This window comes from Staurois parvus, unplaced genomic scaffold, assembly GCF_062004578.1.
Source record: "Staurois parvus isolate SC_StPar_1 unplaced genomic scaffold, SC_StPar_1.0 ptg000634l, whole genome shotgun sequence".
Lineage (NCBI taxonomy): Eukaryota > Metazoa > Chordata > Amphibia > Anura > Ranidae > Staurois > Staurois parvus.
In genome coordinates, this window is record NW_028318430.1 from 16805180 (window position 1) to 16949358 (window position 144179).

The window sequence follows — 144179 nt, forward strand, 5'->3', positions numbered from 1 at the left end:
GGCATTACTTTGCATTGCTTGATTAGAAAACTGAGGTCTCATGGAGAGGGAAATGGTTTTATGTGTACTCCCAAGGTGGAGGGGGAGGCATGTCCAAAAGCTTTGGCAGCGTCCAATCACCTGAAGGAAACTGCATATAACTCTAGGTCCATGAATTTGCAGCCTATGTCCGGTACTGTTCTCTAAGATACATAATGTGCAAGTACAGTAAGCCCAAATTACTTTTTTATCTTGTTCCAGCATTACATGTAGATTGCTGAACACTTGTTTAAAACCACAGTGGTTTTGTATTAGGTAGAATTTTTCAGCTGAGCCATACCATAATTTGGCTGAGTGTGATAAACTGCCTTACAGCACTGGACACTGGAGCTTAACACTATTTTTTACACCTAGTTGAAATATCACTAAGTCACATTTCCTAAATAAAAGGGGGTCACCTTTCATAACATGTTAAACCTGTGACCAGAGTGCAATATGTAACATGTTATTAAATGAGCAGCCCCTGCACCCTCCTGAGCCCTTTTGTGACTGTGGGCCGGGGATCTTGTTTAATTATGCTTTGATTAAAAAAACCTGGAAGCTGTTTGGTTTATATGTAGAGTTGCACCAGATTTTGCACTCTGCAGTTTTAGTAAATCAACCCCACTGTGTTGTTTAGGCTTAGCATATTTCCTCAGTGACAGTAGGCCAAGAGTAACATGGTATCTGTGTTGTACAGAACCTTATCCTGAAACCATTTGACCAATTGCAAACTGAGTTTGAACTCAGTAGTAAATCCTTCTATCTACACTATTTTGCCAGAAGTATTGGGACACCCCTGTAAATTATTGGATTCAGGTGTTCCAATCACCTCCATGGCCACAGGTGTATAAAATCAAGCACCTAGGCTTGCAGGCTGCATCTACAAACATTTGTGAAACAATAGGTCACTCTCAGTAGCTCAATGAATTCAAGCGTGGTACTGTGATAGGTTGTCACCTGTGCAATAAGTCTATCCGCGAAATTTCCTTGCTACTAAATATTCCACAGTCAACTGTTGGTGGTATTATAACAAAGTGGAAGCAACTGGGAACAACAGAAACTCAGTCACGAAGTGGTAGACCACATAAAATGACAGAGTGGGGTCTGCACATGCTGAAGCGCACAGTGCTCAGAAGTCGCCAAGTGTTTGCACTGCAGTCAATAGCTAAAGACCTCCAAACTTTGTGTGACCTTCAGATTTGCACAACGACAGTGCATAGAGAGCTTCATGGAATGGGTTTGCATGGCCGAGCAGTTGCATCCAAGCCTTACATCACCAAGTGCAATGCAAAGCGTCAGATGCAGTGGTGTAAAGCATGCCACCACTGAACTCTAGAGCAGTGGAGACTTGTTCTCTGGAGTGATGAATCACACTTCTCTGTCTAGCAATCCAATGGACGTGTTTGGGTTTAGTGGTTGCCAAGAGAACGGTACTTGCCTGACTGCATTGTATCAAGTGTACAGTTTGGTTGAGGGGGAATTATGGTGTGGGGTTGTTTTTCAGGGGTTGGGCTTGGCCCATTAGTTCCATTGAAGGGAACTCTTAAGGTGTCAGCATACCAAGACATTTTGAACAATTTCATGCTCCCACCTTTTGGGAACAGTTTTGGGATGGTCCCTTCCTGTTCCAACAGGACTGCACACCAGTGCACAAAGCAAGGTCCATAAAGACATGGATGAGTGAATTTGGGGTGGAGGAACTTGACTGGCCTGCACAGAGTCCTGACCTCAACCCGATAGAATACCTTTGGGATGAATTAGAGCAGAGACTGCGAGCCAGGCCTTCTCGTCCAACATTAGTGCCTGACTTCAACATGCTGTCCTGGAAAATGGTCAAACATTCCCAATGACACACTCCTAAACGTTGTGGACAGCCTTCCCAGAAGAGTTGAAGCTGTTATAGCTGCAAAAGGTGGGCCAACTCAATATTGAACCCTACAGACTAAGACTGGGATGCCATTAAAGTTCATGTGCGTGTAAAGGCAGGCGTACCAGTACTTTTGGCAATATAGTGTATAACTACAATTACACTTTGCTGACGAAACCCAGGTTAAAATAAAGAAAAGAAAGAAAGAATCAAAATTGACCTAATATCACACCTATATACAAATCAACTTATTAAATATTTGGATGAGCTCCCTCAACTAAGTAAATACCAGTGGGAACAGAATATAGGGGTTGATTTACTAAAACTGGAGAGTGCAAAATCTGGAGCAGCTCTGCATAGAAATTATTCAGCTTTCAGTTTTTTGTCAAAGCTAAACTGAACAAGCTGAAGTTAGAAGCTGATTGGCCCCCATGCTTAGCTCCACCAGATTTTTTACTCTCTGGTTTTAGTAAATCAGCCCTATAGTTACCATCTTGGAGGTTTGCTACCCAAAATGTCTCTATCACAGTCTAAGACTGACACAATTGTTTATTTTACATAGAACACAGACAACCCCATTATAGAAGGATGGTTTTGAGAGATGTGATACACTCGCTTGTTGGGAAAGCTGACATACACTGATGTATGAAGAACATGGGAATAGACAGCCATACTCTATTTTCCTGCACAGATAGAATTACGTTTGAACGTGTGGTCACTAGTGACTGATTAGGTATTGTTTTTCTTGTCCAAGACAGACTCACATTGATTGACAAAACTCAACCATGCAGCAGCCTGCAAACATGAAATAATTGATTTACAAAAAAACAATAGTCAGAAATGTTCTTAAAATATGGTTACATCTGCTAAAGGAACACAATAGAACAGTGAAATCACTTGCAGGCTGATTATGAAGTCAATGACCAGATATGTGACCTATAGATTTGGATAAAATAAGGTATAGTATCTTTCTTTATTGTAAGGTATGGTGTACTTTCAGTGAACATACATTCTGAGGTATTATTGCAGTGTTTACATTAAAGGATAGGCGCACTTATCGCTTTTACCCCTTTACTCCGACCTAACCGAAATATGGCCATACATTATACAATTTTCTTATTCGATTTCCTTTATAGTTACCTTCCATTATGTAGTGCAAGGGCCTGCCTTATTGCATATAAATTGAAAGTGTTTAGGATTGACCTCATATTATATGGTTTTGGTCAATCTAAAAGAAAATTGTATATTGTATGGCCAGCCTAAGGCAGGCTTATACATGATTCATTTTCTTTCGCTCAACCAGCAGGTTGATCAAAAGAAATGAATAATGCAGCAAAAACTTTTTTTGTTATTTTATCTTTTATTGAGCTATTTGTTTTTATATGGAGTTCTGCTTTAATTACTTAATGTGACTTTCACATTGTTACTTGCGTGTTCTTTCAGAATTGATGGTATTGTATTACATGTAAATTTGTAGATTAACCACCAAAGGGAGTTCTTATTGGCACAGTGCTACCACTCTGCTTAAAAGTTGGACTGAGATAACAGTCACCTAAGGAGCTCACTGGTTTCAGAAAGCAGGATTAGGGAAGCACAACCATTGTGTTGTATTGCAAAGCAAGAAGCAAAATCTGATATATGCAATGGGCAAATATAGTAATATTATTCACAACAAGCTGATCCCTTTCAAAGAAATCTTGAGAAACTAAAGCAGCCCATAGATGACACAATTTTCTTTTCTTCCACCACAGTTGCAGGAAAGAAAATTGCTGAAACAGTGTTGAAGGGCAAATCCCTCCTGCAGCGCTACTGTATTCTGCCAGCTGGGAGCCTTCCCTGCTGTTAGAAAACAATGATCACTGGTGACAGCTATAGCCACCAGCAGTGATCGCATGAAAAAAAATCTGACAGGCTGGTTGTACTGAAGTCAATAAATTGGTCAATTTCAGTACAACCAGCCTGCCCATACAGGGACTAAATCTTAGCCTTTCCCTGCTGAACCAGTCAAGACTCAATGGGGTTTATTTACTAAAGCTGGAGAGTCCAAAATCAGACTCCCTTCTGCATAGAAACCAATCAGCTTCCAGGTTTCATTGCCAAAGCTTCATTGAACAAGCTGAGGTTAGAAGCTGATTGGTTTCTATGCAGAAGGGAGTCTGATTTTGGACTCTCCAGCTTTAGTAAATAAACCCCAATCTGTCTATGGCTGGCTTATGAATTAGGGATTGGACACAAGTTAAGGATTAAGTTTAGGTTTAGTTTAAGGATTGTTATTAAAATGTAAGTTGATTTTCACAGTTACAGTATGTTGTCCAGGGACATTAGTTGACAATCTGATGAACTAGATTGAGATTGTCTATTGAATGCCGATAGATACAGCTGGGCAATGCTCAATAAGGGGAAATAGTGATGGGGCAGGTCAGAAAAGCTTATCGCCAATATTTCTCCCAGATAAACTGGCATCAGAGGTATCTTCAAAGCAGCTCCATATCCTGTTCAATAGGCCTAAAAATAAATGGCTGGCACAGATGCCTGAAGACATAATTTGATTACCCTGTAGTGGCTGTGCCCAGCTTTAGATCCTTGGTTCAAGTTGAGTAAGTTAGTATTATACTTTAAATTTAGTTGAAACCTATATTTTCAATTATGATAATTTGATTTTCAGTGTTTTATTATATTCTTCTTTAGGTGTGAAATTTCTTGGTGCCATACTTGATGTGCCCAATGTAGGCTGTACACAGTTTACTGAATTTTTCAGCTTGCCCACCATGACTGTTACTGATTGACACTAGGATTTATATAGATTTTTGATTAAGGGATAGTGGGATTTGATTTGAGTGCTTCATTATTATTTTTTAATTCATGCCCCTCATGACTGCTGACCGTGTCAAGCAGTGCAACCTTAACAGCATCATGGACCTCTGGGCAAAGTAATGCTTGGGGGCCCTTATCAAAGAAAGGAAGATCTGGGAAGCACTACTCATGCTGTGGCAAACAGTATGTGTGACTAAATTATACTACATATTGGGCGTGGCTTTTTAGTCTAATTAGACATTTTAGTCAAATTTTTTACATTTTTTAAATAATCTTGCAATATTTTAAATATTATTTTTTACATGTTTTCTCACATCATTGTTTGGGGGTCGTCTTTGGTGAGATATCAGGGGTCTAAACAGACCCCTGAAGTCTCCCTTTCAAGACAGAGAAAAAGACTGAGCAAACACACTCCCCAGTTCCTTTCTGCAGAGCAGATAAATAAACAGGAGACAGAGGCTCCTGTTAGTTCATAAACTGAAGCATAGTAAATACAGTTTACTATGCTTTAGTGATTAATAAATACAGTGAGTGACCACAACCGATCAGAGGCGTAGCTAGGATATTTTGCGCCCGGGGACAAACTATAAAATTGGCGCCCCAGCCCCCTCCCCTTTTAATCACATGTATACTGCAAACCCTGCACTGTTTTATTCTATAGGATCTGTGGTGCTTGATTGTGAATTAAATGCATTTTGAGAAGCATACCTTCTGAATACCTTTCATCATGGTATACCACAAACATTTAATTCTAAGGGTCTGGGTGAGCATCGGTGTGGATTAGATGAAGCAATGTCCCCCCCTCTTTTAGAACCCCCTGACCCCATCCAGGTAGATCAGTAGGTGCTGCAATGATCGCTTCACCCTCCCTCCCTCCTTGGCGCTCAATGTCCTCCTTATCAGGAGCCATCAAATGACAAAGGTGACAGCAACAACTTGTGAATGAACAGTTAGTGATGTTTATCTGGGGTGTGAAGTGTCCCCTCTGCGGGGGGGGGGGGGGGGGGTGTCATCTGGTGTCACTGGTAATCCCTGACACCTCTAATTAGACGTTAGCAGTGTGCTATTGTCCCGACCATTGTGTGCAGAGGCAGTTCTCCCTGCTTGCCCCCATGACCGCTCCATAACCCAGGCACTGGCGGGCTCCATCTCCTCTGTCCTGCCTGCCGCTGCTAGGGACGCTTTCCCCTGGAGACCGACACCAGGTTGGATTGGAGGAAGATTTCCACTCTTTTCCTGTTCTGGTGACAGCCCAGCTCCTATTTGTTGGTGGGGTGAAGTCAGTGCCCTGTGTTGTACAGTTTGGCCCGCAGTCTTGGCTCTGCTCCCACTCCTCTCACTCTCCTCCTCCAGTCCTGTAATCATGCACAGCAAACGGAAGGCGTTTGACAGGCTGTATAATAATGTAACGTTGCAAGCCTCATTTTGGCGCCCCTGTACCTTGGCGCCCGGGTTACATATGTACCCCCCTGCCCCCCCCCCCCAGCTACGCCTCTGCGACCGATCACTCACTGTGCCCTCATTCTCCAACCTGAAACACCCCCTGTGTGCATGCAGCTGCTGCCAGTGGGAGGAGATGCTGGAAGTCAGGAGCACTGTGTGTGACGGAAGGGGGGGAAATCACACGGGGGGAATCACACAGAGGGGGGCAGGCAGCAGGGGGAATCTGATTAGTGAGGCAAGTGGGGGAAATAACTGGAACTAATCTTTTGTGGCTCACCCTGCAGCAGTTGAAAGCCGGCAGGAAGGAGGAGGTGATGCCAGCTTTCAGTTGCTGCAGGGTGAGCTACAAAAGTTGGTTCCAGTTATTTCCCCCACCTGCGGACTGATCACCTGCTCTATCCACATGCACATGTTCTTCCCTCCTGCTGGAGGGGGGGGGGGGAATTCAGTGCCTAGAGGTGCCCGTGCGATAAGACGACCCTGGTGGCAAGACCTTTTTTGGGATAGATTTGTATTTCAGGACACACTAAAAATTATATTCCATTTTAATTAAAACTAAAAAGAAGGGCTGATGACAAATATTTTCCAGCACACTCAACATACAGCGTACTTGGTAATGTCATTGTTACCACTTGCAAATATTCCCTATACAGTATCAATATGCTGTACATGACAATATTAGCAGGCATGAGTGGCCTAGTACAGTACCCTATGGACACAGCTACAGCGTATGCATTCCCATCACTGCAAAGTAACTCAATTTTGCTTGTTGCTTCCATATTTAAGCTATTAATGCAATAATATGTTTCACTTTGGACACAGTGTATTTTACATGGCTGGACAATTGTGTCTTGTTCTAATTAACTTACTTTCCCCCCAGTGCAGTCTGCTTGCCTTAGACATTTCATAGATATTTGTCTCACCTTTTATGTCTGGAAGATTTCTTCCTGTTATCTTGATTGGATTTTATTCTCTTCTTTGGCCCCCTGACCAAGTTGCTGTAAAGTTATTTTTGAAATAACCATGCACAACCACACCTCTTTGAAGACATAATGAGATCAGGAATCATCTGATTTGATTTAGCAATGGCAGCTAAACGGATCTGTACCTGGTTATATCTTCCTGCCTGGTAAAAAAGTAAATGGAAGGCATGCAAAATTCATTCATTCTATTAAAGTCTGAAACGCTAACTTCAAACTTGCAAGGGGTTATGCCATACAAGATGACTATACATCAATGTACACAGAATTTGAAAGCATATTTCTGGTATTAATTATCAGAAATGATAAACAACTGCTTTAAAGCAAACCTGCGATAAGATAAAACTATAATCTATCACTGGGATGTAATGACGTATCACTAATGCTCAGCTTTCTTCTTTAGTATTATGCTATTTTTATCGTTTTTTGAAACTCTGTGTTCAATCTGTATTTATTAGGTTTTATACAAAAAAAGGAAATGTCCAGCAATGACTACAACAAAATTTGAAGTACAGTAAAAGAGTACATACTTGGGTGGGGAGACAAAGAAAAATGGATCGCAAAAAGTTCAGCCTTCTTCTTGAACAGCTCAAGAACCTCTAAACCTATGGAACACTAATGTGCAAATTGTGAGGTTGATTTGCCAAATGAGTAGAAGCTGTTCACTTAGCAAAGTACATGTTCACTTTGCAAAGCAAATGATCATCTAGTTTAGTAAATGTTGAAACTGTGCTCACTTTGAATACCCAATCATGTAGAAAGAAAATTTAACAAAATAGGATTTTATCTTGATGGCTGAAGTTAATACATCTTCCCCTTATTCACAAATCTACGACATCATTCACCTTACAGCATATACTTTTCCAAGTGAACATTCTGTACTCCCTTAGTAAATCTTCTCCATTAATTCATCTAGAAAGCTTGTTCTCCTTCCAGCACCACTTCTCACACCTTCCTGATTAATAGGAGACAATGGCAAGCTGTGCATTTCACACCTAGGCCTTCAGTGGTGTTCAACTTCAATCATTCCATCTCTGAATACCATAATTATGACACCATGGCTACAGAAACCATCAATATTATACAGACACACAGTATAATAGGGCGTTGCATCACAGACAGGTATCTCATACATTGACAATCATTGCCAGTGTGGCTCCAAACACCAAGTTGATGAACTACAAACAACAGGCATTCCCAGCAATACAGTTTGTAGTGCTTCTCAGAGGCTTTGAGCCAAGAGTACTGGTCATAGTTACTGAATTAAAAGTGGCAGACAAACCCATTCCCTGGCTGGGACAGGCTTTCTAGCTTTGGGGTTGGCAGACCTTTCCTCGCGATGTCCAACTTTTCTTGAAAAGTATGTCTTAAAATTGGTGTTGTAAGTATAAGTAAGTATATAATCCCAAATTTTGAGCTGTCACCAGAACAGGAAAAGAGTGGAAATCTTCCAAAGGGAACACTAGATCTGGTGATCCTGGTGACATCTTAGGATTCCCTTACTTTGGAGAGTTTTCCTCTTACTTCCTGTTTTGAATATGGGAAGGAGGAATTTCCTCAATGGGACACAGGTGGCAAAAAACCCACACAAAAAACCTGACAGAGGTTATAAATCTCAATTACTCCAACTCTATAACTCTCACTATCTCACTATCCAAAATGAAAGAAAAAATGTTTGTCTTTAGTTCTACCTTAGGCTGTCTATATCTGTGGATCTCCAGATTGTTTTGACATGCAGCTTTCACTAAAATAACTGCTTATGTATTTTTAACTTTTTATTCAAGAAAATTCAAGAACATTTTTGGATGTTCAATAAATGTTGTTAGCAGAGACAACTAAATTGGCATGCAACATATATACATGTCTTCAAGGCATAATCAATAAAGAAGTCCTGAACCATTGTAAATGCCAGTGATACATCCCAATTGACTAATGGAAAGGCTCAGTCCAACATGGGAAGGCCTTATCATTAAGGGAGGAAATAAAAAAATAAACAATGCACATCAGTAACATGAGTAACAGGTAGGATGGGGAAATATGGAGGAAATCAGGCATGGCAATCTCAAAGCAACAAAAATGTCAAAAGGGGCAGGAATTCATACTATTAACATTCCAGAGGTGCTTAAGATTAATTAGAAAGCAAATAAGCTGGACCAGTTATTGTAGAATGAGGAGGCAAAAAGCCGCAGATTCACTAAGGGCCCAGCAACATGTCCAAGAAGGACCTTTTTGGAATCTGTACTATCTTCCGCTACTAGGGTCTCCATTGCCATGATGTCACTGAGGATCTGGGCCCACTCCAGAAGAGAAGGAGGGGAGGCTTATTTATTTATTTTTATCATATGCTCACTTTGAATTGGCCAAGTTTGTGATGAGTTTCACCATACAGGAGGCTTGGGTTGCTACCTCATCATAAAATCAAACAAATATTAATTATGCAGGTTCTGAGGCTAAGTTAATGCACACAAGGCACTAAGTGAGTTTAATGACCACCTTAACCACTTGCCGCCCTGCCACTGTAGAAATACGGCGGCAGGGTGGCACTGGCAGGCAAAACCACGTTTTAAAACGTGTGTTTTGTAAACAAATAGGGGGCGCGCGCGAGGCGCGCCGCCGCCCTATCTGTCCCGCCGATCACCGCCGCGGATGTCAGTCGCCGGGTCACAGCCGGTCCTTAGCGGCTGTTTGCCGGCGATCGGCGGTAAACAGTGACAGTGAGCACAGCTGCAGTAGCTGTGCTGTCTGTCACTTCCTTGTCAGCTCGAGGATGAGCTGATCGAGACAGAAGAGTTTCTCTCTCTTGATCAGCGGTGTCCTGTGCAGCACACACCCCCGCCCCCTAGTAAAACACTCCCCCTCACTCAGATAACCCTTCCCTGCAAAATAAAGTTAACCCCTTCCTCCCCAGTGCCATTAGTACAGTGTCAGTTTTTTCTTTTTGCACTGATTATTATTATTATTATTATTATACAGTATTTATAAAGCGCCAATAGTTCGCTCAGCGCTGTACATTACAAAGGGGGACAGAACATGTGACAGAACAATACCAATACAATGCAAAACATGAGGGGATCGAGGGCCCTGCTCTTTCAAGCTTACAATCTAGGAGGGAGGGGATGGTGGCACAGGAGGAGATAGCTGTGGGGGATGGAGTGGTAGGAAGAGTGGAGGAGGTCGGCAAGTTAGCAGGGGGCGGGGTAGGCTTCCCTGAAGAGATGGGTTTTCAGGGTGCGCCTAAAGGAGAGGAGAGTAGGTGATAATCTGATGGGTTGGGGCAGGGAGTTCCAGAGGATGGGTGACACCCTGGAGAAGTCCTGGAGGCGGGCATGGGAGGAGGAGACCAGGGAACTAGAGAGAAGGAGGTCTTGTGAGGAGCGGAGTGTGCGTGCTGGGCGGTACTTGGATATTAGGTCAGTGATGTAGTTCGGGGCAGTATGGTGGACAGCTTTGTACGTCAGCGTTAGGATTTTGAATTTGATCCGTTGCGCAATCGGAAGCCAGTGGAGGGATTGGCAGAGGGGGGTGGCGGAAACGGAGCGGTTGGAAAGGTGAATGAGTCTGGCAGCCGTATTCAGGATGGACTGAAGTGGGGATAGCCAGCGGCGAGGCAGGCCAGTGAGGAGGGAGTTGCAGTAGTCGAGTCGTGATATGACGAGGGAGTGGATTAGCTGTTTAGTGGTTTCTGGAGTTAGGAACGGGCGGATTTTGGCGATGTTGCGGAGGTGGAGTCTGCACGAGTTTGTTAAAGAGTGGACTTGGGGCTGGAAGGATAGGTTGGAGTCCAAAATGACACCAAGTACTCTGGCCTGCGGGGCGGGTTTGATGGTGGCGTTGTTGGACATGATGGAGAAGTCAATGGGGGGTGGTGTCCGGGCTGGAGGGAAGACAAGAAACTCGGTTTTGGAGAGGTTCAGTTTAAGGAAGTGGAGCGACATCCAGTCTGATATGTCGCTCAACAGGTGTGTGATTCGGGCGGAGACCGAGGGGGTGAGGTGGGGGGTTGAGAGATAGATTTGTGTGTCGTCGGCATAGAGGTGGTAGTTGAAGCCGTGAGAGTGTATGAGTTGGCCAAGGGAGGAGGTGTAGATGGAGAAGAGAAGGGGCCCAAGGACAGAGCCAGAGACTGATCACTGTATTAGTGTTTTTGAGGATGTCAGTGACCCCAAGTCAGTACCCCCCAATGTCAGAATGTCCGCCGCAGTCCCGCAGTCCCGCCATAAGTCGCTGGTCGCTGCCATAAGTCACTGATCGCCGCCATAATTCACTGATCGCCGCCATTATTGGTATAAAAAAAACCTAAAAATCCCAGTATCTTTCCCGCCATTTGTAAACGCTATAACTTTCACGTACACCAATTAATTTACACGTATTGGGGTTTTTTTTTAGCAAAGACATGTTGCAGAGTGCATTTTAGCAGAAATTTATGACTAAATTTGATTTTTGCATTTTTTTTTACTGGACATGTTTTATAGCAAAAAGTCCAAAATATTGTTTTTTTTCCCTCAAAATTGTCAGCCTTTTTTTTTATAGCGCAAAAAATAAAAACCGCACAGGTGATCAAATACCACCAAAAGAAAGCTCAATTTGTGGGGAAAAAAAGGATGTAAATTTCATTTATGTACCGTATTGCATGACCGTGCAATTGTTCGTTAAACTAGCGCAGAGCTGTATAGCAGAAAAATGGTGTAAATTGCAGTATTTATACCATAGTTTGTAGACGCTATAACTTTCACACAAAGCAATCAATATACACTTATTGGGATTTTTTTACCAAAAACATGTAGCAGAATACATTTTGGCCTAAATTTATAACCAACTTTGAGTTTACTATATATTTTTTATAGCTGAAAGTAAAAAATATTGTTTTTCTTCAAAATTTTTGGCCTTTTTTTGTTTATAGCGTGAAAAATAAAAAGCGCACAGATGATCAAATACCACCGAAAGAAAGCTCTATTTGTGTGAAAAAAAGGACGTAAATTTCGTTTGGGTGCAGCATTGCATGACCGCGCAATTATCAGTTGAATTAGTGCAGCGCGAGTAGCAAAAAGAGGCCTGGTCATTAAGGGGGGTAAATCCTCTGGAGCTCAAGTGGTTAATCAGCCACAGAACCTGCGTATTTAATATGTGTTTGGTTTTGAAGGGATGATGTAGCAACCCTACTGGAGGTTTCAGATAAAACAAATTATAACAGTACATGAGATGTCATTGTCCGATATGATTTTGACTAGCTGGTAGACAGAGCTACCAAACACCACAGTGAATCATGTTATCACCCTTTTAGAAGCTAAAGCCAGGGAATTACTATTTTAAGAGGGAAGGTCAGCATTGGCCGTACCTAGATGCTCTCAGAAGAGTACAGCTATCCATTTGGTAAGGGTTAATGGAACAAGCCTCTGTGTTGGTTAAACAGGAGGAGTCAGTTTGCAGATAAGACCTTAGCTTGCAGGAAAACACAATCAGACTGTTTGAGAAAGAAATGAATGTCTGCTGGTTTCTGCCCACATGACCCTTCATGAGACCAGACCCACATAAGACTGAGGAATGAATGGTGGCCCTCCTCTTCAGTCAGTTACAACACATCCTATCTTCTAATTACACGCTATTTGCACTCTTGTAACATCCCACGTTATCTCCTGTTTATCAGAAGGAACATGGAAGTGGAAGAAAAACACATATGAATCACCTGTCATCTTCTGAGTAGGAAAACAATGGTTATGTAATTAGTACATGTGCTAAGCTAAACACGACTTGGTAGAAATACAACACGGGATACCTGATTAAAGAATGAAAATATTTTGTTTGCACTCTAATGTGTTATGATGACATGGTGTCTCTGTAATTCGGTCTTAGAGCACTAAGAACTTAATTCAAAATAGTTTCTGAAAACTGTCCATGATCAATCACAAAATCCTGGAAAATGACTGTTTAATATAAAACGGTGGCATCCTACTGAATACGCTACAGGATATTAACTACACAAACCAAATGCTGCAGTTGTGTGCCATTAATCTTTCTATCTGATACTGTGTGCTCTCCGGGGTCCAGCACCGTGTGGGTTAAGCTGCTTCTAAATCGCAGGTCTTTGGCTAAGAATGAAAGGCGGTGAAATGTCTGCCATCGTCATCTCAGCCACACAGCGCTGGGGCCACTGTGACTTTTCCTACCCATCTGGCTAACATTTTAGTGTACCGCATATATAGGGAAATGATCTTTCAGTATCACACGTTGGCAGAAGAGGTTTTCCACCATCCTGAAAATCTCTGCAAGTGATAATGAATGCTACTGACACCCACAAATACTGCTTCTCATTTCAGAGTTAACCCATACGATGCCAGGTTATCACAAGTGATGATGAAATGGGTTGGATTGGCTGAGAAAATTTGGCCATTCCTCAAAGTCATTTGCCATATTATTTAAAAATGCTAGTAAAACAGCAGCCCCTGAACCACTTCTTTTTTTCAACATATTGAAGATTTACTACATGGCAGTATTTTTACATACCTAAAGATCTTTCTTGTACAAAGAAATCATTAAAGTGTTACTAAACCCACAACAGTAAAATCAGTCTGTATATGCAGTAAAGCATGCTTGTTACTCTCACTGTGGAACCTAAGTGGTTAATCCCCTGCTTTGTGTAAAAACATTGTTTGATCCCAGCTTTTCTGATCCTCCCCTTCTTCCAGTGCCCCCCTCCTATCTCCTGATATATTGTGTGGAGTCACTCTGCACATGCTCAGTTTGGTGTGTATTGCTAGAGAGTTTTTTTTTCTTGGAAGAGTGCATGTGATCAGCACAGGACCAATCGGCACTGTCCAGACAGAGGTCAGAGGTCCTGCATCCTCCTGGAACAGATGTATATTCCCCCTACAAGCTTTAACCAGTGCATGGCTGGAAACTGATAGAAGTCACAAGACTGCTTCAACTGCTGATGAGAAAAGGTATTTAGCAGTTTATATTTACTAAAATAATTGCATTTCCATGTTCTGTGTACTGTGGGAGACCAGATATAGTGAATGCAGGGTCCTAGGTTTAGTAACACTTTAAATCTCGGTTTACACTGATGCGGTGCGGGAAACTGTGCGAATCCTGTGTTTCCCGTACTCCATTGCAATTGCATGACATTCATACGATCTGGTGCGGGTGTCAATATTAAATTAATGACAACCTGAAACAGATCGCAAAATGCACTGCGATTGGCAAAAATCTGATTGCATGGGTGGGAACACCGATGCGATTCAGGTGCGAGTAAAAAAAGGGTCCTGCACCTGTTTTGGTGTGGATGCAATGCAATTTGAGCCATATAAAACCTATGGCTCAAATCACACCACACAGACATCAATGGATAATTTGTACTTTATCCAGAGTTGGGTTTTAGACCACCTTCACACTAATGCGGTGTGGGACACCGCATGTAATTCGCATTCCTGTGCGAATTACATGTGGTGCCCTGCACCCCATTAGTGTGAAGGTCTAGGACCCAACTCTGGATAACGTAAAAATGATCCATTGCAATGGGGCTTTGCCAGCACTGCAAGGGTTAATTAGGGTTCAAGGACTTGTTAAAGAAGATTTACTTACATAGAAACATATAAGAGTTACAGCTTAAAAAAGACCAGGTGGTCTTTTTTTTTTTTTTTTTTTTTTTTACATATGAAGTTTCTTATCTGAGTACAGATCTATGTTTGTCCCAAGCATGTTTGAATCCACTTACTGTTGACCTACTCATTACCTCTGCTGGAAGTCTATTCAAGCATCAACTACGCTTTCTGTAAAATAATACTTTCTAACATTAGTTTTGAACTTTCTTCCTGCTAGTGTGAGGCCATGTCCCCGTGTTTTTGATTTTGATTACATATTGAAAATACTGCCTTTCTGAACCTTATTCACACAATTAGGCCTCTTTCACACGGGGTGGATTCTGTTCCATTCAGCAGGGTATCAGCTCACAGATCAGAGCAGAGTGAGTGGATGACAAGTTTGTGTCCTCAGTTTCTGCAGAGCAGACCCAAACATAACCCATTCAGCTCTATGGGAGGCCAAGTGTAAATGGGCTCCACTGTCCGTTTACACCAGACTACCCTCTGATCTGATCAGAAGAGGACAGACCCCCTAAACTGGATAGGATTGGAAGTAGGCAGGTTTAAATGGACACAAGTTCTTTTACACCCTCCTGTCCACAGAGATGCATGGACCATCTGATCAGGTTTCAATCAGGTCTCTCCTTTCCCTTCTTTCCTCCAGACTCGTTTACCTGTTTCTCTGTGCTGCTAGACCAGTCCTTGCAGAGAGTTCTCCCCCATGCTCCAGCAGTCTAATTGTGGCCACACACACCAAGATAAATTTAATATTTCATTTTATATTTTTGATGATAAGTGTAAAATATTTCACACTGTCTAATTGACTCCAATCTGATTCTAAATTGATTGGAAGGGAACTGTTTGTAGATTTGTTATTTTGATTGAATTGCACTTAAATTGGATAAAAAATTGAAGTGTGTATGGCCACCATAAGGTCCTGATATCATCAAGACCCGGGCAGGGTCTATAGCCCTACACTGGACCTGGTGACAACAACCTAGTGACTAGTGTCCACCATCAGAGCATGGGGGAACGCCATCTTCTGGGGGAGCAGAGGATCCGGTAAGTAAGAACGCTTCTCGTCTTCCCTAGACTAAATGAGCAGTTAACTCTTGCAGTTCTGGCACAGCCCTACTGCAAGGGATAACTTTAAAACACAGAAAACAGAAAAATAACCCCTTAATTGACTGTTGAAACCACATCCATGCACGATCTAGAATCCAAACAAGTTTCCTTGCTAAATATAATCACACAAACATACACCTCCCTGTAAGGTGAATATATGTGTGTGTGCCTATGGAGGGGGAGCACTCTGTAGACCGTCCCAGTGTTAACCTATCGAAGAGAAAATTCTAACCCAAGGAAGTGTAGCAAAAAGTTTAGGAATTCAGGCTGATTTACTAAAGGGGTCGAGAGAGAATGCTCACACAATAAATCATGTCAAGATTTCCTTTAATTATCCAGTCATATACAGATGAAATGAGTAAACAGGGATTTTCTTTTCACATGATTGGATAACTAAAGTGAATCTTCATACAAAATCAGCCTCTATGTGCGGTGACTGGTGTCTTTATGCACCTGATCAATGGCAGACACCACAATGTGCAGTGCGGACTAATGCAGACATGCTGCATTTTTTCACAGTGCATCGGATGGCACCACGGATCAACGCCAAGACACTGAAGACTTGAATGAAGTGTAACTGTGTACACACTCAACAAAGAAATAAATAATGAAAATAGTGCGATGGGCCAAAACACCACATGTCCTCACCCGGCACAATGGACTCCAACTGAGATAAGTGTAAACAGGCCCTTACTCCTAGAGTAATAGAAGTAGACACAAACAATTTGCAATTGAGATTTTATATTATTGTGCAGGATCTGCATAGTCTCCACATGAAGACAATGCAAAAGATCTTTACACTAATAATTATGTTATGCTTCATTAATAGCATTTAAAAAGTTTGTCCAAAGGCATGTGTAATGCATTAAGACTGCAGAATTAGTATTATTATTATTATTTTTATTATTACTGGTTTATGTTAAGGCCTGTTTCACACCACAATTTCTGCATTCTGGAAGCAATTCTGTATGTGCGTCTTTCATGTTTTTTCGATGTGTTCCAATGCATTTTCCCGAATGCAAGTGTACAATCCAAACGCACATGTTCCTGCAATAAAAATGGCTGTGTGTATAAGTGCAAATATATGTTGCGCTCCTAAATACTTCTCAATAAATAATAATTACATTATTACCATTAAATTAATTCAAATTATGATACAAATAGCTAATAAAAGTGGAGTCTAAGAGGAGTATTTCATGTGGAATTATTTTGATATTTATTTGGAGGAGATTGATTAGTTGAAATTATCTATTTAAATATTCTTTGGTATGTATACACTTTTATTAGTTATTTGTATCATAATTTGAATTAATTTAATGGTAATAATTTAATTATTATTTATTGAGAAGTATTTAGGAGCGCAACATATATTTGTAGATATTTCCAACACAGTTGTAGTTATGTGTTTCATGTTTGCGATCCTCTAGTAATTATCACACCTGTGGCTCGCAAGTCACTCTGATTCACCTATACCTGTGTGTATAAGTGGGTGCTGCTGCGACCGTCGGCTGGAACCGAACAGAATCAGCAAGGGAAAATGTCACCAGCATACCGAGGATCACCAATATGGGTCCAAAAGTTTTAATGAACGATCACATAGTTACAGCAAGGCAACGTTTCGGAGTCTCGCAGGACCCCTTCATCAGGTATGATTCAATGAACGTCACATGCCTGATGAAGGGTGCTGTGAGACTCCGGAACATTGCTTTACTGTAACTATGTGATCGTTCATTAAAACATTTGGACCCATATTGGTGATCCACGGTGTGCTGGTGACATTTTCCCTTTCCAATGCGTTTTCCCCCTCTTTTGTTTATTCATCTCAGTTGAGGACATGTATATTCTGGTGCATTTTTGCTGCATTTTATTGCATTGCAGATGTTTCCATACAAAAAAAATGCATCATGTTCTATTTTTGTTAACTGCACTGGAAAGCACTGCACTGGTGTGAACTAAGGCCATTGTTAAACACTGTCCATGCATTTTTCATGCAGAATAAAAACGCACTGGACTACATCTAGTGTGAACCCTAATAGCAGACATATCCTCCTACAGGACTAGGTCACTTCTCTAAATAGTGAACATTTTTTTAATTTAGTAAATTCTGCTATGTATCTGTATAAATAAAGAGATACATGAGAAGGAAAATTGTAGTGTAAAATCAGGAATCTGCATGTGGCTAGGGACGAGTGGACTGTACTGTATATATATGTATGTATATATATATATATATATATATATATATATATATGTATGTGTATATATATATATATATATATAGATATATATTCATGCACAAAATATACCTATTGGACTACGATCTTTTCGTTTCACACATTTTTATACAAGTGGCCATTATAATCTTCGGATCTCAGGTTACACTGACCCTGAATATGGTTAATATGCCATAGAAATATGCATATAGTTTCCCGCCTAGAGGAATATAAATCTTAAAGTGACCTTTGCCATTCATACACAATTGGGTGCTAGGAGTAAAATAAGAGCCTGGGTTTCATATGTCAGGGGAGTCAGCTACTGTGAAGTGTTACATCTCAGAGAACACATAAATATTCGACCCTCTACGTGAGATTTTATTTTACTGTTCACAAAGCGGAGAGCCTTTAATCCCAATATTGTTACACATACAGAGGAGGTAGTTAACCCTCCTGACAAGCTGTCTTCCTCTCGGTTTACAATACCTGTGAGAAGTAGCTGAACCAAGTGGTAGCAGCAATAGAAAATAATGCGATTCTTGGAATATGGCTTCTATAGCATGCTATCCTATCACAGTACAAGATTAAAGGAAAGTTACCTAATGACTGGCCACTAGTCCCATTCCTCCCATCATTCAGCCTGCACTTTCCTACAGAGTAGTACTTTTAACTTGATGTTCCCATATACAGACAATTGTGAAATCTGACTTCATGCTAGTCCTATCTAATAAATCACTAACAATATTTTAAGTCATACAAATCTAGACATAATATCGTAGACCTAGTTTTATCTGAGGGTGCACTTTCAGCCTCCACGGGAGGAAGTTGCCCACTTTGGAGTTTTTTGTCTGTATTATTACTTTGCTTTGTTTAGGATCTTATCAGAAGCCTTTGATGTGAAATCCCAGCTCTTGTGAGGTATGCATGGGCAATTGCTGATGGGGGATGGATTATTTTTACCTAATGGTAGTTTTGATTTTCATCTGCCTGTCTAACAAGTTTTCCCGGAAATGTTTCCTGTGTACTCTTTTTTTCTTTTGGTGTATATAAGGTATAACAAATATGTCTTTTATTGTATGTAGATCATGTAGCACATAATAACCTCCTAACCCCTTAGTCATGAATTGTATTATAACTGTACTGTCCCTCTTTAATTTGTAAAGAGCTGTGCTGCATAAATCATGCATTATAATAATTTATAATTATAAAATGGCAAACTTGAATGTGTGTTAAAAAGAAATACATTAAAAACAATAATATTAATTATAATATTTTATATTTATCATATGATAGAGTTATGTGAGTGTTAAAAGAAATATAATAATAATAATTACTATTATTATTTTATAAAAATAATAAATAAGAAGTACTACAGACTTAATTCACAAAGCTAACACAATAATAATAATATAAAAAAAAATACATAAAAAATACTATAGACTTAATTCACAAAGCTAACACAATAATAATAATAATAATAACATAAAAAAAATACATAAAAAGTACTATAGACTTATTTCACAAAGCTAACACAATAATAATAATAATAATGATAATAATATAAAAAATGCATAAAAAGTACTATAAACTTAATTCACAAAGCTAACACAATAATAATAATATAAAAAAAATGCATAAAAAGTACTATAAACTTAATCCACAAAGCTAACACAATAATAATAATAATAACATAAAACAAAAAGGCATAAAAAACACTATAAACTTAATTCACAAAGCTAACACAATAATAATAATAACATAAAAAAAATGCATAAAAAGTACTATAAACTTAATTCCCAAAGCTATTACAATAATAATAATATTAATAATAATAACATAACAAAATGCATAAAAAGTACTATAAACTTAATTCACAAAGCTAATACATTAATAATAATAACATACAAATAATACATATAAAATACTAGATACTTAGTTCAAAAAGGTAATACAATAATAATGATATTAATAATATAAAAAAATACATAAAAAGTACTATAGACTTAATTCACAAAGCTAACACAACAACAATAATAATAATAATAATATAAAAAATACATAAAAAGTACTATAGACTTAATTTGAAAAGCTAACACAATAATAATAATAATAATAATAATAATAACATTAAAAAAATGCATAAAAAGTACTATAAACTTAATTCACAAAGCTAACACAATAACAATAATAATAATAATAATAATAACAACATAAAAAAAATGCATAAAAAGCACTATAAACTTAATTCACAAAGCTAACACAATAATAATAATAATAATAACATAAAAAAATGCATAAAAAGTACTATAAACTTAATTCACAAAGCTAACACAATAATAATAATAACATAAAAAATGCATAAAAAGTACTATAAACTTAATTCACTAAGCTAATACATTAATAATAATAATAACATACAAATAATACATATAAAATACTAGATACTTCATTCAAAAAGGTAATACAATAATAATGATATTAATAATATAAAAAAATACATAAAAAGTACTATGGACTTAATTCACAAAGCTAACACAACAACAATAATAATAATAATAATATAAAAAATACATAAAAAGTACTATAGACTTAATTTGAAAAGCTAACATAATAATAATAACATAAAAAATAATACATAAAAAATACCAGAGACTTAATTCACAAAGCTAATACAATAATAATGATATGAATAATATAAAAAATAATACCTAAAAAATACTAGAGACTTAATTCTCAAAGCTAACACAATAATAATAATAATATAAAAAAATACATAAAAAGTACTATAGACTTAATTCACAAAGCTAACACAAAATAATACATAAAAAGTGCCATAGACTCAATTCACAAATCTAGCACAATGATAATAATATTAATAATAATATAAAAAAAAGATACATAAAAAATACTATAGACTCAATTCACAAAGCTAACACACCAGGATCTTTATTTTCAAAAAGTGCCAGTTATTTTCAGCTGAGTCCAAGGATTTGAAAATTACGATCACATGGCTATCCTTGTGATAACGTTGTATATAAGTCTTTTGAGTCTTTCTAATAGTTATAGAGTAGCGTTGTTTACTTTTATGTTTAATTGACATATCTGTTGTGCATACATATATGTATAGGAAGACATTATACTTGTTGTTTCCGGTCTATTAAAATTGGTTAAATTTTTTTAATATCTGCTTCTTTATGGACATTTGCAGGGTTCCTATTAGTCATGGTTTACACTAAAATAAAACAGAGAGCTAATGTGTTTTTAATACTTTTAAAGAGCCGACATTTCAGACAAAAAAGTCATTACGCTGCAGACAGCGCTTAGTTGTAATAATAAGAAGCGGAGACGCGATGTTTAGAATGGAGTTTGTCATGACTTCGGAGGGCAAGCTGTTCTAAGTTAATACTTGTGTTTAGAGAAGCTTTGCTGCTCAGTCAGCAGGCTAAGCATTCACCTTGGAAGCAGGAAATAATGGAACTAATGGGGGAGAAAGTGACAGCTCCAACACCCAGCCTGCCCTACAATACACAACTTCATTCATCATCATTTACACCTAACTTGTGCTGAAGAGACAAGTATACTGCCAAAACTGTATAGGTGGACTGTACCCACATCTATGTAGCACAAACAGCATGTCAGATAAACAGAACAAACAATGAACAGCTACATTACAATGTGTGTGTAAGACAAAGAAAGGCAAAGGAGAATTTATGTTGTGGTGTATTAAACAAAGAAACGAAAAAAAAAATGTATAAGTTAACTCATAAATTATGTGTAAGGTGTTTGAAAAAAAAATAAAAACAGAAATGAATGACATGTCAGAAGGGTGAGAAAAAGAAAATGATGTCCTTATGTGTGGGTAACTTTGTGCTGTCATTTGGGGTGACTTGTGGGGGTCCGAGCTGTGAACGTTATATTGTCTAACAGATCCTATACTTAGGATATACACACACAAAAATGTATTATATATTAGATAAAAATGTTTTATATATATAAGAGAGAGAGAGATGCACACACACAGAAAATACACACTCATACCGCAACTCCCAACATCCGTTCACGATTGAAATACAATTTTAAATATATTACTTGTGTGAAAAGGGTTCAGGAGGGCATTTTTTTCAATATGAAGCTAAGATCAAGAACACAGGATGACCACAAACTAGTAGGAGGAAAGTTTAAAACTAACCCTAGAAAATATTGTTTAACTAAGGGCCAGTTATTATTATTATACAGGATTTATATAGCGCCAACAGTTTGCTCAGCACTTTTTAATACAAAGGGAGACAATACAGCAACAATACAGTTCAATACAAGAGGGATAAGAGGGCCCTGCTCCTGGAAGCTTACAATCTAATCACACCATGATTTCTGAGTTTTAGCTGTGTTTCTGCATGTGCGTTTACATGCATTTTTTTCATGTGTTCCAGTGCATTTTTTATGCATTCTGGTGTTTTTTCTACTCTTTCTTTCTTCTCCGTTCAGGACATGTGCACATCTGTGTGTATTTCGTGCATTTACATGTGTTCTGCTGCGGTTTTCACGCCTTTTGCCACATTCCAGATGTACTCCATAAAGTAAAAATGTAGCATGTTCTACTTTTATTGACTGCACTGGAACGCACTGCAACGGTGTGAAGTAGAGCCATTGCAATACATGTAAAACACTGTGCATGTGTTTCTGATTTACAATAAAAACACACTGGACTGTATCTGGTGTGAATCACGCCTAAAAGAGTAGTTGATGCTTGGAATAGACTTCTAGCAGAGGTAGTGAGTCAGTCAACAGTAAGTGGATTCAAACATACTTGGGACAAACATAGCTCAGATGAAAAAGTAAAAAAAAAAGCAATATAAATATATTTATATATATATATATATATATATATATAGAAAAATAGAAAGACAGAGAGAAAGGGAGAGAGAGAGAGAGAGAGAGAGGGAGAGATACATGCCCCCACCTCCTGAAATGTCCGATCATGATTGAAATTGCACTGTTATATTAACTCCTGTTTCAAGTCCTATTAGTGCCTAGGCAACCTTCAGTGGAATATATACACAATATATATATACAAACAATATAAATGTAGATAGCTAGACCTCCCTAATAGATTGCAAGCTCTCACGAACAGGGCCCTCCTAACCATCTTGTATTGTAACTGTATTGTCTCCCTTATATTGTAAAGTATAGTACAAATAAATCCCATAATAATATTAATGTTAATAGATAGACGCTCCCAAACCCTAAAACGCCTGATCATGATTGAAATCGCACTGCTATATTAACTCCTGTATCAAATCCTATTAATGCCCAGGCAAGCTTCAGTGGAATATACAGTATACACTATATATATATATGTATCAGGGGCGGACTGACCATTTAGAAACTCGGGCACTGCCCGAGGGCCCAGGGTCAGTAGGGGGCCCCATGAGATGCCCCTGGTACCTTTTTCATAGGTTTTTTGAGTTTGGGCAAGTACACAGGGGCCCCATGATCCCCTATTGCCTGGGGGCCCCATGAGTTGTCAGTCCGCCCCTGATATGTATATACATACATACAGTATAAATGTTGGTAGCTAGCCCTGCTTAATAGATTGCAAGCTTTCACGAACAGGGCCCTCCTAACCATCTTGTATTGTAACTGTATTGTCTCCCTTATATTGTAAAGTACAGCACAAACTGTTGGCGCAATATAAATCACATACAATAATATTAATGTTAATAGATAGACGCTCCCACGCCCTAAAACGCCTGATCATGATTGAAATCACACTGCTATATTAACTCCTGTATCAAGTCCTATTAATGCCCAGGCAAGCTTCAGTGGAATATACAGTATACACTATATATATATATATATATATATGTATACATATACATACATACATACAGTATAAATGTAGGTAGCCAGACCTCCTTAATAGATTGCAAGCTCTCACGAACAGGGCCCTCCTAACCATCTTGTATTGTAACTGTATTGTCTCCCTTGTATTGTAAAGTATAGTACAAATAAATCCCATATAATAATATTAATGTTAATAGATAGACGCTCCCAGACCCTAAAACACCTGATCATGGTTGAAATCGCACTGCTATATTAACTCCTGTATCAAGTCTTGTGAGTGCTCAGACAGGCTTCATTGGAATATATATATAAAGATATATTTAGCTATAGACACACAGACACATATAGAAAGATACACACGTGCACGTTTTATGTGTTTGTGTATAAACAAGTTTGGAGCATACAGGATGAATCTTCCAAGCCAAGGTGTGCTTATCAGAACAATTGTTTAGCGGTTCTATTTTTAGCCATAAAAGTTAAATTTGGAATGGTGGAAGCTCCCCACTTCCTTTAGTTTACTTGGAAGGAGGATGCGGCAGAGAGAGGTCACAATTTACTCACACCCCTTGCACAGTTATCACAGCGTGCACAATTTAAAACAAAAACAAGGGGAAAAAAAAAAGAAGCTGGAAAGTTAAAAACCAAATCTGGTGTTGCCCTGCAGACCGGGCCCATTCTCTGACATTGATCCGGCCTTTGCCGTGTCAGTGTCCTTTTGTTTGCTTTGCCTTCACACACATACATGGACATATGAGTTGACTTTGCCAAAACATGTAATTACTCATACCTCTTGGGTTTTCACAGAGGAGAGGTGTGTTAGGATATTCATTGTTTTGTGTACACTAGTTGATGGATATCTGTCCAGCAGAAGCCGTGTCTCCAGTTTAAAGTGATTTGATCCCATCCTGAGAGGCAGAGCCTTTATTCTGATGAAATCCGGATCCACGACCTTTGTGGAGCTTCAAATTAAATTAATAGTTTGCTACAAAAGAGACCTTTAGAAAATGGAGTGTCAGAGACAAACTGCTCCTTGTCTTTGATGGTGCAAAACACATTTGTGAGATAAGAATCCACATTTACTCAGGAGGCTGGAAATGTGAGAAAGGCAGGGGTGTCTCTCTTTTTAAGGGGTGACCGTATTTCCAGTCTCTTCCATGATTTAAGAGGTGGGAAAAAATGTACAAATGCTTTTTTAATCCTGCACATACAGGTCTGGGTAGCAATGAAATTAGACATGTTTTCTTTACTTTCCTTTTGTCTTTTGTTCACTAACACCAATTTCCACGTCTGCTTTGTCTCCTGCATTCAGCAAATTTACAGAACACTTTGTCTCCAGCAGCTGTCACTCAAAGTGGAATACATCAAAAGGAGGGTACAAGCAGGTCAGTGTGTGCACTGGACCTGAGCCCTCATTATTGGAAGTAGGTTGGACACCGCGCTCAGCACTGTCAATGGAACCATGTGTTGACTGATAGGTCATTGTTTCAAAGTAACCCCCCTGCTGTCTATTTAATCTAACATGGTTACTTTCACTGTGTATTCCTATATTTCAGAACCTACACACAAACCAATGAACTATTTAGTATCCAAAATAATGACACAACTGATTCAAACATTGCTAGCTAGTAATTGGGTAATGTAGGGCCAAGGTGCACAGATCCAGGCTAAAAAAAATAATTTTTCAATGTGTTTTCCTCACTTTGCATGACTAAAAACTATTATAATATGGGATTTCTAAAGCGTCAACAGTTTGTGTGCTTTACAAAATGAAGGGAGACCGTCCAGTTACAATACAAAACAAGAGGGTTAGGAGGACCCTACATGTACATGTATAGTCCAAACTTTTTTTTCGCATAGAGTAGGGAAGGGTTAGAACCACTGTCAGGATTATATTGCTGTCTGATTTTTTTTTTTTATTCTTGTGACCCCTGTCACAGGGACAGAAAGTAATGGGAAATCCTTAATTTTACATTCGCACTGGAACAAGTGATGAGTGGAAATTTTCCAAAGGCACCTCTTCTGATAACAACTGTCCAAGAGGAAAAATCTCTCATTTTATAGCAATTGAAATGCCCCAAACCCCAGGTTGGGCACACTCTGGTCTACTATTCCCCAGGTCATTGCCCCGATTTTCTGTCAAGTCTCGCAATGCACAAGGTTTTCAGTGGGTGGTCAAGAAAAAAGAGTATACATGAATTTTTATTTTTTTTTTTTAAAGAATGACAATGCTGTTAACAAGGTTGGGCACCCCCTAGTCTAATACCCCCCAAGTTTTCCTCTTTCCCCCCTTCCAGTCACAGGATGGACAGGATACTCTTCTTCCATTGCACTATTCTGGCAATGGTTGATCTTAAGTATGGCATTGAACAACACTCACGTGAAAAAGCGATGTTCAAAAGATGTGTGAGATTGACATGCACTGTACCCCAAATTGCCCACCAAGTCCTCTGTCCTTTACCCCCTATTTTTGTCCAGCTATATGACACACTTTGGCCTCTTATTCCCCTTCACCCCTACGGTAGTGTACAACCTTGCATATCACAGCAAACGGCAAAAAGGCGATGTTGATTGCAGAATTCTCCAGTGAGCCCAGGATGGCATGGTGACACACACCCCAAGGTTTTGTCCGTGAGAGTCTGGGCTCACAGGACGTGGACTGAATGATGTTTGTCATCATTCAACGAAGAAGAGGGACCCAGCTTCCGGATGGAGCAGAGTATTTTCGGCCACAACGGTAGTAGGAAGTAGGTTTCGGCCTACTGTCTGGTAGGTGTGTATAGCAACGGAAGCTGATTTTTTATTTTTTAAGAATTTGAGTGATCTAATTTTTATTTTCTTTAAAGCTGGAGTTGAGCTTTAATCCACATAGATGCTATGTTATACAGTAAAAGTCTTGTGTTTCACTGTAGCAGAATGGACATATGTCAACAGGCCCTTAGGATTTAGATTGCCAGGCAGTCTATCTATAGTAAAAGAACGGATTACCTTACTGTGATTTATTTTAAAAGAACATGATGTACACACTGTTTTCTGGCTCATGCCTGCACACCCACATCTCCATCTCCAAAAGCACACTGCCTAGGTGAACAGACAAGCTTCTGAAGATAGAAAATATTTTTTTTACAAGTTGTATCAGTATTAATTTTTTTTACTTAGAAATATGTTGAATAATGATGTAAAAATATATGCCTCTCTAATTTGCACTTAGCCTTGGTTCACATATATGCTGGGCTGGTTTGCAGTACGATTTGTAAAAGAGTTCAATGCGATTTCGTTCAGTAGTTCAGATGTGATTCCAATGTGAATTGTTAAAGTGTATGAAATTGGACATCGCACCTGAACCAGGCTGAAAATCATACTGGACTCTTTTTTAAATCACACTGTGGCCAAACCGCACATATGTGAACCAGCACAATAGAAAAGAATTTTGATTCTAGATTTCATGTGAATCGGATGCAGTGCAAACCGCATCCAATTCACATATATGTGAACTGGATTTGAGGGCTGATTCCTGTGAATTTCCTGCAAATTCCTGTGTGGTGTGATTTTGCAGTTCATTCATTTGAAAGTGAAATGGAGATCTCTCCAAAGTAAAGGAAATCCTCTACTAGCTTTCACTTAAAGTTACAGTATATTAAACCCTACCCTTTTTAAAGTGGAAGTAAACTTATCTGCAGGTAAAATGAATATTTCCTAAACGTGCACCGTCCAGAAGATATTCTCTCACTTTTTAAGCTGGCTCATGTGCTCTGAAGGAACAGCATACCCGTGAGGTTCCTAACAAACCTTTGGGGGCTTCACAGAACAGCTATATTTATACTGAGATTAAATCACACACTTACTAATTAGGTGACTTTTGAAGGCAATTGGTTCCACTAGATTTTAGTTAGGGATCATCAGAGTAAAGGGGGCTGAATACAAATGTACACCGCATTTTTTCAGATATTTATTTGTAAAAAATTTTGAAAACCATTTATCATTTTCCTTCCACTTCACAATTATGTGCCACTTTGGTGTCCGTTTATGAACCAGCAGTAACAGAAGGCTGCTCAGTTCTCCGGCATTCTCAGAGAACACAGTTCTCCTGTGAATGCTGTTTATGAAGCATATGTAGATCAGTTCTCCAAATGAAGGGAGAATGGTCTACAAATGCTGGAAAACGGCTGATTTTACTATAATCTCGCAAGATTACAGTAAAAGATCAGTTTACTAAGCAGAGGTAAATTATCTCTGCTTAGTTTGCGGTCCCTCTGATTCTCCAGCTCTGGGCTGCAGAATCTGGAGGGAGAACACAGATCTCCAGTGAAGGGCTGAACATGTTCTCCTGGGTGTCATAAACTGTGAATGATCAGAGAATAGCTGCGATCCGTTGAATCGCAGCTGTTCTCTGTGTCATAAAAGGACACCTAAGTGTTGGTCTATCACATACAATCCCAATAAAATACAATTAAGTTTTTGGTTGTAACAAAAGAAAATGTGGAAAATTTCAAGGGGTATGAATACTTGTTCAAGGCACTGTACTCTTTGAAAATTTTAAATTTATAGTTTTTAAATGTATTATTTCATATGAATATATTTTCTATATTTATTTTATATTTGTAAAATATTGTTAAATAAAAGGATCCTGTTATATTCATCATTTATTTTCACTGTTGATTTTCCTCATCTATTTTCCCAGTGTTGCTGTTTTAACATTTCATAAAACCCTGTGCTGAAATGCATTCAGAATGAACTATTGTTTAGTTATTTATATCAGTCTTCTCCAGCTACATCCCAGACACTCTGCTGAGTATACTTGTGCATGTGAAGAGATGCACAGGCAGGCAAGCAAGGGGAAATAAACCCAGGTCAGCTCCTTTGGCAGCATGAACTCAGCTGCAGTAAATAAGACCTAATTGTCTCCTTCGCAAGAAGTGAAAAAAATGCTGTTACGGGGCCTTCTGAAGTATGACTGAGCACCACTGATATAGTAATATATATATAATGAGAGAGAGAGAGAGAGAGAGACACTGGATATGGATTTCCTTAGTTGCAAAAAAAAAAAATGAAACAATGTTGTCACTGGTATGATTTGTTGTGGCAAAGTGTAAAAAAAAAGTTCTATGACCAGCCTCACCTACATTTAGGCACCATTCACACCTGAGCGAATTGAATCGTGGGCACAATCACATGACTCTATCCCTGATTCTAAATCTTACTAAAATTGCTACAAAATGCGTGATGAGGATTGGGAGCATTCATTCTTAATGGGACCCCAAGAGCAGTGTGATATTGCCTCAATTGTCTTGCGAAAAAAGTGTGGAAATCGCAGCAAAACCAATGAAAAAGAAAATGTGCAAAAGCTTGTCGCTCAAAAAGGTGCAGGAGCTTCTCTGGCATGCTTGTCACGGGCTGTCCTATGCATGATGAGCAGAAATGCATCCTGCAAAAAAATAAAAAATCATGAGTGAGATCACACAAGTTTGAATGGGGCCTCAAGCTGGTCATAGATGGATCACCAGCTGAGATTCGATCCATCTGTGGGCAGGCTGGCTGTACTGAAGTCAATCCTTCGATCATATTCAATGAAAAAAAAATATGCAAAGCTTGTTGCCCAAAAAGGTGCAGGAACTTCTCTGGCATGTTTGTCACGCATAGGGCAGCCTATTCAAGTGATGATGCGCAGAAATCCACTAAAATCATGTAAAAGTTCAGCAGGGACCAGCTGAGATTTGATCCATCTATGGGCAGGCTGGCTGTACTGAAATCAATCCATCGATCATATTCAGTACAAACAGCCTGTCAGATTTTTCGCATGCGATCACTGCCAGTGGTCATAGCCTCCAGCAGTAATCATTGTGTTCTGCGAGCAAGAAAGGCTCCCTGTCAGCAAAACACAATAGTACAGTGGGGTAATCAGGCAATTTTCTTTCCTGCAACCCGTGGTAAGTGGAAAAAACGCATCATCTGTGGCTTGCTTTACAAAGACAGGCAGATCACTAAAGCTGACCATACACATTACAATGGGATGGCATGATTTCTGTACAGCCCTCTTTACATTTACCAAAAGTATTAATCAAAAGTATGTAATAGAAGGGCCTACCTATACACTCCAATCAATTTGTATCAATAAGACAGACTCTTACGCTGGATATACACTGCTGGAATTTCAGCTCCTAAAATGCGAGTTGTGGGTGACTCTGCTGGCAACCCGAACATTTGTTGAAGAAGCCGAGTGGGAAACTGTCAGCCTAACAGTAGCTGCACCCGATCAGATGAAGTCACTGTTCACGTACTCAGCAGCCACAGGTCCCCCTGGCTGCTGAATACAGTAGTTGGCAGGGGGGATTCTGCCATTCATGCTGTTTAGAGTGCAGAGGGGAATCATCTGATTTCTCTCATTCAACCTTTAACCCCTTCCCACCTTCTGCCAGTGGCCCCATAACTGGGTCTTAATGTTGGGTGGAGGGGCAAACTTTCCAATTACATAATTATTGTGGTTGGCAGGCACAGTGGGCACATGATTGTGTGTCCATCCTACCGGCTCCTGATTACATACAGAAATTGGGAGTTGTCTATGACAGATCGGCCACTGTGCTGAAAGTAGCTGGCCATACACGTGTACATTTTCAGCCGAGAAAAGTCGTATGAAAATTATTTGCATATTCGATGAATGGATGAGTGTTGTACGAAAATTGTCTTTTGCTTTAACATTCGATTTTAAACTAACGTAATTTCTGAACGATAACCACATACACTGGCCAAAAATGTGTTTTATCGAGAAAAGTTTTCCTTCCTGCCTCTTCAAATTTTTCAGTTACTGCTGTCGAAAACAAACATCAATTTAACCCCACTAACGATTAGAAAATCAAACTAATATTCTTGAAACTAATATTCTCGGCCAAAAATCTATACATGTATGGCCAGCCTAAGCAGCTCAACAGATCTCCCAGCAGCTAGAATCTATAAACCCTCTGACCTTCCAGTAGCCAGCAACAATAGATATCTCCCTCAACAGTAGATCCCTCCTAGCAACAATTGACCCCCCCAGCAACAATAGACCTCCCAGAAAGAATAGACCTCATGCAAAAATAGATTTCCCCTCCAGCAACAATAGATCCCCCAGAAGCCAGCATCAATAGACCCTCCAGCACACCCAGCAACCCTTGTCATTACATACATTCAGTGCTGGAGGTGCCGGAACTGCATTCCCCCATGTTCCCACCGACAAAAAGCCCTGGCTCTCTCCCTCCTCATTAGACAGAGAGGCAGGAGTAGGAGCCATTGGCTCCTGCCTCTGTCAATAACAGGCAGTGAGCAGAAAGCAGGGGCAGGGCTGAGCCTTGAGAGACAGCCTGCACAAGTGCCTCCAGAGCAAGTGGTTTTCTACAGGTACACTTGGCGGGGGGGGGGAGCTTGGACTTCTGGGGGGGACCCCAAATGAGGAGGATCAGGGCTTCTCTGTGCAAACCCATTGGACAGAGCAGGTGAGCATAACATGTTTATTATTTTATAATAGGTTTACAATCACTTTAAACCATAAAGAATCTCAGTTTTTTTCTTTCCAGTTAGTGATTCAATTAATGCTGCTTTCACACTGATCCGTTTTTCTTCCGCTTTTGTGTTAAAAATGTAAAAGAAAAACGTGTGACAAGTAATCCTATGGAACTCTTTCCAATGATTTGTTGCTGGTCCGCTGCGTTTAGTAAAATCCTGCTTGCTGCAGTAAATAAAACACACCTCTCATTTGAAATGTATTGAAAAGAAAACGCATCAAAAACACCACTGCGTTGCATTTGAGTCATATGTACTGTGTAAAACGCACTGCAAAAGTGGTAAAAACACTGTAAAAACGCATATGCATTTTTTTGCATGTTTTTGCTACAGATCAGTGTGAAACTAACCTGTGCGCAAAATCACATTTATATATGTGATTTTTACAGTTTCGGGTAGGGGGAACGCGCGAGCTGTATGCAATCCCTACCCACGCTGCCATTCGTGGCCTCGGCTGTCAATAACTGGGTCCTGGCCAGTGATTACTCGCCGCACCCAGTGATCGCAGAGTATTACCGACGGGGGAGAGAACTGTATGTAAACAATACAGTTCTCTCCCCTGTCAGCTCCTGAACACTGCTTTGTATGGCTGTGCATAGCACAGCCATACAAAGCAGTGTGCTTACAGTGAAAGGACACAGCCCAAGTAGTGAAACAGCACACAGTTAACCCTTTGATTGCCCCAGATGTTAACCCCTTCCTGCCCAGTGCCATTAGTACAGTATCAGTACTTTTTATTAGCACCGATCACTGTATTAGTGTCACTCGGGATGTCAGTGATACCAAGTGAGTTCCCCCCAGTGTCAGAATGCCCGCCGCAGTTCCGCAATCCCACTATAAGTTGCTGATCGCCGCCATAACTATTAAAAAAAAAATACAGTATATATACCACCATTTGTAAATGCTATAACTTTCACGTAAACCAATTAATTTACATGTATTGGGATTTTTTTTTAGCAAAGACATGCAGCAGAATACATTTTAGCCTAAATTTATGATGAAATTTGATTTTTTTTTAATTTTTTACTGCACGTTTAAAAAAGTAAAAAATATATATTTTTTAAATGTGTCATCTTTTTTTGTTTATAGTGCAAAAAATAAAAATCACACAGGTGATCAAATACCACTGAAAGAAAGCTCTATTTGTGGGAAAAAAAGGTTGTAAATTTCATTTGGGTGCAGCATTGCATGACCGCGCAATCGTCAGTTAAAGTAATGCAGAGCCGTAACACAAAAAATGGCCTGGTCAGAAAGGGGGATAAATCCTCTGGAAGACAAGTGGTTCAGTAAATAGTCAGCCTTTTTTATGAACATTCCGAGGTTCTTTAGTAAATCAGCTTGTTATGTCTCTGATAGCAGGACTCAGACGGCTTGTACATGTCACAGATTGAGGTTCTGCATAGTCGGCGGGTTGTAGGACCCAGGGGAGGGCGGAGAGGTCGGCTCGGGAGATGGCGCCGCGGCCGCTAGTAGGCGCTGTGACTCCGTGTAAGAAGTGGCGGCGCTTAGTGCTGCAGCTGTATGTCGGAGCCTGTCCCTTCCCCCAGCGCTGTGCCCGGGGAGAGGAGATGACTGTCTCTCCCTCCATGTGCCGCTCTCCGGGTCACGTAGCCATTAGTGGTGTGATCAGTGTGTGTGTGGAGGGCTCTCGGAGAACACACAGGAGCCGGCTCCTTATCGTGTGCTCTTAGCCTGGCAAGATTAGTCCTCCACCCAGAGCGACACTCTCCAGGGGAGCCTCTTAGCTGCTCCTAACAAGTGACACCAGGACGTGTGACACTCTGCAGAGCCCGGGGACTCAGACAGAGAACCAAATAGAGGATGGACACTTATATAGAGACCTATGTAGGGGATAGAGACACATATACAGACCTACAGAGGGGATAAAGACATATATATACACCTATATAGGGGATAGACACACATATACAGACCTACAGAGGGGATAAAGACATATATATATACCTATATAGGAGATAGACACACATATACAGACCTACAGAGGGGATAAAGACATATATATACACCTATATAGGGGATAGAGACACATATACAGACCTACAGAGGGGATAAAGACATATATATATACCTATATAGGAGATAGACACACATATACAGACCTACAGAGGGGATAAAGACATATATATATACCTATATAGGGGATAGAGACACATATACAGACCTACAGAGGGGATAAAGACATATATATACACCTATATAGGGGATAGAGACACATATACAGACCTACAGAGGGGATAAAGACATATATATATACCTATATAGGGGATAGACACACATATACAGACCTACAGAGGGGATAAAGACATATATATATACCTATATAGGGGATAGAGACACATATACAGACCTACAGAGGGGATAAAGACATATATATACCTATATAGGGGATAGACACACATATACAGACCTACAGAGGGGATAAAGACATATATATATACCTATATAGGGGATAGACACACATATACAGACCTACAGAGGGGATAAAGACATATATATATACCTATATAGGGGATAGACACACATATACAGACCTACAGAGGGGATAAAGACATATATATATACCTATATAGGGGATAGAGACACATATACAGACCTACAGAGGGGATAAAGACATATATATACCTATATAGGGGATAGAGACACATATACAGACCTACAGAGGGGATAAAGACATATATATACCTATATAGGGGATAGAGACACATATACAGACCTACAGAGGGGATAAAGACATATATATATACCTATATAGGGGATAGACACACATATACAGACCTACAGAGGGGATAAAGACATATATATACACCTATATAGGGGATAGAGACACATATACAGACCTACAGAGGGGATAAAGATATATATATATATACCTATATAGGGGATAGAGACACATATACAGACCTACAGAGGGGATAAAGACATAGATAGACCTATATAGGGGATAGAGACACATATACAGACCTACAGAGGGGATAAAGACATATATATATATACCTATATAGGGGATAGAGACACATATACAGACCTACAGAGGGGATAAAGACATATATATACACCTATATAGGGGATAGAGACACATATACAGACCTACAGAGGGGACAAAGACATATATATACCTATATAGGGGATAGAGACACATATACACACCTACAGAGGGGACAAAGACATATATATACCTATATAGGGGATAGAGACACATATACAGACCTACAGAGGGGATAAAGACATATATATACACCTATATAGGGGATAGAGACACATATACAGACCTACAGAGGGGACAAAGACATATATATACCTATATAGGGGATAGATACACATATACAGACCTACAGAGGGGACAAAGACATATATATATATACCTATATAGGGGATAGAGACACATATACAGACCTACATTGGGGACAAAGACATATATATACCTATATAGGGGATAGAGACACATATACAGACCTACAGAGGGGATAAAGACATATATATACACCTATATAGGGGATAGAGACACATATACAGACCTACAGAGGGGACAAAGACATATATATACCTATATAGGGGATAGAGACACATATACAGATCTACAGAGGGGACAAAGGCATATATAGACCTATATAGGGGATAGAGACACATATACAGACCTACAGAGGGGATAAAGACATATATAGACCTATATAGGGGATAGAGACACATATACAGACCTACAGAGGGGATAAAGACATATATATATACCTATATAGGGGACAGAGACACATATACAGACCTACAGAGGGGATAAAGACATAGATAGACCTATATAGGGGATAGAGACACATATACAGATCTACAGAGGGGACAAAGGCATATATAGACCTATATAGGGGATAGAGACACATATACAGACCTACAGAGGGGATAAAGACATATGTAGACCTATATAGGGGATAGAGACACATATACAGACCTACAGAGGGATTAAAGACACATATATATATATATATATATATATATACCTATATAGGGGATAGAGACACATATACAGACCTACAGAGGGGATAAAGACATATATATATATACCTATATAGGGGATACAGACACATATACAGACCTACATTGGGGACAAAGACATATATATACCTATATAGGGGATAGAGACACATATACAGACCTACAGAGGGGATAAAGACATATATATATATATACCTATATAGGGGATACAGACACATATACAGACCTACATTGGGGACAAAGACATATATATACCTATATAGGGGATAGAGACACATATACAGACCTACAGAGGGGATAAAGACATATATATACCTATATAGGGGATAGAGACACATATACAGACCTACAAAGGGGATAAAGACATATATAGACCTATATAGGGGATAGAGACACATATGCAGACCTACATGGGGGATAAAGACATATATATATACCTATATAGGGGATAGAGACACATATACAGACCTACAGAGGAGATAAAGACATATATACCTATATAGGGGATAGAGACACATATACAGACCTACAGAGGGGATAAAGACATATTTAGACCTATATAGGGGATAGAGACACATATGCAGACCTACATGGGGGATAAAGACATATATATATACCTATATAGGGTATAGAGACACATATACAGACCTACAGAGGAGATTAAGACATATATACCTATATAGGGGATAGAGACACATATACAGACCTACAGAGGAGATAAAGATATATATACCTATATAGGGGATAGAGACATATATAGACCTATATAGGGGATAAAGACATATATATAGACCTATATAGAGGATATAGACTTATAAATAGACCTATACAGGGGATAAAGACGTGTAGGTGATACAGACATACATAAACCTATATAGTGGATATAGACTTAAATATAGGCCTATAGAGCGGGTGTAGACATATATAGACCTATATAGGGGTTATAGACATATATATAGACCTATATAGCGGATATATACATATATAGACCTATATAACAGATATAAACCTATACAGGGGACTTATAGATATAGACTATAGATATATCTATATATAGACTGTATATAGGGGATAAAGACACACATATATATACACCTGTATAGGGGATATAGACTTATATAGGGGATGTAGACCTATATAGGGGATAAAGACATATATATATATATATATATATATATATATATATATATATAGACCTGTATAGGGGATATAGACATATATAGACCTATATAGGGGATATAGACTTATATATAGACAAGGGTCTCCACAGACACATGGGGTTTGTTTACTATAGCTGGTTCACTCAGAATCTCGTGTACTTCTGCATGGAAACCAATCAGCTTCCAGGTTTTAGTGCTAAAGCTTAATTGAGCAAGGTGAGGTTAGAAGATGATTGGCTACCATGTACAGGTGCACAAGATTCTGAGTGAACCAGTTTTAGTAAATCTCCCCCATACTGACAGCTATAATCTCCTTGAGGGTTAAGGACCGAGGGGAATGTATTATTATATATATATATATATATATATGTAAAGCGCTTCATAAAATTGTCAGCGCTATATAAGTACCTGTAATAAATAAATATAAGGATCAAGGAAACTATCAATTAAAATAAGGTACAATTCAACACATATTGAACAAAAATAGGATCTATTGGAAACCACCCATTAAATATTGATCATTAAATTCACTATGATCAACTGTCGGACATGCACAGGTGTTTGTTCAACTGATCAGAAGCACTCAATAAAATTTCAACACAGCCAATCCACTTCCTTGTATTGAAATAGTAGCTCCCTAAACTGATTGGGTGGAGAGTTCACAGTGAATGGTCATTGACACTTGTGTTGCCACCTTGAAAACAATCATTGAATCGATCTGTGTTACAGACGGCTGTCTGGCATGTATGGATAATTGTTCAATCCATCAGGAGCGATCGGTATAATTCCTCCATGAGTTGGCAGCATTGAAATCAATCAGAAGCTTACTAAGGGTCAGTTCACAACAAGGTCACAACTGAATGATTGCGATTGCATGGGCTGCAAAAAGCGTAGAAAAAAAACCAGGTAGACTTGATGGACTACTCTGTCTTTTTTCCCGCCATCACTTTTCTATGTTTCTATGTAAAAGTAGTACTGCACCATTTTTAAAAGCACACTGCACCAAAGTGGATGGTTTTAGATTGTAAGCTCCAATGGGCTTACCTAAGGACACATATATGTAACTGCTCAGCATTAAATCCTACCCGCAGAGAGGCTGCATATATGCATACGGCCGGCAAGAAATGGCCAACAATACACTGCCACCCACATGCAGATCGCAAGGGCAGCGCGTTCACCTGCTGTGCAGAACGCACCTTTCCCGCGGTGCATTCTGGTGTGAATCAGATCTATCAACTAGACAGAACAGTCACCTTAGTCATATTGAATTATCACCTTGAAGGAGGCCCCACACAGCTCTGTATGAACATACAATCAATCATTCAATATGACTAAAATGATTGAATTGAATAAAAATCACAAACCAATGAGCCTCCTTTCCATCTGTTTAGTGAGCTCTAAATCAATTCTGACTTTGCCTATAAACCATAAAGACGTGTGTGCCACTCAAGATTTTTATTGCCAGCTCTTGTAACTCACACAGGTGCTGGTTGTGAAAAGAGCCCATCCCAGCTCGATGCATGCAGTCAAAGGAAAAAACTCAATCTCCGCACACCAACAAGACCCAGGTATCGCATGAGTGAGAGTAGCTACAAACCAGCTCTTTTCAGGCCATGCTCCAGCGCATTTTGCCCTGCAAGGTGAAACGCATCGTAGTGTGTCCTGGACGGACTTGAAGCCTCTCTCACTCATGCGATACTTTGGTCTTGTTGGTGTGCAGCGATCAGAGTTTTTCCTTTTGCCTAGTTGATCGTCTGTGGTGGAATTTTGTTGACCACTTCTGATCGATCCAACAAATATTTATATGTGTGCTGGAGAACTGATCATAATTCACATCATTAACCCCTTGGTTCCGGGGTTTAGGGTTGTGTGACTGCAGTGATTGGCTGCCTCAGCGGTCACATGATTGGAAAGATCCTGATCGCAAGTAGCAAGTGCGCTCGCAGCACTTCTTGTTTACTTTTGGTATGCAAATATGCAGCCACTCGGCGTCCCGTCAGCACCAACAAGTTAAATGATGATTTTTAATAGATTGTTTACACTTATAACTGATTATATTTTTCTTCAGTATTTTCAGTTGATTGCAAGATGCAAACAATATTGTGTGTTGTATCGGCCCATATTTCAGTTGATGACAGATTGCTTTTTTATAATTGCTGATATCTCAGTCAATCCCACTTGGGTCAGCACCACTCATACATTCTGCACACATTGAGATATAGTATAAAGAAACCCCATTCCTCGTATTAGACACATCAAATCACACATCCTTCTCAATATAGGGTCATATCACATAGGATGATTCCCACAGTAGGAAAAATCACCAGTCAAGGTTTTGATAATGCCATGTTCAAGTATGATATGGATCAAAAATATAATACATTAGAAATACTGCTTTATATAGTGCAAACATACCAATACAAAATTAAAGAAACCTTGAAAACAAAGAGAAACATGCAAAATGTGCACTTACCCCCATGGATGATGAGCTGTCACTGCCCATGCAGCCAGTGCAGTGGCCCAAGAATTTGAAATCCTCATCCTTCTGCTTCTTTCTTTGGGCTTCCAGGATGGGTCAGAGAAATCCTGATTGGTCAGCACCAGCGCGTGACCGATCTGACCTATTGGAATTGCTCTGATCTCTCCCGGAAGGCCCACAAAAAAGATCAGGGATTTCATAACCCTGGAAACTAAAAACTCATCATCTTTGGAGGTAAGTGCATGGTGGAGTGGGGCGGGTGTAGGGTGTTGATTTACCTTTTCATTTTTTGTGAAAAAATTAACTTGCACGTTAAAGCTGAACTCCAGGAATTACACAAATTCTATGCTTGCGGTGCCCCCCACTGCAAGGGTTAAATGTTGGGGTGCAGAGGTAAGGTGTAATACTTGCCCTATCCCTCCATCTGGCTTCAGATCTGGTTCCAATGCAGTTCTCTTCTACACAAAGCACTGGTTGTTGGTGGTCCCTTACAATGAAGGGCTATTAACCCTGCAGTGTACATGGAAGAGACAAGTGAGCAACCACAGTCTGAAGCTCCTTGAGAGGATAAACATAGGAGCTTGCCAAAACCAGGAATTACACCTTAGTATTACACCTTATCACTGCACCCTGAGACTAAATCAACATTTAAATCTGCAGGGGTAGATTTTGTCTAATTCCTGGAGTTTGGATTTACAAAGGAAAAGTATTGAAAACTAATGATATTTTATTAATGAGGGTGCCCCCACCTATATCTAAGGAGAAGCAGACTCATGTGGCATATAGGGGATGTTATCTTCAGTAAGGACGCCGCATGTGTTGCGACGTTACCTCTGCAGCTTTCTCAGGAGCTAAGTGGAACTATTGCCTGAAGCAGAAGGATTCTAAGGTTCATTTGATATATTTTAGAAAGTATGCAGCTGAGTGGTTTCTATGAGCAACAAAAATGTGTTTCTTTGCGTCGCCCCCCTTTCAAGCCATTGAAACATCAAGAAAAGATCTAGACATTGTAAGAACTGGTTTGTTCAATCTTATAGTTCTTTATCCCTTCATTCCAGGGAAGATTGTCTCCTCTAACCTGAGAAAGCAGGTTAAAGATGGAAGGATTTAAGCCTGAGATGGATGCTGTGTAGATGTCCGCCAGTAATTAGAGCTCCCTAATACAGTGTATAGACAGAGCTGTGCCCTTATTTCCACAGCCGCCATCCTCCTGCAACAAGCACTCTGCTTCCCAACCTCACCGACCTGCGCAAAATAGGCAATTTCCCAAAGCTTTGGGGCTCATTTACTGGCAGTTTACTTACTGCTATATCAGCACTTGGAGTATAGAAGGGCCCTCTGAATAGAATTTCTGTAAAATCCAGGGAATGCCATAGTCTATTATTTTACTAAGGATTGAAGATAGTTAGATAGAAAGATAAAGTAGATAGATAGATAGATAGATAGATAGATAGATAGATATTCGCACACAATTCAATTTAATGCAGGACATTCTAATGGCCATACTGTCTTTTGCACCTAGGCAGTCTACTGTGAAAAGCTTTCTAGGAAGAGTCTGCATATTACAGAGGTCAGAGAAGCCAGCTTGTCACTTCATCACTGCTATGTACATGGCCTGTAATGTGGTTATCTGTGATAATCAACTTTTCTACACACTGCATTCCTTCATCATGTACTAGAAACACACTACACAGTCTAGACACACTGTATTACACACTATGGGAAGGATATGTGCCGTGAACTCTCTATATGTTTTAGATGTGTCTTTTAATATATGTATATATGCTCAAATACACATAATTGATTATATATATATATATATATTAATGTATTTATTTGAAAATATTATATATTAACCAATCACTCGATCATTAGTCTTGAAAGCAAATTAGTTTTTAACACAATATTTGGGCACAGAGTTTCTTGAAAATATTTTGTCTGCCACGCATTTTGGCACAAGGATATTAAAGTTCTATTATCTGTCTGTTATCGATAGGATAATTACTGTATAATAATAATAGTAGTGATAAACTTCTCTGGTTGTGTAAATTTTTGGGTTAGGGCATTACATTATTTACAGTTATGGTCAGTGTAGGGTTGTGTTTAAATGAAATGAAGGAGTAGGTTTGAGGGATGGGTTAGTTAGGGTTTAAGTCTAGGTTTAGTCTAAAATTCAGGAATATGTTGAGATTGAAGTTTACTGTTTAAGGGTTAGGCCAAGGCTTAGATTTAAGGTTTAGGCTGAAGTGTAATTTAGGCTTTGGGGAGATTAAGGGGTATATTTAGGTATTAAAATTAACTATGGGGGTTAAATTAAGGTTTGGGCTTAAATTTAGGAGTTCATTTCAAACATAGTGCTTATATTAGATATTTTTTTCCTTTTATGTGCAATACTTTATACTTTGTTTACTTCTTTTTTTTTAAAGTGAAGCATAAATTGTTGGTGCTACATAAATAGCTGTAATAAATATGTTCAGAATATTTTTCAGAGGTTTGATATTTTTTTTTTTTAGTTAATTTGGCTTTTTTTGTGTGAGGTTTGCTTATGCTGGCATTCGCTTCCTATTTTATAAATTTTACTGTATACAATTGGTTAAAATGTATTTGTAAATCAGTCCATCGCTGTATATCGTTATCTATTCATACATACATTTGTTCGTAAATTGGTCCTTTGTTATATATTCATATGTACAATCCTTCGTAAATCAATCTATCAATAGATATTAATGCTTGGCTCATACATATACAGAGATTTAGAAATAGGGAACACCTAGGAGTAATTATTGAAAGACAATACAATTTCAGCGAAAGTGTCCTCCTCTGTAAATCATTCCATATATACATGGTATATACATATATAGATATTCAATGTGAATGTACAGTATTAAAATTGTTGTGTTAATTGTTGGTGATATACTATATATACATATAAAACATTATTTTATATATACAGTATATATATATATATATGTAAAGAATATATAGTCCTAAGAGGATCTTGAGAGGTGAATTCACAGTGAAGATTTTATTGCGTCAGGCTTTGCTGCACACCCGGGCCTATTTTCTCACTAATATGTGCACAGTGGCAACCATTGGATTAGATATGTACAGTATAGATACCTGTAATAAATAAAAAAAAAAATGTATAAATAGTAAACTACGTTAAAATTGTTCTCCTTTCACTCTATTATATATTCACACCCATAGAGATATTGATAATCACTCCGTCATTACATATTCATGGATAGCATATGCATATACAGATATTTATAAATAGTAAACTCTTATAACTAGATGTTGGAAGATAATACCCCTTCACTGAACTCACTGAAAAGTGTCTTTCTTTGTTAATCACTCAATCAATATGTATTCATAAGTACAATCTTTTATAAATCATGCCATCATTATATAGTCATGAGAGGCGATTACAGATACAGATATTTGATGTTAATGTACAATAAACGCAATGGCAAGCACTGTGAAAATTGTTGGTGCTATATAAATACATGTCATAAATAAAATAAATAATATTGAGACGTATAGAACTTCTAAGGCGCTTCAGTGAAGAGAAAATCGATCTTTATAAATCAGTCCATTGTTATATATTCATGCATGATGTATACATATACATATATTCATAAATAGGAAACTCCTATGACTAGCTGCTGGAAGATAATAAAACTTCACTGAGCTTGAAAAGTGTTCTTCTTTAGTAACTCAGTCTGTCATTACAAATTCTTATGTACAATCCTTTTTAAATCAGTCCATTATTTAACATTCATGCATTGTGTCTGTATATACAAATATTCATAAATAGTAAGCTGCTATGGCTAAATGTTGGAAGATAAAATAACTTAATTGAATTCAGTGAAAGGTGCCCCCTTTGTAAATCAATCCATCTTGATATATTCCTATGTACAATCCTTAGTAAATCAGCCCATCACTATATATTATATACATATACAAACATTTATAAACAGTAAGCTCCTATGACTAGATACTTAAAGATGATATAACTTTGTCAAGCTCAAAGAAAATTGTTCTGCTTTAGTAAATTAGTCCACTGTTCTATATTCCTGTGTCCAATCAGTCCATCATTCTGTTCCTATGTACAATGCATTATAAATCATCCCATCATTATATATTCCTGTGTACAATGCATTATAACTCAGTCCATCTTTATACATTGATGCATGGTGCATACATATATAGAAATGTATAAATAGCAAGCTCCTTTGACTAGATGCTGGAAGGTAATACAACTTTAACAAACTCAAATAAAAGTGTTCTCTTTTAGTAAATGAGTCCACTATTCTATATTCCTGTGTACAATACATTATAACTCATCCTATCATTATATATTCCTATGTAGAATACATTATAACTCAGTCCATCATTATATATTCCTGTGTCCAATGCATTATATATAATCTCATCATTATATATTTCTATGTACAATGCATTATAACTCAGTCCATCATTATATATTCCTGTGTACAATGCATTATAACTCAGGCTATCATTATATATTCCAATTGTACAATACATTATAACTCAGTCCATCATTATATATTCCTATGTACAAGACATTATATCTAATCCCATCATTATATATTCCTATGTACAATACCTTATAACTCAGTCCATCATTATATATTCCTATATATAATACATTATAACTCATCCCATCATTATATATTCCTATGTACAATGCATTATAACTCAGGCTATCATTATATATTCCTATGTACAATACATTATCACTCAGTCCATCATTATATATTCCTATGTAGAATACATTATAACTCAGCCCATCATTATATATTCCTATGTACAATACATTATAACTCAGTCCATCATTATATATTCCTATGTACAATACATTATAACTCAGTCCATCATTATATATTCCTCTGTAGAATACATTACAACTCATCCCATCATTATATATTCCTATGTAGAATACATTATAACTCAACCTATCATTATATATTCCTATGTAGAATACATTATAACTCAGTCCATCATTATATATTCCTGTGTAGAATACATTATAACTCAACCTATCATTATATATTCCTATGTAGAATACATTATAACTCAGTCCATCATTATATATTCCTATGTACAATACATTATACCTCATCCCATCATTATATATTCCTATGTAGAATACATTATAACTCAGTCCATCATTATATATTCCTATGTACAATACATTATAACTCATCCCATCATTATATATTCCTATGTACAATACATTATAACTCATCCCATCATTATATATTCCTATGTACAATACATTATAACTCATCCCATCATTATATATTCCTATGTACAATACATTATAACTCAGTCCATCATTATATATTCCTATGTACAATACATTATCACTCAGTCCATCATTATATATTCCTATGTACAATACATTATAACTCATCCCATCATTATATATTCCTATGTAGAATACATTATCACTCATCCCATCATTATATATTCCTATGTAGAATACATTATAACTCAGTCCATCATTATATATTCCTATGTAGAATACATTATAACTCAGTCCATCATTATATATTCCTGTGTACAATACATTATAACTCATCCCATCATTATATATTCCTATGTAGAATACATTATCACTCATCCCATCATTATATATTCCTATGTAGAATACATTATAACTCAGTCCATCATTATATATTCCTATGTAGAATACATTATAACTCAGTCCATCATTATATATTCCTATGTACAATGCATTATAAATCATCCCATCATTATATATTCCTATGTACAATACATAATAACTCAGTCCATCATTATATATTCCTATGTACAATACATTATAACTCAGTCCATCATTATATATTTCTATGTACAATGCATTATCACTCAGTCCATCATTATATATTCCTATGTACAATGCATTATTATAACTCAGTCCATCATTATATATTCCTATGTAGAATGCATTATAACTCAGTCCATCATTATATATTCCTATGTACAATACATTATAACTCAGTCCATCATTATATATTTCTATGTACAATGCATTATCACTCAGTCCATCATTATATATTCCTATGTAGAATACATTATAACTCAGTCCATCATTATATATTCCTACGTACAATACATTATAACTCAGTCCATCATTATATATTCCTACGTACAATACATTATCACTCAGTCCATCATTATATATTCCTACGTACAATACATTATAACTCAGTCCATCATTATATATTTCTATGTACAATACATTATCACTCAGGCCATCATTATATATTCCTATGTACAATACATTATAACTCATCCCATCATTATATATTCCTACGTACAATACATTATAACTCAGTCCATCATTATATATTCCTACGTACAATACATTATAACTCAGTCCATCATTATATATTCCTACGTACAATACATTATAACTCAGTCCATCATTATATATTCCTATGTACAATACATTATAACTCATCCCATCATTATATATTCCTATGTACAATACATTATAACTCAGTCCATCATTATATATTCCTATGTAGAATACATTATAACTCAGTCCATCATTATATATTCCTATGTACAATACATTATAACTCAGTCCATCATTATATATTCCTATGTACAATACATTATAACTCAGTCCATCATTATATATTCCTATGTACAATACATTATAACTCAGTCCATCATTATATATTTCTATGTACAATACATTATAACTCAGTCCATCATTATATATTCCTATGTACAATACATTATAACTCAGTCCATCATTATATATTCCTATGTACAATACATTATCACTCAGTCCATCATTATACATTCCTATGTAGAATACATTATAACTCAGTCCATCATTATATATTCCTATGTAGAATACATTATAACTCAGTCCATCATTATATATTCCTACGTACAATACATTATAACTCAGTCCATCATTATATATTCCTACGTACAATACATTATAACTCAGTCCATCATTATATATTCCTACGTACAATACATTATAACTCAGTCCATCATTATATATTCCTACGTACAATACATTATAACTCAGTCCATCATTATATATTCCTATGTACAATACATTATAACTCATCCCATCATTATATATTCCTATGTACAATACATTATAACTCAGTCCATCATTATATATTCCTATGTAGAATACATTATAACTCAGTCCATCATTATATATTCCTATGTACAATACATTATAACTCAGTCCATCATTATATATTCCTATGTACAATACATTATAACTCAGTCCATCATTATATATTCCTATGTACAATACATTATAACTCAGTCCATCATTATATATTTCTATGTACAATACATTATAACTCAGTCCATCATTATATATTCCTATGTACAATACATTATAACTCAGTCCATCATTATATATTCCTATGTACAATACATTATAACTCAGTCCATCATTATATATTCCTATGTACAATACATTATCACTCAGTCCATCATTATACATTCCTATGTAGAATACATTATAACTCAGTCCATCATTATATATTCCTATGTAGAATACATTATAACTCAGTCCATCATTATATATTCCTACGTACAATACATTATAACTCAGTCCATCATTATATATTCCTACGTACAATACATTATAACTCAGTCCATCATTATATATTCCTACGTACAATACATTATAACTCAGTCCATCATTATATATTCCTACGTACAATACATTATAACTCAGTCCATCATTATATATTCCTACGTACAATACATTATAACTCAGTCCATCATTATATATTCCTATGTACAATACAGTATAACTCAGTCCATCATTATAGCTCAGATGATCTTTATATATTGATGCATGGTGTATACATATCTAGAAATGGATAAATAGTAAGCTCCTCTGACTAGATTCTGAAAGAAAATAAAACTTGATAAAACTTAATGGAAAGTGTTCTCCTGTAATAAATCTGATTTTTTTTATATAGTGACCTCCTGTGATTGTGTTGTGACATAATCCATCTTCAGGCATTCTCCTTTAGTAAATACCTATATGCCCCCATAGATCAGACAGTGGGATGGGATTATGAGTATGGATCCCCCCTCCTCATAAGAGATAGGATAGAGATATGATGACCCCAGCGATGGAGTTGATGTGATCACCCCATGGACAATCCCTTTAACCCTTGATGGAACAATGGCTGTGCTCGCAGTCCCTGATAAGAGCAGGTATTGTATGTGTGACACTTTTTGATGTTGATGAGATCTGTCCATGGAGGAGCCAACAGATGAGGGTTGTGGTGCAGACAGAAGTGAGTCTATGTGAAGGGATGGGGGGGGACGTGTAAAGTAGTTGGATGTCGGCGGGTCAGGTCATGAATATTAATGAGGGGCACAGAGGATGCTGAGGAGTTGATGTTGGATGGTATGGGAGGTCTGTACCTGTCACACACAAGCCTCAGCCTTCCGCTTGAGTGGCGTGCGCGTCAGCCAATGGGGCTGTGGCGGGCGGGTGTGAGCCAATGAGCGGGGCGGTGAGGAGAGGGCGGGCTGAGTTTATAGGCATAGAGCGGTGCGCTGTCCGCGGTTAGTCGGAGGATCGGCTGGTAGAGCGGAGGAGGAGGTGGAGGAGGAGGAGCGGAGTGTTCTTCATACACGGGGGGATCTGTACTCTTCTCCGGATTCATTGGACTACGTGTGTCTCTGTCTGTGTGTGTGTGGATTGCTGCTGGGCTGGTTCCCGAGGATCTGGGATCGGATGACGGCGGCTCCCCGTTGGCTCAGTGTGGGGTTATGCTGTGCCCTAGGAGGATACTACCGGCTGAGGTTGGAGTTGGTGTGTGATCATCGTCCGTCCGGACTTGTGAGGACTGCTGTGGGCCGACTCGTCTCCGTTCTCTAGGACTGTGCCCCCCCTCTAGATGATGGCCCTGGCCGGGGACTCGGTGTGGAAGTACAGCCTGGGAGTTTGGATCCTGTTGATCAGGACTGCTATCTCCAGATCCTTAGTATTGGACCCCATTTACTGGAACTCCTCCAACCCCAAGTAAGTGGAAGAACCCCTTCTATGTGTGTGTGTGAGGGGAGCGCCGACCTAGACCGGCGCGGTGTCCTCTGGGGGGGGTGGGGGTGCCCTTCTACTAGACACCAGAGGAGCCGCATTGCACCTGGAGCTTGTCACATCTCATCACCACCGGGGTGCAGGGAGCCTCGTCCCCGGACTACTCAGAGCTGGCCCCTAGGGTGTCACAAGGCAGGCCATGGAGCCGGGGACTCCGGGTGACACCAAGAAACTGGGACTGTTGGAGCTCGCTGAGAACCATCCTCTCCCTCCATAGAGCTCTGTGGCCTGCCACCACCCGGGGACATGGCCAAAGGGGGGGAAACTTTTCTTCCTCTTCTCCCATCACTCATTTTATACATAATCCCATAAGCAGCAGATTGGATTCTTCTCATCGGTCATTCCCCATCATCCCCATACTTAACACACACATACCACATCATTCTATATATATAGTGTAAAAAAAGTGTAAATTAAAAAAATAAATTATATATATATATATATATATATATATATATATTCTCTCTTTGTATATATATATATATATATGTGTGTGTGTATGTGTATGTAAGTGGCTTAATAAATAATAATAATAATAAAAAAAATATATATATTACAGGTACATATATAGCACCATCAATTTACACAGCACTTTACATATAGTAAATCTCTCTTTCTCTCTCTCTCTCTTTCTCTCTCTCTCTATATATATATATGTATATTATATATACACATATATGTAGCTTGACTCTTTCTCTCCCTATCTCTCTCCCTCTTTTTTTATCTCTCCCCTTATTTTCTCCCTCTCTCCCCCTCTTTTTCTCTCCCTCCCATTCCCTCTCTCTCTCTCTCTATATATTGTATATACACAGATATGTAGCTTGACTCTCTCTCTCTCTCTCTCTCTCTCTCTCTCTCTCTCTCTCTCTCAAATAAGCTTTCTTTGGCAGAACCAAATCCATTTTAGCAGTGCCAAATCAGTTGAGTTTGTTTGGGGGGAGGTTAGATCTAGGGCAGTCTGTTGGGGGTATGGGGTAATTCTCATTCATTCTCTCTCTCTTCTCTCTCTCTTCTATCTCCCTCTCTCTTCTCTCTCTCCTCTCTCTCTCTCTCTCTTATCAATTCCTTCTAATTATCACACCACTTTGCCACCACAACCTCTAGAAAGTCCTGTTGATATCAGAGGTCTTAGGTGATAGTTTTTGGAGACACTAAGGAGTCCAAAGGTGAAGAGCGTGCTCTGTTGCTTGTCCAGCTCCCTTTTGAACTGCACTCAAGGATTATCAGCCTATCACCAGACTGGAGGTCTTTAACATTTATATTACACTGCTATTGATAATGCCCCCAAGAGTCTGGAGTGGAGGAGGTGACTGGCCATTCCTTGATCCCCCCCCCCCCTTTGCCTCACTACTGATATGTAAAAGTCAGTGAGTTGAACTAGATGGACGTATCTTTTTTTCCTCCAGACTAGCCATAGAACTATGTAAGCAGTCTTCAGCCACTATCTCTGGATTGTGGAGCTTGTTTTCTTCAAAGTCATTTTACGCAGTCCCTTACCTGGCAGAAGGTTCAGGGAACAGTAGGGCTCTGACATTGCACAGCCGGGGTAGAAGCACTGGGCTTCACCTCTTCATTTTAATGTCGTGTAAAAGTAAGCTTTGATGTATGGGGGATATGATTTCCAACAAAAGCACATTTTATGAGCACTCATTGCTTCAAATCGGGACTAATGTCACCAAAAGACCTGCACTGACATAGTTCTTCTCTTAGTAGGTCACTTTTTTTTTCTTTTTTTTTTTTCATTTTAAAATCATGCCCATTATATTACTGAGTTGGCAAATGTTGAATCTTCCTTCCATCCAAATCCATTGGGTTCACTTGTTCGAAATAATGTTCCATTTCAAGAACAGTGATCAAATCAGGCCTACAGAGGTCAGTCTTCCAATGCACATCGCTCAGTCCTGCTGTTTTCAGAATCCTAATGTTGCAGTTTGTAGCTCCAAGTTCCAGCATTTGATCCGTCCTTTTATCATAGTCGCAGTCATTTTACTGTTCAAAAGATTCAAAAGTGCTGGGTGACCTTTATAGGGTCCTGCCGATGAGCCTATTAGCTTTTGTCTACCTACTCTTGGGCCTCATGTATCAGGCCACCTGAAATAAGAACTCTCCGTGTTGCTGCAGAATAGCCAGTATCAACTTGCATGGGAAAAGAGCAGATGGAGGAATGTAACATCTGATTGGTTGCTGAGGCACAATACTGACAGTTTTTAATGCAGAATCAGGTCACTTGTTCAGGTCATGCTTCGAGCTGTGTCCTCCTGTTAATCTGTAGGGCATGTTTGTGAATTGGAAGGTTTGTTTGTGAATTGGAAGGTTTATTTGTAAATAGGTGTGCTTCTTTGTAAATAGGGAGGCTTCTTTGTAAATAATTAAGCTATGTCTGTGTTTAAGGTTGGTTTGCCTATTAATCATGGCAAATTAAACTTGTGTTCTCTATTTCTTCTGGAGGTTAGAACACCCATAGATGTGAGAAGCTGGTTGGAACATCTGACCACCTATTGATTGTTCTTTAGAATAATTGTGGCATAAATGTACCCCTAATATAGATACATGCTTCTACATAGACTCCTCTGACATCTCTGGCGTTGGCCTGATCACAGGAGCAATAGCATTTGGCCAAGAAACTCCAACCTGCCCAATCAGATCTGAGATTGGTGCGTCAGAAGGATGTCTGTAGAGGTCGCAGGCCATTTCTGTATGTGACTGTAACCATTCCTGATTTTGTGAGAAACATCTGACATCTATGGGCACCTACAGGGTACTGTACAGTAGCATGTAGTCTACTTGTGTGCTCTGATGTTGGAGGAAATTAACCCTGAAGATAGGTCGGGCTTGTACTCTCTTGGTTAGTAAGGGAATTAAAACAGGCAGTCATATTTTTATATTAGGTGGACATTAGCTGAAAGTATCATTTAATATTAAATGTAATTTTCCACTTTGGGGATCAGTGCTTAAATATGAATGTCATTGCTTTTCAGATGAGATGTGAATTTGGTACAGTGATTTTGTAGCAGCGCATTAAATCTATGACTATGGGGGATATAGTAGGGTAATAACTTTCATTTCCAGTTATAAAAATGTATCCTCACTCTTCCATGTAATTAGAAGATTGAGGGCCTCTTCTCCTCTGCTTTGGTATTCTGGCCCTTGAAAGCAATATTATGGGGATGCATTATACTCCTGACTAAACAGGGCTGTGCTTGATTAACTGCACAAGATATAAATACATTCTTCATAGTTTGTCGGCTGTCACTAGTGATATTGTTATGAAACAACATCTCTTTCATGTTGGATGCAGAATCTTAGGCGCGTGTTGGAGAAAACACAGTAGTGCCATTAAAATGTACATTTCGTGCATATGTCAGGCCACTGCCTTTGCGTTACTTACGCTTGGCTAATATTCTGATGCACATTAGATAAAAATAGAAACGCGGCGCAGCAGTTCACATTACATCTGGATGATTTCTTTTTTGAATTCTAATTGAATCCTACATTTTCCTGTGTATTTTTTATGTTATCAGTACCCTCATTTTAGGAACAAGAGCAGCATAGATGTATTAATATCCGCGATGTGGCCAGTCTATTGGAAGCAGACTTCTCACTTGCATACTTACACTAGACAGCCACCCATTGTATACTTGAGTCGAGTTTTGTAGGTAAACAAATGAACATTCACTGCTATGTGAATACCCCCTTGAACTCTGCTCTTCAGTTTGCATTTAGGTTAATCTTGTCGGTTTTAATATAGAATAGAGAGAAAGGCAAAAGCACCAGGGGTGGAATTGTTGCTGCTTTTGCATGCACATTCCTCACATTTTGTCAGGATCATAAAGCGGAGGTAATGGTCCCTTTTCCAAAGGACAACTGAGCCAGCCCTTGAACAAAGCACCCGCTGAAACCATATCTCAGCCTCTGGTAAAGTGCTACAGACAAGAATTTATTTAGGAACCCTTTCCCTTGGGATGGCCCTTTTAACCCTTGCAATTACTGTCCCAAGCTGAGGAAACATAAGCTCGGCCTAAAGTAATTTGGTAAGCACTTACCTCTTGCTTTTCACTCACCCGAACTTTTGTTGGTCTAATGTGACCACCTTTATTTCATTATCCTTTCACATTGCTTTGACACCTGCAAAGCACATTAGGCCCAACATCTAAGTACATCCAGAAGACTCTGCGATTTAGATATATGGATTCCCTTTTATCTTTCTTGTTTGGTTCAGCTGGGGTTTAATTGTTACATTATCTGGTGTAATTATCTCCAAGCCTCTTATCTGTAAACCTCACTCAGGTAAAGCACTTTGTTTTAAATCAGTAATTATCTTTAAGATTGTGGCTGGGACTGTAGAGAACAATGCAATTTATTTATTCTTGGCTAAAATTTCCTCTTAGGCCTGATTTACTTATCCTCTTATTACCCTAAAGAGAATGGCGTGATAGATTTCAAAGATGTAAGTCAAGCAGTTGTTTGGTATCGATTTGTGCTTAGTTGTATTGAAAAGACCATAGCCATATGGATGATACTGGGGTTCTTTATAGAATAATGCTGGGATATGTCTGATGCACCGAGTAGGTGACTATATAGGTGACTATACATTACCTTACTGGAGAAATTTGTGGAATCTTTTAGTTCCGAAATTTTGGATAGCTCACTGCAGAAAGTAATCGGTATACTCTGCACAAGTCATGTATTACTTGTTGATCACTAATTTATTGAAGGGTTTACTTTCAGCTCATCCGTCTTCCCTACCAATCCACAATGTTATTCCACGTAAACAAAACATGTTTAGGCAGTTTGGTGTTGTGTAACCCAATTTGAATGTCCAAAAAATTGATAACTATCAGAACACACAAACGTCTTTAAAAATGCATTACTAGGTTGGCAATTACTTTTAGTTCTTGCTTGTTCTTTGAACACTAGACCTTTTTACACATTGTGCTAACTACAATATACAGACCTACAGCAGGTAATTAGGCCTGAAATACGTTGCAAATAAAGTTTACATTTTAATTGGAAAATTAGTAAGTGATGTGGATTTCTCGAGCGTGGACAAACAATAGGTCATACAGCTGCATAATTAAATTTAGTTGCCAACTTCGTTTAAAAAATAGATCCAGGTCCATCAAATGTAACCCTTCGCGAATTATAACAGCATAATTTAATCACATTATCTAGCAAGAAGCTGTTTATTTGTATCGTTTATAATAAGGCACACTTTCAGAGAGCTCAAAGGGCAATTGCGACTCAGCTGCTGTTTTTAGTGTATCGGCTTGATGGTTTGCATTTTATTGCAAGCTTTGATTACAGGCGTATAAACTGACTTTGCCTCCCTGTTTGAGCACAAATTACGTCATGATTGCTTGGCAAATAAGAAGTGAAAAACTGTCACTTTGCTAGTGAGGATCTATAGTTTAAAGGCAATTCTACACACGTAAGAACATTGTAAAGTAGGTCAGGCGTGTTTATTTAACAGAAGTTTAATGACAGCATTCAGTTTTTTTTTTTTTTCAGTTACAGGGTATCACTTGTCTTGTAACCTACTTTGCTGCGCTCATGCCCTTAATGATATGCAAATATGCCAGCGATAACAGCATAATATTTTAGTAAGGCATATTTTTAGCATGTAGCAATAAGAATTATCCCTCAAGAGTCCCTCCGTGAAGTTACGGCAGCCATTTTGAACTTATTTTGTCAACATTTATTACGACCAAACTCACTGCTGAGAAGGATAAAACTTTCAGTGGACTAGTAATTGCACATACATACTGGTTCAAGGCACAAAATGGCACCTTCATTTCTTTTTAATCGACAGGGTAAAATATCTGATGGCCATACTTCTCACCACACAAAGGTGCTATTACCTTTTACATTCCTTGCACTTGAAGAAAGTTGCCTTCATGAAAGCCCAGGATTAAAGCGTCCATGTAGGCCTAATCTTTTCCTTCCATGGCTGACATACGGTAAACCTGTTTTTCAGGTCACCTATCATACATTTTAATAGACTTTGTTTGAGCTCATTCTTTGTATGGTATTCAGGTGATTAATATGGGTGTGTTCAAGTGTTTAAAATATTTGGACTCAGATAGGCAGATCCATTGGCCTACATCCAGATTTCAACTCTTGAAATGTACTTTTTTTTTTTTTTTTTTTTTTTACCCCTGTAGTACAGGAAAGCAAATGGTCACCATAAGAAAAAAAAAACTTGGATAAGCTCCTGTGGCTTCATTGTTTCCTTAGAGTCCAGCAAGACAAAAGACGTGAGCAATTTGGGCCTTGTCTCATAAAGAAAAATGTAAACCATTCACACATCTTTCCTGTTTGACTTGTTTAATTCTTATTTTATATTCAGTACCACGCTAGCTGTGTGAAATCTGCCGATTTTCTTTAGTAATCCATTTTGTACTGTTCGCTTTAAAAAACAAAGCTGACACAATTTGCTTTTATTTTTAAGCAAATCAACCCATGGTCATAGTTAATAAGGGGATTACAACTCGGGCTAGATCTATACAGAGGTGATTTAAATCAAGGACAACGTCTAAAGAAACTGATCCCTTTTGATTGAAGTGTGGAGAAAAAGGGCATGGAGAAACTAACGGCAGTAATCTGATTGTATGGCAATAAAACCACCATTTTTCTGCTTTTCACAAATTCACGCAATCACAAAAAATGTAAAGGAGGATAAAGGGTGCAACCATAGCAACACATAGATTAGCTTGATGTTAGAAGTGACAGGTATCTGAATGGGTTTGCTGAAACTAAAGGCCTTGCTTGGGGCTGTTGTGTATTGTGTGAATCCTGCACACAATGTGGAGGCAAGGATTAAACAGTATGGAAAAACGGCTTGTCTGCTTCTGGCTGGGGGGAAAGTCATTTCTAGTGCCGAGCTGCTAGTTGTATAGATGCTAAACCTACAGTAGCCAATCAGAAGCACGTTTTTTTCATGGTTCATGTTTTTTTTTTTTTTTAATGGTGGATGCTGCTGGTTTTATTCCATGAAATGACATGATAATCGGCACCGGTTTATATAGTAAAATACTGTGGGGTTGATTTACTAAAACTGGAGAGTGCACAATCTGGTGCAACTGTGCATAAAAACCAATCGGCTTCCATTTTTTTTTCATTGAACAAGCTGAAGTCAGAAGCTGATTGGCTACCATGCACAGCTGCACCAGATTGTGCACTCTCCAGTTTTAGTAAATCAACCCCAATGTGTAGCGATGATGCAAACTTATAGCAGCCAGATGGGGTTCACTTGTCTGGTCACCATAAGAAAAGTTGTTATATGTTAGGCAAGTTCAGTGTTGTAGTGTAGGCAGCAGCATTAGGGTTGATTTACTAAGAGTGCAGGCTATCCACCTAGCAGGCTGTACAGAGTGAATGTTGGTGTATAAGGTGAATCTGTGTTCACTTTAACAGAGGTTAAAAAAGTGAAGGTAAAGTGCTTCTGCTCCTTTAGTAAATTAACCCCAATGTCAAACCTACTCAATGAACCCATATTACTCAAGTTAGTGCCCTATAGCTAATCAGAGCTGTTATTTCTTGACAAGTTTATTCCTTAAAGTGATTTCCGTTGATCTAGCCCAGGATTTCTCAACCAGGGTTCCATGGAACTCTGGAGTTCCTCCAGAGTTTGCTAGGAGTTCCTTGGGCAATAAGCAATTTCTCCTTCTCAGATGAGTAACCACTGATACTAATGATCTTTTTAGCTATTAGTAAGAAGTGAATTCTTCCCAGTGACCACAAATGTAAGGAGCATTCTTCACACTGACCATCACACTACAGTAATGTGCAGTGTAAATATAGAGTAATTATTAGAAGGGGTTTTCTCAAGGCAAAAAAATATTTCAGGGGTTAAAAAGGTTGACGAAGGCTAGAATATTTCTAATACTACCACTACTCTACTCCTACTACTACTAATACTACTACTCTATTACTACTACTACTACTACTACTACTACTCTATTACTACTACTACTAATACTCTACTACTACTACTACTACTACTACTCTATTACTACTACTACTACTAATACTACTACTCTATTACTACTACTACTACTACTACTACTCTATTACTACTACTACTACTACTACTACTACTACTACTCTATTACTACTACTACTATGCTTTGCACACCTTAACTGCTCTTTTCACTGCTTTATTCAGTAAGCACGTAGGAATTATGTACCACCAGATAAAGACATATTACCAAAAGATATAGTAGTTTTTTATAGTAACATTAACAGCATTAATAATGGTAGTAATAGGGGCTGTACTACCAGTGTACTTGAGTGCCATTATTGTAGCATTAGGCCTCGGAAAGAGCAGGCAACAGTATGTATCATTTGTTCTGGTTTTTTTTTTTTTTTTTTTTTAGCATATAGTAGTAGGAGCAATTTTATTATAATTGCTGAGGCTGTAAAGCTATGAAGTGGCAGTTCATTTTTAATTGCCTGCGCTGTAAATCTGTGTTGTATCCTGGCAAACCCAAAATCAGGAAAAAAACAAGATTAGGATAAGGTATGAGATAGAAGAACACAAAGGTCTTTATAAAAAATAAAAATAATAACTCCTAATTGCCAGCATTACATTTAAGGATGAGTTTAAACAAGCTTGTCACAGTGTATTGTAGATAGACATTTATCAGGAAGGCAAGTTCTTACTATAGTTTGGGAAATGCCTTTCTGTCTATTATAGGAAATCTTCTGCCTGCCGGAATAAAGTAAGAGCTGGGGGAGGGATTCACTAGTTTAAGAGCAGCACAGAATGTCACATTAAATGCATCAGGCACGGCTTTGTTTAAAGCCATTGGTTTTGTTATGCAGCAAGGCAGTAAAACGAAAGATGATTTCCTGACTTCTGCTCTCCTCCTCAAACAGCCCTGTAAAAGGGAGAAAGAAAAGACTTTTGCTTTTGTTTTCCCCTGCACTTTGTCACTACAGACATAAGACACCCTAAAGAATGATGCTGAGAAGGGCTTTAAACTCCATGCTGAGATGTAGTAGTACAGGTGCAGAAGAGGGGGATATTTGTTTTATAGCCCGAATGGCTGTGTGCTGTTAGAAAGAAATTCTTTATGGTGGAAGAACAGCCCAGGCGGGGAGAAAACACAGAAGCTAGCACAGTAACTGTTCTGTCTGCACAAATAATCCTAAACACACTTTTTTGATTAAGTGTGTCTCAGATGATTTCATTAAATCATGTTTCTTGGCAGAGTGACTTGGATAACTTTCCAGGATTTTACATCTTTCTTTGTTGCTTGAAACCCAAGAGCAGATACCTTAGCGTTTCATTTTAGATGCTGTTAGTTATAGTGACAGTGAAGAATTAAAAAAAGTCACCTGTAAGACAGAGAGCACAGAAATCAGAGTAGCTATCTGTTTAAAGATTTCCCGTTTCAACGTTCTTCAATAACACTTGATGACGAGTACCGTCATTTTCGCCCTTTGACCGATGAACACATAAAGGGTATAAGCCTAGGATATCAAACAGGATGACGACTTGTGTTTACCAGGACCGAAATCTACTTATGCATGCAGCAATCAAGCAACTTTTTCTTGGTCCCCCTTACAATGCATGTATATACACGTAAAGCTAAGTCTGGGAAATAATCTGCTCCCGTTCATGACTTAATCCGGTCAGGCAGCCTGATTTCTGTGTATATATCCAGATTGAGGTCAGGGACTGATGTGTAAATTATTGTCGCTATATAAGTACCTATAATTAAAAAATAAATAAAATTAGCAATTACCACTTTAGTGTTGCTCAAATAGGGTAGCTTAAAATAGGCAAGTTAAACAAACACCTCGTTTAGTAAATTTCAGCTTTTATGCCACTTGATTTCTCTATATTTTATACAAGTTCAGAATGGAAAGCTGTAATATGTGGGCAAACCATGCGAAAAGTAGATTAAGACCAAAAAAAAAAAGTGCAGTGTGGCAAAATGAGAAAAATATACTACTTTGAGGAAAGTATCTTCTCTAGCCGCTGTTTGAAATAAATGGATTATGTCTGGTTTAGAGTGGCAGAAGTTGTCAGCAACATTTTCAATGAAAATTATGGAGGAAAGTCTTTAGTGAGATAGTCGTTTCACTTCATATAGGTAAGCGGAGTTATTTTTATCTAAGTGGTCGGCTTTATAAAAAAAAAGGGAAAATGTCAAATTATGGGTCTCATAAAAAAAATGCAGAATGTTCTTGATTATGGATCAAAAGTCATGTAAAAGGTAAATCGGACAAATCATGTAACATTTTAATCACGGTTATCCCGTTCTATACCTTAATAGTGCATAAAAGTGTGAGACTTACTGATTATGGAAAAGGGTTAATTTATGAACTGCTACAAGTCTAGCTCGATGCTTTGCAGTGATGTATAGCAAGGGTTGTTCATTCGGTTTATGGAGGAAAGAACATTCACATGCCTTCACAGCAGCCTTATTGCCTTTGCCAGCCTTTCAGATGGAGAATAGTGCATATGTATGGCATTCAAACAACAAAAGCAGTAAAGTGAATGGCGTTGGCCTACATGCTTATTTATACAAAAGGAAGGTTACAGTACTTTAAGAGCTGATGTTGAGCAGCACACTCTCATTTCCTTCAACTCCTGACTATTTTCTTTTCCACATCTGGCCTGTGCCACATCACAAACTCGGTTATGCGCCCTACATAAATGCGTCAACATAGCCTAACACGAATGCTATCCAAGGAAGGTGGATTGCATTTTAGCCATTAGCTGCCCGGTAATCCTGTTTATGTCTTCTCTACAGAAATGACGAAGTATGCTGTTACAATGCTATTCACTTGTCTGCATTCATTTACAGCGATGTGCAATGCACCAGCTCTGGCAGCTTAGAAAAAGTGGACTTATAATGTTTTCAAGCCTTTCAAATCCGTAACAGTGTGAAGACCGACTGCATCATGGCAATCAGCCTATAAAGTAAATTAGAGGCTGATAAACCTAATGAGGCTTTTATTAATGGCTGTGCATTTTGATTAGGGCATAGCAAGCCGTATAGCAAAAAGGAGAACATTTGCCAGTTATTGGGAAGGCCTTTGTTCTTTAACTGTCATCAGTAGAGCTTTTTAATAATTATATAGCTGCCTCCCATATATAGCAAAAGGCAGAAGCAAATATATTTTTCAGGGCAGTGAGAGCCACAGTTGGCTTGGGTAAAATTTTTATCTTTAAAGAGAACCTGCCACTTTGTCCATTCAAGCCAAATCTCTTCTTACTGATTCTTTCACTGTGGTTCCATTCATTGACCCTGTGTTCAGTAGCTGTGTGAGCTCCATGTTGGTCTGTGTCTGAGCTTTTATGGCATTGATGACTATTTTTCTATCCCCACTTGACAGTGTATCCTGGGAATAAGGGCATAGGGTCTGATGTTCCCACATAACCCAATGTACAAGTTATTTCTGAGGGCTATCATAGACGAACACAGCAGAGGTAGCACACAGGGGCAGACTGACAACTCATGGGGCCCCCGGGCAATAGGGGATCATGAGGCCCCTGTGTCCTTGCCCAAACTCAAAAAAACCTATGAAAAAGGTACCAGGGGCATCTCATGGGGCCACCTACAGACCCCAGGCCCTCGGGCAGTGCCCGAGTTTCCAAATGGTCAGTCCGCCCCTGATAGCACAAACAAAAGATGTGTATTAGTTGGTGGGGAAGACATTAGCCTCCCGAGAGAACCTTTCATTTTGGCCATTCAAGGCAAAAATGTGAGATTATTTTTCCCATGATCCACTTATCAACCTTTATTTGCAATTTATTTGTTTTAGAAGACTAAAGCTGACCATACATGGATTGAAATTTGTACGGTTCCTCCTGTACTGGCTAAATTTCAATCAGTGTATGAAGACAATGGTTGTATACCACCCTGTTGGGTTATTCCCAATCAATCAGTGTATTCTGGTCTCCCTGTTGTCAGAATACAATGACTCAACAAGAAGGATTCCCCCATCCACAATGAGTGTGGATGAGGGAATCAAGTCATTTTTTTTGTTCAATCTGCTGGATGAACAAAAAAAATGTTTATTCTGTGGGCTGCCTAAGAGTATTCATAGAAGAGAGATACTCATCTCCCCAAACAGCAGCCAGATACACATTGAGGTTGATTTACTAAAGGCAAATACACTGTTCAGTTTACAAACGGAGGTGCACTCTGTAAGCAAATTTTCCCTAGAGCCTAGTAAATGTGGTGAAATGTAAGCTGGCCATAGATGTAGCGATTTTTTTTCCTGCTTCCTATTGTGTTCTCCTGTCAGGGTGCTGGGGGGAGCTGTCCCTGCCGGTTGAACACACAGTGATTACTGCTAGTAGCTACAATAATCGCATGTAAAATCAGACCGGCTGGTTGTACCCAAGTTGGTCGATCGATCTCCTTGAGAATATTCAGCCTGCCCATACATGGTTCAAATTGAACCCAGTTTTGAACTGCCTATGGCTAGCTTTATTTTGCAAAGAATATCCATGTTTGCACATGAGTGGATGATGGAAGTCAGCAAACCTCTCCTCATTCTCTATGCTCTGGGGGAACATTCCCTTGCAGAGTGCAACTGCACTTGCACAATGAACACTCTGTTTGCCTTTAGTAAATCAACCCTATTGCTTCCTTTGGGGTTGGGCCAGCACCAGGGGTGTCTTGCTGCGCTCCCCTCTCTCTTCTTCCTAAACATTATAATGCGTGTTTGGATGACCTGAGCTTACTTGTCCATGTTACAAAAGTTCACAGGAAAGATATTTCAGCGTTGAAATTGTGCACATATGTTGACTGCCATTTAATAGGCCTGCTTAAATTCTATCTATTCAGATATAAATGGAATGACTGGGTAATATTATAATGAAATGATTATTTCCAGATTTCAGAGGGCCTGTTCCGTTCAGTTGTTTGCAGTGCTTGGTACAATGAAGTCCAACCTTGCAGATAACATGGCTGTCAATGGGAACTACTGTGGGTAGGGTTTCTCTAAAGGCGTTTCAATTCACATGGAATCCTCTAATGAATGAGAACTTGTATAATTAGTCACATTGATGACATAGTGTGAGGATTGCAAACTGTACAGCAAAATGGAAAACATTTGCCTAGCTATTGCCTCTTTATTCACTCTGTGACATGACTTTTTTCTGAACTGCATGGTAACATCTGCCATACAGCAAAAGGTTGAAGTGTACAGAATTGCTAGGACGGTGTGAGTCACACGTTGACTCAGTTAATTACCAGCCCAAATGCATTCTTGTTCCTTATCAGTGGCTTGAAACACACTGTATAATCAAAGTATAGCAATCTTTAGATAATATTCACATTACTGTAGGTGATAATCATCAGTTCTCCTTCCTGATTTTTCAGAATCGATTTCAAAGTGCAAGACATTTTTCTTCTGTTTTTGGCAGCTGTACTGGCCAACACCCAGTATTTCATTGTGGGTTACGGCTGTTAATTACAAAGCAGCTGATTTAAGGCATGGTATAAATATTAGGTTCCTTTTCTAGCTTTCCCAGGCTGACAAGCCATGCTCTTTTCAATCTGTGTCATGAATGTGTGCACTTTCCGCAAAAAAAAAAAAAAAAGCCTTTTAATTTGTAGAAGTATCAACAAACTACATATATTCTGACCTAAATGATGTCAGACACAGAACAGTGGGCCAGACATCTCACGCCGCAGTCTGAAGGGGATATTATGAAGGAGACGGGTATTCAAACAAATCTTGCAGGCCTGCTGGAGAGCAGTATTGGAAAATTCAAGGGAATAGAGAAGCACTGTAAATGTACATATTGCAAAAACTACATTTTATTGAAAGTGACACTAAGTAAGAATGGAAAAAAAAAGAGCCTATTCTTGGCACACAAAGCTTCAGCCGATGTAGATTCTTATAGATTTGGAGACTGCATATATAATAGCTGTAGGAGTGTGCAGTTCAAGATTTTTCTTTGGGCTAGTCATAATTAAATGTCATTTTGCTTTCGATTTGGGAGCTTTGCCAACTCAGGATTTCATGATTGGCGTTCATGGTCTGGGCTGCCGCTACTCAGAAAACCTTGACGTTTTTCTGAGGATGTGCTTAGTGACCTAAATAAAGTTATTTGGTCTTTAGTTTAGTAACTGACGCTACTGTCTGAGCAGTCATAGCTAGTACTAAAACACTATACATACACAATGTGTGTGTGTATATATATATATCTATGTATATATATGCCTAACCTAACCCCAGAAACTACTAAGCAACTCATTCACTCCCTTATTATATCACGACTTGACTACTGTAACTCCCTCCTCACCGGCTTACCTCATCACACTTCAGTCTATCCTGAATTCTGCGGCCTTACTAACTGCTCCATATCTGCCACCCCCCTCTGCCAATCCCTCCACTGGCTTTCGATTGCCCAACGCATAAAATTCAAATTACTAACATTAACATGCAAAGCTGTCCATGACACTGCCCCAAACTACATCACCGACCTGATATCTATATACCACCCAAAACGCACTCTCCGCTCCTCACAAGACCTCCTACTCCCTAGTTCCCTTGTCTCCTCCTCCCATGCCCGTCTCCAGGACTTCTCCAGTGCTTCCCCCATCCTCTGGAACTCACTACCCCAATCCATCAGACTGTAACCTACCCTCCTCACCTTTAGGCGCACCCTGAAAACCCATCTCTTCAGGGAAGCCTACCCCGCCCTCACCTAATTGCCGATCTCCTCCACTCTTCCTACCACTCCATCCCCCACAGCTATTTCCTCCTGTACCACTATCCCCTCCCTCCTAATTTGTAAGCTCCAAGGAGCAGGGCCCTCGAACCCCTTTTGTATTGTATTATTACTGTACTGTCTCGTGTACTGTCTCCCATTATAATGTACAGCGCTGAGCAAACTGTTGGCGCTATATAAATACTGTATTATAATAATAATATGCAAAAATCCTTCCGGGAGTGTGGGATGCCTGTGTCGCCTGCTGCACCTTATGGCCCCTTCCTCCAACCCCTTAGGCCCAGTTCACACGTGGATAATTTGGAATTATGAATTACCACGATTGTGCCCCCAATTCCAAATCACAGCAAAAAGTGTGTTTGGATGCCATTTATCCTGAATGGCACTCCAAACTCGTCTTTGCTGTGATTTTGCTTGTGTAAAATTGCTCTCGACAGAATTTGATCCCTGTTCCTTTTAGGAGCAACAATAGTGCATAGGGCAGCCCATTCATGTGAATAGTCTTCCCTATGTGGGACACGACAGTCTTAGTAGTACACAATGTTAGTACACAATGTTAATCAGCACTCTCTTGTCCAGTGCAGGGCTGTGTGCTTGGCATTGTACTTGATGACATCAGAGGGCACCCAACTGCTAGAGGAAATGGTAGGAAAGGCTGCAGGAATTGGTCTAGAAATGGAGGGGGGGGGGGGGAGGAGGATCTGGTAAGTAAAACTGCTTTTTCCAGTACGCTTAGACCAAAATTTCTAAACAAAGGGCCAGTTTTCAGGGTGCGGGCAGACTGTGCCCAGTGAAAGTAAGCAATGCCCCATCATTGGTATTGGATGGAGAAATAGTGCCCCATCGTCAGTGTTGGAGGAATAGTGCCCCACCATTGGTGTTAGTTGGAGGAAGAGTGCCCCATCATTGGTGTCAGTGAAAGGAATAGTTTCCCATCATTGGTGTCAGTGGGAGGAAGAGTGCTTCATCATTGGTGTCAATGGGAGGAATAATGCCCGATCGTTGGTGTCAGTGGGAGAAATAGTGCCCCATCATTGGTATTGGATGGAGGAATAGTGCCCCATCGTCAGTGTTGGAGGAATAGTGCCCCACCATTGGTGTTAGTTGGAAGAAGAGTGCCCCATCATTGGTGTCAGTGAAAGAAATAGTTTCCCATCATTGGTGTCAGTGGGAGGAAGAGTGCTTCATCATTGGTGTCAATGGGAGGAATAATGCCCGATTGTTGGTGTCAGTGGGAGGAATAGTGCCCCATAGTTGGTGTTGGTGGCAGGAATAATGCCCCATGGCTGGACGAAGGCAAGTAAAGGGCTGCAGTTTGGAGACCACTTCCCTAGACCCATACAAGTATTTAACCCTTGCAGTATGCAAGAGGGTTTTTCCTAGAGTTCAGCTTTAAGGAAAAACTTGGTGTATTAAAGGAAGTTGTATATTGGAGTTTCACAGTTTTTGTTCAGGCTCCATTCACTTTTTGTGATTTGAAATCTCAGGCAGAGCCAGAGTGATTTTGACTGCAATTCCAAATCGCATGGCAAGCTCAGCACTCCAAATGTGCTGCAATTGTCGTGCAACAGGATCACGCGGCAATCATGGCAAACCGTGTCTTTAAAAATCGCGCGAAGCTTGTCGCAGGAGCTTCTTTTATGGCGACAAACACGCATTGGGCAGCCCATTCAAGTGAATGGACTGCCCTATGCGACAAGCAGAATCGCGTGTGAATCACACAGTGAAAAATCACATAGCGGGAACGCTCATTCCCGCTACGAAAGAATGTGAACGGGTTTTACCAATGTAGTCTTTTGCTACATTTAAATTTAGAAAAGTCTTTCTCTGATTGTATTTGGCATCCAGACCTTCTGAATGTTTTCATATGTTATGAATGGACAATGGGGCCAGCAGCTGTGTGTTCTAGATGGAATTCATATGTTGCTGGTGTTTATACACTTTCAGTGTGCCTGGTAGCACACATTTTCCCTTTAATGAAATGCTATCTATTTGTCCGTCGGAATATGAATATTTTAACACACCTTTTCATGTTTTGTCTGCAAATTCCATCTTTGTTTTTATTATGTTCCAAGAACAAAAATGTTAGCATGCTGATAGAAGATTGCAGGGCATAGCAATCCATATTACAGAGGAGATTCATTTTGTTTCTGATCCTGGGGCTTTGCAGAGGTCATTCTCTCTCTCTGGCCCGTAAAGGCTACAGCCTAACAATGCAGGCTTGTTCAGAGGATAATAACCGACACAAAATAATGCTATATCATACAATCCTAGCTGTTTCCGATTTTAGACTTGAATTTACTGCATCATCTCCAGGGGTAGAAAAATGTGGAGGTTATGGATTACAAAAAAATCAAAACAAGTGGTTTCATGTATTAAAAATGAGCAAAGAGCTGTTACGTGCAGTAGCAATCCTTGACAACCAATTGGAAGTCAGCTTTTATTATGCTCCACACTGTAAGCAATTCAAGGCTTCTAATTGGCTGCTGAGAAAAAAAATAGGGTATACCAGTAGTAAAATAAATGACACTGTATGACAATTGCTGTATATATTGTTCCTGGCATCTTTAACATATTTGGCTAGTTCTTGTGATTTGTTGAAATCCTAATCTTGAGTGGTCCTGCCAACACCACCAGGCTCAACAAACGTCACATGGAAAATCCAAGAGGAAAATTGTCGGAAAACAGTGACTCTAGCCAGTCAAATGCCCAGTCACTGTATGGGCATTCTAACAACCACGGGAGCCAGATATCAGAATACAAGAGTCGTCACTGAAGATTTCTCTATCCATGCTGTTAAGAACGGATGGGGGGATTGTGTGCATGAGTGAATAGTGTGTATGGTCAGCTGTAACCCAATCCAACTACTTATGGATAGAAAAATGCAGGTATGCCTGTGGGTTACCCTAAGCCTGTGTAGACAACCATGGGTTGACCTGTCTTTTAAAACTCTATTCTGCCTAGAGGCACCTCTAGCAAACCTGGAACTCGCCCATCAGCAGTAACAGGATTGAACAGAAATTTTACTATATTCTTTTATGGTAAAACCACATTGTTTCCATAAACCCGTAAAATGAAAAAAGTAAAATAGGCCAGGTCTTAAAAAATGAACAATATTAACAGTTCTGTTACAAATACCCACAAAAGTCATCGAAAAAGAAAAGAAAAGAAAAAAGCATCTAGGGTTACAATACAGTAGAAATTTGGGATTACAGTGGTACAAAACAGCACAACTTCAATATAGAGGAGCAGATGCTCCATGCAACACATAGAGGTTAAACTGTGGATACAAAATTGTACACATATTCTGAGCAATCTGGTTACTAGTTCAGCTAGGATATATAAAATATATATATATTTTTTCATTCTCCAATCCTATCTAACTGTTGGGGTTATTCAGCAAAAAAGCAATCAGGATGTGAAAAACATCCATCACTTTACTGTTATCAGAACAGTAAAGAATTACTTGATGTGTTGCAATGTCTTACTTCATTATTATTATTATTATTATACAGGATTTATATAGCACCAACAGTTTGCACAGCGCTTTACATTATAATGGGAGACAATACAGCAACAATACAGTTCAATACAAGAGGGATATGAGGGCCCTGCTCCTCGGAGCTTACAATCTAATGAATCTTACTTCATTTGGGATTTCACTGCTCATTGTGCATTCTAATGCCTTTGTGTAGGTTTAAGGCTGTGCATACATTATACAATTTTCTTGTACAATTTTCCTTTAGATCTACCAAAACCATATAATGTGAGGTCAAGCCTTAACAATTTGTATGCAGTCAGGTTAATCTAAAGGAAACGGAATAAGAAAATTGTATAATGTATGGCCAGCTTTAATGGGCCCAAAGAGTTTCCTTGGGCTGGCCAAACACTGAAGGCTGAATGAAGAAAAATCTTCCTCTATCCATGCTATACAGCATGGTTGGCTGAATTTGCCTTCCAGGCTATTGTATTCTGACAGCTGCTGGCGACTACCAGAATACCTAAACAGCGGCTGCATCTGAGTGGATGATGCTGCTGTTTGACCGCCTCATTCGATTTTTAAAATGAAGGAGGTTGGGCAGGAGGAGGCCAACAGGGCCACCCACAAAATGAATTTCAGCCAGTGCATTAGCAACTGGCTGAAATTTTCACTGGGTATGGCCAATATTTCACTGCAGCAGTTTGGTCCAGCCACGTAGAAAGGAATGGGATTTCCCCTTGACATGAATTTTCATGCATCAAAATGCAAGAGTTCTGCTGCATCAAAACAGACAAGTGTGAATAGGCCCTAATACTTTTTTGTAATGCCTGCATATCAACCTTGCTGTATTCACAAAACGTATATTCGCTTAAAACTATTTTGTCTTTACTTATACCATGAGTCTCCAAACTTTCTAAACAGGGCCAGTTTGCTATCCTTTAGACTTTAGCTGGGTTGGACTGTGGTCAGTGGGAGTAGAAAATGATCTAGTGTTGGTAACTATGCCCAATCAATAATATTCCAGGAAGAGTGCCCCGTCACTGGTGTTAGTTGGGGGATTGGTGCCCCATCAGTGGTGTTAAAGAGGAAGGAATAGTACCCAATTATTGGTGTCAGTGGGAGGAATGGTGCCCCATCAGTGGTGTTAGGAGGAAGGAATAGTACCCAATTATTGGTGTCAGTGGGAGGAATAGTGCCCCATCTTTGGTGTCAGTGGGAGGAATAGTACCCCATTATTGGTGTCAGTGCGAGGAAGAGTGCCCATTTTTGGTGTTGGACGACTAGTGCCCCGCCATTGGTGTTAGTTGGAGGAATAGTGCCCCATCATTGGTGTCAGTGGGAGGAAGAGTGCCCCATCATTGGTGTCAGTGAAAGGAATAGTGCTCCATCGTTGGTGTCAGTGGGCGGAAAAGTGCCCCACTGTTGGTGTCAGTAACAGCAGTTATGCCCCATTGTTAATGTCAGTTGGGAAGAAGGGCCAGGTAAAGGCAAGTAAAGGGCTGCATACAGTCCTCAGGCTACAGTTTGGAGACCATTGGCTTGTACCATTTGATGTCATTAAGCGGGCTGTGATGAAATTAGTTTTTATGTAAAAAAAAAAAAGGAAAAGGCTTTCATAGACGCATTGGTTAAATCGGATGGAAAACACTTCCGTACCAAAGGTAAAAAAAGACACTTGTCAGCATCCAATTTACTAATTGTGCATCTTATATGCATTTGTGATTGACTGTCATATAATCTGTCAGAAGCAGTAAACGGCAGATAAATATTCCTTTATTCACTCGAGTAATCCAAATATGTAATTTGCATTTTCAGATCAATTAAGAAAAAAAAATAAATAAAAAAGCAAAAGAAATGACATCACTCAAAATTTTAATTTGCCTTGAAATATTTTACAGGCTTCTTCATTGTTTGTCTAACGCCTCGCCTTCACATAGCAAGACAGACCCACCCTCTGTCGCAGTCTGTGGTTTGAAGCATTGCTGCCGGGAACCTGACTGTACAGGTGTACATTACCTGCCGAATAAATTGATAGGGCACGACAAAGTATCCTATGATGGGGAGGAATGATTAGCTTCTTCCATTATGCAGCTTGGTGAAGCCAAATGACTTACTCTGTTGTACTGTCAGTCAGGCTTACATAATGATTTATGATGTGCATACACAGCCAGTTGTTAAACAGGTGCCAGCTGGACTTTGAAAACTACAGGAAGCCTTTCAGAAGGTTCTAAGACAGGCATTGACGGTTGGTGATATGTTTTCCTTACACACAACGCCAAATGGCCTGTATGCTGCCAAAGACGTGTTGGATTGTGTTGTCAGTGGGTGCCTACAGAGATAACTGTTCTTCATGCCCATAGCAATTAATGAGATGGTTCCTTTCATGTTTCCAGTACAGTATGGAAGAAAGGGAGAATGTAGGTGATTGCTAGGTGTAACACTTCTCTAAACATGGTCGCGAAACATTGAATAGCATCAATGACAATGTAACCTATAAAATACATGAAAGAGTAAGCACTGAACACGTGTCAGCCTTTGCTTTTGTAAAATACTGCCGTAACCCTTAGCAATTGGTTTAAAAGAATCCGTCACCTTACTAAGGAAATCTGATGGCGATCTGATTTTCCCTAGGTGGCTCGAACTTCCTCTGTTCAACCCATGGGCGTAAGAAGAGAGAACAAAATCAGTCCCCCATCCAAACTAAACAACATGGATGGAGGAATCTCCACTGCAGACTATGGTACCCAGGCAGCTGCGGCACTCGCAGGGCCAATCAGTGACTTCACCTGATAGGATGCAGTCACTGTTCGGCTCATAATTTTCCAGCCGACTAAGTTGATTTGACTTTTTTTGAGCTTCAGTGCCACCAATGGCTAAAATTTCATCCAATTCAGCAGGAACCAGATGACATTTTAGCGAATTATGGCCAGCCTTATGCTTTACAGATCTTTAAAGTGGTAGTAAACTCTTTATTTTACCTTTTAAACCTTAAATTGAATATCTCCTAAATGTGCACCATTTAGGAGATATTTGCTCTTTTTGAGAACCCGCACATGCATTCTGAAGGAACAGAATACCCATTCCGTTCCTTCAGAGGTACTGTGCCATGGCCTGGGGCTCCCGCGCACATGCGCAAGAGTGACGTCATCGCGGCTCAGCCAGTCAGATGGCTGGAGTTCGTGAACCTGGAAGGAAGACCGGGTGAAGATGGAAGCCTCTGCAGCGGTGACAGTGCGCCGCTGGAGGGCTTTGTTTTAAGGTTAGTCCTTCATAATGTGCTAGTATGTGATGTATACTAGCACAGTATGACATTTCCTTGCAGGGGATTTTTTTTCTTATATGTGATTTACTACCACTTTAAAAGAAGGCTTAGACAGGGTTATGTTATATAAATGCAGGGATAATATTTAGTAACCCATTGGGGGAGATTTACTAAAACTGGAGCTCTCAGAATCTGGTGCAGCTGTGCAAGGTAGCCAATCAGCTTCTGTTGTCAGATTGTTCAATTACATTTTGACAACAAAACCTGGAAGCTGATTGGTTTCTATGCAGCACCAGATTTTGCATGCTCCAGCTTTAGTAAATCAACCCCATAGCAACCAAGCTGATCTGACTGATATGAGGTATGAGTGATTGCTATTGTTTAGGAGCGTTTATATATCATCATTGCTCTTTGCATCTCTTTATTAGATAAGCCTGCCTTCGTTGTCTACAGTCACCTTATAGGCCTCATGCACACAGACGGTTAGTAGCTCCTGTGTGCATAAAATCTAAGGTGCTCTCTGGTGTTCAGGGAGCTGCGCATTCCATGTACAGCCACCAGTACAAACGAAAAACTGGATGTGGTCATGTTTGGGTAGACACCGATGGCTTCTGCCTTGTACCCGAACATGTATGTACAACAATTCTCCCCAAATTTGCCAGAGGAAGAAGCACCATACATAGGTACCCAAGCATGGCCACATACAGACATTCAGTTATATTGGCAGGCGTACATAAGATGTGCGGCTTCCCGGGCTCCACAAAGTTTTGGGGATTTTCTGCCTCAGCAAACAGGAGCTTCTAAATGGACATCTGCTGGACAAAAGCCGTAGCTGATTGCTGACAGTGTGCACTGCATGCTCATACCTGTTTCTGTTGTTCCTCCAACATTGCCCAAAGCACTCCTGAAATGCGTAGACCGACGTTCTCTAAAAGTGGGTATTTGCATAGCAATAGGCAAGCCCCACATGCACATGACTGGACCTGCTGATAGGTGGCTTGAACAGCCATTGCATTGCGGGATTAAAAAAAAGGGTCGGCTCCAGGGGCGGACTGACAACTCATTGGGGCCCCCGGGCAATAGGGGATCATGGGGCCCCTGTGTCCTTGGTCAAACTCATAAAAGCCTATGAAAAAGGTACCAGGGGCACCTCATGGGGCCCCCTACTGACCCCGGGCCCTCGGGCAGTGCCCAAGTTTCCAAATGTTCAGTCCGCCCCTGGTCGGCTCTTACCCATTATGAGAACAGGGAGAGACTTGGAAGGATGCTCCAAGTGGTGCTAGATTAGTACTTTGTTTGACAAAACAAAAACCTATACAAGCTGTTGACATTTCCTATCTGCTACAGCTTTTAGTCTGTTTGACTTTGGCTTTCTACAGGTTCTCTTCAACTCCTTCTCAGGAATCCAGTGAATGGTTGCCCTATTGTTTATTTGCAATGGATACCTGTCCTTGGTATTGTGAATGGTGTCCTATGCTATGCTATTCTTGCTGCTATTAATACTAGGGTTGCAGTCTATTAAGATAACTGTTTACATAATATCTGTGACTAGGTTGAAAAAAAAACAAAAAATCGACATCAAAGGAGGAACCAGGATTGAAGTTTCAAATGTGCAGGCTTGTACTGTGTAATGTAATATTATTGTTACTTCCACAGCAATTGTGAGTAAAAGGTGGGAAATTGATTAAGAATTAAGTAAAGCTATACCTATCCTTCCACATGCTTTGTCAAGTAGAACATGAGGTCACCAAGGGTAAGAACAGCCCCCTCTAGCTATGTCAGTATAAATTACTATTTAGTAAATAAGAAAGCATTCACTTGTACTGTATTTAACTGCGGACTGCAGACTAATATGCTTCGACACGCCACAGAAATACTTGCTGAACTGGTTTCTCTTCTCCCTCGTTATTTTCTCCTTTCTTCATCACTGTCAAGTATCTTCTATAAACTGCCTGATTGTAAACATATTTATAGAAAAGATTTTCTCCAATCATTTTTTGACAAATAAAGGAAAGTATAATATGTGTTCAGTGAGCGAATACTTTTGAGTCATTATCGCAGTCATTTTTATATGATATTTGTATTTCGCTGCCCCCTGCTTGCAGCTGAACCTAAGCAAACATTTAGCTAACAGAGTTCCCTGTGGGGACTCATCTAAAAATCACTATATTTCAAACGATAAGAAAAAAATTGGGAAGAGCAGATGTGTTGAAAAAAAATAAAACCGTATAAAAATTACTATTATTAACACTGGAATAATGACTTAAAGCTGATCTCTGGGCACTGAGTTCCCTCTAACTAATCACAATGTTGGCTTTAAAAATAAGGGCTTATGCAGAATACGCAGTGTTCAGATCTGTAATGTGTTTCATGGATTTGGACACAGCTGTATCCTATGCTATGGGTCCTAGTACACAGCTGTGACCAGCTCTGTAATCTGGAGCAGTATTCAGCTGCATACATATACAAAGGAAAAATCTTGTATGACCATATTTAATGCTGTACGCATATAAATGTGTGCGCTAACGTTTTCATGCGTATTTATTTATTACAGGTACTTATATAGCACTGTCAATTTATGCAGCACTTTACATATATATATTGTACATTCACATCAGTCCCTAACCCTCAAGAGGCGTACAATCTAAAGTCCCTAACTTACTTTCATACATACACATACTAGGGGCCAATTTAGACAGGAGTCAATTAACCTACCAGCATGCCTTTGAAGTGTGGGAGGAAACCAGAGTACCCGGAGGAAACCAACGCAGGCACAGGGAGAACATGCAAACTCCAGGCAGGTGGTCCCGTGGTTGGGATTTGAACCAACAACCCTAGTACTGCCAGGCAGAAGTGCTAACCATTTAGCCACTATGCATACAGTGTTTAGTATAAATGTATGCTATTAGCGCTGAATAACAAGGACACCAAGCGGCTTGTGCCACCTGTATCCTACCAACTAAGCATGCTAGGTGGTGGAAGTTACATGCATCCTTATTTGTATGCATGTATGCTCTGACAAGATTTTACATAGGATCAGAGGCTGCCAGCAAGATCCTTAGAAAAATCCAAAAGCCCCTTTTAGGCTCCATGCACTGTTCAACAGGGACCGGCTGAGATTCGATCCATCTATGGGCAGGCTGATTGTACTGAAATCGATCCATCGATCGAATTAAAGTGGAGCTCCAGTCAAAATCTAAAAAAATAAGTCAGCAGCTGCAAAAACTGTATCTGCTGACTTTTAACAACAGACACTCGCCTGTCCATCGATTCAGCGGTGTCCTCACGACAGCCGGTTTCACCAGCTGTGGTCTTTTCCCGGTGTTTTAAGTATGGGCAGCCGGCTGTGACAGCTTACGTCTTCACAGCTGGGTGCCCGCTACACATGCGCGAGTAGTGCTGCGCCTTGTGAATGGTCCCGGAGTCTTCTAGGACCTGTCACGTGTCCCAGAAGACTACGGGGAGGGAGGGAGGACAACTTCCGCTTCTGAGCAATGGAAGTGGGAGCAGGTATCTGTCAAAATCGGTTACCCCCAGCTCTTCAAAGGGGCCAATCCTTAATGGGAAGCGAAGCACGAAGCCTTAAAACGGAGGGGGGTGGAGCTCCGCTTTAAGTACAACCAGCCTGTCGGACGTTTTACATGCGATCACTGCTGGCGGAAAGCTCCCCACCAGCAGAACACAATAGTGACAATAGGGCTGTGGGATGGATTCCCCCATCAATACTAATTGCGTTCATGGGCTTATCGAGCGATTTTCTTTCGTGCATCTCATTTTTGCCGGAAAAAAAATTGCATCATCTATGGCTTGCTTTACTTTGTCCGGAGATAGGCTTTAAAATGAACACTTACTGAAAATAACCCATCTTTTCTTTTAATTTCTTCAAAGCTGAAGAATAGTTTTGAGAAGAGGAGAAAAAAGTTTGCTGAATTAATTAAATTGCTGACATGGTTCATAAAGCAGACTGTCATCATGACAAATGCAATGCTCTATTTTAGTCATGTGTAAACAGGATCCAAATATAAGCATTTTATGATAATGTTGCCAGAAAGACAGATCTATTGTTTTGCGTATGCAGTTTTGCAGGCATAGTGCGAATCGTGTCAGCTAATTTTCCTTTTTAATGCATGGCAATAGTTTATTTTCCTATTGCACAGTTTATTCATCTAATGATTTCTATTGTTTCAGTTTATAAACAATTATAAATCAGCTCCCTGTACATTTGTCACCAGACAGGAGTGCCTGACTATTGCCGCACCCTCATTTTCTGTTCATGAAAAAGAATTGCTAAATAGATTCTTTCCTTGCTATGTGGTGAAATGCATGATATTGGAAATTCTGAAGAAGGGGATCCCCATAATGCAAAACACCCTCTTTTCAAAATGATTGACAGCTTTGTAGAGGGAGGGTTGCTAGTGCAATTAAGTCAAGAATAGGTCCCTGTCCTGAGCAGGCAGAATCATATATTAAAAGTATCAAACAAAAGCCACTAATTACAGTGCGCACAGGCTTGTGTAGTAGTAACATAATGTTGTTCCTGGAGAATAATATATACTTTTTAAATATAGCTCACTAGTTAAACACTGCTTGAAGGGAAACAACGGTGTCTATTTTTAGTTATTATTGCAGTGTTTGCCTTTAAGCCGCTTTTGATGACTTTAACATTTATATGCTTGCTCTTCCACTTTTTTGTTACTGTATTGAACATAGAGATTTGTAAGTGAGCCACTAGAGGGCGATCTATATTTCACTGCAATCTCTGCATACCTCCTATCCTTTCCCTGCATAGCAGCAGTCTGCTTATGTAATGGCCAAATAGTGGATGCCTTGATGAGCCTAGAAAATGACAATTATTCACAGACACAAGGTTTTTTAAAGCATAAACATTAACGTGATTGTTTACAATTGGCTCTTCATAGATATATATATATATATATATACACACACACACACACACATACATTTCCTTTAAGTTTCAAATATTACTGTTGGTTTAAATACATAAATACATAGCTGCATATTTTGCATCCAAGGATTTATATAATAAAGAAAAAATATATACGTATATATGTGTGTGTGTGTGTGTGTGTGTGTATATATGTATATATGTGTGTGTGTGTATATGTATATATGTGTGTGTGTGTGTATATGTATATGTATATATATATATATATATATATATATATATATACACACACACACACACATGCAATTCCTTTAGGTTTCAAGTATTACTGTTGGTTTAAATACATAAATACATAGCTGCATATTTAGCATCCAAGGATTTATATAATAGTATGCGAAAGAACAAAGATAAAGAAAAAATATATGTGTGTGTACAATATATATATATATATATATATATATACACACACACACACACATGCATTCCCTTTAAGTTTCATGTATTACTGTTTAAATACATAAATACATAGCTGCATATTTTACATCCAAGGATTTATATAATAGTATGCGAAAGAACAAAGATAAAGACAAACCCTTAGAAACTAATCAGATTTCATCAGTTGAGAGCAGTAGGAGCATAAAGATTATTATTTTTTTGTTGCTTTGGTCTGCTGGATGTTATCTTTTTTTTTTACAAGTATATAAAGCTTATTGGTATAAAGCAATGATGTACTGCAACCCATAACCACTGATCAGTAATCATTCTTTATTTTCATTGCATTAAAATGACAAAAAAAGGGGAGGGGGGGATTGATGGTTCGGAATTGTTAAAATTGCTGCTACTTCGATTGTGCTTTAGGGATGATCAAATCAGGAGAGTCATCAATTCAGCACTTTTTGATTCTCCTAATTTTTTTTTTTTACATGTAGATCTGTTGAAAATTATGCCGTTTAGGAATGCAGGCAATTATGATAAATTCATTTGATTCTCTACAGCCTGAACACATTTACATGCAGTTATTCCGGGGAATTAAAGAGACCTTGTCACCCATTTAAAAAAAAAATGCAGATAGAAGTTAAAAAAAAAAACAAGTATTCTAAATGCTTACTTGTAGTGTTTTTCCTTTCCATGAATGATTTCTTATTGACTTGCAAAGTGCCTTTTAACTTGTGAGAAAATGTAACTACTCCAGGAAGAGTCAATTCCCTAGTGTAGCTTCCCCCCTTGCATATACATAGCCCCTCTTCTGGGAGTTTCTTACTGTGTGCTGGCCAAACTTCTCTGCCTTTCCCTTCATCCCCCTACATAACTTTTTATGTATCAGCCAATGGAGGAGTGAGATGAATAGTATAGAGCCAGGGGTCTCCAAACTATAACCCTCCAAGTGTTGAGGAACTGCAAGTCCCGTGAGGCCTTGGAAGACTCTGACAGCCACGGGCAAGACTCCCAGAGGCATGATGGAGTAATAGTACTTCAACAGCTGGAGGGCCATAGATAGTTTGGAGACCCTTGGTATAGAGTGACAGCTCTGAGCCTGCTGGGGCTGCTGACATCACAGCCAAGATGGCGGGTCTTATTATTATTATTATTCTCAGGTCTTTGGATGGTTACACAAGGGAGGCTTTTACAGGTCTAATGTTTAAAGTGTGGTAACTTATACATATAGGAGGAGATTTACTAAAACCGGTGCACACAATCTTATGCATCTGTACATTGAAACCATTCAGCTACCATGTTTTTGTCAGCTTCATTGAACAAGCTCGAGTTAAAAGCTGACTGGCTACCATTCTCAGCTGCACTAGATTCTATGTGCTCCAGTTTTCGTAAACCCCCCCCCCATAAACTTATAAAACAGTGGTCGGTGACAAGGTTTTTTTGAATATTTAGCATTTTTTCTGTATCTATTGTGTATACTGTATGTATTACTCACCTTTGGGGGAGTCATGCAATTTGGTGGTTGCTTCTTTAGCTTTGCAGTGCTGACAATATATGTTTTATGTGCCTCCAGTGTTTGTCTAAGCTGCTTGGGGTGCTCTGGTTTTCTTCCACCACTAAACACTGGTAGATCAATCAACTTATACTGAAACAACTCTATTGCATCTGTATGGCTGTGCTGGAGATAATAGATTGCAGTATACTAGGTCTCTAAAAAAAAAAAAAAAAAAAAAAAAATCAATTAAATAATTAATTAAATAAAAATAAGCATGTAAATGCACAATAAAGTTGGGGGGGGGTTTGTGCATATCCATAGGAACACTTTGCTTCCACTTATTTTTAAATCCAATTGTCCCTATCGGGCATTTCTTATTTATATTATTTTAATGGCTTCCTATTGGAAAATTCCGCTGTACCAGGGCTCGACAAATCCTAGGCACCAGGTCACCATGGCGACTAGAAATTATGTCCTGGCATCTGGGTTCACACACTGCCTCCCAATGACTTCAATGGGAAATCACACCCCATAGACTTCAATGGGATATCGTGCCCCATAGACTTCAATGGGATATCGCACCCCATAGACTTCAATGGGATATCGCGCCCCATAGACTTCAATGGAAAATCGCGCCCCATAGTCTTCAGTGGCAAAACACCTCCCATAGACTTCAATGGCAAAACACCTGCCATAGACTTCATTGTAAAAACTCCTGTCAGTGGCAATCCTATGTGAACGCTTATCTCCGCAAGCCACTCTATTCTATCACTTGCGAGTCTGGAACGCACCACTACCCTTTTCATAATGGCACTCAAAAATATGATGCGTGTGGATCGCATCTGTGTGAACCATCTCAATAGGAACACATAATATCTAGCCTGTCATGCTGTGAGTTTCAAAACGAATCCAAAATGTGGGAAGCAGGGCGGCTCCATTCACACCTGGGCATTTTGGGTCACAGCAGAATTGCTGTGATTGCAAAATGCAGGTTCAGGTGCCATTATTTTCAATGGCGCCTAAAACATGGCGTGGTTTTGCCGTGATGGTCATGAAGTCTCGGGTGAAAAAAACCCACGTAACGCTAAAAAAAAAAAAAAAAAGCCTCCTAATTTTTTTTTTGGTGGCTCCTGGATTCAAAGCAAATTTGTTAAGCCCTGTGCTATACCATTGGCAACCTGTGTGTGTATATATATAATATATTCATGTGTGTGTCGGGGGGGAAGGTGGTTAAGCACAGGTGCTATTGTATATTCCAGCAAGGAAACATTTCATGATACCAGTGTAACCCCGAGTGAAAAGGCTGTGGCATCGTATTACTCCAGCACTGAGATAAGTGATATGCTAGCTGTATGATTACAGATAATAGCTGCAAGGAAATAAGCAAGGCTCTTCCTTGGCTTTGATTACCCATAATGTTAACCAACAAAAGCAGTAACTAGAAAGGTAGAAGATCAAATAGGCTGGAGCCTGGCATTCAGCTGCTAGGCCAAATCCAGTGTCAGTCTGCTGACATGAGAATTGATTTAGCAATTAATAAACTTACCTGGTGGCCTTCTTGAGTCTTACTAGGACAGGATTCCTGGCTAAGGACTTTGTTCTCAGTCTTTAATATTTTAATGAGCCCGCAGGCTTAGCTGCGTACAAATGAGTAGGGATTTCTAAGTGCAATGTTTAATGTTTCTGCTCCGCAAAGGATGTTGATTAGAAAGCTCTTGTTTCTATTTCCCACAGGCATTCTGCCGCAAGCAATATTATGTACAGAAAGGCTAAACTATATTTGTGGATGATGCTGTATTGCTTGCTGAGGCCTACAGCTTCATTTGGATAGCTAAAGCCTGCTTGTTGTGTAACGGTAATATCTTTTGGGTTTTGGAGGAGAACTGCTTTTCAAGTGAAATTAATACTCGAAGAAAAAGCAAAAACAAGCATGTTCTGGTGTAGGGTTTATGTTTCTATTGTGTTTTTGAATTTGTTGCTTTTTGTTTTTAATCTTGGTTTAGCTATTTTGACCTACCAAAACATTGTAGCCTCCCTGGCGGTATTCCCGAGTGTAGCTCGGGGTAAAGTTTCAGTACCACAAGCGGTAACCCCGAGCTACATGTGGCGCTGCTCCGGGATCCCCTGATCACTTACCTTGTCCTGCGCTCCCGCGATGTCTCTCCTGCAGTGTCCCCTGTAATGTCCTATGGCCAATGCCAGCATCTGTCTTCTGGGCTCCGTCCCCTGCGAGCTTCGGGACGTACGGGGATGGAACTGACGGGAAATTTGAAAATGACAAAAAGTGACATTCACTAAATACACTTAGATCACATAGTAAAACATTCCTGTATCAAACCATTTCACATACATTTTGTCCCTAGTGCTTTGTCCTGTGCCCTGCCTGCATTTTTACTGTTCTTTCTGCCTGGAAACTGAGAAATGTCCATGGCGTCCAAAAATTGTCCCTTTAGGTCAAAAGCAGTTTTAGACCAGCTAGAGAACAGCGATAGGAAATCAGAACCACTTGCAGAATTGAGTGATAATGATTCGTGGGGAACTTCGTCATCAGACACTGAAAACGATTTTGCGACTTTGCTCAGTGATGTGCGAACTTGGCGCTCTATTTCAAATTTCAGTGTTTTTGGTTTGATTATATTATTAAATTAAATTTTTTATTATTATTTTTTATGATTATTTATTAAATTATAATTTATGATTTCGTATTTCAAATTTTAACATACCTGGGATGTTTACTAGACTCTTGTTCGGACAGAGTTCAGTGAGTTATTCCTAAAAATTACAGGCCTACAATAAAACAAATACATATTTCCATGCAAAAAAATGTACCGCTATGAGCACAGAAATATGGACATAATCAGACCGCTAGGGAGGTTAAGTTATGGCTGTTTTTTTTATTTCCAGTCTGCTAGTTTTGAGTATTTTCTTGGTCAGTATTGGATGCTTTGCAAACTCCTGCATGTCTTGCAGTGCTCTTGAGCCATATACAATTTTGCTGATAATGGCAATCCGTGCGTTAAGGAGATGATTTTACAGTTTTGAAATAGATACATGAACTCATTCTCGGCCTGCTTATAAACAGAGCTGTGAAGGTGACAAATGTTGAATGCATGACTTTTGATCTTTAAAAAGAAGGGGGAAAAAAGCTCTTACCGACCTGTACAAAACTCTTTTAAAATGAATATTTAAACTATGTGCCAAAGCTTTTAAAAGGTAAAAAGTGCCAATAACCTTTTTTATGTATAATTATTTTATTGCAGACAGGTTTCTATTTTCTTAAATAAACTAAAGCCCAGGACAGGGGCACATAACTGAAGACTAGATTATTATTATTATTATTAATAATAATAATAATAATAATAATAATCTAAACAATAATAATATTACTAGTGCCTCTGTTGTTATCAACCTTATTATATATGATCATCAATCCATTGACAATGCTGGTTCTACTTTTATTAGTCCAATTACACCCAAGTACCCTTACTTTTGATTTAAGTCTCACCCATCTGAATTACTGGCATCTGAGGAATCCCAAACTCTTGTCAACTGTTCATAAGTCTGTTATTATGTATTTAATGATATGCTACTATTTTTTGTTTCTGTTTTCTTACAATTTTTTCCTAATTTTTGTTTTCATTTAGATTCCTTCCTGGTCAAGGGATAATACTGTATCCACAAATAGGAGATAAACTGGATATAATTTGCCCTAAAGTGGACACCAAATCTACTGCCCAATATGAATATTATAAAGTCTACTTAGTGGATAAGGAGCAAGCAGATAGCTGCACTATAAAAGACAAAACGCCTTTGCTGAACTGTGATAAGCCAGAGCTGGATGTGAAGTTTACCATCAAGTTTCAGGAGTTCAGTCCGAATCTCTGGGGACTGGAATTCCAGAGAGACACGGACTACTACATCGTATGTAAGTATGCCTGATTTTATATATAACACATGTCATTTCTACTTTATGAAAGGGTGCCTTGTATAGAATAAAATGTATGTTTTATTTTTGCAATGTCTTCTAATGTCTGTTGGATACCTGATCTGAGACAGGCGATATATCGGTATATATCAGCCTAATCCCCCTTTTTAAAAGTCAGAAGTGTTTTCATATTGAAAATAGATTAAGCTTGGGGTCCCAATGCAGGCTCAAAGAATAAAAGCTACTGCCTGTGATATATAGACCTAGTAAAATAGGGGGGATGGCAGACTTTCCTCCAGGAGCTGGAAATGGAGTAAAAGTGAATAGCATGTAATACTATGAAATATACATTATGGCCGTAGCTTTTTAGTTGCATTAAATGGGTTTGCAGTTCGAGAACTGATCAAAGCTTATGGAGCAAGAGACACACTTTCATTACCTCAGACCTCAAAGCCCAGTTGCTCCGTGTTTTTTGAAAGTACTGCCCAGACTATCATGAAATATAATCATTTTTCGGCTTCCTAACATCTTTTATGACCTGTGAAGTGGGTAAAGGAGTGCCTCGGGAAACATTCAACTGAAAACCTCCAGCTTGCATGCAGACCTCATTAGTTCAGCTTACACTGAGATGATCATTTATTCTGACATGCACACACTCAAATAAGGAGGTTTTCCTAAATGTTCTGTCCAGTCTTTCTTTATTCCCTTTGAGTTTTCATCTAACTCTCTTAATTAATTGCCCTCTTGCCTCAGTGCAAACAATCTAATTCCCTATGCAGTCGCATGAATTGACCTAACGTGGAATGCAGTCGGCTTGGATACGTTTTAGCCATACAAGATTACCAGAGAGATTAATTGTAGAAGTCTCTTTGGAGTCTTATTAAAACTAAAATTGCACTGTTCTTCAGAATTCCAAATAGACCTCAAACAAGGGTTGAACTGAAAAAGTTGGAGCCCCATAGCCCATTCCTTACACCCAAGGAAAATTAACTTCATGGTCCTATTAAGGCACCAAGACAGAGCACAGTTTTAAGTTGTTACCTGTTGATATCTGCCAGTGCTTTGCAGGGCAGTCTTGGGGGATATAAAGGATTGGACTACCTTGTTCTTGTTGGATTTATAGTACCCATGTGGGCTGGAATGGCATCAGTTCAATAAAATTTAAAGGTGCCATAATATCAGCAGATAGGATCAACAAATAATTCCAACCTCTGCAGGTGGCCACCTAAACCTAAAAACCTAGGTTTAATTCTATAGGGAATTCCAAGAACCCCTGTCTGGTTCTTTTTTGCTGTCTGTCCTTTTGGGAAGATTTGACTTTGTCCCACAACAGAAACTGAGAGGAAAGCTATGCAAACAGTCCAAACTGAAAGAAACAATTCTTGCAAAAAAAAAAGTGCCAAAATAAATTGATGTTTCCATCAAAAGATTCCTGCTTTTTCTGGTCTGGAGATAGGCTTAACATGTTGAGTTTTCCATCACCTCCTGTCAAAGTGACAAAAAACATAACAAATAGAGAAGATAAATCTCCCATCGGGCACGAACAATAATTAAAACTTGGCAGAGATTCCAGTGATTTCCCACTCTACCCCAAAACTAAAACGAACATTTTGGCTGTAGATAGGCTTTAAGCTTTACAGTAAGCCTGTAACATGAAGACAGGATGGGGCCATACCATTTCCATTTGTTCTTTTGTTTATCTATCTTTATTGTGTGTAATGAAGCAAGTATCTAATCTTTTGTGGAATATCAGTTCCTAATGAACTCCACTGAACTCCTACTATCTCAGGTGATTACAGCTACCATACCTTGACAAAACTTGATATATTTTGAGCTGTTTTATATAGTCTATGTAGTCGATTGCAATATTTTTACAGGAAGAACCCTTACATGCTGGGAACAGTATTGCAATTTTTTCTTTCAATGGGATTATAAAAATCATCATTGGAAATACTGAAAAAAGTAAGCTTCTGTACTAGCGAAAAGCAATTATGTCAACGCTACTTTATTTTTATGATTCTTTTTGTAAGCTCTCCTGCTCTGTAGCATTTTAGGCCAGTTATCTAAGCCTGCTTTAAAAGTTCCAGGTCTCCAAAACAATGCCTTAAGTGCAAACACAGAATGGAAGTCACAGGTGAAAATGATCGCTGTTGAGAAAAAGCAGCTCTTAGAACCTACACATTTGTGCCTATTCTTGTTAGTGTTCCCATGAAAAAAAAATGACATATAATTTACAGCTATTGATAGCACAAGTGGAAATCCACCGTGAACATTTGTAATGTTGATAATAAAGATATGAAAGTGAAATTTGTATCCGTTTTCTATTTGTAGCATCAAAGAATACATGACTAAGCACATGAAGCTTCCCATTATGTTTACCTTTTGTTAGGTATATACAGTAATAACATTCTTTTTAAATGCTGCGATCAGTCATTGTCCTAGTCCAGCCGCTGCTATGTAAATCAGTAAAAGGAGGGTTAGAAAAGGTGTGAACAGCTGTGACAGTTGTCTTGATGTGCAATCCATTGAAGAATGCTGTAGTACATTCAATGATTTTTCTTCAACTGAAGAAAAAAAAAAAACGATAGGAACACAACTACATTAGACAAGGCAGTATTAAAACATATACAAACTTATAAGGCTGTATAGAGTTATAGGTTTATTGAGAGTATTGGTGTTGTTCCTTATTACGGTATTCTAGCAAGTTTGGAATAACTTATTGGCGTATTCATTTAAACAGATAATATATTTTTGATGGGCTTGCTTGTCCTTATTGATTAAGCAGGGGGTTTGATATTGAATGATGAGACAGTCTATGCAGTGCCTACCTAGCAGATAATGCAAATGAAAATTCTGGTGCAGAAACTGAAAATTCAGGATGCACTTGGCCTAAAACAGACAGTTTTTAAAAATTAATATATTTTTCATATTGTTTTGGAAAAAAATACACTTTAATGATTAAAAAAACCCCACAATATATAACTCATTTTTTTTATAAAATATGAAAGATGATGTTACGCCGAGTAAATAGATCCCAACATGTCATGCTTTAAAATTGCGCACGCTTTTGGAATGGCATCAAACTACGGTACTTAAAAATCTTTATAGTCGATGCTTTAAAAATTTCTACAGGATATCAGTGTAAAGTTACAGAGGAGGCCTAGTGCTAGAATTATTGCTCTTGCTCCAATGTTCGTGGCGATACTTCACATGTGTGGTTTGAACACTGTTTACATATAAGGGCGTGGCCTATGTATGCTTTCACCACTACGCGCGAGCACAGGGGATGAAGGCACTTTACACTTTTTTTTATTATTTATTTATTTATTTTTACACTGTCCCTTTCAAAAAATAATTTTTAAATCACTTTTATTTCTATCACAAGGAATGCATGCATCCCTTGTGATAGAAATAAGTAGTGACAGGTCCTCTTTATGCAGAGATATGGGGTCAATAAGACCCCACATCTCTCCTCTACAATGTAAAGCATTAGCTCAAAGCGCTAATCTAGTGCTTTAAAAAAAAAAATGGCCTTGTTTACAAAGCGCCGGAACCGGAAGTGACGTTGCTCCGGTTCTCCAAGGGCATAGAGATGAGTGGAGGTCATCTTTCCTTCACTAATCTCTGTGCCCATCACCGGGATTGTTCGATGGTTTCTCAGGTAAGGCTGAGAACCACCAAGTGGTGGCGGATGGCGGCAGCGAGGGGCTGTAGCAGCGGGCGGGTGGCAGCAAAGGGCGGGGTATATTGGTGCTTATTTTCATGTCGGCCATAGGCCGATAGTGGTGTTTTCGGCCACCTAAATTTCGGTGCATCCCTAGTTTTAAGGCAAGAATTTTATTGCATTGCCACGTAGTATAAAAGTGCTGAATACCTAGCAGATGTGGCCAGAGATGAGCACAAACGGCTGGGATAGGGAGTACATTTTTTTAATGTTTTTAAAATCTTGTAATACTTTATTACATCAGTTTCTTTACAGCTATTTGTCAGAAGTAACTATTACATTTTACTGTATCTGATCATCTTCTAGTGGAAAAGGGATTAAACCTCTGTTAGGTTTTTACTGTGGCCTTTGGCCCCATTGGTGAGATTTTCCATCACTTCCTGAGAGGACTTCCTATCCTAGTGACAACTCCCCTCATTTATTTATCTTTTGTCACAGGGGCTAGAAAAGAGGTGAAATCTCCCCAACTGGGTCACAGATATCAATAGAAACTTGACATTGGGCGTTTTGTTTTGTTTCGAGCTGGGCTTTTAGATTCTATAGCAGAATATTTATTGCTGCCTGTGTCCCCATTGGGGAGATTTTCCTTACTTTTTTGTTCCATATTTCCCTCACTTCCTATCCCAGCATTGATGCTAATAATGGAAACTCTGGTTTATCCATTCTCCTCCTGTGGAGTATCCAACAAGCATCTGTTGTCGGTGCGACTAGGTTCAAATGAATTCTCCAGGAATATATGCTAAATGTGCCACATAGCAATGTCCTGGTGGAACAGAAAATGAGGGGAAATCTCCTTAGCCAGAACACAAACATCAGTGAAATCCTGGTGGAGGGTCTGTCCTTGTTCTGTCCAAACTGTAAAAAAAATTGCTAAGTACCTCTAAATTAATAAATAGTAGGAGCAGTCTTAGAAAACACAAAGCGGCATATATCCACTGCAATATAGTTTCTAATTTTTACTTGATTTAATAGACCTTAGTTTCTTTTCAACCCAGACTATTTTGTGTTTTTCTGTAATCTACATTTACAGCCTCTTTGATGTAAAATCAAGTTATTTTTCATTAGTCAAAGCATGTAGAAAATTGCTTTAGATTGTCTTTTGAGTGAGACGGCTCCCCTCCAATGAATTAGGTTCATTTGGAGGGCAACTGTGGCATTTATTGGGTTTACCACTAGGTTGTCCTCTGTCAAATTATATGGCGTCACATGCATTGGGGCTTTTATACAATGAGAATGAAGTGTTTTTTAATTCATAGTGTTATATTCCAAACTGTCAGTTGGCATTAACTCAGTGAGTGGTGAAATCTCACCACCAAGAGATGAACTCTGCCTCCAAATGATGTTTTCCACTTCAGTGCCACTTGTAACGCAATTACTGGGTCATTAATATCATTGCATGCAATTAGTGCCAGTAGAGCGAGTGTGTGTGTGTGTCTTCTCTATACCATGACCCTTTGTTAACCAGGGAATTCGGTTGATCAATCCAGACTAATCCAGAAAGCAAATTTAGACACCAAAATATTTTAGTGATTAACATATAATAATTTAACTGTGAGGAAGTCTATCATGGAAGAGCATGGGTTAAGTTATGTATCCCGTTGACCCCCACTAATTATGATATATGTCACTTAGATGGCATAAGCCTATTCACCATTTTTCAAGCTCTTCACACCTTACTGTGCCTTCCAGTTGTCCATTTCATTCACAGTCCTCTGCATTTTCCTTTTGCAAATTACTGTTAATTGCTCCTTTTATCGTTAGTCCCATCATTTTAACAGAAGCCCTCCAGTCTCACTCTAGAAAGGCCAAGAACATAAAAGTAAATATAAATTCTAATTTAGTGCAGCCGATATTGCTCAGAATGCCCTGCGGAGCTTGAAAGGTTCAAGTTAGACAGCAAATTAGTGTATAGTTGGGCAATAAAAATAATATCTCAGTACTAATTTAGTTGGGCTTGAAGGAATCCACTAAAAAGTCTTGATTTTAAGCAATTAAAATGGTTATTTATTTATTTCTCTATTCTAATCAGGTTGCCTCTTGAACTGTGAGGTGCTTTGCTTTCCATGGTTTGCTTTTAAAGGGCATTTAAATCAAAATTACAACTTGAGATACATTAAAGAACAATTAATGACATTTACAGATTTATATGTAAAGGTTTCATGATCTTATCAGAACTGAAAATCTTTGAAATAAAATTATCTTTGTGTGAAGAGACGAGTTTACTTTCTAATTAGTTATCCTACTGTAGGACACTTTAGATAGCTTTGTCTAAGTAATGAAGAACCGTGCATTCACAGTAGTGGTGTCTAGAAGGCTTCTTTGCCTAAAATGGCCAATTGCATGGAAGAAGGCTCTACTAGATTTCAAAAGAGATGAGTTTACTTTCTAATTAGTTATCTTTGTCTAAGTTAATAATGAAGAACCGTGCATTCACAGTGGTGGTGTCTAGAAGGCTTCTTTGCCTAAAATGGCCAATTGCATGGAAGAAGGCTCTACTAGATTTCAAAAGAAATATAAATATAATTGTAAAATATAGCTGAGCAACTGGCATTACTTCTTTCATAAACTGAATGCAAAATAGATGTTAGGTGACATACTGTACATTAGGGCTGTCAAGATCTATAGCAGGAATCGTGTAGAACATTAGATTCCTGTAACTACTGGACTCTTCTGAATCTCACAGCTGAATATCATGTGCCTAAATAAAGAAGTCACCTCCCTCCTCTGCCATGAGTGTAGCAGAAGAGAGAAAATTTATTACAGCCACGACTATTTGATCTTCTTGAGAAAATGCCTGCGTACTGGGCCCTGTCCTGGGAAGGTACTTGTGTCTTTGTCATTCTTTTTCTTTGCTATCGGCATGGATGGCAATGAACTGTGCTTTACAAAGACAGCTGTGGCCTGTGAAATCTGTGCTCATTAAAGCAAGACACTTGGGTTTAAAGTGTTCTTAGTAGCTACTGAAAGACCAGTACATGAGAAATAATTATATCAGTGCTCGTGATTGCTTTCAGAAATGGTTAAAATGGGGGGGAAAGGTGGAGTTGAAAATTCAGCTTCATTTTTCCCCTTCCTTTCTTAAAAAAAAAAAAAAAAAATCTCTAAATCTAAGCTCAGATTACAGTTAATGGAAGGAGGTGTAAGGTAGCACTATAGAATATTTATGAGCTCCTACTATGCTTTTGTCTGGGTACAGAGTTGCCATTTGATGCAGAGAGATAAAACTTCATAATATAACCCTGAAACATTGCAGTAAGATTTTTTTTTTTATCTTTCCATTATCGGGAATAGGAAGTGAAGAACATTTGTGCTCATGAACACGTTTAATGATCAATAAAAACAATAGGAATAGATAAACATTCAACATGGTGACCTACGTTCAGGAAAAATCTTTTGATTACTAGAAGAGCTCCATTTTGTAGAGTGTTGTATGTTCTTTGTATGCTGTAATTCACAAAGGAGCAGTGCAATCATGTAAGCATGCACAGAAATGTTAACTGTGCAATGGGTAGTACAGTTTTCAGGCTTGCCAGGCTGGATAATTGGAGGTTTGCTTCTTGGGAAATCAGTGTTTTCATACATTATCTGTCTCTGGACAGACTTGTGATAACCCCTGCTGTCACCGTGGGTCATCAAGGTCTACTGAAGCACAAAAAAATTCATAAGGGATCTCAGTACATATAGTGGAGAAGGTATCATGGGGGTCTCCTGTAACATCCTTTGCAAGTATGACCCGAGAAAACAAAGATGTTTCACTTGGTTTGTTCAGTAGCTTCAGAGGTTACAGGGGGTGAAGCACAGGACTGGCTGAGACCCAGGTTTATTTATTTTATTTTTTATTTATTTCAGGTACTTATGTAGCACTGTCAATTCCGCAGTGCTTTACATATATATTGTACATTCACATCAGTACCCTCAAGGGGTGTACAATCTAAGGTCCCTAACTCACATTCATACATACATACATACCAGGGGCAGACTGACCATTTGGAAACTCAGGCACTGCCCGAGGGCCTGGGGTCAGTAGGGAACCCCATGAGATGCCCCTGGTACCTTTTTCATAGGCTTTTTTGAGTTTGGGCAAGGACACAGGGGCCCCATGATCCTTTATTGGCCGGGGGCCCTATGAGTTGTCAGTCCGCCCCCTGATACATACATACATTCATACATACACATACTAGGGCCAATTTAGACAGGATCTAATTAAGCTACCAGCATGTCTTTGGAGTGTAGGAGGAAACCGGAGTACCCAGAGTAACCCACGTAGGTACAAGGAAAGCATGCAAACTCCAGGCAGGTGGTGCCGTGGTTGAGATTCGAACCAACGACCCCAGTACTGCCAGGCAGAAGTGCTAACCATTTAGCCGCTGTGCTGCCCTAAAGGTTATGACCTTTTACCGTTTCCGAACAAGTTGTTGTCTTCTGCACATTGCTGCTGTGCATGCAGGAGGATTACAGTTACTCTTTCATAAATGGCGGTAAGTGGAAATCTCTAAATGCACAGAAACAATATACAGAAGCACCAAATGTACTTGTTCAAAGTAGGGGTGCACAGAAACACCCCTATCGGTCGTTAGCCTATATGAAAAAAAAAGCACTGATATGGGTGCCGAAAAACCCCCGCCCCCTCGCCGCCACCTGCCTGCTGCTACCGCCACCAGCTGCCACTCGGGAGCCTTTGGGCGATATGAAAATAAGCACCGATATACCCCACCCTTTGCTGCCGCCCGCCCGCTGCTACCGCCCCTTGCTGCTGCACGCCCGCTGCTGCTACCATCCGCCACCACTTGGTGGTTCTCAGCCTTACCAGAAAAACCATTGAACGATCCCAGCGCTGGGCATAGAGATTAGTGAAGGAAAGATGGCCTCCACTCATCTCTATGCCCTTGGAGGACCGGAGCAATGTCACTTCCAGTTCCTGCCATTTTTTCTTTTTAAAAGCACTAGATGCTTTTTTTTATCTAATGCTTTACATTGCAGAGGAGAATGTGGGGTCTTATTAACCCCATATCTCTCCATAAAGAGGACCTGTCACTAATTATTTCTTTCACAAGAGATGCATGCATTCCTTGTGATAAGAATAAAAGTGATTAAAATATTTTTTAAAGGGACAGTGCAAAAAAAAAAAAACAACATTAAATAAAGTTTAATGTGCCCCCCGTGCTCGCACGTAGTGGTGAACGCATACGTAGGCCACGCCCACATATGTAAATGGTGTTCAAACCACATACGTGAGGTATCGCCACAAACGTTGGAGCAAGAGCAATAATTCTCCACTAGACCTCTGTAACATTACACTGCTAACCTGTAGACATTTTTAAAGCATCACCCATGGAGATTTTTAAGTACCGCAGTTTGACGCCATTCCACAAGCATGCGCAATTTTAAAGTGTGACATGTTGGGTACCTATTTACTTGCCGTAACATCCTCTTTCATATTTTACAAAAAATTGGGGCATATATTGTGCGTTTTTTTTTGTTTTTAATCAGTTTATTTATAAAAAAAACCATTTATTTTTAAAAACTGCGCATTTTGGTTTTTGGCCAAGTGCATTTTGAATTTTCGCTTTTGGCACCAGAATTTTCATTTCGGAGCACCACTAGTTTAAAGATGTCACCATATTTACTGAGCCTAGGAAGGTACATCCCTGAATATATCCATGATCACTAGAGATGAGCGAATCGAACTTGGCGAAGTGGAATTCGTTTCGAATATTAGGAAAAATTCGATTCGCACCGAATCCGAAAATTAGCAAACTTCGGATGCACGAATCGAATTTTTCCCGATCGGCCGATTTTCATCCCTTCTACAGCCGGCAAAAAGTGTCCCTGCAGAGAGCTCCGCTATTTCTGACAGTTCTCTGACAGTTCCTTCACATTTACAGCGGTTGAAACATTGTATCTATTTGTTTCCATTTAGGATACAGATGTTTTTATTCGGAAACAAATAGATACAATGTTTCAACCGCTGTAAATGTGAAGGAACTGTCAGAGAACTGTCAGAAATAGCGGAGCTCTCTGCAGATACACTTTTTGCTGTACTGGAATTCTTCTTATTTTCATCCTACTTCTTCTTCTTATTCTTCTTCTTCCTCTTCCTCTTCCTCTTCTTCTTCTTCTTCTTCTTCTTCTTCTTCTTCCTCATCCTCATCTTCTTCTTCTTCATCCTCATCCTCTTCTTCTTCTTCTTCCTCCTCATCCTCATCTTCTTCTTCATCCTCATCCTCTTCTTCTTCATCCTCATCTTCTTCTTCTTCTTCATCCTCATCCTCTTCTTCTTCTTCTTCTTCCTCATCCTCTTCTTCTTCTTCTTCTTCATCTTCTTCTTCATCTTCTTCTTCTTCTTCTTCATCATCCTCTTCTTCTTCATCATCTTCTTCTTCATCATCTTCTTCATCATCATCCTCTTCTTCTTCTTCTTCTTCTTCTTCCTCATCCTCATCCTCTTCTTCTTCTTCTTCCTCATCCTCTTCTTCTTCTTCTTCTTCTTCATCTTCTTCTTCTTCTTCATCATCTTCTTCTTCTTCTTCATCATCTTCTTCTTCATCATCTTCTTCTTCATCATCTTCTTCATCATCATCATCTTCTTCTTCTTCTTCATCTTCTTCTTCTTCATCTTCTTCATCTTCTTCTTCTTCTTCATCTTCTTCTTCTTCTTCATCTTCTTCTTCATCTTCTTCTTCTTCATCTTCTTCATCTTCTTCGTCGTGCCCCGTGACTGCCCAAATGAGTGAAGTGTGCGGTGATTCTAAGATCGACGGCACTCACCTGCATGTCATACTGACTGACAGTATTATTTCTCTTCCCCAGCAGACTCCAAGGGCATTTAAATTAAAGGTACAGTGTTCTGCACTAATATAAAGGCTCTCTGAAGCCTAGAAACCCTTTTAATAAGTTAAATTCGCAGCGAATAAATTCGCATCGAATCGAATTTATTCCCCAAATTCGGCGAATCAGCCGAATCAAATTTTTGAATAATTCGCTCATCTCTAATGATCACTGAAGTGAAGTGAATATTCTTGTAGGCTGTTTAGGAAAGTAACTTACGCAAATACGCAAGTTCTGTGTGTTTATGTTATTGTATTAGAGCCGCCTAAAATCTGTATACATGAATAATTTTATCTAAAGCAGAACTTCAGATCCTTATGCAGCTAGCATTAGTAAATGGTAGGTATATTAACCTCCCTGGCGGTATTCCCGAGTTTAGCTTGGGGTAACTTTCAGTACCAGAAGCGGTAACCCCGAGCTACACTTGGGATTATACTGCAGCGCTTCTCCAGCGATCCCTCGAGCACTTACCTTGTCCTGCGCTCCCACGATGTCCCCGCTGCAGCGTCCCTGGCCATCTCCTCTGGCCGATGCCCGCAACCGTCTTCTGGGTTCTGTTCCCTGCGAGCATCGGGACGTATGGGGGGCGAAACCGGCGGGAATTTCAAAAATTTTAAAATTACATTACTGTATTAAACCATTTCACATACATTTTGTCCTGCGCCCTGCCTGCATTTTTACTGTTCTTTCTGCCTGGAAAGTGAGAAACGTCCATGGAGTCCAAAAAGCATCCCTTTAGGTCAAAAGCAGTTTTAGACCGGCTAGAGAACAGCGATAGTAAATCAGAACCACTTGCAGAATTGAGTGATAATGATTCGTGGGGAAATTCGTCATCAGACACTGAAAACGATTTTGCGACTGAGCTTAGTGATGTGCGAACTTGGCGCTCTATTTCAAATTTCAGTGTTTTTGGTTCGATTACATTATTGAATTAAATGTATTATTTTTAGATTATTATTTTTTATGATTATTTATTATATTATAATTTATGATTTCGTGTTTCAAATTTTATCACACCCGGGATGTTTACTAGACTCTTCTTCAGACAGATTTCAGTGAGTTATTCCTAAGAATTACAGGCCTACAATAAAAAAACAACATATTTCCATTAAATACAATGTACTGCTTTGAGCACTGAAATACTGACATAATCAGACCGCTAGGGAGGTTAAGATATATTTTTATTATACAGGATTTATATAGCGCCAACAGTTTGCTCAGCGCGTTACAATATAACGGGAGACAATACAGCAATAATAAAGTTCAATATAAGAGGGTTAGGAGGGCCCTGCTCCTTGGAGCTTAAAATCCAAGAGACTTATTATATTTACTTGTTTTAAACAGTTTTTTTACATTTCTTTAGTTGCTTAATAGTTTCCATGCCTAGATGGATGATGTCATACATTCCAGGAGTCTTCACGAGAGGAGGAGGGATTTTCTGAGCTAAGCACACCCTCCTCTCTGCGTGTCTGAGCTAAAGGCAGATGAATTCCAGGAAGAAATTGCTACATGAATAATATGACTTTACTCAAGGTGGCCACAGTCAGAATGCTAGGTGTTATTTTTCTAAATGATATCTCAGAAAAATAAAGCATTTTGGACATGAATGGATAATGTAGTTTGCTTTGAATTTGAAAAATAAATTAAATAGTGCTTTTTGTTTGTGGTGCCCAGATACAGTTTAATTCCGCTTTAAAGTGTCACTAAACACAGGACCCTGCATTCACTCTATTTGGTCTCCTACAGTACACACTGCATGGAAATTCAATTATTTTAGTAATTATAAACTTTTAAATACCTTTTCTCATCAGCAGTTATAGCAGTCTTGTGACTTCTATCAGTTTTTAGCAGAGCACTGGTTAAAGCTTGTAGGAGGAGTTTTCTTTCTACTCTAGGAGGATGCAAAACCAGTTACCTCTGTCTGGACAGTGCTGATCACATTCACTGTCCCAAGAAAAAAAAAAACCCTCTCTAGCAGTACACACTAAACTGAGCATGTGCAGAGTGTCTCCGCACAATATGTCTTATCAGGAGATAAGAGGGGGGCACTGGAAGAAGGGGGGAATCAGAAGTCAGGATCAACCAGCATTTTTACACAATGCAGAGGATTAACCCCTTAGATTCCACAGTGAGTATAACAAGCATGCTTTACTGCATATACAGACTGATTTTACTCTTGTGGGTTTGGGAACACTTTAGCTTGCATGATTTACAGTGCAGAAAAATAATGAGTTTGTAGTATTATACTTTTTTGCTGATTAAACAGAATTCTGTGTGCTTTAGTTTAAAGAGTGATTTTTCCCCAGAAATGTTAACAGACCCTAATGTGCTCAGGGTCTTTGAATTATTACCGGCAGTTACTTGATTAGCTAAAGGTATGGCCTTTTTTTCATTGCATCTGAAACTGATGTAAAATAAATGTCCTTTTCTTCCTCATTAGTAGTACTGGGCACCACACAGGTTGCTAAATCTGAAGCTTGGGTTCACTGTAAGAACTGGCGTTAGAATGTAAAATGCAGAACTGGACCAGTAAGGATTTCATCATTTCTTACTGAAAATGTGGAAACCAAGTGTATGTATTGCGGTTCGTCTATTTAAACAGTGATGTGTTCACAGCTCTGATAGAAGCCTCATTTAATTATCACATACTGGAATAAAAGGAGCTAAAACTTACCAAGCAAATGTAAAACAAAATCCCTCCTTTAAGTATAGCTATTAATTGGGAAAAAAGCAAAGCTTGTGCCACACTTTTTATGTTGTAACCTATAATCTTCATTTAAAGGAAAGCTTTGAGAACAGAAATGTAGACATTGCCATTGCTGTCATTAAGTTGGTGCAGTCTTCGAAGCGTCATCCTGTTCCTGACTTCACTGCCATTCCCATGAAACAAGCATACAGCTAGTGGAGTCTTAAGGCTACGTTCACACTAGCGTTGTGTGCAGGCGGCAGAGAGGCGTTTGGAAGCGTTTTTACCGCTTCCCAAACACCTCTGACAATTCTGCACATTGCAGCACATGGCGCTGTTCTAACGGGAGCGTTAGTGTTGCGGCAAAATGGACGCCTCTGGTCGAGTCAGGAGGCGTTGAAGCCTCCTATTCTAGTCTATGGTGCCGCTCTGCAAACGCCCAGCGGATGCGACACGGTTGCGGGGCGTTTGTGGAGCGGTAACACCATTCAAACTTCATTATAGGCGTTTGTGGGGCATTTTTAACGCTCGGCAGCCGCCACTAAATCGCGCATGCGGTGTTTGCGGAGCGTTTGTCGAGCGTTAAAAAACACTCCGCAAATGCCGGACCAACGCTTGCCAAACGCTATAGGGGTGTTTGGCAAGCGTTGGTAAAACAGTCAAGTGTGAATGAGCCCTTACTTAGGATAAATGTCCATTATGTCCCAGAATAATGACTCGGTAGGTAATGGAAACAGAATCAGAATGGCAGATCTGAAGCCTGCACCGTTACAATATAAACCAGCAGCAATGTTAGTTCCCTAAACTCCATCCTCAGATGTTACAATTAAATTAGGGTAATTAAAAGCAAATCTTTTTTTAAGTTTTGGATAGAGGGATTAAATGCTTGTCAGTTTTTATTGCTGTCTGTGCCCTCAGTAAAGCGGTTGTTACCCTTGATAAAAACACATTTGTGTGCCCACTGCTTACATGAAGGTAAACTGCACGGTGTGTATATTTGGTTAAAAACACTTACCTCTGCTGTGATGTCTAGCTTGGAACTGCAGGTCATGTGATCGCTGTCCGCTCCATAGCGATCACGCGGGCATGTGGCCAGTGTCGGGGCATTACGTCAGAACCGGAAGTGATGTTGCTGCCGAGCTTCTGTGTCTCAATGGAAATGGAACACAATCAGACTCGGTAGTAAACATCTTCCCCCCCTTTCCCCATCTGAGTGCCAGGATTGGTGGGGCTGCACACTGACCATGGAAGATATAGGCGTGCTATGTTCTTGCACAGTGTGCCTGTATCTTTAGCATGATGAAACAAGATATAAACTGACCATGGTAGCTTGGATCAGCTGCCATGCTATCGTGGTCAGTTTAGTGGTAGGAGGAGTAGCTCAGGCAGGATCAACCAGGTATATCTCATGCCTGCACAACATGAAATGCAGCGCAAGCACAAGAAATTACATTTATTTACTTAAACTCCCTGGAGGTAATCCCGAGTGTGGCTCAGGGTTAATTTTCAGTACCAAAAGCAGTAACCCCGAGCCACACTCAGGATTACACTGTAGTGTAAATGACCTTGTCCTTGCGATCCCCTAATGTCCTCCCACTGTGTCCTCCGTCCGTCGCCGGCATCTGTCTTTCGGGTTCCCTTCCCTGTGAGTGCCGCAACACAGGGGGGCGGAACCGGCGGAAGATTCAAAAAGTAAAAACATGACATACACACAATACATTGTAATCTGTTAGGATTACATTAATGTATCAAACCATTTCACCTCAGTTTTGTCCCTAGTGCTTTGTCCTGTGCCCTGCCTGCACTTGTACCATTCTTTCTGCCTGGAAACTTGAGAACGTCCATGGCATCCAAAAATCATCCCTTTTGGTCAAAAGCGGTTTTAGTCCAACTAGAGAACAGCGACAGTGAATTAGAATCACTTGCAGAATTGAGTGATAGTGATTCGTGGGGAAATTCGTCATCAGAAACTGAAATTTCCATGCAAAACAATGTACCGCTTTGACGTCAAAAATATTGACATAATCAGACAGGCAAGAAGGTTAAGAGACTTTTTTTTTTTTTTTACTTTTAAAGTAATAGACTATTAAAGTAATGGGGAAATCTTCCATTGGGGACACTAGTCCTGGTTCCCAGGAATTTTCCTTAATTTGCAGGGATTTCCTCTTCCTGTTTGGACATGGAACAGGAAGTGAAGTGGGACACAAATGGTGATGTAAAATCTGACAGGGATTATAATCCTCCCTTACTCTATCCAAAATGGAAAAATAAAAGGTTTGCCTATTGTTCTACTTTATATTTTCATCATCCTTTGCCTGTCTATTGAAATTTTAAATTGAGCACACAGTAGTCGTGTCTCCAGTGATTACTGAAAGGAGAGAGAAGGCAGTGTGTGAGGTCAGTTGAGTGCCTTCCTTCTCTGCCCATTTTCTTCAGGTTTTAAAGGTGAGGTTAAGGAAGGTACTTGGCCAGTCCAAAGAGGAAAGTGTGTCAGGAACAGTGGTAATGTAATTGTGTCTTAAGCCTCAGCATTACGCAGATATAAAATATGTAAATGAACAAAGCCATTTAGTCACTAATTACTATATGCATTGTATTTTAATGCAAGCAGTGTATGTACCTGGATGTTTGCTGGTATCAGCTTTGTGCAAGCCCCTGTACAGCAGCATCCAGTGTACAAGTGAGGGGGTCAGGTCTTCTGTGTGCTATATGCAAGTATGCTGATAAGGAACAAGATAAAAGGAAAGGATATCCATGTGAGCAGAGAGATTAACTCATCAGTCTTCTGCTGTTCCTTTAAGCCGGCCATAGACGGTTCAAAGCTCGGCCAGTTCAGCAGGAACTGGCCAAGATTCGAACCATTTATGGACAGGCTGAATGTACACAAGTGGATTGATCGATTAACTTGGGTACAGCCAGCCTGCCAGATTGTACATGCGATTATCACTAGCAGCTGTTATAGCTGCTAGCAGTAATCTCTGTCTTGTGGTGTGTGTATGTGTGTGGGGAGGGGGGGCATTGGCTCAGTGGGAGGAATTCCTCTTCAACGCTGTCAGTGTTGATGGGGAAGTCGAGTGAAATTCTTTCCTACAACCCGTGGTTGCAGAAAAGTAATTTGCATCGTCTATGGCCTGCATTACTATCCGCTCAGTAGGCTGAAAGTAGAGAGATGATACTAATATATTCCTTAGCTCTAGTAGAGAATGTGGTGTTATTCATTTAACTGTACTGTGTGATGGCCTGTTTAAATTGATGGGACAGAAAGGCAGATCATTTGGTAAAAGCCCCTCATATATGTATCTTATCTGCTTGTTTAGATGTTTGACAACCACGGCAGAAGGTGAGGGAAAAATTTCCTAAATGGCAGCAATAAAGAATAAATAGAAATTTTGGCTATTTCTAACCATACTGAAATTTTTAAAGAATAGTTATGTCTGGAGTTGGGCTTTAAGCTTTGGATAGAGTGGTGGGGGTTGGAACTGCTGTCATATTTATTTTTGTTTTTGCTGTGTCCCCATTGGGAAGATTAACTCTCTATTTGTCCTGATCACCACTGTCTCCGGTACTGAAAATTAGCGTAAATAAAATTCTGAGTTGCCACTAGAACAGGAATAGAAGGGCAATCCAATCTGGAGACTAAGTTTTGTGACAACTGTCTACAAGGGGTTTCCTTCATATTGGAAAGCTATTCTCTCATTTTCTGTTGTGTCTATGGGACATGATGTAAAAGAAATCTACCTAATGAGAAACAGCCATTTTAACCCACCAATACGCTATCCAAAATGAAAAAAGAAAAAAAATGTTGACTTTGATGTGCTTTAAGTGGCCAATGGCTGGAAATGTTTTTTGCAAATAGGCAAAACCTAACTGAATGGAGTTCTATTCTTTTGGAGTTCCTCTTCATTGCATCTGTCTGTCCAGAATTGGTTTTCAGTTATAGGTTCAGTGTATGGACCAACTTTTAGGAATAATAATAATCAAAAGTTTCCAAAATTCATGACTCCCATTTTACAATACTGATGTTCTGAGTTGATTCTGTATAGTATATAATAAGCTCAAGAGGTAAAGTGGGACCTCTTAACAATGGCTGCAGAATGTGCTCAAACCTGGCAACAAAAGCGCAGACAACGAAGTGAGATCCCAGCACAGATGCCTCAAGAGATATAAAACTATCAGGTGGTTTTAATGCTCCTGCATTTAACAAAACCTAACATGAGCATTGACTGAATAGACCCTTTTAAGTTTTTATGCCTCTTTTCCTACCAAGTAGGGAGTGAAAGTTTCCTGGTGATATGCGTAGAAGAAAAAAATTACAAGTACAGCAGGCTGTGCTGGATGAGCTGTATTGGTCACTAATTAAAAGAAAAAAAAACTGAAAAAAGCAAACCCAAAATTCAGTGATGTGTATTGTAAAGTCAGACAGACAAATGAGAACAGCCAGAACATGCTTGCATGGACTTGCCACCAAAGGATTTTCTTTGATAAAAGAGCTGTGAGCTTCATAATCCCGTGAAGCGGACATTAGATCAAGTACAGCTTGCAATAAGGATTGCTTCTTATTAATGCTTGATTCCAAAGGCTTTTAGTATTTTTTTTTTCAATTTTACTGAGCACAGTAGACTTTTTTTTTTTTTTACAGAGTCTAGAGATGTTTATTACACTTGCTTTCCTCTCTTGCAAAGCCCAAACGGATATGACTGGAGGAATGAATATTCGTTTAACTAGGCTTTAAAACTCCCAGGTAATTCATCTCCCACTATGATTAAATTACCGTAAAGCGTGAACAGAATGTAAGAGAAGACTATGTTATAGGAAGACTGTAATTAGAAAACAGATTCTCCATCTGAAGTTATCTACAATGCATGGACCAAGCACAAGAGCAAAGGATGGCTTTTATATATCATTTGCTTTTTCTTACAGCCTACAGTGGAAGTATGTGTCGGTGCAGAAAGCCAGCCAGCTCACTTCTATCTGATTAGCTCAATGTTACTGTCTTGATAGGCCAAAATCAGCCAAGATCTATGCAGCAGCTTAGTCTCCTGGGAGGCAGCATAATAACGATCAAATGAAGACATATTAAAATGTAATATTACTTCCCTTCCATGGGGACCTTATAAAAAGTCATAGCCAGAAACAGATTGTGCCTGCTGATTCTGTTTTAGCTGATGATTCAGTAGCTTTTCCTTTTGACTTAGCATTTCAAACTGTATGGGCAGACATACAAATAAGTGGGCAGGCAAACCATGTCGTATAATAAATACTTACCATTTTAATCATGATATAAGTAAATAAATATTAAAGTTGCAAACATGCAGACAACTATATTTTGTATCTACTTCACGGTTTAACTGTTGAATACTATTGTTTCAATCAATGTATTTATTGTGCCTAAAAGTATCACATGGTAGCATGGAAGCATACAGATCTGTGAATAAAGCCTTCCAATATTAGCAGAGGAATAGGGCTGTTTAGCTTCATGTAGGTGTTTGTATTCTTTAATATAAGATTTATAAGTATAATTAAAAGCAGAACTTTTTTTCTTTATGCAGGCAAAGCAAAAAGGTATTAGAGCACCTATTAGAATGTTATTGCGGTCTGTGCAGCCATTAGGGAGTTTCACCCTCTCTACCTATCGATCTATCTATTTAAAGAAAACCCCAAATTTTGGGTTGTCCCCAGAAGAGTAATAGAGAGGAAATTTTCCAATGGGGATTAGTTCTGGTGACCCGGGTGTTCCCAGGAAATTCCCTTAATTTGCAGGGATTTCCTCTCACAGTTTTGGCTAAGGGAAAGGAAGTGAAGAGAAATATCCTCAATGGGACACAGATGGCAAAAAATAAGGTGATAGGGGTTATACCCTCCAATTAAAGTGATTAAAGTATATGTGAACCCTCACCTTGTAAAACAACTCGTTCAGATTAAAATAGAAATTAAAGGTAAAACATTTGTTTACGGACATAGAAAAAAACATTATATACATTTTTTTGCCCTTTTTTATGTGTTCTCAGCTGCCTAAGAGCTGTGGGAGGAGAAACCGCTAATACTGGTATACTGATCTTTACAGTGAATAGCTATGCTGGGGGGGGGGGGGGGGGGGGTTGTGCATGTCAGAACAACTTTGATTATTGGAGGAGAGCAGACAGAGTTCCCAGCACAGCTAGAGAACTGACCAGGGTGTGCTCTCCTGCTTAGTGTGGTCAGTTTTGAATAGGAAAGCAGAAGGGATTGGCAGGAACACCAGGGATTTCACACAAAGGTAGCAGTACAAAGTGAATAGGATATTTTTTCATACAAGTACATGGTACATCAGGTACTGTACATACACTATATTGCAAAAAAAATTGAGACCCCTGCCTTTACATGCACATGAACTTTAAATGCATCTCAGTCTTAGTCCGTAGGGTTCAGTATTGAGCTGGCCTACCCTTTGCAGCTATAACAGCTTCAACTCTTCTGGGAAGGCTGTCCACACGGTTTAGGAGAGTGTCTATGGGAATGTTTAACCATTCTTCCAGAAGTGCATTTGTGAGGTCAGACACTGATTTCGGACGAGAAGGCTCACAGTCTCTGCTCTAGTTCATCCCAAAGGTGTTCTCTCAGGTTGAGCTCAGGACTCCCAAACTCGCACAACCATGTCTTTATGGACCTTGCTTTGTGCACTGGTGCGCAGTCATGTTGAAACAGGAAGGGACCATCGCCAAACTGGTCACACAAAGTTGGGAGCATGAAATTGCTCAAAATGTCTTGGTATGCTGACAGCTTCACAGTTCCCTTCACTGGAACTCAAGGGCCAAGCCCAATTGAAAAACAGCCCCACACCATGATCCCCCCTCCACCAAGCTTTACACTTGGCACAATGCAGTCAGGCAAGTACAGTTCTCCTGGCAATCGCCAAACCCAGACACGTCCATAGGATTTGCTAAACGGAGAAGCGTGATTTGTCACTCCAGAGAACACGTCTCCACTGCTCTAGAGTTTTGGCGTGCTTTACACCACTGCATCTGACGCTTTGCATTGCACTTGGTGATGTAAGGCTTGGATGCAGCTGCTTGGCCATGGAAACTCATTCCATGAAGCTCTCTATGCACTGTTGTGCTAATATGAAGGACACATGAAATTTGGATGTCTTTATCTGTTGACTCTGCAGACAGTTGGCTACGTCTGCGCTCTGTGTGCTTCAGTATGTGCTGACCCCACTCTGTCATTTTATGTGGCCTACCACTTTATGGCTGAGTTGCTGTTGTTCCCAGTTGCTTCCACTTTGTTTTACTACCACTAACAGTTGACTGCGGAAAATTTTGTAGCAAGGAAATTTCACGGATAGACATTGCACAGGTGGCAACCTATCCCGGTACCACGCTTGAATTCACTGAACTCCTGAGAGAGACTCATTCTTTCACAAATGTTTGTAGAAGCAGTCTGCATGCCTAGGTGCTTGATTGTATACACCTTTGGCCATGGAAGCCATGATTGGAACACCTGAATGCAGTGATTCGGAAGAGTGTCCCAATACTTTTGGCAATATAGTGCATCAGGAATATGAAATGTTGGGTTTACATACTCTTTAACGAGCAAATCCAGGCAGCATGTAAACCGAATCAGTGGCTAGTTTTCTTTATCCAACAAACACTACAACAGAATGTTTATTCATTTACCCTAGTTAGAGCTGGTTGTAATCTCTTACAGCCAGACTCCAAAGAACACTTCACATGGTCAGTGGGGGTGTGCTTGTTGAAGCATGTGTTTTTTTTATTCTTCCCCTTGTACCACCAATCAGACATAGTTTTTTAAGGCATGTATGAAACTGATTGATGGCAACAAGATACTTCCTATATCAATTCAGTATGTAAGACATAATGAGGAGCATGAAGTGGGTTTGTTCTGGAACTCATCTCTTGTATCAAGACTTCTCAGATCACTGATAAAAGAGATTGAGTAGGACTGGTGCACTACAACTATACCTAGACCAAAAAAAAACTACTGGGCAGTGGTGCTGTACTGTGAACTCTGAATCAGTAATTCTGAGCTGTACATGCAAATAGTCTCTCCATTTATTCAGTATTAATGTCACCAAGTGGTTTTTAAAAGGTTATCCAAATGAGAACATTAGGCAACGTTACCTTTTTATTACAAAGTACTGGGATTAAGATGTGGCATCTGATATTACTTGTGTTACTATTCACACTATGCTTTATAAATTAAAAATTCAGGGGCACTTTTTTTTTCCAAGGACAACAAAGGCCTGAAGCAAATGATAAAATAATTGGAGCAAATGCTCTTAAAGTAGGAACAGCTTTCAGCCCAAGGCCATATAAATTGCACATTCCATTTTCAGCATTTTGCCTGTACTCTTAAGGTTTTTTTGGCTATAACATTTGTAAAAACAAAGCATTTGCAATATTAATTCCCTTTTAAATGGCAGGAAATGAATGTTGTGATTTTATTATGGAGCCAAAAAGCCATCCATTGTAACTGGAGTATAAATCGGGCAAAGCTCTCTTTTAAAACGTACCATTATTAAAGCTTATTATTTTTGAGTGAAGAGTAGAAAAAAAAAAAAAAAGAGCCGCAAAATATCTGTTATTGGATTATTAATATGGCTGCTTTCAAGAGCCATTTCACTGTGATGTGTATCCTCACAGTGTGTATGAGGGAAGCTGCTGCAGCACAAATGACTGGTTCATTTGTACTTTAAATACTCTTTGTGATAAATGGTTAAGCTTTTAACAAACATCGGAATACAAAACATCTATTAACTGTGCAGCAGATGATCATTTTAAACTAATTTTTTTAAGGTTTTAACGGCTTAATATAATGTTGTTATATCATTGTTTACTCCTACATACTCCTACCCCCATCATTTTTTCACATTCCAAATTACTTTAAATATAGCCACTCATTCATATGCAGTGCATTGTGGGGCCGATTTACAAGCTTTAGCCCACTTCCACTACAAATACCAAATTAATCTGGCAAGATGAGAAATTAAAAAAAAAAAATCTATTAAACAAACTCCAGCTTTAACTTGCCCCGAGGATATGTATCCATGCCAGCCTGGGCTCAGAGAAGTGGGTTGGATGGTAACTGGTGCCGGATCACAGAGCAGGTAGGTGAATGGGTCTGCTGAGGACAGCATTGGATATGAGGTGAGTATTGCAGCAAAAGCTGATTATTCTTTATACTAACACAAGAAAGGCAATTTATCTTATAAAAAAGGAGGATTTGGGCTTTAAATCTGTTTTGACATTTTGAGATGAACACATAGGGAGTTTCCCCTTCCACTTCAAATATTTCTGTTCTGTTCAATCCCCCCTGACAGGTGTGAAAATATCCATAGAGAAGCTTTACTATAGCACAGGTCAGTTGGTCACAACCTTGGTGTGACAAAGCTTCAGGAGCCAAAGTGGGTTCAAAGAAGAGAACATCTTAAAGGATAAGTTCACCTTTTAAACAAAAATAATAAATGCACATTTTTTGCAGGTAAAAAATGTGCATTTATTATTTTTGTCTACAGGAGCCTGGAAAGCATTTCACCAGCAATCAGTAGATCGCTGATGCCAGGTCTCCTGCATCTGTCAGAATATCTGCTTGGCGTATGGGATGTACGAGCAAGCAAATATACTGACAGGAAGAATCAATGAACTACCACAGCGCTCCACAGCACCATGGTAATTAATTGAAAACTACATGCTGACAGCCGCTAAGGCTGTCGGGACTTGCAGTTCATTCATTCACAGAAGTCTGAGCGAATGACGTTGCCGTGTGGGTGGAGCCCCGCATTGCCGTGTTTTCAAATCTGACAGATAATACCGGGGAACTTCTCCCCGTACTATCTGTTGGGGGGGGGGGGGGCTGCGGATGGCGGCTGCTGCTATGGGAACATGTTACATGTTCCACCCTAAAATATGTTCCCAAAGGTGAACTTATCCTTTAACACTGGCCAGCCTCTACCAGGCATGTTTAAATCCTACCCCTAGCCCAGTGTTTCTCATCCTTATCACCCTTTAAAGTTATGGACAATCTCAAGGCACCTCTAAAATTATGGACAGTCTTGAGGAACTCCATTCTAAAATGTAAAGAAACTATTCTAATAGTTTTACATAAGGTGTCAACACCCACACATGTAGGACACCTAACATTAGAGGTGATTTATTCTTCCAAATCAAATACACTTTTGTACAATGGTACTGACTAGTATTCAAAGTTTCTCTTCTCCCTCAGTTTTTCTCCATCACTCAGCTAATGTGACCCCAACACTGATGGAGAGGGGCAAACAAGGATTCTTTGCAGACGACCAACATCTTCTTTATTGACTGATGTTGCCATTGGTTGTTGGGATGCTGGTGGCTAGAATGTCATAATGGTGCACAATAAAAACCTGTAGCTTTGTGTAAATAAGAGGCAGACTTGATCCACTTCTGACTTGTATGCAGTTTTTGTGAAATTTTTATACATTTTGCCAAGGCACCCCTGAAGAAACCTCAAGGCACCCAAGAGTGCCTGGGAACCCTGGTTGAATAAGGTTTCCCTAGCCTGTCTTCATGTAGGCCATATCAGACTTTTCACATTTGTCTTGTGCATGTAGATAGAGATTTTGATGATAAAAATGGCACAAAAGCAACCTTTGACCGCTGAGTCAAATCTAAACATTCAGTTATTCTATTTCATAGGGATAATAACGTAAAGTGGAATTGTCTGTATTTTAAAGATGGTTGCCTGCCAACTGCTTTCCCTAGTCGTTTCTATGGTGATTTTTGCTATTGCTTTTAGAGGGCTTGCTTTAAATGTCATTGTCATCTGCTTAGAATACAAAATGGCCACAGAGAATACCCCTTCAATATCAGAAAGGCCTTCTAGTCATTTCATGTGTTTGCTTAATAAAAAGCCTTTATTGTGCTTTGAATAGGATGCAACGGAATTCATCCAAATTGCTGGTGTTCTGTGTTTCCCTATAGAGGTTGTTACAAGTAGTCAGTTTTAATTAAGGATGTAATGTGGTTTTGGCCTTTCGCTTTGCTACCAGATAACGCTTCATTTTGAAGATGAGCCTTGCAGAGCCCACAGCTAATTTAGGAACCTCAAGGAGCTTATGCAGAAAGAGTGTGACATGCAAGAATTATGTGACAAACTGCCATCATCAAACGGTGTTACAAGATAAACTAACTTTGTATAATGCAATGTAATATAATCTTAATAATAATTAGAGTAATGAAATAATTTTATGTGAACTATGGTTTTCTAGCTCCTTAGCAAAACATGTCTCCCAATAAAGTATTGTAGCTTTGAGACAGATTTATGTTGGCATTCTATTATGTGAAGATTCTAGACTGAATTAGATCTTGACGCTTCTATTATCATCCTACTCTATGTTCCATTTTGTTTGGCCTGTTGTCCAAGATTATCCCTTCCACAGTGCATATTCTTTAGCCATGCATGCATATTGTATGTATCCAGTAACACAGTGCAGGATGTCATTGGTGATGTGCAAAGTCCAGTAACATTCATCAAACAAATCATTTTTTTAGCACTGATTGGCTATGGGTTACTACACTGTACAGTTGCTCTTTGCTGGGCTCAGATAGGAAGATGTCTCGCTGACACATAAGGGCAGTGAGACATCTGTTGTAAAAGCTCTCTGAGTGATAACGTGTGCTTCTGACAGTCAGAAACACTCTTTATCACCCTCTAGGGAAGCTCCACATGGCCTGAACCTCTGCCAGTCATCACTGTTGAATTGGACCTTGTATAGCCATCCAAAGTCCAGCAGTATTAAAAATTATACATTATTGTCACCTTAAAAGCGGATTCAAGAATTTGTTCAGTAGTGAATGCATTTGCGTTTGTCTAAGTATAGGATTTCTGCAGTTTCGTTATAACAAAGTAAAAAAAAAAAAAAACCAAAAACAAAAAGAAAACTGATTGAGCCAAGCTAGAGTTCAGCTTCTACTTTCTCTACACTTATTTCTCCTCTATCTTACTTGCCTGTACATCGGCAAATAGGTCGTAAAAAACACTTTTATCACAGACACATTTGATTTATGTCTAGGGCTGCTGCTTGCTATTGATTTTTGTTTCCACTAAAAAAAAAAAAAGAAAAAAACTATGTCTCCATTATTTTGTGAGCCTTGTGTTCTAGTGTCATGCTGTCAGATGTACTCATAGATTAGATTACTATTGTTTTTTTTTTCTTGCTTAAAGAAGGGGTTGGAATAAAAATAGGCTTGATGACATAAAATACTAGTGTGCTGTTTATAGAAAGCTGAAGAATCCTATGGGTATAGTTGGTTTCTTTGTTGTTTGTCTTATATGTATAAGTAAAAGATCAACATAAAGTCAATAATCTTTCTAGTGTATGCTATTTTAAATATCTTGTATTTATGTATACTTTGTAGATGACATATGTACATGAGAGCAGCCATATTTGCTTATAAGATACCATACAGTGAAGGAAATAAGTATTTGATCCCCTGTTGATTTTGAATGTTTGCCCACTCACAAAGAAATGATCAGTCTAACAATCGAATGGTAGATGTATTGTAACACTGAGAGACAGAATAACAACAAAAAATTCAAAAGAAATGCATGTCTAACAAATTATGCAATGATTTGCATGTTTATGAGGGAAATAAGTATTTGATCCCCTATCATTTAGCAGGATTTCTGGCTACCAGGTGTCTTTCATACAGGTAACAAGCTGATATTAGAAGCAGTCTCTTAAAGGGAGTGCTGCTAATTTTATTTTGTTACCTGTATAAAAGACACCTGTCCACAGGAGGAATCAAACAATCAGATTCAAAACTCTCCACCATGGCAAAGACCAAAGAGCTGTCCAAGGATGTCAAGGACAAAATTGTAGACCTACACAAGGCTGGACTGGGTTACAAAACTACCGCCAAGCAGCTTGGTGAAAAGGTGGCAACAGTTGGTGCAATCATTCGCAAATGGAAGAAACACAAAACAACTGTCAGTCTCTCTAGGTCTGCTGCACCATGCAAGATCTCACCTCGTGGAGTGTCAATGATCATGAGAACAGTGAGGAATCATCCCAGAACTACACGTCAGGATCTTGTCAATGATCTCCAGGTAGCTGGGACCACAGTCACCAAGAAAACAATTGGTAACACACTACGCCGACAAGGACTGAAATCCTGAAGTGCCCGCAAGATCCCTTTGCTCAAGAAGGCACATGTCCAGGCCTGTCTGACGTTTGCCACTGAACATCTGAATGATGCAGAGGAGGACTGGTTGAAAGTGTTGTGGTCAGATGAGACCAAAATCGAGCTCTTTGGCATTAACTCAACTCACTGTTTGGAGGAGGAGCAATGCTGCCTATGACCCCAAGAACACCATCCCAACTGTCAAACGTGGTGGAAACATTCTGCTTTGGGGGTGTTTTTCTGCTAAGGGGACAGGACAACTGCACCACAACAAAGGGATGATGGACGGGGCAATGTAAGAGACTGCTTCTAATCTCAGCTTGTTACCTGTATGAAAGACACCTGGTAGCCAGAAATCCTGCTGAATGATAGGGGATCAAATACTTATTTCCCTCATGAACATGCAAATCCGTGCATAATTTGTTAGACATGCATTTCTTTTGATTTTTTTTGTTGCTGTTCTGTCTCTCAGTGTTACAATACACCTACCATTCGATTTTTAGATTGATAATTTCTTTGTGAGTGGGAAAACATTTAAAAATCACAGTGGTTGTGTTTTACTACTCCCTCTGACATTTTGAGCCCATGGTTTTGCCAACCGAAGTGAAAACCATGCACTTATGCTGCTGATAATGTTTCTCAACAGGGAGCAGGGAAGCAGAATGATTTCACTGAATATGGTGTTTCATCGAGTGGCTTATCTGCAGATCTCTATTTGTATGCAATAATTAAAATAAAGAACTAGTGTACATAAATGTGAAGGTGAAATCAATGATTACTGCCGAAATTCAAAATATGTGATAATGTGCTATAATTCCCCTTATAATGAAGACAATGCAGAATTCATTTAGGGAAGTGAAATAGAGATTTATGGGTATTGTGAGATACAGCAAGCTGCTTACAATAGATGGATGGGTGGTACAATGGTGCTGAACTCATACAATGGAGTAACACAAGTATCTAGGACAATTAGTGGATGCAGATTAAGCTTTTTGCTTTAGTACCAGGGTATTGTGATTGACAAAATACAAGTCAAAGCTCTATTCATGAACAGTCCTTAAATAGACAATGCAGTGATCTGTGCTAAGAGATATATAACTCAGTGCAATTCTGACTCTCTTACTTGGAGGAAAACTACATTTCTATTTAAGTATATGTGCACAGCAGGAGACCTTGCCTTGTTCTGTTTGGGGCTTCCTAAATGATGTATCCAGAAATTACAATGACATTATAACATCAACATTTTGTTTTGAATATGGATAGAGAGGAAAGGGTTAGACACCATGTACAGTCTTTATTGGTGCCCGTGATTCCCACTGAAAAGATTTCCTTCCACTTCCTATGTCCAGGACAGAAGGTGAGCTGAAGCTTTTCCAAATAAGAACAAAGACAGCAAAAAATAATTGTGTTGTAGGGTAAGTTAGAAACCTCTCCCTGTGGTCATAGACCTAGTTATTGACTATTTATGGACCAGATTACATCATGGGAACCTTACTCTGGCCCAACAATTACTGGCAAATTACAGACTTTAAAAATGTACAAGTTAGCCACCATCTTTGATTTCTGAAAGTCCTTACAAGAACAATGAATGCTTGTGCTGATTCATGAACCTGCTGCACAGTGTTAATGAAATATTGTGAGACTTGATTTGACAAGAAGAAGGTTACTATTGTTAATGGTAACAATTAACTGATACACTATACCATTCCTGTAATTTCCTGAACTTATTTATACAATGAAATAAATGGCTTAAACATGGGAAAATGTTCTAAATCAGCATCAGTCTTCAAAGCCCTCAGATTACAATTTACAGTGTTTATAGAACTGGACTCAAATACTGTCATAAGTCACCAATGGAATTGTTTGTATGCTGTTAAAATGTATTTATATATTGGTTTTACATATTTTTTTTATCTTATTCTACAGCTACATCCAATGGCTCAAAAGAGGGGTTGCATAACCAGGAAGGGGGAGTATGTGTTACTAAAGCCATGAAGATCCTTCTGAAAGTTGCTCAAGGTAAGGACTAATGTAAAACTTTGCTTGATCTCCCAATCAGATTAGTATTACCAGTTTCCAGCAGAAGCATGCAAGTAGCAAGTACAATACAGTTCTGTTTATTTACTGGAAAGTAAACCTTCCTGTGACAGAGTTATTGCTCTACCTATAAAAACAGTCAATTGAAGCAGTTATGCATCCATAGTGCATGTGGGTACTTGCTACCTGTACATTTTGACTTTTTGTAATGTTTGACATTCAACAGACAATAACAAGAAATACGAAAAATCATCTGCCCCTATATTTGGCCAATGGTCGGGCACTGCAATCTCCAGCATGTTTAGTAAAGTAAGGCTAAAAAGTTGATTCTTCATAATGGCAAAGCACCAGTTTTAAGATATTTCAGTTAGTGATGCACCGAAAAAAATCACCGATACAGGTGCCGAAAAACCCCCGCCCCTCGCTGCTGTCACCACCGCCCGCCGCTTGGTAGTTCTCAGCCTTACCTGAGAAGCCACTGGACGATCCTGGCGCTAGGAATAGAGATGAGTGAAGGAAAGATGGCCTCCACTCATCTCTATGCCTTTGGAGGACTGGAGTGATGTCACTTCCGGTTCTGTGTTTTTTTTTTTTTTAAAGCACTAGATCAATGCTTTTTTTGATCCAGTGCTTTACATTACAGAGGAGAGATGTGGGGTCTTATTGACCCCATATCTCTCTATAAAGAGGACCTGTCACTAATTAGTTCTATCACAAGGGATGCATGCAATTCTTGTGATAAAAATAAAAGTGGTTAAAAATTTTTATAAAGGGACAGTGCAAAAACAAAAAACATTAAATACATTTAAAAAAAAAGTTTACAGTGCCCCCGTGCTTACACGTAGTGGTGAACACATACGTAGGTCATGCCCACATATGCATATGGTGTTCAAACCACACACGTGAGGTATTGCCACGAACGTCAGAGCAAGAGCAATAATTCTCACACTAGACCTCCTCTGTAACTTTACACTACTAACCTGTGGTATGGAGATTTTTAAGTACCGCAGTTTCACGCAATTTTAAAGCGTGACATGTTGGGTATCTATTTACTCGCCGTAATATCCTCTTTCATATTTTACAAAAAAATTGGGGCATATATTGTTTTTTTTTGTTTTTTTCATCAAAGTGTATTTTTTTTTACAAAAAATATATATTCATTTTTAAAAACTGCGCGTTTCGGTTTTCAACCAAATGCATTTTGAATTTCCGGTTTCGGCACCAGAATTTTAATTTCGGTGCACCATTAATTTCAGTAGATTAAAGTTACTTTTTGCAAGAAGTAATGTATCCTCCTCCTCCTATTGAGCACATTACTACTTTGCCTCTTATATATACATTTTCCGCTCCTAAAGAATGTATGACATTTGATTAAAATTTTGAACACTCCACACAAATTATAAAAAATTGGCTAATGCTTTAAAAATGTTGTTTTTCGAAAGGCATTTCTTTAGGCTAAGACAAATGTTCAGTTGTCTTTTTCTGTTGGGTTTAGTTATGCTATAAAGTTTACCAAAGTACAAGGTACCTCATTTTTACCTTAAAGCAACATTAAAGCTTTGTTTTTTTAAATTAAAATAACAAACATGTTTTACTTACCTGCTCTGTGCAGTCGTTTTGCACAGAGCAGCCTGATGCTCTTCTTCTGGGGTCCCCTGCTGGTGCTCCTGGCCCCTCCTCTTCAGTTGGTTCCCCCATGGAAAGCCACCTTCCTTGGGGGCACCCATGCGGGCTCACTCCTGAGCCTCTCGATCTGCGTCCATTGATACAAACCAGACAGTTCGGCCCTGCTCCCTCGGCACAGCATTTGATTGACAGCAATCAAATCAATCTGCCCAGGGAGGAGGGAGACAGTGTTGAGAACCGCTGTTATGCACATTGCTGGATCAGATCGTGTTCAGATGAGAATAAGGGGAGCCTGGGAGGAAGGGGTTGTGCAGCACAGAAATTGTTTCACCTTAAAGCATAGAATGCGTTAAGGTGAGAAACTTTCAGGCTTTAGAACCACTTTAAATCTACTTACAAATTTATTTTGCTGACCACACATTGTCGGATATTGTTTCAGATTTGATCTGTCAAATCAAATATGAATTTACAAGCACTGTATACCTTGAAGTTCTTCCTGGTTTGATATAAGAATCAATTGTCAATAGAATCAATATTTGTCAAAGGATCACTCAAAACCACTTTGCGAAAGCACATTATTTATTATACAAGCTATGCAAGATTCCTTGAGCTCACATGTATGGATTACTTAGTGTGTGTCAGGAATGAATAATATTTCTAATTAGAACTTGGTTTAGTAGTCAATCAACTCACTCTGCTAAATTGAAATGTCATTTGCAGAGCTTTGCTTGCCAACTGTGAGAATCCCTATAGTTTCTGCAGATGGTTTTACAGTCTAAGTGTCTAAAATAGCTTGCATTCTGTGCTTTCTTAAAGAAAAAGAAAATTACTCCCATCTAAACACATACACAATGGATTTCCTATTACCACCTTCTAGTCCTTTGTTATTTCATACAATATCTTTACACAACATATGTTGTTTCTTTTTTTCAATGTTATGACGATTTTTATTATATTTGTGTGTAGATCCTGACTCTCCGGGTAATAGTCAAGATGCAAACCCAACAAGACGCCCAAATCAAGAGTCTGGAACCAATGGAAAGAGCTCTACCACGAGTCCATTTGTCAATGGTCCTGAAGGTATACATATTTTCTATATTATAAATATTTTAGAATGTATTTATTTTTATTTTTACAAACATTGCAGTTCCAGAACAGCAGGTCTGCTCTCAATTCTCTTTAAGATATCTATTACATTGCTAGAGATTGTATAAATCAAGATAGGTATATTATTATGTAAAGTATTTTTTCCTATGTACAGTGGATTTAAAAAGTCTACACACCCCTGTTAAAATGTCAGGTTTCTGTGATGTAAAAAAAATAAGACAAAGATAAATAATTTCAGAACTTTTTCCACCTTTAATGTAGCCTATAAACTATACAAATCTTTTAGGTGGAGGGAAGTAAAAATAAAAAACTAAAATAATATGGTTGCATAAGTCTGCACACCCTTAAACTAATACTTTGCTGAAGCACCTTTTGATTTTATTACAGCCTCAGTCTTTTTGGGTATGCGTCTATCAGCATGGCACATCTTGACTTGGCAATATTTGTCCACTCTTCCTTGCAAAAACACTCCAAATCTGTCAGATTGTGAGGGCATCTCCTGTGCACAGCCCTCTTCAGATCACCCCACAGATTTTTTATCAGATTCAGGTCTGGGCTGTGGCTGGGCCATTCCAAAACTTTAATCTTCTTCCGGTGAAGCCATTCCTTTGTTGATTTGGATGTATGCTTTGGGTCGTTGTCATGCTGAAAGATGAAGGTTCTCTTCATGGTCAGCTTTCTAGCAGCAGCCTGAAGGTTTTGTGCCAATATTGACTGGTATTTGGAACTGTTCATAATTCCCTCTACCTTGACTAAAGCCCCAGTTCCAGCTGAAGAAAAACAGCTCCAAAGCTTGATGCTGCCACCACCATGCTTCACTGTGGGTATGGTGTTCTTTTGGTGATGTGCGGTGTTGTTTTTGCGCCAAACATATCTTTTGGAATTATGGCCAAAAAGTTCAACCTTGGTTTCATCAAACTATAACACATTTTCCCACATGCTTTTGGGAGACTTCAGATGTGTTTTTGCAAAATCTAGCCGGGCTTGGATGTTTTTCTTTGTAAGAAAAGGTTTCCGTCTTGCTACTCTACCCCATAGCCCAGACATATGAAGAATACAGGAGATTGCTGACATTTTAACAGGAGTGTGTAGACTTTTTATATCCACTGTAGGTATGGTAAAGCATTAAATCACATACCTCCTCTTCCATTTCCTCCATGGAAGAAGCATATTCATAAAAGGCTGAGATTTGTAGGTCAGCACTTAGGGAGTATTTTAGAGTTATGCTGCTGTTGTTTGAAATTTTTAGAAAACTAATGTTAGACACTTGTAAAATGCCCTTGTTGATAAAATTTGAGGTAGTGCACACTTAGAAATATACACTGCTCAAAATCAATTAAGGGAACAGTTTGAAAACACATCAGATCTCAATGGGGAAAAATATCATGCTTGATATCTATTCTAATATGGACTGGGTAATGTGTTAGGAACGTAAGGATGCCATCCATCATTTGATGGAAATGAAAATGATCAACCTACAGAAGACTGAATTCAAAGACATTCCGAAAATCAAAGTGAACAAATGATGCAGCAGGCTAGTCCATTTTGCTGAAATTTCATTAGAGCAACTCAAAATGGTACTCAGTAGGTTGTATGGCCCCCACATGCTTGTATGCATGCCTGACAATGTCGGGCATGCTCCTAATGAGACAATGGATGGTGTCCTGGGGTATTTCCTCCCAGATCTAGACCAGGGACTCACTGAGCTCCTGGACAGTCTGAGGCAGGGACGGACTGACCATTTGGAAACTCGGGCACTGCCCGAGGGCCCGGGGTCAGTAGGGGGCCCCATGAGATGCCCCTGGTACCTTTTTCATAGGCTTTTTGAGTTTGGGCAAGGGCACAGGGGCCCCATGATCCCTATTGCCCAGGGGCCCCATGAGTTGTCAATCCGCCCCTGGTCTGAGGTGCAACCTGGTGGCATTGAATGGACCAAAATATGATATACTAGAGGTGTTCTATTGGATTTAGGTCAGGCGAGCATGGGGGCCATTCAATGGTATCATTTCCTTCATCCTTCAAGAACTGCCTGCATACTCTCACCACATGAGGCTGGGCATTGTTGTGCACCAGGAGGAACCCAGAACCCACTGCTCCAGCGTAGGGTCTGACAATGGGTCCAAAGATTTCATCCCGATACCTAATGGCAGTCAGGGTGCCATTGTCTAGCCTGTAGAGGTCTGTGGATCCTTCTATGGATATGCCTTCCCAGAACATCACTGACCCACCACCAAAACGGTCATGCTGAAAGATGTTACAGGCAGCATAACGTTCTCCACGGCTTTTCCAGACCCTTTCATGTCTGTTTGGGCAGAGACATTCACACCAGTGCCTGCTGGAGGTCATTTTGTAGGACTCTGGCAGTGCTCATCCTGTTCCTCCTTGCACAAAGGAGCAGATTTCGGTCGTGCTGATGGGTTAAGGACCTTTTACAGCCCTGTCCAGCTCTCCTAGAGTAACTGCATGTCTTCTGGAATCTCATCCATGCTCTTGAGACTGTGCTGGGAGACACAGCAAACCTTCTGGCAATGGCACGTATCGATGTGCCATCCTAGAGGAGTTGGACTGCCTGTGCAACCTCTGTAGGGTCCAGGTATCTCTTCATGCTACCAGTAGTGACACTGACCCTAGCCAAGTGCAAAACTAATGAAAAACAGTCAGTAAAGATGAGCAGAGAAAAAAATGTCAGAATATTCCTGTTTTGGGGGTTGTTTCATTGTTGCCCATCTATTGCACCTGTTTTTAATTTCATTAACACCAAAGCAGCTGAAACTGATTAACAACCCCCTCTGCTACTTAACTGACCAGATCAATATCCCAGGAATTTAATCGACTTGATGCTAAAGTGTTTCTTTAATTTTTTTGAGCAGTGTATTTGGCAATTGGTGAGTGAGTATTCATGTTCATGATATCATGGTCAAAGAGAATCAGTATAGGCAGTGTATTTGGCAGAGAATCAGTGTATTAGGCAGAGAATCAGTATAGGATGTTTATAGGTGGTATATGACAGTGACTGGTAAAGTTTTGTTCTGTGGTGAAAACCTTAAAATTGTTACATAATATAGCTTGTAGAGGTTGGGTGTCAAGACTGTTGTAAATAATTGTTGCATATCCTGTGGCATGACTTTCTGATATGAGAAATGGGAGGAGTTCCATGCCATGTGTTCATCCATAATGTCTCCTATTGTGCTTATTGTGCTCTATGCACTTATTATTCTAATTAATTCATAATGTGCTGAAAGAGCAGAATATCAGACTGTTCCAATGTGACACTTTTTACTGCACGCCAGATGTGCAGTCATTTGTTTAGTTAATTGTGTATTACATAAGCTGAATCATTAATATTTCTACCACGGTGCCCAAATTAACTTTGGTTTTCATGAGTGCGGATAGATTCTTATTCAACACTGATAAGTACATGAAATTACATTACATTACAATCGTCTGCATCGGCGAGCAATATAACTGGTATCATAATAAGGGAATGTGGCTGCAGTTCCCGCAGGCACTAAATAGGTTAATCAGCATTTGCTGGGAAACACAATAGGATATGCTTTGTACAGTTATGGCAATTCTTATGGGAATTGCTGTTCCGTACAAGAGTAACAGGACATCCAGCAATTGCTCCGAGAAGAGGCGTATACAAAGGCCTTGCTGTCTTTGTTGATGGATGTCCATAACAGAAACAATGTGGTTGAACTTCAGCATGAAAGTAAGCTTATGAGACACAAAGTCTTGTTTAATATTGATCGTGTATTCCCTGTGTTTGCATTTAGCTATCTAAGAGGGTAATTGCTTTGTCAAAGATCAGCTGCGAGCCAGTTCATTTTGTATGCTCTGCCGAGAATTTAAAATGTTAAACCTGGCCAAATAAAATAGCAGCTAGGTTAAGATTACATTATGTTAAGATGTATATTTACTGAACACCCTGTTTTTTCTTCTTCTAGGGTCTAGTACAAATGGAAAAAATAGTGGACACTCAAGTATCATTGGATCTGAGGTGGCCTTATTTGCAGGGATTGCTTCAGGGTGCATCATCTTCATCGTCATCATCATCACGCTAGTGGTGCTTTTGTTGAAATACAGAAGAAGACACAGAAAGCATTCACCCCAGCACACAACAACATTGTCCCTTAGTACATTAGCCACACCAAAGCGTAGTGGCAATAACAATGGTTCAGAACCAAGTGACATTATCATCCCTTTAAGGACTGCAGACAGTGTCTTCTGCCCACATTACGAAAAGGTCAGTGGGGATTATGGACATCCTGTTTACATTGTGCAAGAGATGCCACCACAAAGTCCAGCAAACATCTACTACAAGGTCTGAGGAATCCAGTGGTACCTTTTGACAATAGTATGGACAGTTCAAAGTCCGTTGCTTCCTGATGGGGTTTTTTAGTGATTCCTTATGCATAAATATGGACTTGCATTGGGGAACAGGCACAAGAGAAAACCTTCCTTCAGAGAAAGCCTCTTTAAGCTGCGCAGTTTATGGGATCCGATGGTTCCTCTGGAAAGTGTTCACTGCAAGCTGGAAGACTTTTAGATATGCCCATTCTGATATCTATGCCCTGATCATGTTCACCCTCTAAGCCATGAGCTTCAGGCATCCAAGCATATTCAAAAGCCAGGTTAACATGGACAGATTCAAGGACATTACTCATCTTAGGCATTTTAAATATGCTCTAGATTATTTATCTTGAAATGCAATCTTCTGATTTAATATCGACTAGCTTTCTTAATGCATACTGGATTTGTCAGTAAATGTTTGTGTCTAGGACTTTAGAAAAAAAAACACAGATATCTGCATTTTCTAAAATTTAGTCCATCACTGTTTCATGTTCATCCGTTGTCTAGGGTTGCTCTATCCTTCACATAAGATTTCCTTTCACTCCACCTCCCTTATCACTAATGGAACATTAACCTTTGTAGACTCTTGTTCCATCCATTTCTACCGCAGTCACACACGAATGGGTAATATATTATGGAAATTGTATTTGCTAATACAGAGCCTTCCAGCAAGAAGTTAAACTGTCAGCAAGTCCAGTAGTCTACAGGCTAAACTGCTGAATGCAGTTAAATCCTATTGCCTCTGAAATAAAGCATAGGACAGAAATTGACGTCGGCAGCAAAGCACTTTGATATCTTATGAAATGCAGTGGCGTAAGACTGTAGCGAAGGGAGTTCGGACTATCCAGGAGTAGTGTGTGACACACTTTGCGCTACGTATTCTTAGAAAAGAGCATAAGCAGGTAAAGAAGGACAATGACAAGTTGCTACGAGGCAAGACTGTTGGAGATAAAGGCAATAAGAACAAGTTTTATGAAACTCCTAGTCTGTTGTGACTGAAATATATAAGCAGACTCAGGTGCTACACTGACCATATTATTCCTCAGATAGAGAAAGCTTTCAAGATAATAGCAGGAAGCCAAATCTGACCTCTGAGTTCTAGAACCAAAGGTCAAAGTAGAGCATATGTTCAACACACCCGCTAAAAAATGAAATATTATTTTTTTTTTTTCCTACACTGATATGCTTCATTAGAGAGAGCCATTTTATCTGGCACTCATTAAATAAATCATTGGACACTTTCGCTTTGTGGTCATGCTGTCCCAAGGGAGTGCCGTGTAGGAATCGCCGCTGACGTGGAAGTTCGCTGGTGCTCTGTTTCAAAGTAAAAGCACATATGGCAAACATTTTACAGTTCTTAGGTATAAAATAAATTATTAGTATGGAGAGCAGGAAAGAATTAAAAAAAACTTATTTAATAGGTGTATAGCACACGGGATATATAGTAAAAAAAAAAAAAAAAAAAAAAAAGATTTTACTAATATATAATTTAATATTGCACAGCCTGCCCCACCAGAAGATGTGAAATCCATTTTTGCAACAGTTAAATAGGCTTAACTGGTGGCTTTAGAGAGCAGAATTAGACATTGCTTCTGGTGGAAGAAAACAACAATATTCCAAAAATAACAATAATGAGAAAAAGGAAAAATAACAAGCCCTCTAAAGGCGTCTCACACAAGAGCAGACTAGGAAGTTCAAGCCCAAAAGCAGGAAATCAGTGTTACTGCATCATAAGTGTAACAAAGATGAGAAAATGTGTTGTCAGTCATTTTCTGCATTCGAATTTCCTTTTTGCCTTAATGCAAAAATGTTACACTAGACTTCAGCAGGTTACAGAACGCAATACCTATATTTTTTCTTTGTTGTTTTTCTCTTATGTCTTCTTTTTTTCTTCCACCTTCTTCCCTTTTTTTTTTTTGCTTTTTTTTTCTTCCTACATTTATGTGCTATGCAAAACAGATATCATCAACACAGTTCTGTTTCTATGGTAACACTTTGCTCTCTGAAATGGAAAGAAAAAAAAAATTAGTAGCAGCGATTTAAGGTTCTTGAATCTCTAAGGAGCACCTGCAACAATGAACTGTCACCAGACTGATTGCTCTCCTTATTTTTTTCTTGAACCTGAATATTATGTTGGCATTAAAGAAGAGATGTGTGGTCAGTAATAAAAAAAATAAATAAAACGTAGAGTGGCATTTATTTAACATTTGCATAATACAGGTTTTTATATTTTTGTATGATGCACATATTTTCTCTGCACCCTGAAATAATGGTATACTAATTTGGCAGTAATTGCCTTTTTTTTGCCACAGTATGCCATTCTCTGTGCTATCGACAGTCACTCAAGTAATTTTTTTTTTCTTTTTTTGTTAACATCTTTTGGCCATCTCCTTTTGATTAAAGCTGTGAAAATCTTGCTAACAGATGCAACAACCTGCAAATAGTGTCAGCCTTTTACTTTTATGTCTGTTTTGTGTCTGACGCCGAATGACAATCTTCAAACTGTTCCCTTTTGTTTAGAAGTTGGTTCAGGTTTGGAACATTTTTTTCTGTAAATGCCTTGCTTGTGAGATCATGTGATCCTTAGTCACCCGACTTAGGAATTTGCACCATTATGTCAAAGTGAAGCTGTAAATATGTTGAGAACTGTATCTGGATTTGGGGTGTGTCCGTAGCCTTATTCACCTTTTTAAATATTCATATAGAAAATTACACATGTAAAAAAAAAGACAGAAATGGATTTTCTTAACCAGATTGTGTACATAGAGCAATGTTGGATTTTTTTTACAAAGTCTAAGCAAAATGTTTTGTATAAAATTGAATTTTTGCTATGTATTTAGCTACCGCTTGTTTAAAGGCAGTGTCATTTCCCTTTGCACTGTAATGAGGAAGAAAAGGTTAAAAAAAGGTTGCCAAATTGCTGCATATATGTGCCGTAATTGTGTACCATGAATATTTATTTAAAATAATTTTTGTCCAATTTTGTAAGTAACACAGTATTATGCCTGAGTTTATAAATATTTGTTTCCTTTTTTTTTTTAAAGAAACAAGATAGCCTTTCCTAGGTTTACAATTTTTGCTTTAGTTTCACATTGTATTTAGCCCTTCAACCTGTTCCTTACCAGACAACAAAGCTCTGAAATTTCACATTCCACGTTTGTTTCAAACTGAATTTGTTCTTAAAAAATAAAATATTTTTTCCTATGGAATGTGCTGTATCATTAGATTTATTAAACATTTCATATGCCATTGCAATAGTCCATAACCTGTTAAAAAATGGTAAAATTATTGCTTATGTCAATAGTTAGTTGCCTTAGATGTACTTTAATTTAGTCTACCCTAGCATTCAACTACATTTTGAAAAACTGAGAAAGCTGTGACATTGTAAATGTAGATCTGTTTATGGTAACACTATAGACACATATCTGCATACATTTCATAAATATAGTACAGTTATAAGGGAATTATAGATTTTACAAACCACAGGGTCTTAACAGCACATGATAAGGCAGTGTTTCATGGCTATTTTACAAACCCTATGAACCTGCCCTCCTGATGATTTCTTAGTTCTCTGATCCAGAAGGTTGATGGATAAATGCACAACAAGTAAATTAGACTGAAGCCAATGGAGCTGGTATCATTAACAAACTTACAAAACTGGCCTTGAGATTATATAAAAACACAGTTTTTGGAAGTATTTTATAAAGGTAAATTTGGAAATTAGGCCAGATACTTATGTGCCACCAGATTTTTTTCAGTTTTGGTTGTGGTCAAGGGATTTGTGTCATGTTTGTCATTGATTTTCACTGTTTATGACCAGCCTAGAAGGATATCCTTTCAGATTGATCTTTGTCTAATCACTTGTGGACCAGTGACGCCATTGCTGGACTTTTAAGTGGTTGTACCAGTATGATGCCTGCTGCTGCAGCGTCATCCCAGTACCATTTTTTTAGAGCCGGTGGTCGTCTCTCTTGTAAAAACAATGGGAGTGTCTAATTAGCCGTTTGTTGCCATTGCACAGTTCAATTGTAAAGCATGACATGTTTTATATCTGTTTACGCAGTGTAACATCATCTTAAAAATTAGGTTATGTATTGTGGTGTTTTTTTTTTTTTTGCATTAAAATTTAAAAAAGTGTATTTTTTCCCAAAAAAAAATCTGCATTAAAACCTCTGCGCAAATGTGACAATTTTTTTGTAACAAAAAATATTGATTTTTACATGTAAACAAAAGTGTCAGAAAATGGCCTGGAGGTCAAGTGGTTAAAATTTAAGGTCAACTTGATAGTTCATGGACCTCCTGGTGCTTATTGACCGCTACTTGGATCCTGACTGTAATTCCAGTAGAATATGTGGGCAGCACAGTAGCTAAATGGTTAGCACTTCTGCCTGGCAGTACTAGAGTCATCGGTTCAAATCCCAACCACAGCACCACCTGCCTGGAGTTTGCATGTTCTCCCTGTACCTGCGTGGGTTTCCTCCAGGTACTCCGGTTTCCTTCCACACTCCAAAGACATGCTGGTAGGCTAATTGGCTCCTGTCTAAATTGGCCCTAGTATGTATGTATGAATGTACGTTAGGGACTTTAGATTGTACGCACCTTGAGGGTTAGGGACTGATGTGAATGTACAATATGTAAGTAAAGCGCTGTGTAATTGATGGCACTATATAAGAAATACCTGAAATAAATAAATACAGGATATCAAATAATATTGTTCTAAAGGTACTGCCATTTTAAAGTGCGAAGTCTTGATTCATATTCCATTAATACATTGCTGGTTGCTTTTGTATTATGAAATTCATTGCCAATAGATTACCGACTAATTTTACATTTCTTTTATTGCCTAAATGGAAGCTATAGGCTTTTTTTTAAACATACATGTATGATTGGCATGCTTAATGTTTGGATGGGCAAGTAAAGCTTGCTTTCAACTGTATTCTGCTTGAATCTAACATCAGTTTGAAACACTAAAATCACTCTGTATTCAGTGACAGGCACATTGGACCTCCTTCCAAGCTGCATCAACTTGCTTCAAGCTGCTTTTGCATTCCCATTGACTTGTATGAGGAAATAAGTAGTTTTGGTGCAAATAAAAGACCACCAACACAGGCCCTTTTTTTATGATGTCTGTATATATTAATACTTTGTTATGGTTTATACTTTGTTGACTTGGAACAACTATATTTTCTGTTTACAGACTGTGTTTTCATTACTAGCCCTGCTCACCGCTGTAATCTGACTGGTTTAGAAAATTCAACATCTGTGTAGTGGAGACTTTATACCAGTTGTTGTGGATCAGGGAGGCTGATTTTAGATACCTACTACAGGGAGAATAAGTGCATGTAATACAATGACATACATATGGCATGGCAAGAATGTAAAAATATCAGTTATCCAGGGATTATATTAATTAAAATTAAATTATTAATTCTAAAAGATTCTCAGTGACGTTGCACTGTAGTTTCCTGTTAAATGTTAATTATTTTTCATCTACTTATGACTATTTATAAAAAGATAGAAGATTAAAGTTGAATTCCACCAATTTTAGCTGGCTGTATATGAGTTAGTTTTTTTTTTTTTTTTTGCTCAGCCAGTGGGTTGAACAAAAAAAAAAACTGAACCCATTCTCCCATCCTTACATTCAAGGTTGATGGGGGGGAGTCCTCTCCATTGTGCTATTGTATTCTGATAGCGGGGAGACTCCCCCGCTATCAGAATACACAGATGAGCGCTCCAGCTATTGGTTGGCTTTTATCTGATAAGGTGGTTGAACAGAAGTTGATTGGTAGATTGACTTCTGTTTAACTGTAGTGACCACTCATGATCGAAATTCATTTGGTCCCTGCTGAACCAGCTGAATTTTTATCAATTTATGGTGGCTGCCTTTTGACACTGTCAGCAGCTCCTCGTAAGTTCTTCATAGGAATATATGAAGAATCCACTGCAAGGAGATATAAAGAAAAACTGGTTTACAGCAATACAACTGTGTACTACTGTAACAGCAAATAAAGGATATTTCTCCAACAAAAGGATAGGTTCTAACCACTCCATAGCTCTATCCAAAACTAGTGAACCAGAGTTGAATGTAGTTTATCTTTAGGAAACATAACAGATAGCAAGAAGGGGGGGGGGGTTATTATGAAATCTGGCGCACACCAAATTTGGTGCAACTGCATTGTAACCAGTCAGCTTCCAGCTTTTATTGTCAAAGCTTAATTGATCAAGCTGAAGTTAGAAGCTGATTGGCTACTCTGCACGGCTGCACCAGGTTCTGTGCTCCAATTTTAGTAAATCTGACTCATAAGGTATTAAGATTCTGTGGATGTAAGGCAATGATACTTGCTGACAGAATGTATGAGTCTGTAAAGTGACCTCTATGGATCAAAATTTCAGGGATTATTTTTTTTATGATACACAGACTATTGCAACATACACTATATTGACAAATGTATTGGGGCACCTGACTTTACACACGTGCATGAACTTTAATGGCACCCCAGTCTTAGTCCATAGGGTTCAATATTGAGTTGGCCCACCCTTTGCAGTTATAAGAGGTTCAAGTCTTCTAGGTAGACAGTTCACAAGGTTTAATAGTTTGTCTATGGGAATGTTTGACCATTCTTCCAGAAGTGCATTTGTAAGGTCAGGCAATGATGTTGAACGAGAAGGCCTAGCTCGCAGTCTCTGCTCTAATTCATCCCAAAGGTGTTCTAACGGGTTGAGGTCAGGACTCTGTGCAGGCCAGTCAAGCTCCTCCTCCCCAAACTTGCTCATCCATGTCTTTATGGACCTAGCTCTAGCTCTGTGCACTGGTGTGCAGTCTTATTGGAACAGGAAGGGGCCATCCCCAAACTATTCCCACAGAGTTGGGAACATGAAATTGTCCAAAATGTTTTGGTATGCTGATGCCTTAAGATTTCTCTTCACTGGAACTAGGGCCAAGCCCAACCCCTGAAAAACAACTCCACACCATAATTCCCCCTCCACCAAACCTTACACTTGACACAATGCAGTCATGCAAGTACCAGTCTCTGCCAAACCCAGACACATCTGTCGGATTGCCAGAGAGAGAATTTTGATTCGTCACTCCAGAGAACACATCTCCACTGCTCTAGAGTCCAGTGGCGGTGTGCTTTACACCACTGCATCCGCCACTTTGCATTGCACTTGGTGATGTAAGGCTGGATGCAGCTGCTCCACCATGGAAACCCATTCCATAAAGCTCTCTACACACTGTTGTGCTAATCTAAAAGCCATATGAAGTTGGGAGGTCTTTTGCTATTGTATCTGCAGACAGTTGATGACTTCTGCGCACTGTACGCTTTTCTAAACCGCTGTAATCTGACTGGTTTAGAAAATTCAACATCTGTGTAGTGGAGACTTTATACCAGTTGTTGTGGATCAGGGAGGCTGATTTTAGATACCTACTACAGGGAGAATAAGTGCATGTAATACAATGACATACATATGGCATGGCAAGAATGTAAAAATATCAGTTATCCAGGGATTATATTAATTAAAATTAAATTATTAATTCTAAAAGATTCTCAGTGACGTTGCACTGTAGTTTCCTGTTAAATGTTAATTATTTTTCATCTACTTATGACTATTTATAAAAAGATAGAAGATTAAAGTTGAATTCCACCAATTTTAGCTGGCTGTATATGAGTTAGTTTTTTTTTTTTTTTTTGCTCAGCCAGTGGGTTGAACAAAAAAAAAAACTGAACCCATTCTCCCATCCTTACATTCAAGGTTGATGGGGGGGAGTCCTCTCCATTGTGCTATTGTATTCTGATAGCGGGGAGACTCCCCCGCTATCAGAATACACAGATGAGCGCTCCAGCTATTGGTTGGCTTTTATCTGATAAGGTGGTTGAACAGAAGTTGATTGGTAGATTGACTTCTGTTTAACTGTAGTGACCACTCATGATCGAAATTCATTTGGTCCCTGCTGAACCAGCTGAATTTTTATCAATTTATGGTGGCTGCCTTTTGACACTGTCAGCAGCTCCTCGTAAGTTCTTCATAGGAATATATGAAGAATCCACTGCAAGGAGATATAAAGAAAAACTGGTTTACAGCAATACAACTGTGTACTACTGTAACAGCAAATAAAGGATATTTCTCCAACAAAAGGATAGGTTCTAACCACTCCATAGCTCTATCCAAAACTAGTGAACCAGAGTTGAATGTAGTTTATCTTTAGGAAACATAACAGATAGCAAGAAGGGGGGGGGGGTTATTATGAAATCTGGCGCACACCAAATTTGGTGCAACTGCATTGTAACCAGTCAGCTTCCAGCTTTTATTGTCAAAGCTTAATTGATCAAGCTGAAGTTAGAAGCTGATTGGCTACTCTGCACGGCTGCACCAGGTTCTGTGCTCCAATTTTAGTAAATCTGACTCATAAGGTATTAAGATTCTGTGGATGTAAGGCAATGATACTTGCTGACAGAATGTATGAGTCTGTAAAGTGACCTCTATGGATCAAAATTTCAGGGATTATTTTTTTTATGATACACAGACTATTGCAACATACACTATATTGACAAATGTATTGGGGCACCTGACTTTACACACGTGCATGAACTTTAATGGCACCCCAGTCTTAGTCCATAGGGTTCAATATTGAGTTGGCCCACCCTTTGCAGTTATAAGAGGTTCAAGTCTTCTAGGTAGACAGTTCACAAGGTTTAATAGTTTGTCTATGGGAATGTTTGACCATTCTTCCAGAAGTGCATTTGTAAGGTCAGGCAATGATGTTGAACGAGAAGGCCTAGCTCGCAGTCTCTGCTCTAATTCATCCCAAAGGTGTTCTAACGGGTTGAGGTCAGGACTCTGTGCAGGCCAGTCAAGCTCCTCCTCCCCAAACTTGCTCATCCATGTCTTTATGGACCTAGCTCTAGCTCTGTGCACTGGTGTGCAGTCTTATTGGAACAGGAAGGGGCCATCCCCAAACTATTCCCACAGAGTTGGGAACATGAAATTGTCCAAAATGTTTTGGTATGCTGATGCCTTAAGATTTCTCTTCACTGGAACTAGGGCCAAGCCCAACCCCTGAAAAACAACTCCACACCATAATTCCCCCTCCACCAAACCTTACACTTGACACAATGCAGTCATGCAAGTACCAGTCTCTGCCAAACCCAGACACATCTGTCGGATTGCCAGAGAGAGAATTTTGATTCGTCACTCCAGAGAACACATCTCCACTGCTCTAGAGTCCAGTGGCGGTGTGCTTTACACCACTGCATCCGCCACTTTGCATTGCACTTGGTGATGTAAGGCTGGATGCAGCTGCTCCACCATGGAAACCCATTCCATAAAGCTCTCTACACACTGTTGTGCTAATCTAAAAGCCATATGAAGTTGGGAGGTCTTTTGCTATTGTATCTGCAGACAGTTGATGACTTCTGCGCACTGTACGCTTTAGCATGCATTGACCCCGCTCTGTCATTTTACGTGGTCTAACACTTCATGGCTGAGTTGCTTTTGTTCCCAGTTGCTTCCACTTTGTTATAATACCATTAACAGTTGACCGTGGAATATTCAGTAGCAAGGAAATTATTGGACTTATTGCACAGGTGGAAACCTATCACAGTAACAAGCTTGAATTCACTGAGCTACTGAGAGCGACCCATTCTTTCACAAATGTTTGTAGAAGCAGTCTTCATGTCTAGGTGCTTGATTTTATACACCTGTGGCCATGGATGTGATTGGAACACCTGAATCCAATGATTTGGAAGGGTGTCCCAATACTTTTGGCAATATAGTGTATAAAAGACAGCTGTCTGGGTTATGTGTGGTAGATGTTCCTAGCACTTTGGTATAAAACACATATACACACATAAAGCACTTTATAAAAATATATCTATTTTTATCACTAATCCCTATCATCTTTTATGAAGGGCATGATTTGATGTCACTTCACATTTTTCTGTCAGCAGTGAAGGATTATGTGAACTTTAAAATGTACCTATAGTGTATTTCAACATTTACCTTTTTACACTGCTGCAATATAAAGGTATCCTGTGTGCTTTAACAACAATTGCTGATTTTTAACAATGCAGTTTATTTTCTGTAAAATTGCAAATTACTCATTGACTTTGGTCAGTTATATTTAATAGACTGGCTCTTCTTTTCCAGACATGTGATTGACAAGATAATGCCGCTAAGACAGGGACGTGTAGGTGAAGATACACAGTTTTATTGAAAACATGACTTTGGGTGCTTGTAGCCTGTCAAATGGCTTAAATGTGTCTTGTTGACATTGCAGCCAAGCAACAGCTACCATTTATATGCAGAGTGGTCAAAAAAAGGCCAGACACAACTTGATATCCACTTTAAAAAACCTTTGCTCACCCGCTATTCAACTGCAGGGGGTCTGAAGACATAACTGTGAAATATGTTGAAAGCCCCAAATGTGTCACAGGGGTCATCCTGAGTGTTAGGTGGCAAATACATAGCGAAAGCAGACTTCAAAGGAAGCAATATTTCATAGCTATAGCCTATCTTATGACAGAGGCAGAATAGGTACTAGAATGTTTGTCATTGCTGTTGACATGACACTATTAATTATCGAACAAGGACAAAATGTGAATTTACTGCCACAGTTATGAATGGAAAGTCATCTGTTAGAGCTGATAGAAGCTGTTATGTGTGGGGAAAAAAAAGGAAAAAAAGAGAAATATCAATGTGCTGCTCATCCCTCCTAGAGATAGTGAATGTGTCAAACACAAAAAACAGTTATCCAGACAGTGACCATTACCCGGTGATACTGCCAGTACTGGCAATTGTACCAGGTTTGAACATTATGAGATGTACATTTGCATTAAGCAGAAAGGCAGATGCTTCATGTGTTCTATAGATAGCAGCGTAAAATTTCACACTTGATAAATGCATTATGCATTTTCAGGGCAAGAAAATGTGGAGACAAACAAAATATGTTTAGCTCTTTCTAGCTTAGTGTGTAAAGTTTAATTTATATAAATACACTTACTAAGTCTTTAAAATGATTTGTATGATGCTCTGGAAGTCTGTCTGCATTAGATAATTCCAGTGCAAAATGCTTCCTGTTCTATTAGTCTACTTGAAAAGATAAACTGAATCCCGCTTACATATAATATTTAAAAGGGTCTAAACTGTGGAAGCCTTGTCTAAATACGGCAAGCAGAGGAAAACACTGATATTGTCTGTGGTCTCCCTTCTGCTGATCTTTTCCCTAATACTGCCTTTCCATGCTTTATTCGACACCGTGAGGTTAATATACCCTAGGCAAAATAACTCAACTTTGCAAGTGAATTTTCCTTTTGCTTAGTGAATGTGATGAAAATTCACTTTGCAGTGAATACCCAATCATGTGCAAGGAAAACTATATATATATACAGTCATGGCCGAAATTGTTGGCACCCTTGATATTTTTCCTGAAAATCAAGTATTTCACACAAAAAAGGTATTGCATTAACACATGTTTTGCTATACACATGTTTATTCCCTTTGTATGTATTGGAACAAATATAAAACAGAGGCAGAAAAGCAAATATGACATAATGTCACACAAAACCCCAAAAATGGGCTGGACAAAAGTATTGGCACCCTTAACTTAATATTTGGTTGCACACCCTTTGGAAAACATAACTGAAATCAGTCGCTTCCTATAACCATCAATAAGCTTCTGACACCTCTCACCCGGAATTTTGGACCACTCTTCCTTTGCAAACAGCTCCAGGTCTCTCTTATTGGAAGGACACCTTTTCCCAACAGCAATTTTAAGATCTCTCCACAGGTGTTCAATGGGATTTAGATCTGGGCTCATTGCTGGCCACTTCAGAACTCTCCAGCGCTTCTTTGCCATCCATTTCTGAGTGCTTTTTGACGTATGTTTGGGGTCATTGTCCTGCTGGAAGACCCAGGATCTTGGACGCAAACCCAGCTTTCTGACACTGGGCCCTACAGTGCGACCCAAAATCCTTTGGTAATCCTCAGATTTCATGATGCCTTGCACACAGTCAAGGCACCCAGTGCCAGAGGCAGCAAAACAACCCCAAAACATCATTGAACCTCCACCATATTTTACCGTAGGTACTGTGTTTTGTTCTTTGTAGGCCTCATTCCGTTTTCGGTAAACAGTAGAATGATGTGCTTTACCGAAAAGCTCTATCTTGGTCTCATCTGTCCACAAGACGTTTTCCCAGAAGGCTTTTGGCTTACTCAAGTACATTTTGGCAAACTGTAGTCTTGCTTTTTTATGTCTCTGTGTCAGCAGTGGGGTCCTCCTGGGTCTCCTGCCATAGCGTTTCATTTCATTTAAATGTCGACGGATAGTTCGCGCTGACACTGATGCTCCCTGAGCCTGCAGGACAGCTTGAATGTCTTTGGAACATGTTTGGGGCTGCTTATCCACCATCCGGACTATTCTGCGTTGCAATCTTTCATCAATTTTCCTCATCCGTCCACGACCAGGGAGATTAGCTACAGTGCCATGGGTTGCAAACTTCTTGATAATGTTGCGCACTGTGGACAAAGGCAAATCTAGTTCTCTGGAGATGGACTTGTAACCTTGAGATTGTTGATATTTTGCCACAATTTTGGTTCTCAGGTCCTCAGACAGTTCTCGTCTCCTCTTTCTGTTGTCCATGCTTAGTGTGGCACAGACAGACACACAATGCAAAGGTTAAGTGAACGTCTCTCCTTTTTATCTGCTTTCAGGTGTGATTTCTATATTGCCCACACCTGTTACTTGCCCCAGGTGAGTTTACAGGAGCATCACATGCTTGTAACATTCTTATTTATCCGCAGTTGTGAAAGGGTGCCAATACTTTTGTCCAGCCCATTTTTGGAGGTTTGTGTGACATTATGTCGAATTTGCTTTCTTTCCTCCCTTTTTTTGTTTTGTCCCAATACACACAAAGGGAATAAACATGTGTATAGCAAAACATGTGTTAATGCAATACGTTTCGTGAGAAATACATGATTTCCTGGAGAAATATCAAGGGTGCCAACAATTTCGGCCATGACTGTATATATATATATATATATATATTGCTTGCAAGTGATTGGATGATGGAAGTCAGCAAAACTTTACCTCATTCTCTAAGCTAAGTGAAAACTGCCTTGCAAAGCAAACAGTCAATTTGCCTTTTTGCTTACCTTACCTATCTGGAGGCACTGTATTCATAAAAGATCAGAGCTTTGATCAGAGATGAGCTCATATCATAGCTGCCCCCTAATGATTGGTGATGTGAGGACTATTGGAGGAATTACACTCACTGGCCTTGCTACCCCGTGTGGCCTTCTACTGCTGTAACACTTCTGCTGCAAGGTTCAACGTGCTGTGCATTCAGAGATTATATTCTGCATACCTTGGTTGTAACGAGTGGTTATTTAAGTTACTGTTGCCTTTCTATCATATCAAACCAATCTTCCCATTCTCCTCTGACCTCTGACATCAACAAGGCATCAACAACTGCCACTCACTGGATATTTTCTCTTTTTCGGACCACTCTTTGTAAACCACAGAGATGGTTGTGCATATAAATCCCAGTAGATCAGCAGTTTTTTAAATACTCAGACCAGCCCATCTGGCACCAACAATCATGCCACATTCAAAGTCAGTTAAATTCCCTTTTCTCCCCATTCCGATGCTCGGTTTGAACTTCAGCAAGTTGTCTTCACCACGTCTAGTTGCTGCCATGTGATTGGCTGATTAGCAATTTGTGTTACCAAGCAATTGAACAGGTTTACCATTTAAAGTGTCTGGTGAGTGTATATCACATACCTGGTTAGAGTCCGAAGTGACGAGAGGGCTTTCTTTACAACTCTGGTCCAAACACGCCTGGAAAGGGTTACAGTGAATGAAAGGGCACAAGGTGGCTTTTGTGTTGAGAGTCCATTTCACAGGCAATCACTTGGTAGCTTGGCAGAGAGGTTCTCTTTTAGACTACTGAGAATATCACTGGAGAAGCAAGTGAAGATACTATAGAGGAGCAGATTGGAACAACTGCTAACAGGGACACCAGAAACTCTACTGGCTGGAGGCAGAGCTCAAGATGGCCAGTGGCTGACAATTAAAAAGCCAGGCATCAGGCAGGATCAAAGACAGATGAGTGGTCAAGAGGCAAGCCAAGGTCAACAACATATAGCAGCAGGGTCATACAACAAGCTGAGGTCAGCAACAGGTAATCGGCAGGATAATGATCGGAAAGCAAGCCAAGGTCAATGAGTAGACAGATGAACCAAGGTCAGAATCAAGCTTGGTCACAACAGGAGGTCAAAGGAGAGAAGAATCCAGAGACAAGCTAGGTCAGTAATGGGAAATCAGAAATAAATGCAGATTCAGGACATAGGGAACAGCTGAAGATGATTCAACAATTTCCTGTTTCAGTAGTATTTAAATAGGCCGTATGGAACCAAGTCTGGAATCAGGTGTGTGCGTCTGTGTGCACTTGCAGCAACACAGGTGAAGAAATCTCAGAACCAAAGAATGAATAAAGCAGAAGCAGGGAGATACATGCAGTGAAGGTCCTTAGGTACAGCGTTCTCACCAACAGTGACTTCACTCTTAAGACTAGCAGGATTTAGAGGCAGCAGTGTCATAGCTCTCACACAAAAAACATACATCTAAGAGACTGAAGGCACAGGAATGACTAGGCACAAGACGTGCCTTGCTATTTTTCCGGAATCCAAGATAAAAGGTACATTTTCGGGGTACTGTGTAAGAACATCTAACATTTCGAGATGTTCCATATAACATAGCAAATCTTCACTTTTTCAGTGTAGGTCCACTGCAGTGCTAAACTGTGTATTCTAACAGTTGAAGAGTCATCCCGCTGTTAAAATACAATATTGCAGTAGGGAGGAATCACCCATCTTTCTCAAATGTATGGATGGGGGAATCAGATCAGCCCACTGGCTGAATGAAAATAAGTGAGCCATGTATAGCCAGCTTAAATCTTTCATTTTTCTACTTAACTAGTAGGTGGTGTCTTTTTGTGATAATACAGCTGTTACCACTGAATGTCGCTACATATCCTGGCTTATTGAGCTTCTTCACTGAGAATGGGTTATTTTCAAGAGTAAAGACATATAGTACATTCTTGATAGGTATCTTTCTGGTGACTGTTTGGGATAGAGGGTAGTGTAGGTAACCTTCCCCTATCTCCTCTAAGACTATGTACTGTCTAGAAGATGTTCTTTCTCTTGCTTCGTTCCAGCCGTATGAAGAAATTGTTAACATTTTTCATATAACTTTTACCTCCTGAGTCAATGCACCAGATGATGAATGAATGAATGATAAAGTGTCCATTTGGAGTGAAAGGCAAACTCAGTAGATGAAGCACTTTCTATCTCTTCTTTGAGACTTCTGGCCTTGTTTAACATCACTTTTTCTGATTCATTCTAGCTTTCCAGATGTTGCAGGTTGCTTTTAAGTGACCTGTTTTTTTGCACACACAACATTTGTGTGGTTTATGCTGTATATTACTGTTATTGGGATAGTTGGTTCTTAGCACAGATTCTGCTGTAGAAGCGTGTTCTCTGTATTTTCTGCTTTTTTACATACTGTATATTCATCCACAATTAAGCATTTAACATATTCCAGGGTAATCTTATCACCTGGGCAAATATCAAGTACTGTAAGTGTCAGGGATACCACTGAGTAGTAGTTCTACTAAATTATTGTTATTATTATTATACAGGATTTATAAAGTGCCAACAGTTTGTGCAGTGCTTTACAATATAAGGGAGACAGTACAATTACAATACATTTCAATACAAAAGGAATAGGAGGGCCCTGCTCGTGGAGCTTAAGATCTAAAGGAAGGGGGAGGTGGTACAAAAAGTTATAGCTGTAGGCGATGTTCTGATGGAGGTGGCTCAAATACAATTCTTAGGTGGAGGTGGGGTAGGCTTCCCTGAATAAGTGAGTTTTCAAAGATCGCCTAAAGGCAGACAGAGTGGGGGTTGACTGGACATACTGCAGTAGGGAGTTCCAGAGGATGGGAGAGGCTCTGGAGAAGTCCTGGAAGCGAATGTTAGAGGAGGTCACGAGGGAGCTAGAGAGCATGATGTCTTGGGAGGAGTGGAGCGGGCGATTTGGACAATATCTGCGGATGAGGTTGGTGATGTAGCTAGGGGCAGTGTTGTGGATGGCTTTGTATGCTGTGGTTGGTATTTTTAATTTTATACCTTGGGTTAGTGGAAGCCAATGAAGGGATTGGCAGAGAGGGGCAGCAGTCGCTGATCATTTGGTAAGGTGTATGAGTATAGCAGCAGCATTCATAATAGACTGAAGGGGGGATAACTTGTGTAATGGTAGACCAGTGAGGAGGGAGTTGCAGAAATCAAGGCGGGATAAAACCAAAGTGTGGATAAGTTGTTTTGTGGTGTCATTGGTCAGAAAGGGGTGGATTTTGGAATAGTTCCGGAAGTTGAGGCGGCAGGATTTAGCTAGTGATTGGATGTGGGGCCAAAAGGAGAGGTCAGAGTCTAGGATTACACCTAGCACCCTGGCATGAGGGGAAGGACCAATGGTTGTGCTGTTGATATTAATGGTAAAGTCATGAGTGGGGGATCGGGGAGGAGGAAATATTACAAACTTGGTTTTGGAAAGATTGAGTTTAAGGTAGTGGTGTGACATCCATGCTGATATGTTGCTTAGTAGATTTGTGATATGTGAGGAAATTGAGGAGGTGAGCTGGGGAGTGGAGAGATAGATCTGGGTGTCATCAGCATAGAGGTGGTATTGGAAGCCATGGGAGGTTATCAATTGGCCCAGAGAGGAGAGAGAGAAAAGGAGGGGCCCAAGGACAGAACCTTGGGGTACCCCGACGGAAAGAGGGAGAGGAGGAGGAGTTGTTGTATGTGACGCTGAAAGTGCACTGAGAAAGGTAAGAGGAGAACCAGGAGAGAGCAGAGTCACAGAGGCCAATGGAGTGGAGTTTACTAAGGAGAAGCAGGTGGTCGACTGTGTCAAAGTCAGCGGAAAGGTCAAGGAGTATGCGTATAGAGTAATGGCCATTGGTTTTAGCAGTTAATAGGTCGTTAGTGAGTTTTAGTAGGGCAGTTTCTGTGGAATGTTGTGGGCGGAAGTCAGACTGTAGGGGATCAAGAAGGTTGTCGGTGAGGTAGCAGTTCATATGGTTGTGAACAAGGTGCTCGAGAAGCTTGGAGGCAAACGGGGGGCAGGGAGATGGGTCTTAAGTTATTCAAACAAGTGGGGTCCAGTGAGGGTTTTTTAAATATGGGGGTAACCAGTGCATGTTTGAGTGGGGAGGGAAAGTTGCCCATGGAGAGTGAGAGGTTGAAGATGTGGGTTAGAGAGTTTAGTATAGAGCAGGAAGGAGGCTGCAATAATCATGAGGGGACAGGATCCAGGGGACAGGTGGTGAAGTGAGCTTTGGAAAGGAATTCAGTAACTTCCTCGGTGATAACAGGGTCGAAGGAGGAGAGTGTTGAGCGTGGTGTTGGGCCTGCTATGTTGGTTAGAGGAGGAAGCTTGACATTGGATATCTCATCACAAATTGTGTTGATCTTGTTCTTGAAATGACTGGTAATCTCTGCAGTAAGAAAGTTGGTGGGTGGAGGCAGTGGGGAGTGGAGTAAGGAATTAAGGGTAGAAAAGAGTTGATGAAGATTGAATGAGAGAGTTTTGATGAGAGTGTTGTAGTAGGTTTGTTTAGCAGTGTGGAGGCCGGAATTGTATTTGAGAAGGGTGGATTTGTAGAGGGTAAAGTCTTTCAGGGATTTCATTTTATGCCATGTTTGCTCAAGACCATGGCTGCGTCTCTTGAGGCTTCTGGTGTCATCTGTTTGCCAGGGTTGTGAGAGGCGAGGCCTGGTTCTGCATGTTGAGAGGAGCAAGTGCATCCAGGGAAGATGATAGATAGTTGTTGTAGGCAGATGTGGCCTGGTCTGGGCAGGACAGTGGCACAATTTTATCATAGAGGCACTCAGTAGCATAGTGAAGAAGGTCAGGGCCGAGGTGGTGGAGGTTTCTACAGGTAACGGTTGCTAAATAAAAAATTTGTTTCCCTTCTATAGCTCACAGGCTTTCACCATATCTAAGGTAAATCTGATATAGTCCTGCATGGGCTGGTCTTTCATCAGTGTGATAAAGCTAAGTGTTATAAAGCTTCCTAGTACAGTTTATTGCTAAGATTTGCTCTCTTTTCTTACATTCTGTAGCTCACATATTTCCTTTCCAGTGTCACGGTTGCACATGTGCACAATTTGGTCAACCATAGGTGGTTGTTCTGGTCTCTTGTATACACTTCCATGTACCTTCTCTTATCAGCAGTTTTTAATTTAAGATTTTCAGTACTGGAAGTTCCAGTTTATCAGATTAGCAACTGAAAATTTTGATGAATCAGTTAGGTCAACCATAGATGAGTTGAAAACCGAATGTTCTGTCGATCGAACAACTAAAATGAAGCATGTAATTATGTCATTATTTGTATTGTTTTTCTGAAGAAAAACCCCAGCATGTTGGAGCAGGCAGTTTCGATTGCATGTCACAGCTGGCACACTGATAAAGCGAAAAGCAAACGATCTGACGATCAACAAGAATTTTCGTTTCGTGTATGGCCTGCTTTAGTAATTAGTAGTAATTAGTAGTCATCATGTATGGATTATGAGCTTTTCTTTTTTCAGAAACTGTTTTGCTGTAACTCTTAACTTTATCTTTACTATTTAGTAGTTTGGCGTTAGCTTGGCCTACAACCTGTTGGAAAGCTGCTGCAGATACGACCCTAAGAAGTCAAGATAGTGCTGGACACATAGATGAACCCTTCCTCTTATGTTCCAATAAACAAGAATGGTTCAGTCTTGTGTCCAACACAGTCTTGACTGATAATCTGCAGCAGTTTTCTAACTGCAAACTAAAACTCTAGTTGTTCGTTAAGCTGGGTATACACTAGTAGACTTTTGTTCGACAATTGTCATTGAAAGAATGTTGCAAGAACGTTTGTTTTTCTAATCATTAGTGAAGTCAAATCAACGTTCAGTTTCAACCCCAGTGACAAGCAATTTTATAAGGAGCAGGGTGGAAATTTTCCTTGAATGTTCAAATTTGCAACAGTGTATGTGTTTTTTGTTCATTCAATATTTGAATACAGTATATGAATATTTCTAAAAATTTGTGTATTCATTTTGTTTGAATATCTACTAGTATTTACCCAGCTTTGAGCATTGGTGTGATCAACATACACATGGTAATAAGACAATAACAGTGACTCCTGTGTTTATCAGAGATAACCAAGCCATCTTGCATTCCCCAAGCAAAGGACATCCCTAATGACCATGGCACTTTGTACATCAATATGTCATCAATGTTTATTGCATTACTTTTGCAGAAATGCTCTGTTAAAATGCATTAAAGTCCCACTTTCAAACACTGTGAGCAGGTAGGCTTTTTATTGCAGATGAAACATGCAATAAAAGAAACGTACCTGCCTGCTCACAGTCTGCTTTGGGATGTACACTGAGCATTCTGGCACAATGACTATGTGCCAAGATGACTGCAATCATGCATATGCACAGGAGTCTTGTCATGCTACACCGACCAATAAAGATGGCCACAGCACAGCATCCAGAAGAAGCCTGTTAGAAGATGCCATCTCTGGCATGGGACGTTGGACTGTGGAAAGAAAAGTAAGCATTGTGGAGTTTAGCTCAACTTTAAGCATTAAAGTGTATCTTTTAGTATTGGATAGAGTGGGGAAGGATTAGAACTCCTGTCAGGTTTTAGGCTGCATTCACACCGGAGAAGAGCATTTTTCACACATTTTCTTTGTGTATGTATATGAGCAGTTTAAAAGGGTATTTCAAGCAATTTACCGTATTACCTGTATTCAGGATTTAAGTGTATTAATTTTTTGTCAACAGAAATCACTAGGTGAAATCATTGCCCAGAAGAGACAATACAGTCAACAAATAATGTTTTATATTTTAAAAGAGAAGTATGGCTAAAGTTTTTTTTAGCCATACTTTTCTTGTGGGTAACAGGAGTGCACATAACATTGCTTTCCTCTGACCTAGAATCAGCAGACAAAAGGCTAAAGCCTGCTGTTGGCTGACCTCACAGAGCTGCTCCAGGCTTTGGAAGGATGCCGACCATATTGTTGGGATCCACCCAGCTGCCTGAATGACATTTGGCTGAAAGCCAGAGACAACTGTGTCTACCCCTCTCCTGTCCGGCACTCCAGTTAGCTCTGGAGGGGCAGAGCAGAGAGCAGTGGTTGACAGTCAATGCTCTCCACTCCAAGCAGAGTAAGAGCTGAGCAATCAGTGGTCATGTGATAGCTTAGTTCTCTGGCTTAGAGCGATGGGTGACAGCTGCAGCATCAGACCAATGCTGCAGCATGGAGCTGAATATGTGTTTTCCTTTTTAAATCCAATGTATAGTATATACAGTTGTGTTCAAAATAATAGCAGTCAGACATCACTAACCTGATCAATCACTGTTTTTGGTAGAAATTATTATTATTTCTACATGGCAAATAATTTACTAGCAGGTGTAGTAGAGTAATAGAAATCCAACAGACCCAACAGTCATGACATGCATGCTGCTGATTCTGTGTAATTGAATCACTAATTGAAAGGGGCATGTTCAAAATAATAGCAGTGTGGAGTTCTATTAGTGAGGTCATTAATTCTTTGAAAAACAGGTGGCAATTATTGCCCTTATTTAAGGAAGGAAGGCAGCAAATGTTGTACATGCTGGTTACAGTGCATTTCTCTCTGCAATTCTGAGGAAAATGGGTCGCTCCAGACATTGTTCAGAAGAACAGCGTACCTTGATTAAAAAGTTGATTGGAGAGGGGAAACATATAAAGAAGTGCAGAAAATGATAGGCTGCTCAGCTAAAATGATCGCAAATGCTTTAAAATGGCAACCAAAACCTGAAAGACGTGGAAGAAAGCTAAAAACTACCATTCGAATGGATAGAAGAATAGCCAAAATGGCAAGGACTCAGCCAACAATCAGCTCCAGGAAGATCAAAGAAGGTGTAAAGTTACCTGTCAGTACTGTTACAATTAGAACATGCCTATGTGAAGCCAAGCTATCTGCAAGAAGCCCCCGCAAAGTCCCACTGTTGAAAAAAAGACATGTGCTGAAGAGGTTACAATTTGCCAAAGAGCACATTGACTGGCCTAAAGAGAAATGGCGCAACATTTTGTGGACTGATGAAAGTAAGATTGTTCTTTTTGGGTCTAGTGGCCGGAGACAGTTTGTCATACGACTCCCAAACACTGAATTCAAGCCACAGTACACTGTGAAGACAGTGAAGCATGGTTGCGCAAGCATCATGATATGGGGATGTTTCTCATACTACGGTGTTGGGCCTATTTATCGCATACCAGGGATCATGGATCAGTTTGAATACATCAGAATACTTGAAGAGGTCATGCTGCCTTATGCTGAAGAGGAAATGCCCTTGAAATGGGTGTTCCAACAAGACAACAACCCCAAACACACCAGTAAATGTGCAACATCTTGGTTCCAGACCAACAAGATTGACGCTATGGAGTGGCCAGCCCAATCTCCGGATCTTAATCCAATAGAAAACTTGTGGGGTGACATCAAAAATGCAGTTTCTGAGGCAAAACCAAGAAATAGAGAAGAACTGTGGAATGTAGTCCAATCATCCTGGGCTGGAATACCTGTTCACAGGTGCCAGAAGTTGGGTGACTCCATGCAACACAGATGTACAGCAGTTCTCAGAAACAGTGCTTATACAACTAAATATTAATTAAGTGATTCAAAGGAAAGCAAAATCTTCAAACATTTTTCAGTTTATATTGTGAATGTTTGAGTTTGTAAAGAAGAATACAAACACTGCTATTTTTTTGAACAGTCTAATATTCACTTTTCTTCAATTTTTTTGAGGAACAACGCACATTTGATATATTTTTCTTCATGTTTTGATTTGGAATAGAATGTGTAGTGTTCCCAATGCATTTGTGTGTATGGAAATAAAAGCTATTAGAAGGATTTTGAGCTTTATTCACTTTTTTCAACACACTGCTATTATTTTGAACACAACTGTGTGTATATATATATATATATATATATATATATATATATATATATTTTCTCTGGTCTGCATTAAAGACACAGGTGAGTCTATTTACTAAAGAAATAGAGACTGTTAGCTTAGGAAACTGTATGGTCACTGAGCTTAGTAAATATTCCTTGTACATGGTGCCTCTACTTCTGTATTAAATCAACCCCGCTGTCTTTCCTATGAAATACATTTCCATACATAGGCACAACTGTTCAGTTAAATGTGCATCTTTATGCACTCAGCAGATATCCTTGGTGCTGGCCTTGTAGTGATCATTCTAGAAATGTCCAGTCAGGATATTATTTTTCCATTGGCAAGCCAAGCGATACCTACAGAAATCACCGTGTGTTCATAGACATACAGTCATCTCCCAATGTGACCACTATTGTCCAGATTATTTCAACGGGAATTATAGGACCCTTCAATGATAACCTTTTCACTTTCATGAGGATACAGCATGTCAGACAAGGTCTTTATGAGTATGTAAAATGCCAGCTTATCTCTGTTTAACTGGTAAAGAACAATAGCAACTGCCAAGGGGCTCCTTTCCACCAGGTGTGTTGTCATATATTTTCTGCATTCTGTCACGTAAGCTAAATTAATTGAGATCAGAAATTCATTGCTTTCAAAAGTCTTTTCCTACCGAAGTGTTGCCTTGCAATACACTGGAATGAAAACCCTGCTGGTTTTGGGTGCATTGATCTGCAGATCGCATTATTCAAGCTAATTCTTAAAAAAAAAAAAAAACCATTGCAGGGCAATGTATTGTTTGTTGTCAATGCAAAATGGGTTAACCCTGTTCAGAACAAAGTCTGAAGGTTTTTTTAAGCTTTCACACTACTAATGTTCTGATGCCCAATGCAGCATTTCTTCATCTGTTGTAAAAATTTGGAATCATTCAGATATGAATCCAGAAATATTTACACAGAATAAAGGTGGATGGCATACACCCACAGGTCCTTAAAGAATTGAGCTCTGTGATTTCAAAGCCATTGTTTCTCATTTTTAGGGACTCTTTAATGACTGGCACAGTACCACTGGATTGGCATAAGGCCAATGTGGTGCCTATATTTAAAAAGGAATCAAAATCATTACCAAATAATTATAGACCTGTTAGTTTTCATCTATAGTTGGGAAGATACTGGAGAGTTTAATAAAAGACCACATACAGTCAGGTCCATAAATATTGGGACATCGACACAATTGTAACATTTTTGTCTCTATACACCACCACAATGGATTTGAAATGAAACAAACAAGATGTGCGTTAACTGCAGACTGTCAGCTTTAATTTGAGGGTATTTACATTCAAATCAGGTGAACGGTGTAGGAATTACAACAGTTTGCATATGTGCCTCCCACTTTTTAAGGGACCAAAAGTAATGGGACAGAATAATAATCAGAAATCAAACTTTCACTTTTTAATACTTGGTTGCAAATCCTTTGCAGTCAATTACAGCCTGAAGTCTGGAACGCATAGACATCACCAGACGCTGGCTTTCATCCCTGGTGATGCTCTGCCAGGCCTCTACTGCAACTGTCTTCAGTTCCTGCTTGTTCTTGGGGCATTTTCCCTTCAGTTTTGTCTTCAGCAAGGGAAATGCATGCTCAATCGGATTCAGGTCAGGTGATTGACTTGGCCATTGCATAACATTCCACTTCTTTCCCTTAAAAAACTCTTTGGTTGCTTTTGCAGTCTGCTTTGGGTCATTGTCCATCTGCACTGTGAAGTGGCGTCCAATGAGTTCTGAAGCATTTGGCTGAATATGAGCAGATAATATTGCCCGAAACACTTCAGAATTCATCCTGCTGCTTTTGTCAGCAGTCACATCATCAATAAATACAAGAGAACCAGTTCCATTGGCAGCCATACATGCCCACGCCATGACACTACCACCACCATTCTTCACAGATGAGGTGGTATGCTTAGGATCATAAGCAGTCCCTTTCCTTCTCCATACTCTTCTCTTCCCATCACCCTGGTACAAGTTGATCTTGGTCTCATCTGTCCATAGGATATTGTTCCAGAACTGTGAAGGCTTTTTTAGATTTGGCAAACTCTAATCTGGCCTTCCTGTTTTTGAGGCTCACCAATGGTTTACATCTTGAGGTGAACCATCTGTATTCACTCTGGTGAAGTCTTCTCTTGATTGTTGACTTTGGCACACATACACCTACCTCCTGGAGAGTGTTCTTGATCTGGCCAACTGTTGTGAAGGGTGTTTTCTTCACCAGGGAAAGAATTCTTCGGTCATCCACCACAGTTGTTTTCCGTGGTCTTCCGGGTCTTTTGGTGTTGCTGAGCTCACCAGTGCATTCCTTCTTTTTAAGAATGCTCCAAACAGTTGTTTTGGCCATGCCTAATGTTTTTGCTATCTCTCTGATGGGTTTGTTTTGTTTTTTCAGCCTAATGATGGCTTGCTTCGCTGATAGTGACAGCTCTTTGGATCTCATTTTGAGAGTTGACAGCAACAGATTCCAAATGCAAATAGCACACTTGAAATTAACTCTGGACCTTTTATCTGCTCATTGTAATTGGGATAATGAGGGAATAACACACACCTGGCCATGGAACAGCTGAGAAGCCAATTGTCCCATTACTTTTGGTCCCTTAACATGTGGGAGGCACATTTGCAAACTGTTGTAATTCCTACACCGTTCACCTTATTTGGATGTAAATACCCTCAAATTAAAGCTGACAGTCTGCAGTTAAAGCACATCTTGTTTGTTTCATTTCAAATCCATTGTGGTGGTGTATAGAGCCAAAAATGTTAGAATTATGTTGATGTCCCAATATTTATGGACCTGACTGTAGATGAGTTCTTACTGGAAAAAAAAATATTTTAAACAACAGACAGCATTGATTCATGAAAGACAGAAGTTGTCAAACAAATCTGATTTCTTTTTATGAGGTGAGCAAAACCTTGGAAAGAGGGGTGGCGGTAAACGTGGTATACTTGGATTTTGCAAAAGCGGTTGACACAGTGCCCTATACACTTCTAATGTGTAAGATACAGTCTACAGGCTTGGAAAAATACATATGTAAATGAATAGAAAACTGGCTAAAAGATCGTATTCAGAGAGTAGTGGTTAATGATTCATACTCTGAATGGTCTAGGGTTGTCAGTGATGTACCTCAAGGTTCAGTGTTGGGACCCTTATTTATAAACAATATAGGGTCTGGGATTATAAATACAATTTCAGTCTTTGCAGATGACACCAAGCTGTGCAGTGGAATAACTTCCTTACAGGATGTCTTCAATTTACAAGCTGACCTCAATGCACTGTTTAATTGGGCAACTATGTGGCAAATTTATTTATTTCAGGTACTTATATAGCGCCATCAATTTACGCAGCGCTTTACATATATGTTGTACATTCACATCAGTCCCTAACCCTCAAGGGACGTACAATCTAAGGTGAGGTTTAATGTTGATAATTGTACTTGGGGGCTAAGAATATGCATGCATCATACATACTAGGGGGAGTACAACTGGGGGAATCAATGGTGGAGAAGGATCTGGGAGTTCTGATAGATCACAAGCTTAATAATGGCATGCAAAGCCAAGCTGCGGTTTCTAAAGCGAGCAAAATCCTCTCTTATATTAAAAGAGGTATAGACTCCAGAGAGAGATATCATATTACCCCTAGACAAATCATTAGTAATACCTCATCTGGAATATGCAGTTCAGTTTTGGGCACCAATTCACAAAAAGAATATTGGAGAACTGGAGAACGTACAGAGAAGGGCAATCAAACTGATACGAGGCATGGAGGAGATCAGCTATGAGGAAAGATTAGAGGAACTGAATTTATTCTGTCCTGAGAAGAGGAGATTAAGGGGGGATAGGATGAACATGTATAAATACATCAGTAGTTCATATAGTGATCTTGGTGTAGAGCTATTCATCTTGAGGTCATCACAGAGGACAAGGGGGCACTATTTACGTCTGGAGGAAAAGAGATTTAATCTCCAAATACGGAAAGGTTTCTTCACAGTGAGAGCGTGAAATTGTGGAATAGACTCCCTCAAGAGTTGGTTCTGGCCAGCTCAGTGGATTGATTTAAAAAAGGCCTGGATTCTTTCTTAGATACACAGAATATAATTGGTTACTAACACTTATAGGTAAAGTTGATCCAGGAAATATCCGATTGCCTCTCGGGGATCAGGAAGGGATGTTTTCTCGTGCAGGAACAAATTGGATCATGCTTTGCTGGGTTTGCTTGCTTTCCCCTGGATCAACTGTGTGTATAGGATTATAACTTTTTTTGGTTGAACTGGATGAACTTTGATCTTTTTTCAGCCAGACTAACTATGTAACTATGAACGATATGATTCAGAATGCTAATTCATCTGAATTTATTATTATTATTATACAGTATTTATAAAGTGCCAACAGTTCGCTCAGCGCTGTACATTACAATGGGAGACAGAACATGCGACAGTACGATAACAATACAATGTGATACACAAGGGGTTCGAGGGCCCTGCTCTTTCGAGCTTACAATCTAGGAATGTATGGGTAGCTTTACATGGTAACTGGTAAAAGAATGCTCTTGAGCAACTAGGTGAATGGACTATTTGGTTGTATTTAGTGTCCTCAGAAGCTCCTTGTTTTAAGTATCATCTTAATTCTTGTTAGCCCACACTTCTGGTTAGATTAGAAATTCAACTATGATCTTAAGTCTATTTCCTGGCTTCCATTGATCAGCCATGTTTTGTGGTATAAAATTTCCCTACAATTGTCAAATGTCATGATTAAGCCCTTAGTTTTGTGAAATGCGTTGGAGCAGGAGGTGAACAAGTAAGACAATATGTTGTGAATCCTCTATTTATCATATTTACATATGTGACATGATCAGGGTTTGACAGGTTTGTTTCTACTTTTTAAGTGGCACAGCTTAGAAGGGAGGCACTCCTGGGCATGCCCCTGATATACAGGGACAGAGGTACAGCTGGAGGTATAGGGAGCTGGAGGTACAGGAGCTGGACGTACAGGGAAAGAGGCAAGATCAGAGCTGCATAACTACTATTGATGCCACAAACTCAATGTTTTGTCCAGTTTCAGTATAAATTATACAGGCTTGTATTTACTGTATGGTTAAAGTATATTAATGTAATGGGAAAGAAGAGAGCAGATCTTCAATACAAATTGTGGTACTGTATGTAGTGTAGGTTTTGCTAAGCTATCATCGATTTCAGCTGTGCGGTCAAGGTCCTTCTAATTTCTACAATAGCTTTTCATAAAAGAGAAAATATTTTAACAGAATGTGATGCCTTAGCAGCACAGTGAGGGGCATATCCATACCATATGGTTTTAAGTAGATATTATTCCTAACTGGATGACTTATTGGGGTTGCTTTTCTAAAACTGGTGCACTCAGAATCTGGTCCAGATGTGCATGGCAGCCAATCAGCTTCTAACTTCAGCTTGTTCAATTAAGCTTTGACAAAAAAACTGGAAGCTGATTGGTTTCTCTGCAAAGCTGCACCAGATTTTGTGCTCCCCAGTTTTAGTAAATTAATCCCATAGTCTGTTCAAGGACTATTTTTTCTTATCAAATACAATTTTTGCTGTTTTTTGTATCTCAGAGGTGTTGATCCTCCAGCCTCTTTTAGCCACTTCCTTCTTACTTGCTCTCCCTACGGTTTTGGCTGCACATCATTACTCTAGACCTCCCTGACAGTCACAATAGTGGTCTGTGCCTGTGCTGTGGGAGTCATCGCAACCACCAAATCTCCATCAGGAATGGCAAAATAGGCGCACAGGAGACAGTTATCGCCCCATAACAGAAAGTGTCTAAACAAGGACCTTTATGGCGGGATCATCAGGTATTCCTATAACGAAAGCTGCAAATTTTAAAAGGTTAAAAACCTTTAACATTAAAATTACAGCATGTTGAGGTTTATAGGCACTTTTAAAGTGTTACTAAACCCACAACAGTAAAATCAGTCTGTATATGCAGTAAAGCATGCTTGTTATACTCACTGTGGAACCTATGGGGTTAATCCTCTGCATTGTGTAAAAAGGCTGTTTGATCCTTTCTTCTCTGTTCCTCCCCTTTTTCAATCGACCACCACTTATCTCCAAACTGAACCATAGGCATGCACATGCTCAGTTTGGTGTATATTGCTAGAGAGGTTTTTTTTTCTTGGGAGAGTGCATGTAATCAGCACAGGGCCAATCAGCACTGTC

General features: G+C 39.3%; 1 protein-coding gene across 1 annotated transcript; it reads left to right on the forward strand.

Annotated features, from left to right (window-relative positions):
• The first annotated feature begins 47668 nt into the window (after positions 1-47668).
• On the forward strand, positions 47669-119129 carry EFNB2 (ephrin B2). Its single transcript, XM_089693607.1, has 5 exons — positions 47669-48119; positions 80122-80402; positions 108724-108816; positions 111427-111540; positions 115515-119129. The coding sequence occupies exons 1-5, from the start codon at positions 47995-47997 to the stop codon at positions 115895-115897; spliced, it is 996 nt and encodes a 331-aa protein (XP_089549733.1). The 5' UTR covers positions 47669-47994; the 3' UTR covers positions 115898-119129.
• Positions 119130-144179: the final 25050 nt, after the last annotated feature.

Bases quoted from the DNA above. Each gene is read 5' to 3' on its own strand.
- EFNB2 (XM_089693607.1), top strand. From the start codon at position 47,995: ATGATGGCCCTGGCCGGGGACTCGGTGTGGAAGTACAGCCTGGGAGTT. The intron at 80,403-108,723 runs GTAAGTATGCCT...CTTATTCTACAG, and splicing joins CACGGACTACTACATCGTAT to CTACATCCAATGGCTCAAAA. The intron at 108,817-111,426 runs GTAAGGACTAAT...ATTTGTGTGTAG, and splicing joins CCTTCTGAAAGTTGCTCAAG to ATCCTGACTCTCCGGGTAAT.